At 36.4% G+C, this 144,179-nt stretch overlaps 6 protein-coding genes, 4 long non-coding RNA genes, 18 other non-coding genes and 1 pseudogene across 31 annotated transcripts; 23 read left to right on the forward strand and 6 right to left on the reverse strand.

The window, feature by feature from the left end:
* The first annotated feature begins 7,051 nt into the window (after window positions 1-7,051).
* LOC114542234 (tetratricopeptide repeat protein 28-like) lies at window positions 7,052-11,704 on the forward strand. The gene is given in 2 exon segments (XM_028561925.1): window positions 7,052-7,426; window positions 7,429-11,704. Coding segments are annotated over 2 exon segments (3,975 nt in total). The 5' UTR covers window positions 7,052-7,055; the 3' UTR covers window positions 11,033-11,704.
* An 11,218-nt stretch (window positions 11,705-22,922) lies between these two features.
* Window positions 22,923-23,004, forward strand: Trnal-aag. The gene has a single exon. It is a non-coding gene; the product is annotated as a tRNA-Leu (tRNA).
* Window positions 23,005-23,323: 319 nt separating this feature from the next.
* Window positions 23,324-23,419, forward strand: Trnal-uaa. The gene is given in 2 exon segments: window positions 23,324-23,361; window positions 23,374-23,419. It is a non-coding gene; the product is annotated as a tRNA-Leu (tRNA).
* A 403-nt stretch (window positions 23,420-23,822) lies between these two features.
* Window positions 23,823-23,904, forward strand: Trnal-aag. Its single transcript has one exon. It is a non-coding gene; the product is annotated as a tRNA-Leu (tRNA).
* Window positions 23,905-24,013: 109 nt separating this feature from the next.
* Trnal-caa lies at window positions 24,014-24,111 on the forward strand. The gene is given in 2 exon segments: window positions 24,014-24,051; window positions 24,066-24,111. It is a non-coding gene; the product is annotated as a tRNA-Leu (tRNA).
* A 124-nt stretch (window positions 24,112-24,235) lies between these two features.
* Window positions 24,236-24,331, forward strand: Trnal-uaa. Its single transcript is given in 2 exon segments — window positions 24,236-24,273; window positions 24,286-24,331. It is a non-coding gene; the product is annotated as a tRNA-Leu (tRNA).
* A 403-nt stretch (window positions 24,332-24,734) lies between these two features.
* Window positions 24,735-24,816, forward strand: Trnal-aag. Its single transcript has one exon. It is a non-coding gene; the product is annotated as a tRNA-Leu (tRNA).
* A 108-nt stretch (window positions 24,817-24,924) lies between these two features.
* Window positions 24,925-25,022, forward strand: Trnal-caa. Its single transcript is given in 2 exon segments — window positions 24,925-24,962; window positions 24,977-25,022. It is a non-coding gene; the product is annotated as a tRNA-Leu (tRNA).
* Window positions 25,023-25,651: 629 nt separating this feature from the next.
* Trnal-aag lies at window positions 25,652-25,733 on the forward strand. Its single transcript has one exon. It is a non-coding gene; the product is annotated as a tRNA-Leu (tRNA).
* Window positions 25,734-25,842: 109 nt separating this feature from the next.
* Window positions 25,843-25,940, forward strand: Trnal-caa. The gene is given in 2 exon segments: window positions 25,843-25,880; window positions 25,895-25,940. It is a non-coding gene; the product is annotated as a tRNA-Leu (tRNA).
* A 124-nt stretch (window positions 25,941-26,064) lies between these two features.
* Window positions 26,065-26,160, forward strand: Trnal-uaa. Its single transcript is given in 2 exon segments — window positions 26,065-26,102; window positions 26,115-26,160. It is a non-coding gene; the product is annotated as a tRNA-Leu (tRNA).
* Window positions 26,161-26,977: 817 nt separating this feature from the next.
* On the forward strand, window positions 26,978-27,073 carry Trnal-uaa. Its single transcript is given in 2 exon segments — window positions 26,978-27,015; window positions 27,028-27,073. It is a non-coding gene; the product is annotated as a tRNA-Leu (tRNA).
* A 400-nt stretch (window positions 27,074-27,473) lies between these two features.
* On the forward strand, window positions 27,474-27,555 carry Trnal-aag. The gene has a single exon. It is a non-coding gene; the product is annotated as a tRNA-Leu (tRNA).
* Window positions 27,556-27,664: 109 nt separating this feature from the next.
* On the forward strand, window positions 27,665-27,759 carry Trnal-caa. The gene is given in 2 exon segments: window positions 27,665-27,702; window positions 27,714-27,759. It is a non-coding gene; the product is annotated as a tRNA-Leu (tRNA).
* A 123-nt stretch (window positions 27,760-27,882) lies between these two features.
* Window positions 27,883-27,978, forward strand: Trnal-uaa. The gene is given in 2 exon segments: window positions 27,883-27,920; window positions 27,933-27,978. It is a non-coding gene; the product is annotated as a tRNA-Leu (tRNA).
* Window positions 27,979-28,789: 811 nt separating this feature from the next.
* On the forward strand, window positions 28,790-28,885 carry Trnal-uaa. Its single transcript is given in 2 exon segments — window positions 28,790-28,827; window positions 28,840-28,885. It is a non-coding gene; the product is annotated as a tRNA-Leu (tRNA).
* A 403-nt stretch (window positions 28,886-29,288) lies between these two features.
* Trnal-aag lies at window positions 29,289-29,370 on the forward strand. The gene has a single exon. It is a non-coding gene; the product is annotated as a tRNA-Leu (tRNA).
* Window positions 29,371-31,143: 1,773 nt separating this feature from the next.
* Trnal-uaa lies at window positions 31,144-31,239 on the forward strand. The gene is given in 2 exon segments: window positions 31,144-31,181; window positions 31,194-31,239. It is a non-coding gene; the product is annotated as a tRNA-Leu (tRNA).
* A 389-nt stretch (window positions 31,240-31,628) lies between these two features.
* Window positions 31,629-31,710, forward strand: Trnal-aag. Its single transcript has one exon. It is a non-coding gene; the product is annotated as a tRNA-Leu (tRNA).
* A 2,608-nt stretch (window positions 31,711-34,318) lies between these two features.
* LOC114542484 lies at window positions 34,319-35,366 on the reverse strand. Its single transcript, XR_003689656.1, has 3 exons — window positions 35,327-35,366; window positions 35,115-35,175; window positions 34,319-34,561 (listed from the first exon to the last, which is right to left on the reverse strand). It is a non-coding gene; the product is annotated as an uncharacterized LOC114542484 (long non-coding RNA).
* A 5,890-nt stretch (window positions 35,367-41,256) lies between these two features.
* LOC114540337 lies at window positions 41,257-44,868 on the forward strand. Its single transcript, XM_028560552.1, has one exon. It carries the CDS (start codon window positions 41,257-41,259, stop codon window positions 44,575-44,577), a length of 3,321 nt encoding a protein of 1,106 aa, XP_028416353.1. The 3' UTR covers window positions 44,578-44,868.
* Window positions 44,869-45,178: 310 nt separating this feature from the next.
* Window positions 45,179-50,538, reverse strand: LOC114541624 (E3 ubiquitin-protein ligase RGLG3-like). Its single transcript, XM_028561447.1, has 4 exons — window positions 50,312-50,538; window positions 48,150-48,694; window positions 46,641-46,837; window positions 45,179-46,267 (listed from the first exon to the last, which is right to left on the reverse strand). Exons 2-4 carry the CDS (start codon window positions 48,658-48,660, stop codon window positions 45,983-45,985), a joined length of 993 nt encoding a protein of 330 aa, XP_028417248.1. The 5' UTR covers window positions 48,661-48,694; window positions 50,312-50,538; the 3' UTR covers window positions 45,179-45,982.
* Window positions 50,539-54,029: 3,491 nt separating this feature from the next.
* LOC114540352 (adhesion G-protein coupled receptor D1-like) lies at window positions 54,030-64,648 on the reverse strand. The gene is made up of 8 exons (XM_028560554.1): window positions 64,259-64,648; window positions 63,499-63,675; window positions 62,797-63,006; window positions 62,030-62,186; window positions 61,116-61,252; window positions 60,119-60,373; window positions 58,631-58,736; window positions 54,030-54,325 (listed from the first exon to the last, which is right to left on the reverse strand). The coding sequence occupies exons 1-8, from the start codon at window positions 64,646-64,648 to the stop codon at window positions 54,030-54,032; spliced, it is 1,728 nt and encodes a 575-aa protein (XP_028416355.1).
* A 1,800-nt stretch (window positions 64,649-66,448) lies between these two features.
* LOC114540366 (obscurin-like protein 1) lies at window positions 66,449-70,793 on the reverse strand. The gene is made up of 7 exons (XM_028560564.1): window positions 70,694-70,793; window positions 70,512-70,567; window positions 69,515-69,687; window positions 67,696-67,924; window positions 67,332-67,426; window positions 66,618-66,774; window positions 66,449-66,452 (listed from the first exon to the last, which is right to left on the reverse strand). Exons 3-7 carry the CDS (start codon window positions 69,645-69,647, stop codon window positions 66,449-66,451), a joined length of 618 nt encoding a protein of 205 aa, XP_028416365.1. The 5' UTR covers window positions 69,648-69,687; window positions 70,512-70,567; window positions 70,694-70,793.
* A 7,283-nt stretch (window positions 70,794-78,076) lies between these two features.
* On the reverse strand, window positions 78,077-80,837 carry LOC114542491. Its single transcript, XR_003689657.1, has 3 exons — window positions 80,674-80,837; window positions 79,728-79,811; window positions 78,077-78,193 (listed from the first exon to the last, which is right to left on the reverse strand). It is a non-coding gene; the product is annotated as an uncharacterized LOC114542491 (long non-coding RNA).
* An 11,065-nt stretch (window positions 80,838-91,902) lies between these two features.
* LOC114540375 lies at window positions 91,903-92,865 on the forward strand (annotated as a pseudogene).
* A 5,788-nt stretch (window positions 92,866-98,653) lies between these two features.
* On the reverse strand, window positions 98,654-101,022 carry LOC114542140. Its single transcript, XR_003689493.1, has 3 exons — window positions 100,937-101,022; window positions 99,572-99,660; window positions 98,654-98,859 (listed from the first exon to the last, which is right to left on the reverse strand). It is a non-coding gene; the product is annotated as an uncharacterized LOC114542140 (long non-coding RNA).
* Window positions 101,023-128,426: 27,404 nt separating this feature from the next.
* LOC114541863 lies at window positions 128,427-132,576 on the forward strand. 2 transcript variants are annotated; one of them, XR_003689382.1, is made up of 4 exons: window positions 128,427-128,893; window positions 130,126-130,172; window positions 130,622-130,749; window positions 132,499-132,576. It is a non-coding gene; the product is annotated as an uncharacterized LOC114541863 (long non-coding RNA). The 2 variants fall into 2 exon arrangements; XR_003689377.1 differs by having other exon boundaries at window positions 128,427-130,172.
* Window positions 132,577-133,253: 677 nt separating this feature from the next.
* LOC114541846 (protein DD3-3-like) lies at window positions 133,254-141,070 on the forward strand. Of its 3 annotated transcripts, none has more exons than XM_028561653.1 (8): window positions 133,254-133,426; window positions 134,563-134,718; window positions 136,777-136,989; window positions 137,886-138,306; window positions 138,957-139,019; window positions 139,221-139,519; window positions 139,686-139,730; window positions 140,612-141,070. In XM_028561653.1, exons 1-8 carry the CDS (start codon window positions 133,312-133,314, stop codon window positions 140,992-140,994), a joined length of 1,695 nt encoding a protein of 564 aa, XP_028417454.1. In that variant the 5' UTR covers window positions 133,254-133,311; the 3' UTR covers window positions 140,995-141,070. The 3 variants fall into 3 exon arrangements, with proteins under 3 accessions (XP_028417454.1, XP_028417466.1, XP_028417459.1); XM_028561665.1 differs by having other exon boundaries at window positions 140,759-141,070; XM_028561658.1 differs by lacking the exon at window positions 139,686-139,730.
* Window positions 141,071-144,179: the final 3,109 nt, after the last annotated feature.

Here is a 144,179-nt window from a genome sequence, read left to right on the forward strand (position 1 = left end):
ATTTTGCCCAATATTCATTACTTTATGGTCAAATATTATAATTCCAGAACAACTAAAATTTTCATTTTATATACTTTAGAGCCGCTTTAAAAGTGTCTTTGGAAATAAAATAAAATCGGAATTTTCTTGTAATCCTAAAACTAAATTGATAAAGAGTATTTTAAAAGCTATAAAAATTTCATTTGATTCGATAGAAAATTTGCCGGATTTATACTAGAGACGGATCATCCGTCTCGACGAACTTCGTTTTCATTTTCGCTTTTATGCCAAAATACTTTTAACGTAACATTTGTAGCATATCGAGTTCCCTTCATATTAACCGAGATTCAAAGCGACAAAGCGGATAAACTAGAGAAACTAGTGAACTTGAAAATCAAATGCTTGCCCTGAAATGCTGAACTATCTGCCACTATATTTTAGATGACTGTTCTATGGATCGAATATGTATAACTACGTTTGGAAAATGAAGGAGCGATGCTTTAAGGCGAATAGTGTAACTTACTTTGGAATATTTGACCGGCATTATTCGGGTGCAAGATCTGATTATCAGGGATTTTCAATCAAAATGCCAGTCGTGCTGAGACTAAAAGAAATTAAATGTACATGCAGTTATACACTGGCGCTTGTTTTGAGATACACAAACGATGCCGGATAACGTTTGTTTCAAACTTGTCATTTGTGGAATGCATGGCTTGAGTGAACATGAAAATTACGTAATTGTAAGAGCTGAGTTGTTCAGCATTCACTGATTGTGTGAGTGTGAGTGTGAGATGGTTTTATTCACTTTGGATCAGTTCATCCGCATTTTTTGGAAACAAATCTTGCTATTAAAATTAGCGAGTGGTAGAAACTACAAATTCGATTTGTAAGTATTTCAAAACAATACTTATAACAATAATTATATCTTGAACATGTACATAACCCTAGCTTACAAAGCCAGTAGACCTCATAATCAGCATGATATAAATTTCATGTTATAATCATCTTTGTTGTTTAGAATCTGAGTTAGAAAGTGTATATATCATCAAGTTGGTGAGTATTCTTATTAGAATATTAGTTTTGACGCATGATACTTTGAGAAATGACATGCATTCAGAAGCAACTCATAAAATCAAACACTTCCTTATAGCTACCCACGCATATAGATGGCGTATGTTAAAATTCATCAATTCCACTTTTATTCAATATATTTTTGTTTCTTGAAAGAACATATTTACATACTTCTTAGTTTTAAAGAAACTAGCACTGCTCGGTTCATCGCAGTTAATAAGGCGTCATTTTATTATTTATTATTCCTTATTACCTGATACATGAAAACTTTGGGTGATTGACAGAGAAAATATATCTGCCTTCACGATATTTTTATACTCCCATAGCGGCATCGATGTTATTGTCATAAAGTAGGCAGAATGTGTATTTTAATTTTGAATATTTGATTGGCATTTCTCGGGAAACAAGATCTGATAATCAGGAATATGAAGGTAAACTTTCATTCTTTAAAAGTATACGGCCGTTGCGAGTTGCTATTACTACAGTGTTTCCACGTGAAGAAAAATATTTCCATACTTTTCTCAATTTTTATTTCCCACATACCATGTACCCTTCAAAACCCCCAACCCACATAAATTTTCTAACAATCATGTTACCATCCCTACGCTCAACTAATTTCGTTTAACCCAGGCGAGGGGTTGCTGCATGCATGTATTTCTAAATATATTTTTCCCCGAACGGGCGCGGAGCGCCTGCGAGGGTACTAATTCCGCTCGGAAATTAGGAATTACACCCGGAACCCGGGAAAACATAGCTGAATCCAAAGTTGTCCAAATTATATGTCATAGACGGTCGACGTTGGGTGGTTTTGTAAGTTATGCGCATGCGCGAGTAACGACTTGTAATCAACAAACATGACAAATAGCAAAGATGAACATGGAGACAAAGCCGTGTAAGAGGAATAATTCAAAATCTGCAAGCTTATAAATGTTTTTAAAGGGTACGTGCGTACTTCGTTTATTTCGCATTTGCTTCGCGCGGTAAGGATGAGCTGTATTTGTATAATTTTCAGCTTTGCTTGCCGTTTATTTGTTTAATTTTCAGCTTTGTATAATTTTTGGCTTTTTATACAAACGCATAAACCTGTGAAAGGCTATTACACCATTGCTTTAACGTCAAAAAGTGTTTTTGAACGTGTAATTTGAATTTTAATATCAAAAATACACACTATATTAAAGTAGTAGAAATACGTGCACGCAGAAACCCCTCGCTATTTCAACCAAGTACACATTTGCTGCATTATACCATGGCAGTAATTAAGTAATGGTTCAAAATCGAAGTTTCAAACGATTAAAACAGTACAAAATCTTCAGAGACAAAGGAAAAACCCGGCTCAAATGTTATTTTAATGCGGTTGACAGCTAAAAGTTTTATGGTTTAATATAGTGTATAGTTTTGATATTAAAATTCAAATTAGACTTTCAAAAACACTTTTTTACGTTAAAGTTCCTATATATCACTTGTGCGATCTTTACGGATTTAAATGGAGCTTGAAAAATTAGTTCATAGGTTCTACAACCCTTTTTGATATAATTAAATAGTTTCGGAAATATTTACATCTAAACATGACGATTTGCCTAAATTTCCGTCGTGCACGGGGCCTGGGACTCAGGTACCAAGTTCTTGTCAAACATAATATAATCAATTGTAATTTTACTTCGATCTTCCAATAATGTAAAACTTTTTGAGAAAAACTCGCCCAGTTTCTACAGCCATACAGAACGCACCGTTCCCGCATTTTTTTCTTGAAAAGCGCAAACTATATCGCTAGTGAAACTCTTCATGTTTATATTATAAAAGACGGCATGTTTGCAAATCATCCCTGAGTCCAAGTCCCCCCAACCGACGTATTCTCGAAACTATTTAATTATATCAAAAAAGGTTGTAGAACTTATAAACAAATTTTTCAAGCCCTATTCAAATCCGTAAAGATCCCACAAGTGAATAGGCATTTTAAAATGTAATGGCCTTTCTCAGGTTTATGCGTTGGTATAAAAAGCCGAAAATTATACAAAGCTGAAAATTAAGCAACTAAATGGCATACAAAGCTGAAAATTATATAAACACAGCTCATCCTTATCGCACGAAGCAAATACGAAATAAACAAAATAATTATGCACGTACCCTTTAAAAACATTTATAAGCTTGCAGATTATGAATTATTCCTCTTACACGGCTTTGACTTTGTCTTGACTGTATCCATGTTCATCTTTGCTATCTGTCATGCTTTATTATTATTAAACTTTATTTACACACGGTATTCTCAATCAGGATTTTCATGCTGACAAATGACAAGATTATGAATTACAAAATAAGACTACAAAAATATTTACAATGATAAATCAAACTAATAATTAATATACCTGCTTTTCATGAGAGCCGTGTAAGGAATATATACAAGAAATATAATATAATACAAATGTGAATGTAGATTAAAATAATTTGGAACAGCCCGCTTTAAAATTTAATAGGTTATTTGCTAGCCGTAGCCCAATCGGTAGGCTGTTCCATAGCATCGCACCACTATAACTAAAACTATTCTTGAGATAGTTTGTGCGAGGCTTAGGAACAGCCAGCTTACTATTTGTGTTTCTCAACGAATAAGGATTGACACTGTCACGGTTTACAAACATGGAACCCATGTATTGTGGAGCAAGTCCATTGAGTGATTTATAAACCATGACAGCCTTTTGAAACTGGCGTTGGGAAGATAACTTTTTCCAGCCAAGTCTATCGAGTAAGATATCGGCATTAGTGTCATAGCTTGAAAAGGTCAAAACTCTCGCTGCGCGATTTTGTAGTTTTTGAAGTTTATCTGCCAAGGTTTTATTGCAATTGTCCCAAACTGTACAGCAATAATTGAAATATGGCTGGACAAGGGAATTAAAAATTAAATACAATGTTGCAACTGTGACAAATGAACGAACGAGTTTTAAAGCGCCAATACCAGAAGCAATTTTTTTTGTTAATTCCTTGATCTGTATATTCCAAGATAGATTTTCATCAAGGTGAACTCCTAGAGATTTTGTATGTGAAACCTTGTCTATAGGAATTCCGTCTATTTTAAAACATGGATCTGATTGGAAAGTAGCTATTCTTTGTCGTGAGCCAATTAGCATAAATTCAGTTTTGGATTGATTCAATGTAAGCCTATTGGCGATAAGCCATTTATTAACATTTTCAAGATCTTGATTAAAGTAATAATCTATATCTTCAATTTTATTGCTTGCAAATGTTAAATTGGTGTCGTCTGCATACATTCGTGCTTGGGAGCGCTCAAGACAATTTGGCAAGTCATTTATATACAATAAAAATAGCAATGGTCCCAAAATAGTTCCCTGTGGAATACCACAAAGTAACGTACGGTTGGTAGAAAGATGGCCATTGACATAACATTTTTGACTGCGGTTACTTAAATAAGACCTAAACCAGTTAGCCACAGCACCCCCAAGACCATATGCTGACAGTTTTGACAACAAAATTCCATGGTCAACTGTATCAAAGGCTTTCTTAAGATCTAGGAAAACGACAGCATTGACCAGTCCTTGGTCAATATTGTAGGCCCAGCTATTAGTAGATTCTAGAAGTGCAGTAACAGTTGAATGCAAACGTCGAAATCCAGACTGGCTATTACATAGTAAATTGTTCTCAGTAAGAAAACCGTAAATTTGATCATAAATAATTCGTTCGAAAACTTTCGCCACAACCGGTATTATCGAAATTGGGCGATAATTATTTAAGTCTCTACGCTCGCCCTGTTTGAATAATGGAATGACTTTTGAGCATTTCCATTCTTCAGGAAAGATACCGGTAATGATAGAGCAGTTAAAAATTACGGCAAGGGATTCCGAAAGCAAGTCAGGATATACTTCATATTATCTTGTTTCTTCTCGTTTTATTTTGCGCAAAGTTTATGAAACACTTTTACAAAAAGGTTTACGAAATGACAGTTAGATTGCTGACGTTCTCATTTAAATACAAACTTTCTGTCTTAGCTAATCAGAGCGTTTGTTGATTACAAGTTGTTACTGGCGCAAGCGCATAACTTACAAAACCACCCATTGCCGACCGTCCATGACATAGAATTGGGTTCCGGGTGTAATTCCTAATCTCCGAGCAGAATTAGTACCCTCGCAGGCGCTCCGCGCCCGCACGGGGATAAAACTTTTAGCCGTCGACCGCATTACAGAATAAAATAACATTTGAGCCGGGTTTTTCCTTTGTCCCTGACGATTTTGTACCGTTTTAATCGTTTGAAACTTCGATTTTCAACCATTACTTAATTGCTGTTATGGTATAATGCAGCAAAATTGAACGGGCATTTCATAATATAAGTTTAGGAAATTGTGTACTTGGTTGAAATAGCGAGGGGTTTCTGCATGCATGCATGTATTTCTAGTACTTTAATATAGTGTGTGTTTTTGATATCAAAATTCAAATTACACTTTCAAAAACACTTTTTGACGGTCAGGTTAGCTCAAGAAATTGTGTACTTGGTTGAAATAGCGAGGGGTTGCTGCATGCATGTATTTCTAGTTTTAAAAATTAAACCACGGTTATTAAGCGTAGCATAAAAACTTAAAGGGAAATTTCTCGACTCTCAATTTGTACATTAGCGATGGTAACTTCTGGTTAAACAAATAATAGCCACCTAACAATAATTGGTGAAAATAACTACAAATTACATTTTTTGATTCTAAAAAATAGTTCAAGGTTTATGCCAAGCTTTTTTGTCCAGTCTTGTGCATGCACCTCCCACGCAATAGATGGCGTATGATGAAATTCTCTCTTCAGAGTAATTTTCTGTCGTATCACGATAAGTTTTGTCTATAAAAAGCTGATAGACCCATTGTACTGACGTTATAATTATTAAAAGTTGTCCTCCAGATGTTTCCTTTATTCACAAAATAGAATCGTTCCGCCAGTGGTGAAGGTTTATATAGCGTTCAAAAGCAATTCACCAAGCAATTCAAGCAAAGATTCTATTAGTAAATATTTCTGTAGTTTGCTCCAAATTTACGTTTCGAAACATTTATGCTAGGCAAATATGTCCTCCAGATGCTAAATTAAAGATTGTCCTTCAGTTGCTGAAAAAAGCCAATCAGCTTTTTACTCAACATTTGCTTTCTTAGCTTGCTTAAAATTGATGTTTGATGTTAAAGAAGAGTTTGGAGAATGTAGTCAAATTACCGGCGTTTAAACTGATGTAATTTTAATTTTATATTATTTTTAGCAAATGTTGTAGTAGATTCCCTTTACCGGAGTTTACCGGTAATTCCGCCCGGAGATTAGGAATTACCCCCGGGTATTGTTACATAGCGGAATCCAAAGTTGTGCAAATTCTATTTCATATATAGACCGTGGACATTCAATGATCATGGCACTTGAGCGCATGCGCAAAATTTGAACTAGTAAGGACTGGTGATTAGCAACTTGTTGATTGGCTATGAAAACGCTTTTATATATAGAGTCGACTGCAATCACTGCACGATTTCAATAATCGAAAAACAACATTTGACGTTTAGTGTTTTGGGATTTAAATTATTTTTGTTGTTTTGAAGGTTTAGCTATACTGAAGTATTAACTATAAGCCTATATTACTATAACTGCATGCAACGTAATGCAGTAGGTAAACGGTGATTTCATTGCACCTTTAATTACCACGGTGTATGTTTCATAAAAATGTGAAACATCAGCTAGTATATTGAGGTCTCGCTAGCTCAGGAAAAAAAAATATGCTCAGTTTAAAATAGCCAGGTGTTGCGGCATGCACGTATTTCTAGTTTAGTAAAAAACTTGCCAACTTTATCCTAACAAAACGCCTGTTCTGGCGTTAACTCCGGCGTGCCGCGCACGTGCCAGTCTTCAATATAAAGCTGATTCACCGGTCATTTTCAAGCTAGCGGGATGGTTTTTTCTCGCATGCTATATATAGAACTAGGGTTTCCTGGCAGACCGCTTCTTGTTTCATTTCTAAATATTGCTATGAATTCGTAGGAAGAAGAATGTCGGGAATACCGTGGGAGAGCGAGGAAAGTCAAAACTACACTCGAGCAGATTATATTGTTACAAATGCTGTTAGACAAGAATTGAGGAATTTCTTTATCAAGAAATGGAACAGACGTTACCAGGCTTCTCTTGGAGCATGGGATGACACCAACGTGAGTGGAAGTCAATTGTTTAATCTGGAGAAAACACGAGCAAGGCCAAATAAGACGACGCTCCAGTCCAAATTTCAAAATGGAGATTCAAATGAATGGGATTGCACTGCACTTTTTGATGCAATTCTTTATTCCAACTCAATTGGGGCTTGTCTTACTACAGCGGAAAAGACAGAAATCGATAATCTAAGAAAACTACGAAATAAATTAGCTCATGACAGGTAATGACAGCAGAAGCTGAAAATGCGTTGACAGCATTAGGATTGTCAACAAATGAAGCTGTTCGAATAAGGGACCTTTTTGCGTCCTTTGAGGTTCTTCCTCCAAAGCCAACCCATGAGGTAGTTCCTCGTTCTGACCTGATATACGAAATGAAACATGATCTTGAACGATTGCGCAGCGATAATGATGGTAAACTTACATATTTCTACATCTCTGGGAATCCAGGAAGTGGAAAATCTCAACTCTCCAGACAAGTTTGTGAAAATATATTCGAAGAAGTAAATGCAATGTTTGTGATGACACTCAACGGAAAAGATTTAGAGTCACTATTTTCTTCCTATGAAGAATTTGGTCGGAAGTTAAATTGTATCGAGAGTGCTTTACAAAGTGTTTTAAGTTCGTCTAAAACAATACAAGAAAAAATCAAAGATTTAAGATCACAAATATGTTGCAGAATTAAGAATTGGAAGAAGTGGTGGATCATCGTAGACAATGTAGAAAACGTAGAGCTTATATCTCAACTACTGCCTCAGAGAGGAGACAAAGGTTGGAATAACGGCCAAATTATCTTAACAACGCAAAACACAAACGCTGTACCTGAAGACAGCTTGTCAACTAAGCATATTTCACTTAATCTCGGTATGAATGAGCAAGAATGTCGCCAGTTACTTGTCCTGTTATCTAGTATTGAAGAAAATGATCCATTACTAGATGAGGTGGCAGAGAGGTTAGATCGTCAACCTCTGGCCATGGCTGCGGCAGCTGTGTATATGAGACAAGTCATCAAGAGCTGCCCAAATTTCTCGTGGCGAGAATATTTGGAAAAGCTTGAGAAAGGTAAAAGAGGATTAACGGAAGAACGTGTTCGGCAGATGAACTCAGCAGCATATTCCTCCACCATGTCGACAGCAGTGCTTTTAGCTGTTGAAAAATGTGCAGAAAATAACACAATTCTTAAACATGCATTGAACCTTTTCTCTTTGATATCGTTTGAACCTTTCCCACTTGATCTCGTTGTAAAATATATTAAGCAGCAAGAAAATGGGCTCGATGCTGAGGATATAATTTCTTCAATAAAACTCTGCTCATTGTTTGTACATGTTGATAATGACGATTATATCCGCCTACATCGTGTTGTTCATGAAGCCGTGAAAACATTTTTTTATTTGAAGAAAACTGAGAATGATGATAATTCAAGACATTTAATATGCACCATTATAACATTGAATTTCTTCAAAGAGAGGGAAGATAAAATCAAATTAATTTCGCATCTGAAAGCATTTCACGAAAGGATTAATGATACTACGCTTTTTCCTGATGAAACGCTATACGCAATAAGCTTGAATTTTGAAAACATTTGTCGAATGTATACGTTTTTTGGGAATACCCTTTTTCGCTTCTCTGAGTTCGAACTGTCAATGCAATTTCATCAACTCACACTGAAAATTTGTTTAGAACGATTAGGGGCGAATCATACTGATGTTGCTACTTCATACAGCGCATTGGGTGATGTGTGTTATAAGAAACGTGATCTGGAACATGCTAATGATTATTATCAACGGGCATTGAAAATTGATTTAGACTTATCAGGGGCGAACCATACTGACGTTGCTACTTCATACAGCAAATTGGGTGATGTGTGTTATAAGAAAGATGATCTGGAACAAGCTAATGATTATTATCAACGGGCATTGAAAATTGATTTAGTACTATCAGGGGCGAACCATACTCACGTTGCTACTTCATACAGCAAATTGGGTGATGTTTGCTGTAAAAAAGGTGATTTGGAACATGCTAATGATTATTATCAAAAGGCGCTGGTAATACGTTTAGAACGACTAGGGCTGAACCATACTGACGTTGCCACTTCATACAGCAAATTGGGTGATGTGTGTTACAAGAAAGGTGATCTGGAACATGCTAATGATTATTATCAACGGGCATTGAAAATCTATTTAGAACGATTAGGGGCGAACCATACTGACGTTGCTACTTCATACAGCAAATTGGCTGATGTGTGTTACAAGAAAGGTGATCTGGAACATGCTAATGATTATCATCAACGGGCATTGAAAATTTATTTAGAACGATTAGGGCCGAACCATACTGACGTTGCTGCTTCATACAACAAATTGAGTGATGTGTGTTACAAGAAAGGTGATCTGGAACGTGCTAATGATTATCATCAACGGGCATTGAAAATTTATTTAGAACGATTAGGGCCGAATCATACTGACGTTGCTGCTTCATACAGCAAATTGGGTGATGTGTGTTACAAGAAAGGTGATCTGGAACATGCTAATGATTATCATCAACGGGCATTGAAAATTTATTTAGAACGATTAGGGCCGAATCATACTGACGTTGCTGCTTCATACAGCAAATTGGGTGATGTGTGTTACAAGAAAGGTGATTTGGAACATGCTAATGATTATTATCAACGGGCGCTGGTAATACGTTTAGAACGATTAGGGGCGAACCATACTGACGTTGCTATTTCATACAGCAAATTGGGTGATGTTTGCTATAAGAAAGGTGATTTAGAACACGCTAATGATTATTATCAACTGACACTGAAAATTTGTTTAGAACGATTAGGGCCGAATCATACTGATGTTGCTGCTTCATACGGCAAATTGGGTGATGTGTGTTATAAGAAAGGTGATCAGGAACATGCTAATGATTATTATCAACGGGCATTGAAAATCTATTTAGAACGATTAGGGGCGAACCATACCGACGTTGCTACTTCATACAACAAATTGGGTGATGTGTGTTACAAGAAAGGTGATCTGGAACATGATAATGATTATCATCAACGGGCATTGAAAATTTATTTAGAACGATTAGGGCCGAATCATACTGACGTTGCTGCTTCATACAGCAAATTGGGTGATGTGTGTTACAAGAAACGTGATCTGGAACATGCTAATGATTATTATCAAAGGGCGCTGGAAATTATTTTAGAACGATTAGGACCGAACCATTCTGACGTTGCTACTTCATACAGCAAATTGGGTGATGTGTGCTACAAGAAACGTGATCTGGAACATGCTAATGATTATTATGAAAGGGCGCTGGAAATTAATTTAGAACGATTAGGACCGAACCATACTGACGTTGCTATTTCATCCTGCAAATTGGGTGATGTTTGCTATAAGAAAGGTGATTTAGAACACGCTAATGATTATTATCAACTGACACTGAAAATTTTTTTAGAACGATTAGGGCCAAATCATACTGACGTTGCTGCTTCATACAGCAAATTGGGTGATGTGTGCTACAAGAAAGGTGATCTGGAACATGCTAATGATTATTATCAACGGGCATTGAAAATCTATTTAGAACGATTAGGGGCGAACCATACTGACGTTGCTACTTCATACAGCAAATTGGGTAATGTTTGCTATAAGAAAGGTGATCTGGAACATGCTAATGATTATTATCAACGGGTGCTGGAAATTAAATTAGAACGATTAGGACCGAACCATACTGACGTTGCCACTTCATACAGCAAATTGGGTGATGTTTGCCGCAAGAAAGGTTATCTGGAGCATGCTAATGATTATTATCAACGGTCGCAGGAAATACGTTTATAATGACGAGGACCGAACCATACTGACGTTGCTACTTCATACAGCAAATTGGGCGATGTTTGCTATAAGAAATGTGATCCTGAACATGCTAATGATTATTACCAAAAGGCGCTGGTAATACGTTTAGAATGATTAAGGCCGAATCATACTGACGTTGCTACTTCAAACACCAGATTGAGCGATGTTTGCTGTGCGAAAGGTGATCTGGAGCATGCTAATGATTATTATTAACGAGCGCTGGAAATTCATTTAGAACGATTAGGACCGAATCATACTGACGTTGCTACTTTATAGAGCAGATTGGGTGATGTTTGTCGTCCGAAAGGTGATCTGGAGCATGTTAATGATTATTATCAACGAGCGCAGGAAATCAAATCATACTGACGCTGCCATTTCATACCTCAACCTGGGTGATATGTGTCGTACGAAAGGTGATCTGGAACTTACTAATGATTATTATCAACGGGCGCTGAAAATTCATTTAGAACGATTAGGACCGAATCATATTGATGTTGCTACTTCATACAACAACCTGGGTAATGCTTGCTGTAAAAAAGGTGATCTGGAACATGCTAGTGATTATTATCAACGGGCATTGGAAATTCGTTTATAACGACTTTCGATTAAGACGGAGCCACACAGGTGTTGTTAGAAAATATTAGTAATGCCTTTAGCCTCGTTTACACTACTCTCGACGGCACAACAAAAATTTGTACCCGTGCAGATTTCATCTGTGCTCGGCCTTTGTTTTTGTAGCCTGAACACTAATAAAATTGGGTACTGGTACGAATTTTAGCCGTGCCGAGCCAATTAATCGAGTCTAGTGTAAACGGGGCTTTAGAGACCATATTGTTAGGTTTCGACTTTTGGCTAATCAGGTTAAGCACGAATTGATGACAATCTCGGAGACATGGCTTAACTCTACTGCTGATAGCTAATGCTGATATTAACTTTGAAGGTTACAAAATATTAAGACTTGACAGGCTTGGAACGTGGTGGCGGTGTCTCTGCATACTGCCGTAGTAATAATTTGAACGTTTGCAATTTAAAAGAATGGTCTGGCATTTCTAGTTCAGGATTTCATCAATTAAAGAAAGGGGTAAAGATTGAAACAAGCAGCTTAGATCACAGTTAATAGAATATGCATTAGTTTGCAGACCACATAAAACTACATTAGAACTCATCAACTATATTGAGGTAGATTTATGCAAAAAATTGTTCCTTTCTCATCACGTGCCTATTGTATTTTACACAGAATAACCAATAGAAATCTTATAATTGAAGTGCATATGACATGGTTACCATTTTTTCACCAAAAATTTGCAAAAATCAGGCGATTTAAGTGATATATATGTATCATTCCCCGGTCGGATAAATACTTCTAAGATATTTTGGATCAAACATGCCAAAATTGGCTTTTTTCAATAGTTGGGTAGGAAAAAAGAGTCTGAAAACTAATTAAAGTTAGACGTCATACCGGGCAGGCAAGAAACTCAACTTGTGTCACATTACAATAACTATATGTCGTATGCATCAAAATTTGTATACTTTGCGTTGCAAAATAGCAGCTAGTTGTGTCGTATACGGTTCTACCAAAACACCAGATGCAAAATCAAATGTATAATGGAGATTTGTGCCCAGAGGCAGTAAGGAGACGAAAGAAATGGATAGACGTCATTGAATTCAAGCGCGCTGGATGGGAGCCACCACGTAAAAGCCATGTTTGCTCCAAGCATTTTAAGTCTGATGACGTTTTGGGAATTTGTGTGGTTTAGAACAACGCACATTCCCTCTACTGAAGAGAGACGAAATTAGGGTTAACCTGTATGCAACGATACAAATTGCGGTCAAAAAACAGATGAATTTCTCTGCGAGATCTGCAAGGGCGATTCGATGCAAAGTGGGAATGTAACAGTTTGTCATGCTTTAGACTTATTTATCGAGAAATTATGTCGGTAATTCTAAATGCCCTTTTAGATTATGAGAGAAAGCGCATCCCATAGTGAGGAATCAGAAACATCTGTTACACCAGATTGGGACACTTTGGCAATCAGACATAGTGATATTGTTTACAATGCTATATAGCCTTGGGGTTGTTTCCATGAACAGTGGTTCTCATATCAGAGGAATACGTAGAAGTTGTTCAAAAATGAGGCCACTGGGAGTCTGGGACAATGTGTTACCAGACTTGTGTCGGGCAAATTGGGAAAATTAAGAATACATTACCATCTTGTGTCCATAGTTTTGATGTCTTACATAAATAAACGTTACATGTTGGTGTTTTATTAATATTTATTTATAATGTTACATGTTTATTGACATATAATGTATAATGTTATAATAATGTTACATGTTGGTTCTTTATATATATTTAATACATCTATTTTTCAACAAAGAGTAATAGACCTTACTGTTTTAAGACTATTTGTTCCAGTGGCCTCATTTTTGGACAACTTCTATGTATTCATATGAGAACCAGTGTTATGGAAACAACCCCAAGGCTATATAGGAATGTAAACTATGTCTTACAAACAATGTTTACTTAAAAAAATAATGTACTGAAAAAGAATGAGCAGTAAGATCAGGTGTTTTTACATCTCAAATTGAAATAAGAAAAATTAACCTATAAATTTTCGCAGTTATTTTGTTCCGTAGGCAATTTGCAACAAACATATGCCTTTTCATAGGTTGTTAACATCTCTTGCAACGTGGTTTTGCTCTTTGCCCCAGTGTCTTAATCTATCACAAAAGATGGTTCTTATTCCTCACTATGGAATGCGCTTTCTCTGATAATCTAAAAGGGCATTTAGAATGTCCAACTCTAATGAATTACCGACATAATTTCTCGATAAATAAGTCTAAAGCATGAGAAAATGCAACATCCCCACTTTGCATCTAGTCGCCCTTTCAGATCTCGCATATAAGTCCATCTGTTTTTCGACCGCAATTTGTATCGTTGTATACAGATTAACCCCAATTTCGTCTCTCTTCAGTCGAGGGAATGTTCCAGACAAATTCCCAAAAAGTCATTAGACTTAAAATGCTTGGAACAAACATGTCTTTCACGTGGTGGCTCCCCGTTTGAATTTAGCGAAGTCTATCCTGACGCATACGACTTATATTTATTGTAATGTGACACTAATCGATTTTCTTATCTGCCCGGTATAACGTCAAAATCCTAATTAGTTTTACAGAATCGTTTTTACAGGCCAACTATTGAAAAAGCCCATTCAAAATATCTTTATATATAGAAGTATTTATCCGACCGGGGAATGATACATATCATTCGAATCGCCTGATTTTTGCAAATTTTTGGTAAAAAAATGGTTATCATATGCATTTTAACATATTTTTCAAGTCAAGGTTGAGGAGCTTAGCAAGACGAATGCCATTGGTACGTGACGAGAAAGGAACCATTTTTATCATAAACGTGGACAATAACATAGTTAATAATTGTATTGCACTTTTGTTTAGTCTCCAAACCATGTATATTCTATTAACTGTGCTTGGATCAATAGTTTTATGAATGTATCGTTTATCGACCTCCTGATTGTCCAATAACATTTCCGGTAGACGACTTCACTGGAAATTATCTAATGGTCCTAACATGTGGTAAGGACCTATTCGTACTGGGCGATCTAAACTTTAAAATGTTGGAAGTCACACCAGAAACAAAAGCTTTGAAGGATCTTTGCTCATGCTTAAATTTATCACAACTCATTAATTCATCTACAATGGTTACTCCTCACTCATCATCATTAATTGACGTTGTCATGACTTGAAATTCTCCATGTGTCATTGAAAGTGGAATACTACTACTACTACTAATAAATTTACATTTATAGTGCGCATGTTCTATTTGGTATATGTTCATGCACATGCGCGTAACATTCAGTACAAATTATACATAAATATGAAAATTAATTGAAATAATGATTTAAAATTATGTTATCCAAAATTATGAACTTATTTACAGATTATAAGATTTCTTAAATAGATGTGTCTTCAAAAGTTTTTTTAAAACTGTCAACTGAGTTTAGCCTCTCGAATGCATGAAGGTAAGGCAGGGGTGGATCCAGCACTAGTGCACTAATTTGCATTACAAAACAAAATGGTCATTTTTAGCAGTTTTCTTGTGTCATACAAATTAGTGCACTAGTGCTGGATCCACCCCTGAGGTAAGGAATTGCAAAGTACGGGAGTTCTCTATTTAATCTAATATTATACTTAGATGGCGACTTAACAGTTATAAGTTGGGTTACATAATCTGGAGCAAGCTCATGAAATGCCTTAAAAACTATTAATAAAAGTTTAAAGTCTATTGTAGACTTTACTGGCAGCCAGTGTAAATCAACTAATGTTGGGGTTATGTATGATCAAACCGCGAGGTATTCGGACACGTTGCAACTTCTTAAGATGAATTGCTGGTAGCCCGTATAGAAGGCTATTACAATAGTCCAATCGGCTTATTACCAATGGGTTGACCAAAATTTTCACAGTTTCATGAGTATAAGGAGCTTCCTTATCCGTCTATTGTTAAAAATGTTAAAAAACGCAACACTTGAACACCTGTTGATGTTAGTCATCAATTTCATCCGCGATCCAAACCAGAAACCCAGATTCTTTGCCTTGTCAATCGAGTTAATAGAATTGTCCCCAATTATCAAAGAATTAAAATTAACCTTCGCTAGTTGCTGCCGAGTTCCAATAATTAAAAATTCTGTTTTACCATCATTAACCTTTAGTTTCTCGGAAAGCATTCAGTCTTTTATCGCATCAATACAGTGTTCCAAGTGAATAATTGCAGCCAATTGATCACAGGCCGAATCTGACTTGAACGATATATATATAGAGTTGTAAATCGTCCGCAAAGGCGTGAGCATCAGGTGGATATTTCTCTATAATCCTGAACAGTCTACTAACATATAATACAAACAATGGAGGGCCCAAACATGATCACGGACCACGTGGTGTAAACGCGGCTTAAGTACATAATTTTTGTTATGACTTTAATTTCTAAATCCTCCCATCACCCTACAATTTTCTTGGGAGAAGCTTTATCTGGTTGCAGGGTGCCTTATTTGGCCTCGCCTTTTGATGTCTAAGGCCTCGCGTTATTTATTTTGTTCCGATAGCTTAATATAAACTTTAAAGGCATTTTTATTTATGGGGCCTCGCTCTTTAGAGTGACGTTATTTTATTTCGTGGCTATGCGGCTTTGTGGACCTTTTTCCGTCCACCCGCGCGAGCAAAGCGCGGGTCCCCCCCAAGCGTGGGGCCCGTGGGCGGACGCCCCTTCTGCCATATGGTTAATCCGGCGTGTGCTTAAGCAGGAATAAAAATTATGGACTCATTTTGACAAAAAAGGTCAGAACTGTATTTAAAATTAATAAAGCATGCTATTTTCCTCACTTCTCAATACCATATTTCTGAACTAAGATCGACTTGGGATAGAAATATGGAGTAGCTATTCTAAAATTATTACTCTTAATATTTTTGTCTTTTTTAATACTTTTGCTATTTTATGGACAAATATAGTCATGATTTGAAAACTTGGGCTAAATTTAGGCTAAGAAAATACAGTCACCAGTTTTCCAAATCAAAGATTTTGCTGGATGGTAAGGTAGGGTAGAATCTTCGATTACTTATATAAAGAGGAAAGAATAAACAGCGTGCAATGCGCTTTCATTCAATGTTTTTTAAAGACTCCAAACTGAGTGGGTTTGAGCTAAATTTAAGTAATTTATGACGTAACATCACACGAATGGCTAACCAAAACTAATTAGTACTCAATACTATACTGAATCACTGAATAATGATTAATTATTATGATTATTAATCTACGAAAAAAGCCCCTAATCCGTTCATTAAATCTAGTCACCATTGTACCATGTTCACGGACACACATCGTTTGTTTACAAATACGGACTTGACTTCCACTCTAATCGCGTCGTATGTTCGATTAATGGATGAGATGTTTTATTGAATCCATCTTGCATATAAAAGAGACAAATGACAGCAAAGTTTTAAATATTTCATCTTCGAATCCCCTCCTCGGGCGCATGTTTCTATTCCTCTGCATATTAACATGAAATTTTGAATTCCTGTAAAAAAGTCCATAATTCCATAATAAAATCCAGTCATTGGATGAAACCCATTTGAAAATAATTTTGTTGATGGCCCGATTTATACTACAGGGTGTTTCAAAAAAAACGCAACCACTTAAATATGCGAGAACATTAATACAGCTCTAAAGAGCAATCCATGGATAAGCACCTTAGAGGAATTGAAAATGGCTCTTAATCCTTCATTTAAAATGCTAAAAGTCATTTTAGCCAAACTAGGTTGCGTTTTTTTGAGACACCCTGTACATGGTGTCTGAAAAAACCCCGGAGACTATTGAAATCACTTATTGTTAAAATTTGAATGCCGTGTTCACGAATTTTAGCCCGTAGGGAATTAAAGCAACTTATAATTTTATAAATACGAAATGTTTGAAATTGAGAATATGATTAAATTTAAATTAGTCTTGTTCTTGTTTTCAAAGAAAATGGTACAACTGACCGCGGAACAACGAGTGTTCATTATGATATTATCCCAACGGAGTGCTTAGGCATTGAAACTCTAACAATTACATTGGTATGGGTGATTTCAATTGTTTTCCTTTTTTTCGAGACACCCTGCATATAGAGACGGACTTTTCAATGGCCCGATTTATACTATATAGATGGATAATTCGTCTGGATAAATGATCCGTCTGATAGATCACGCGTCTGAAGTATGAACACACGACGACGAACTATCTTGACGAACTACGTAAACGAATAATAATAAGGACTCTCTTTAATAATTGTCAGCCTGATGTTTTTGAATAAAGCCATTCTTGTATCACAATGGCAAACATGATATATACTTAATATACTAAAGTTTGACATCTATAAGACTATAAATTAACTTCAGTCCTTAATTATGATTATGATCTTTTAATCTTCCATACACCTGTGTAGGTGTATACACATTACACTTATCAAACACCATATATAGTAGATTCACAAACTTTTTGTCAAACCTCGAACACATCTACAATGCGCAGGTATCCTTGATAATTTGCATTATCAGCAATGCACACTTCCTCGCAACACAACTTTAATTGTGCCAGGACGCCCACCAATCAAAATACAATGCTCATGTCTGGTTTTGAAAAAGATAAAATGCTTTTGTTTTGACAAGTGAGTAATTTTATGACCCCTTTTGCAGAAAAAATTAAATTACATTGATTTGTTTGAAAACGTTTGAAAAATTAAAATGATCTATGAATTTAACAAATGAATAATTCTTTATAAAGAGTAGGAATGAATTCCATTTATGAGCATTGTATTACTAGGTATACAGGCAAACCTCGGAGGCACCACAAGAGTGCCCAGGTCCAGTGAACTTTACTGTTGTTTGAATAGCACAAGCTTTGAGAATTGTTTACGCACTACCTTCTCGTATACCTTCTTGCATTCCTAAACTTACATAAATTATGCATACGGATCGTCACGTAACTCTGACAGCAGCATTTGATCAAAGCAAGAACGTGGTTATCGACTGCACTCGAATCAAACATGTGTTCATTTAAGGTGCTGAAAACCCCAGCTTTAACACAGATTTCTAACACAGTCTTGGCAATCGCATTCGAAATCCCGGCGCTTTGCGGTAAACCAGCGTTCAGCATTCTTACGATGCACTTCTCCGTTTCTTCACAGATCTTGATAACGCCATGTGATGGCAATGTCAGACCACCATTCGACTTCCACGTTACGAACAAATCCGGAATCTCTTCTTCGGTCGTCGTCAAAACCGTTGTACATTTCGCACATTTGATCTTTTTCATTACCATCTTCACCACAATCCCAGTGATGTATGATATTGCAGCCTCTTTTTATTCCGACAGTTCTATGACATTGGACACGTCACAATAATCATGATCGACGGCTGCTGGCTGTCTCACCTCTAAGTCGTATCCTCTGGCAATGGTCACATCTGAAATCCCAGTGGATGACTCGTCAATTTCACACTGGTCTTGAAGAGCATTCAATATTTCCGTATCATCTTGTGTGATGCATTATCTACGTCCTCCTTCAATATTGTGTCTCATCAGTTGTTTGTACGCGGCTACAAACTGGCGTGTGGTTGGATTATTATTCCACCCTCCGCATGCTCGCACAGCACCGAAGAACAACTCCAGGTGATCTTGACTCATCTTGTACGTCAAGAGATACTCCAGGACTGGTGTCTCACTCATAACCAGATCGTCAGTCAATCCCAAAACTGATTTGATGCAAATAAGGAAACCAAGAAATCTTGTTTTCCTTCTTGTCTTGAAAACTGATACGCCTTCTGGATCCTTCAGATTTCGAATGTACTCGCTCGCCTGGTCCAGAAACTTCTTCGTGTACTGGTAATTCGATCTCCTGATTGGCGCTTTGCAATTCTTCGCCAGCGGGTTTCTAGAATTCAGAACATCAAACAGGTGATCAAAAATACGAATAAACTTCACTGTTGGACCACATCCCTGAAATTGTGGAAATTTCAGCTTACCTTCACAGTATTCTAACGCATCAGCAACACTCGAAATGAACGCCTGTGCCACAAGATTTACCTTCATCTTCTGGGGCTTCCACTTGATATGCGCTGTTTGAAGCTTATTAGCTAGATGTAAACCTTCCGATTCCTGCAACTGATGCAATTTCTCAATAAATTGCCACTGAATGGTGTCGTCATCTTCATCTTTCAGGACTTTCCAGTCCGACATGACGTTCCGTACTAACTTTATCATGTGACAAGCATCTAAAAACACATAGATCTTGGCTTCAGGGTCACACAGATGCCTGAAATACACTTGCAGGTCATCAGTTGACAGCTTGGCTCCGAGCTCCTTCAACATTGCCTGGTGGGTAGAAGGACCATCGCATGTGAATGCAGTGGCGTAGCCAGCCTGACGATTTTGTCCGGCTATGTAAATTTCGAGTTATTACAATTATTCATGTTTTTAGAAATCTATTGTTTTCACAGTCAGTGAACACGAAAATATTAGCATAGCGGGACAAATCGACGGGCTGGCTACGCTACTGTGTGAATGAAATCACCTTCACTCCAACCTCGTGCAATTTTTAAAGGCATTATTTCGTCAGGTTTGCCTTCTGTTCACCAGTCAGTCCATTCACCAGAAAATGTCCACAGGGTATTTTCCATCTCGAATTTGCGCAAACGGCCATGTACACCAGCGCATCAGTTGCTTCAGGCAGCGAGTCATTTTCAATACCCGTTCCGAGATCGACATAGCCACGCATTCTCTTACCATCCCAATCGACATGCTTACGTATGGACATCTCGTCCAAGTTCAGAGCGCAAACAACTTCTTTTCCACCATCTCTTTTTGCAGCTAAAACTTTCGCTTTTAAAGCTGTCAACGCGTCCTTCGTGAAACCAGGTTCGCCGTCCATCGAGTTGTACCATGATCGAATCACCGATACGTGTGGCAACTCTAGATCAAAGCTTTTCCTGACATAATTATATGCCTTTGTCGAACAAAACCCCAAGGTCCGTGCGAATGACCTGAGCTCAGGCGGATACGCGCCAGGATTTATCTTTTGCGATGTTATCCTTTTCATGAGTTCCTTTGGAACTCCGGAAAGGGTACGCTCTAATATAGTAGCACAATCACTATTAATAAGATTTTTCTCTTTCAGCTCACTTACCACATCAGTCAATGTGCTAACCTTTCTTTCTAGGCGTCTGGCTTTCTTTTGGGAAGTTGTTAATCTTCTCTTTATGCTTGTCATTTCATCCACCATATCATCCATTTGTCGTTTAAAACTACTGGGAGATTTACTGACACAATATGTGTGATCATGACTGACAGCATTCTTACCTGTTTCATTCAAATTGCTTACCTCACTCATGCTAATTTTCACATCAGAATGCTTTGTCTTTTTTTCAGTCATACTTACATTGTCAGCCATACTCTCTGATTGTATATTGAGCATGTTCTCTTCGGATACATCATCAATCATCTCGAGCATACTTTCCTTATCAGCAACATCACTCACTGTTTGATCCATGATGTCTATTTCATTGGACTCATTATCATCATAACCTGCATCTATAACCTCATTTCCAATGCAATGATCATCTACTGCAACAGGATCTTCATTCACCATAACCTGACAGTATAAAAATTAATGTCAATAAATTAGGTAGGGCTGATATGATTATCATCATTATGACCTAAGAAGTATATCTGCTCTACTTACTGTACATAGTATATTGAGCACTCAATCTCTAGCATTTTGTAAACCAAATGAAATTTAAAGTTGTTTGCATGGTTACATGAACTCTTTTTCCAGATTACCTAATGTTTTAAGTTTTGAAAATTCCAAACCCATTTGCTGGAAGATTAAGATAATTTTAATATAAAACGGTCAACCTCAATCAGCCAGGCCCTAATTAAATAGATTAATCCTGATGAATATTTTGCCTATTTAAAAATCATGACACCCCAATTGTGTTGGATATTAATTTTTTTAAAAAAGGATAAAGAGAAATATGGCAAAAGTAGATTATTTACAGTTGAGATGACTGCCATCCTTAGAGCACAGTGCAATTGAGAATACTTTATTGTACTGCAGCTAGCTATGACATTTTCTATACATGCAGCTTATTGAATAAAAGCAATAGCTCACATATCACTGCTCACACCTAGGGCAATAATTCATGCCTCTGATAATAATTTTAAAAAAAGGAATTGCAGTATTACGTGATATCTGGTATCATTCATATAGGTTCTCCTTATTCCCTTACTTTGGTAGTAGTACAAGTAGTGCAAAGTACAAACCTGAGAGCCCTGAAATAGAGTAGGGACAGCATCTGGCAGCAGCATCATTCTTTGTCCAACCTGTTGCAACATGTTCGCACTGAAATGCTCCGAGCAAAGACGACTCCCCTTCGTCGGAATAAACTTTACTGCTGCATCCTTATTCATGTTCTCCACCCAAACAGCATGCAACTCAGGATTTTTTTCGAGATCAGGAAATCTACAAGTGTTACATTTCAAACTAATGAATGTTTAGAAAGGGGCCATAAAACTATAAATATACTAAAGTTGACGTTCACTGCCAGTATTTACTGGTTTTACCGCCTTTACTGTACCACAGTTTTTCATTTTCTCATATCATATACATCTATGAACTATAAGAAACTAATACTGTAAAAAAGTTTGACGCCATCTCGGCCGGTATTACATTTGTGAAAAAAACTATTTATGTGTTTATTGAAACTACAAGTAATATTTAATATTGTATTGAGGAAACTTACCGGTGAGGAAGGAAAAGTTCTTTTCCTAGGTAAAAGAATTGTGGCACCCAGGCAAAAGCGCAGCAAAAAGGCATTTTCTCTTGTCGTTATATTAAGCGAAAAAGATGAATAAAAGTATTCAAATATTTTCATAAAAACCAGGAGGGAGAAGGACACAGTTTTTCACCTTGTATCGCGTATGTCAGTGGTAACTACCATGAGCAAAAGGAACCATGTGGCGTCAGCAAAGCTCAAAATCCGCCATGTTTTTGCGGTGGATATCATTTTATGGTGGATATCATGTTCCAATCCGGATTCATAAAGACAGATGCTTAACCATATAACCGCAATACATTTTGCACAGGCAATAGTATTTGTTATGGGAAATTAAATAAGTCTTTGCAATATCTAAAGTTTGGCGGCAATACTTTGTAGATAGCGTGGCTGCGAGGTCTACACTATTTACACGTTTATTTTATACTTGGGGAATAATGGAATAAACTTTGTTCAGTTATGTAGAATAATCATTCGCCAAAGAGTAAAACCCACAGGCTTAGGTAGCGTGGCCGAGTGGTCTAAGGCGCTGGTTTAAGGCACCAGTCATTTCGATGGCGTGGGTTCGAATCCCACCGCTGCCACTGTCGGGTCGTATGTATGTCACGAGGAAACAATTTTTTAGATATTGACATCAAGGAACAATTTTCATTTTTTTAAACCAGTAGGTTTTGTTCTTGTGGTAACTAGTCGTCAGGTTGGCCGAGCGGTCTAAGGCGCCAGACTCAAGAACGTCGGGAGGAATTGGTCTGGTTTCCCAAAATGGTGACGTGGGAAAGACATTTTTTTCTGTATTACTAAATTAGTACTCCTATGCTGTTTTTAAAATTTTGTGAATTACTTCTGTCTTTTCACGTCGATAACGTGCAATAAAGCCATATTGGTTCGAAAAGATTTTGAACAGTCAGGTTGGCCGAGCGGTCGAAGGCGCCAGACTTAAGATGGTGTATGAGTTCTGGTCCACAGATGTGGGCGTGGGTTCGAATCCCACACCTGACAAATTTTGACATTTTGAAAATAAAATTTTTGGGCTGGTCAAAAACTTCTCACAACTCCTAACCTGAAAAAGAGATTGAAACATTAAAAAGTTAATTAGCAATAAAAATAAACTAGACACAATATTTTATGGTTGATATCATGTCCAATCCGGATTGGCATACTTTTATACCATAAAGACAGATACTTAACCATATAACCGCAATACATTTTGCACAGGCAATGGTATTTGTTATGGGAAATAAGTCTTTGCAATATCTAAAGTGTGGCGGCAATACTTTGTAGATAGCGTGGCTGCATGGTCTACACTATTTACACGTTTATTTTATACTTGGGGAATAATGGAATAAACTTTGTTCAGTTATGTAGAATAATCATTCGTCAAAGAGTAAAACCCACAGGTTTAGGTAGCGTGGCCGAGTGGTCTAAGGCGCTGGTTTAAGGCACCAGTCATTTCGATGGCGTGGGTTCGAATCCCACCGCTGCCACTGTCGGGTCGTATGTATGTCACGAGGAAACAATTTCTTTAGATATTGACATCAAGGAACAATTTTCATTTTTTTAAACCAGTAGGTTTTGTTCTTGTGGTAACTAGTCGTCAGGTTGGCCGAGCGGTCTAAGGCGCCAGACTCAAGAACGTCGGGAGGAATTCTGGTCCACAATGGTGGACGTGGGTTCGAATCCCAAACCTGACATTTTTTTCTGTATTACTAAATTAGTACTCCTATGCTGTTTTAAAATACTTTTGTGGAATTACTTCTGTCTTTTCCCGTCGATAACGTGAAATAAAGCCATATTGGTTGGAAAACATTTTGAACAGTCAGGTTGGCCGAGCGGTCGAAGGCGCCAGACTTAAGATGGTGTATGAGTTCTGGTCCACAGTTGTGGGCGTGGGTTCGAATCCCACACCTGACAAATTTTGACATTTTGAAATAAAATTTTTGCGCTGGTCAAAAACTTCTCACAACTCCTAACCTGAAAAAGAGATTGAAACATTAAAAAAGTTATTAGCAATAAAAATAAACTAGACACAATATTTTATGGTTAATATCATGTTCCAATCCGGATTGGCATACTTTTGTACCATAAAGACAGATACTTAACCATATAACCGCAATACATTTTGCACAGGCAATGGTATTTGTTATGGGAAATAAGTCTTTGCAATATCTAAAGTGTGGCGGCAATACTTTGTAGATAGCGTGGCTGCATGGTCTACACTATTTACACGTTTATTTTATACTTGGGGAATAATGGAATAAACTTTGTTCAGTTATGTAGAATAATCATTCGCCAAAGAGTAAAACCCACAGGCTTAGGTAGCGTGGCCGAGTGGTCTAAGGCGCTGGTTTAAGGCACTAGTCATTTCGATGGCGTGGGTTCGAATCCCACCGCTGCCACTGTCGGGTCGTATGTATGTCACGAGGAAACAATTTTTTAGATATTGACATCAAGGAACAATTTTCATTTTTTTAAACCAGTAGGTTTTGTTCTTGTGGTAACTAGTCGTCAGGTTGGCCGAGCGGTCTAAGGCGCCAGACTCAAGAACGTCGGGAGGAATTCTGGTCCACAATGGTGGACGTGGGTTCGAATCCCAAACCTGACATTTTTTTCTGTATTACTAAATTAGTACTCCTATGCTGTTTTAAAATACTTTTGTGGAATTACTTCTGTCTTTTCCCGTCGATAACGTGCAATAAAGCCATATTGGTTCGAAAAGATTTTGAACAGTCAGGTTGGCCGAGCGGTCGAAGCCGAAGGCGCCAGACTTAAGATGGTGTATGAGTTCTGGTCCACAGATGTGGGCGTGGGTTCGAATCCCACACCTGACAAATTTTGACATTTTGAAATAAAATTTTTGGGCTGGTCAAAAACTTCTCACAACTCCTAACCTGAAAAAGAGATTGAAACATTAAAAAAGTTATTAGCAATAAAAATAAACTAGACACAATATTTTATGGTTGATATCATGTTCCAATCCGGATTGGCATACTTTTATACCATAAAGACAGATACTTAACCATATAACCGCAATACATTTTGCACAGGCAATGGTATTTGTTATGGGAAATAAGTCTTTGCAATATCTAAAGTGTGGCGGCAATACTTTGTAGATAGCGTGGCTGCATGGTCTACACTATTTACACGTTTATTTTATACTTGGGGAATAATGGAATAAACTTTGTTCAGTTATGTAGAATAATCATTCGTCAAAGAGTAAAACCCACAGGTTTAGGTAGCGTGGCCGAGTGGTCTAAGGCGCTGGTTTAAGGCACCAGTCATTTCGATGGCGTGGGTTCGAATCCCACCGCTGCCACTGTCGGGTCGTATGTATGTCACGAGGAAACAATTTCTTTAGATATTGACATCAAGGAACAATTTTCATTTTTTTAAACCAGTAGGTTTTGTTCTTGTGGTAACTAGTCGTCAGGTTGGCCGAGCGGTCTAAGGCGCCAGACTCAAGAACGTCGGGAGGAATTCTGGTCCACAATGGTGGACGTGGGTTCGAATCCCAAACCTGACATTTTTTTCTGTATTACTAAATTAGTACTCCTATGCTGTTTTAAAATACTTTTGTGGAATTACTTCTGTCTTTTCCCGTCGATAACGTGAAATAAAGCCATATTGGTTCGAAAAGATTTTGAACAGTCAGGTTGGCCGAGCGGTCGAAGGCGCCAGACTTAAGATGGTGTATGAGTTCTGGTCCACAGTTGTGGGCGTGGGTTCGAATCCCACACCTGACAAATTTTGACATTTTGAAATAAAATTTTTGCGCTGGTCAAAAACTTCTCACAACTCCTAACCTGAAAAAGAGATTGAAACATTAAAAAAGTTATTAGCAATAAAAATAAACTAGACACAATATTTTATGGTTAATATCATGTTCCAATCCGGATTGGCATACTTTTGTACCATAAAGACAGATACTTAACCATATAACCGCAATACATTTTGCACAGGCAATGGTATTTGTTATGGGAAATAAGTCTTTGCAATATCTAAAGTGTGGCGGCAATACTTTGTAGATAGCGTGGCTGCATGGTCTACACTATTTACACGTTTATTTTATACTTGGGGAATAATGGAATAAACTTTGTTCAGTTATGTAGCATAATCATTCGCCAAATAGTAAAACCCACATGCTTAGGTAGCGTGGCCGAGTGGTCTAAGGCGCTAGTTTAAGGCACCAGTCATTTCGATGGCGTGGGCTCGAATCCCACCGCTGCCACTCTCGGGTCGTATGTATGTCATGAGGAAACAATTTTTTTAGATATTGACATCACGGGACAATTTTCATTTTTTTAAACCAGTAGGTTTTGTTCTTGTGGTAACTAGTCGTCATGTTGAACGAGCGGTCTAAGGCGCAAGACTCAAGAACGTCGGGAGGAATTCTGGTCCACAATGGTGGGCGTAGGTTCGAATCCCACACCTGACATTTTTTTCTGTATTTCTTAATTTAGTACTCCTATATTAATTTAATATACTTTTGTGGAATTACTTCTGTCTTTTCCCGTCGATAACGTGCAATAAAGCCATATTGGTTGGAAAACATTTTGAACAGTCAGGTTGGCCGAGCGGTCGAAGGCGCCAGACTTAAGATGGTGTACGAGTTCTGGTCCACAGTTGTGGGCGTGGGTTCGAATCCCACACCTGACAAATTTGGACATGTTGAAATAAAATTTTTGGGCTGGTCAAAAACTTCTCACAACTCCTAACCTGAAAAAGAAATTGAAACATTAAAAAAGTTATTAGCAATAAAAATAAACTAGACACAATATTTTATGGTTGATATCATGTTCCAATCCGGATTGGCATACTTTTATACCATAAAGACAGATACTTAACCATATAACCGCAATACATTTTGCACAGGCAATGGTATTTGTTATGGGAAATAAGTCTTTGCAATATCTAAAGTGTGGCGGCAATACTTTGTAGATAGCGTGGCTGCATGGTCTACACTATTTACACGTTTATTTTATACTTGGGGAATAATGGAATAAACTTTGTTCAGTTATGTAGAATCATTCGTCAAAGAGTAAAACCCACAGGTTTAGGTAGCGTGGCCGAGTGGTCTAAGGCGCTGGTTTAAGGCACCAGTCATTTCGATGGCGTGGGTTCGAATCCCACCGCTGCCACTGTCGGGTCGTATGTATGTCACGAGGAAACAATTTCTTTAGATATTGACATCAAGGAACAATTTTCATTTTTTTAAACCAGTAGGTTTTGTTCTTGTGGTAACTAGTCGTCAGGTTGGCCGAGCGGTCTAAGGCGCCAGACTCAAGAACGTCGGGAATTCTGGTCCACAATGGTGGACGTGGGTTCGAATCCCAAACCTGACATTTTTTCTGTATTACTAAATTAGTACTCCTATGCTGTTTTAAAATACTTTTGTGGAATTACTTCTGTCTTTTCCCGTCGATAACGTGAAATAAAGCCATATTGGTTCGAAAAGATTTTGAACAGTCAGGTTGGCCGAGCGGTCGAAGGCGCCAGACTTAAGATGGTGTATGAGTTCTGGTCCACAGTTGTGGGCGTGGGTTCGAATCCCACACCTGACAAATTTTGACATTTTTGAAATAAAATTTTTGCGCTGGTCAAAAACTTCTCACAACTCCTAACCTGAAAAAGAGATTGAAACATTAAAAAAGTTATTAGCAATAAAAATAAACTAGACACAATATTTTATGGTTGATATCATGTTCCAATCCGGATTGGCATACTTTTGTACCATAAAGACAGATACTAACCATATAACCGCAATACATTTTGCACAGGCAATGGTATTGTTATGGGAATAAGTCTTTGCAATATCTAAAGTGTGGCGGCAATACTTTGTAGATAGCGTGGCTGCATGGTCTACAATTTACACGTTTATTTTATACTTGGGGAATAATGGAATAAACTTTGTTCGTTATGTAGCATAATCATTCGCCAAATAGTAAAACCCACATGCTTAGGTAGCGTGGCCGAGTGGTCTAAGGCGCTAGTTTAAGGCACCAGTCATTTCGATGGCGTGGGCTCGAATCCCACCGCTGCCACTCTCGGTCGTATGTATGTCATGAGGAAACAATTTTTTTAGATATTGACATCACGGGACAATTTTCATTTTTTTAAACCAGTAGGTTTTGTTCTTGTGGTAACTAGTCGTCATGTTGAACGAGCGGTCTAAGGCGCAAGACTCAAGAACGTCGGAGGAATTCTTGGTCCACAATGGTGGGCGTAGGTTCGAATCCCACACCTGACAATTTTTTCTGTATTTCTTAATTTAGTACTCCTATATTAATTTAATATACTTTTGTGGAATTACTTCTGTCTTTTCCCGTCGATAACGTGCAATAAAGCCATATTGGTTGGAAAACATTTTGAACAGTCAGGTTGGCCGAGCGGTCGAAGGCGCCAGACTTAAGATGGTGTACGAGTTCTGGTCCACAGTTGTGGGCGTGGGTTCGAATCCCACACCTGACAAATTTGGACATGTTGAAATAAAATTTTTGGGCTGGTCAAAAACTTCTCACAACTCCTAACCTGAAAAAGAAATTGAAACATTAAAAAAGTTATTAGCAATAAAAATAAACTAGACACAATATTTTATGGTTGATATCATGTTCCAATCCGGATTGGCATACTTTTATACCATAAAGACAGATACTTAACCATATAACCGCAATACATTTTGCACAGGCAATAGTATTTGTTATGGGAAATAAGTCTTTGCAATATCTAAAGTTTGGCGGCAATACTTTGTAGATAGCGTGACTGCGTTGCGTACACTATTTACACGTTTATTTTATACTTGGGGAATAATGGAATAAACTTTGTTCAGTTATGTAGAATAATCATTCGCCAAATAGTAAAACCCACAGGCTTAGGTAGCGTGGCCGAGTGGTCTAAGGCGCTGGTTTAAGGCACCAGTCATTTCGATGGCGTGGGTTCGAATCCCACCGCTGCCACTGTCGGGTCGTATGTATTTCATAAGGAAGCAATTTTTTTAGATATTGACATCAAGGGACAATTTTCATTTTTTTAAAGTGCTACTGCAACGAAATTTTCGACCGCTTTTTTAGTGGCTCAATTTAAAGTGCTCACTTTCCTGATTTCATTTCTGAAAACAGAATCAAAATTGGCTGTCTCAAAAGATTTTTATAGCTCTCCAAAGTCGCGATTTTTGCCACTTCCTGTGCGAACTTTTGCTCCGCCATATTGTGGTTTGTGACGTAGAAAAGAGTACCGATTCTTAGCATGGCGTAAAAATACTAGTGTTAAGTAGCCTCGTCGACGAAGAAGCTCTGTTTCTTACAGTCCCTACTAAGCCAGTATTCATCAAAATTATTAAATATCTATATACATATGTTCCTAACGAAAAGATGGATCGCCAAAGTCGAAGAAAATATTGAATTTTTTTCCGACTTTCTGCTTCATGGTTCGCGGTTCTTTGCGCGGCTAAGTCAATTTCAATGATTCGTATATGACTCTTTTTTAGCAAGATCCCTTAAATAAAAGAGTATTTAAAGAAGATTCTGTGCATACATTTGATGTCTGAAGAATCGTAGCACAAGTTGAAAGCTAACAGATATATAGGCAAAGGCTGATTTTATCATCAATGCGAAGATACTTCGCGCGCACATGCATTCATGATGAATTATAGTGATGTTGGCCTTGGTGTCTTAATGTGCACGGCCAGTGTCGTTTCTTGAGACATTGAAGTTCAATTTAAATCAGCAAGGATGGTGTTCCTTGAGTATTTATGTAGATAAACGGACCTGTGTTAGTGTTTCTTTAATATATTTCGATATGCGCTATTGCAAAACAGTGGCAATGTGGCATTTACAATAGTGCAGTATCATATTACTGTTTATGATTTGCGGGAATATATCGCATAGTGTGATACACCAATATTATCAGTAACAAGGACATCATATCATTGCCTTCGTCTTCGTTTATTGAAAGACTAAGCAGTTTTTTTAAGTTCTTCAAGATCGTCTTATGTAGGACTTTGTGGCATAAAGGACTTTGCGGCACAACATATACATGCTTATATATGGCATATATTACTACATTATATCCCTGTCAGACGGGCTAAGACTAATTTGAATTTTCTAACAAATCGGCGTATATTTTCAGACCCTTTACCAGACATTCCTTGAATATATGTTAGGTAACAGACTTAACTTCCATTTCAAAATGAAATGATTTGGTTCTCCGCGTCAAGCTCGAAAATTCGAAACAGACAACACACAAGCTATATATATTACCATAAGCTTCGAAACATCGGTAGTCGTTATGACGTCATATCAGCAAACATGGCGCGTATAAAAGTTTGCATTTGATACCGAGGTTTGAGGGCAAAATTAGTCAACTTCTACTTAACACACAAAAGTCATATATACATCAAATTGTTTCTAAATAACTGAATATTTGTTTAGGCTAATAAAAATGGGGTCGAAAATTTCGTTGCAGTAGCACTTTAAACCAGTAGGTTTTGTTCTTATGGTAACTAGTCGTCAGGTTGGCCGAGCGTTCTAAGGCGCCAGACTCAAGAACGTCGGGAGGAATTCTGGTCCACAATGGTGGACGTGGGTTCGAATCCCAAACATGACATTTTTTTTCTGTATTACTAAATTAGTACTCCTATATTGTTTTAAAATACATTTGTGGAATTACTTCTGTCTTTTCCCGTCGATAACGTGCAATAAAGCCATATTGGTTCGAAAAGATTTTGAACAGTCAGGTTGGCCGAGCGGTCGAAGGCGCCAGACTTAAGATGGTGTATGAGTTCTGGTCCACAGTTGTGGGCGTGGGTTCGAATCCCACACCTGACAAATTTGGACATTTTGAAATAAAATTTTTGGGCTGGTCAAAAACTTCTCACAACTTCTAACCTGAAAAAGAGATTGAAACATTAAAAAAGTTATTAGCAATAAAAATAAACTAGACACAATATTTTATGGTTGATATCATGTTCCAATCCGGATTCATAAAGGCAGATACTTAACCATATAACTGCAATACATTTTGCATAGGCAATAGTACTTGTTATGCGAAATAAGCCTTTGGAATATCTAAAGTTTTGGCGGCAATTCTTTGTAGATAGCGTGGCTGCGTGGTCTACACTATTTACACGTTTATTTTATACTTGGGGAATTATGGAATAAACTTTATTCAGTTATATAGAATAATCATTCGCCAAATAGTAACACTTACAGGCTTAGGTAGCGTGGCCGAGTGGTCTAAGGCGCTGGTTTAAGGCACCAGTCATTTCGATGGCGTGGGTTCGAATCCCACCGCTACCACTGTCGGGTCGTATGTATGTAATGAGGAAACAATTTTTTTAGATATTGTTATCTAGGGACAATTTTCGTTTTTTTAAACCAGTAGGTTTTGTTCTTGTGGTAACTAGTCGTCAGGTTGGCCGAGCGGTCTAAGGCGCCAGACCCAAGAACGTCGGGAGGAATTGTGGTCCACAATGGTGGGCGTGGGTTCGAATCCCACACCTGACTTTTTTTCTGTATTAATATTATATCAAATGAAACAGAATCGCGCGTTGGGAATGGGAATTGGAAAATTATTTATCACGGAAGATGCGTCAAGACAAACAGCCAATTCAAATACGACTAAATGAAATAGAAGTGAAATGTGCAGATAATTTGTGTTGGTGGCTGATCCTTCTCTTTGTCCGTTTTTTGGCACAGAAGAACTAGAAGACGAACTACCTTTCGCTTGCTCAAGTTCGTCAAAACGGAGGATCCGTCGGTATAAATTGGACCAATTGTGAAAACTCAACCGCAGCGGATTCCTTCACCGGTCACAATAGAAAATAATTAAGCGATTTCTTTGGAAAGTTATTAGAGACCTTAAGATCGACTACGGGATTTGATGACGGCGACGGTATTCGGAGCCCGAGGCCCGGGTCGAGACTACCGTTCTCACACCAAATTTGAAGCCTTAAGAATTTTTAAAAACAAAGACGGGAAAAGTCGAATGGCATCTTTTAAACACACTCGAGAAATTCTGCTGGAAAGTTTCGATGATGGTACTATCGATGAAGAGGAATTTCTACTTCTTAATGAACTGCACTTCTCGAAAAACCCAGAGTTTCCATATAAACATATCGGCGAGTTTGATTTTCATGAGATGGATGATTTTGAATGTATGGCCGAGTTTCGATGCAGGAAAAGTGATATAGAAATGCTTGCCGAATTATTAAATCTACCTCAAAAATTTGTCTGCCCACAGGGATCAGTATGCAGTGGCATTGGGGGCTTGTGTATCTGCCTAAAACGACTGACATATCCATGTCGCTATTCTGATCTTATACACCGATTTGGAAAACCTACTCCTGTATTGAGCATGATTCATAACGAAGTGGTTGATTTTATCTACAAGGAGCATGGGCTTTTGGTTACAAGATGGAACCATTCCCTTCTCAGTTCCAGAAACCTCCAAATATATGCCCAAACAATCCATCATAAAGGGGCAGCTTTAGAAAACTGCTTTGGGTTCGTAGATGGAGCCGTGAAACCCATCTGCCGCCCCAAAAAGCTCCAGAGATCAGCTTTTAATGGGCACAAACGAACTCACGCCATTAAGTTTCAATCAGTTTCTTTGCCAAATGGATTAATTGCTCATTTGTATGGACCTGTAGGTAGGTAATAGGTTTAAATTTTGGTTACTTCTGTTTTGAACATTTTCTCTCGACTGTTATAGTAAGCTACATGTATTAATTAGTGGAAGTTTTTGCACACGTTTTACTGGAGGTGCACCCCAAAACATTGAAAGGTAAGCAGTTTACCCCCCCCCCCAACACACACACTTTTTCTAAAATTCAGGACTGGATCAACCAAATACATTATGCATGTATATACTCTTAATGCTTTTCTTTTCAAAATGATTTTAGAGGGAAAGAGAGAAAAACCATGATGCCTCCATGCTTGCTCAGTCAGGGCTTCTTGCAGACCTTGAAAGATTTGCATTCTCAGAGGCTGGCCAACCAATGTGCATCTATGGAGACCCAGCCTATCCCCTACGTGTTCACCTCCAAGCCCCTTTCCGGAATGCAGTGGTAACAGCCGACATGGAAAGATTTAATAAATCCATGAGCTCAGTAAGGGTGTCAGTAGAATGGTTATTTGGAGACATAATCAACAGATTCAAATTTATGGATTTTAAGAAAAATTTGAAAGTGGCCCTCAGTCCTGTTGGAAAAGCTTACATTACAAGTGCAATTCTTAGTAATGCATTATCATGCATGTATGGTAACACAACATCAACATTCTTTGGTCTTGAACCTCCAAATCTACAAGAATACTTACATCCCCAAAATCATTAATTAAAGAAAATTGCATGAACAAATTAACATCTTTAATATAACTTGTGTTTACATGCAATATCTGAAGTGTAAATAGTGTGCAGCAAAGCCAAGAAATATTAAAACAAAATTATGAGTGTTCATCATTAAAACGACAAATCAATATATTCTTAATAAACATCAACGTGTTATTCAGAAAGTCATTTTGATCCAAGTTTTGAAATAACAGCCATCACAATTTGATTTTGCTACTGCTGTTGTTGCATAATCATAGCTTGGAATTGTTGCTGCTGTTGCAACATCATTTTCATGAACTCATCATGCTTTTCTCTTTCCTCGTTTTGTCTTCGTTTTTCCAATTCCTTGTCCTCCATTCTAAACTTAACCATAAGCTCATTTTTTCCCCTTAAATACTGTATGGTCTCACTGCCATTAGACCTCTTTTTTTTACTGTTTTTCTGAACGTCACCTTCATTTTCTTTTCGTCTTTTAGTTTCTCCCAGTTTTTCCATAGCCTTCACACGTATATCATTAGCACTCCCTTTATCTTCATCTGCCTTCCGTTTGTTTTCCTCATTATACAATCTTTTTCTTTCTGCAGAGTCATCTTCAATCTGAATCAGCTCTTCAACCATGCCCTCAACTTCAGACATATTGGTGTCTATTCCAGATGCTCTTTCCTCGCTGCTTAACTTTCTTCGAAGCTTACTTGAAAGAAGGTTGTATCTCTCTCGAACTGCACGTTGATCCAAGTCATTTTTAAACTTTGGTACTTTGATATGTGAAAGGTTTGTCGCTATCTCCAACCACACTTGACCACGCTGAGTTGAACTCTTCTTAAATTGAAAAGAATTTTTTACCAAAATTTCTGCACAATAAAATGTCATGGTAATCAGTCCAGACCATAGCACTAAATTAATGAAAAAAAAAAAGATTTTGTACACATTACTTCTTCTAACACAGTCTCCAAAGAACCCTTGGCTGCACTAATTTTGCTTGTAAGCAATTTTTTTGAAAAGCTCTATGCAATAATCTGTTGATGTTATAATCACTTTACATTGATCAGTGAAACACAATGTGGGACAAATCATTCATTTGCTATAAATAAGTGACCACTATAAATATGTGAAACTATAGCTTAGAAGTTTAAGGTAAACAACAAGATAATCAGAAAGGCTAAAACTCCTCTTTTAAATGGTACATATCTGACTATTCACTAAATAGCCTTATTTGTTTACATCTCAATCTGCATTGAATAAGCCTGCACTATTACAAAATCTGTGATTTTGACAAATGCAATCAATAGTAAATAAGGTAAACATTTCCTTGTGTATTTAAAAATCATTTGTTTTCCTTATCTTAAAAATTAAAGAAATTTTAATCACTTACTGAGTCTTCCTGCGTGAAGGTTTATCCTTCTCAACTGATTCCATAGCCATTTTAGAAACACCTATTTTAAAAATGAAAAGTCGGTCAATTTCCTTTGTATAAACGAGTATATATTTTATGCCATCATTAAATAAGCATTATTTTATCCATTCAAAAAGGTTATATTTGAATGTCTAACAGAATAAAGTAGAAAATATCATAAAAAAACTCACGTTTTCTAGAAGACGGCAAACCAGCTACCCAGACGTATTCTACGACACAGCACGGGAGGTAACGCATGCGTACAAAAGCAATTATTAAAAAAACACTTCCGGTTTCCCGCATTCTCTGTTCCCGTCGTCGATCTTAAGGTCTCTATTGTTAAATCGTACGGTACGTAAACGTGAATATATAAATAATATAATACATAAAACCCCACCCGGCCCCTAAATAACTGGTTCAGCTACAGTCCTAATATTAATTAAACGCAAAATTGCCGGGTTAATTTTTTTACTATTTGTCAAATTATAGGCGAGAACTGCAAGGCTTTAATTATTCAATGCGTTATTAGTGATACCTTTGATGTTTGTGATAATTCGGGATATGTTCTTGGTGTATAGCAGCAAATCTAATTAGTTTTCCAATGGTAACATCTCCCGGATTTGATAGGAATAAGAGCATTTTGTTATTTGTTATTTTCGATTTTGAATGAAAATATTAAGTCAAAACCGTACTCTCGACTTTTAATTTGTGTTGTAGAAATGTCTAAGGAGACGAGATTCTATATTTTGTAGTTGAGTTACTTTTACTAATGCCTCTTACTCTTTTCAAATTTGCAGTGAAAACTGTATTAGGACCATTCATCTCGTGTTTAGGCTTATAAATCGTGATATATTTCAGTGAGAGGGGTGAGAGGGTGCATAGGTTAGAAACTAATTAACTCGCATTGCGCAATGCGCAAGCGAGTTCTAAAAATGGGAAGCGTTCTTAATATTTTTATGGTCGAGAATTTCGCGACCAGCAAGGTGCGATAAGGTGCGCTGACCTGCAAGCCACGAGCAACGCAGGCGTGGTTGCTAAGTTAACGTGCATGTGCACGCACAAATTTATTTTGGGATCACTTTCGATGGGAGCTTTGTAACCGTGCCTGTTTGAGTTATTTTCTACATTGCATGAGCACTATAAATATACCTAAACTACGCTATGCTTCAGCGCTTCAGCAACGACTTGTTAGTCGAGAGGTCGTACTGCGTGCGAAATATCCCGGTTCAAATCTTGGTAAAGCACCATTAAGCACCACTACAATACCATTTGATTAGTTTCAGGGTTTATGTGTGGGGCAGGTTTTTATTTTTTATTTAAGTTTCAGAATTTAAGCACTATATATTTAAACTCCGAACGCAGAATTTAAGCTCCCAGCGAAAGTGATCCCAAAATAAAATTGTGCCTGGCCGCCATCTTGAATCAGGCCTGGTTTCATGGCAAATTCGAAAAAGTGAGCCCAAAATATTATTCTGCAACCCGAACGCCTTTGCCGTACAATGACGTATTTGGTGTCTACGGGGAATCAATTTCAGCAATCATTCGAAACGTTTTCGTCAAAAGTTTAAGAATCCGGGATTATAAAATTCTAAGGACATCCTCGTTGTCTAAATTAAAGCATTTTTATTCAAAATCAAGGTTTGTATTTGTATATTGTTGGCAATATTAATTGTGCTCAATATTTTCGTTTCGTTTCATTTGCCGTAGTTGTAGACTACGCACGCAGCTAACTTCGATTTTATCCGCAAGTATTTTATCAAATCAAGTAGAAATTGTATTATCTTAAAGCGAAAGCACTTATTTATTTGTATAAGTTTAGTTCATTTCAAAATCTTTCCTATATAAAGCCAAGATATCTTTTGCCGATCGTGTGCTTTTTAAATTGAATTTTAGAGAAGATTAAATACGCAAAGCCTTCCAGAAATCTTGCCTGAAAACCTACAAATATTTATAGCTTACTTTGTAATCAATATTTTCATCTATTTTGCTTGAAATACAGTCGTTTGGGCGATTTGTAGTGGTATTTTCAACAAACGAGTTTACAAATGGAAAATCCGAAAATTTGCATACAATTATCACCATATTGGCGGAAAGAATCGGAAAAATTTCGCTCCATAAAGGCCGAATATATGACTTATTCCTGATTAAAAATTGTCAGTTAAGATAACTAAAGCATTTAGAGTTATATATATAACGGTTAAAATACGACAGGATAAAAAATAACGAAGAAAATAACGAAATTCCAAAGGCGAGTTATATTTCAGGGTGTCATCACTTTGTAATTTGATATGAAATTGACAGCTGCTTGCGTTGTCAGGTTAACAGAAATATTTATTAATTTCCGCATTATAACAGAAGCGATTGGTTATGGTACTTTTTCCAGGCTATATTTTGGTGGTATTTTTGTGTTTTTTGCCCGCGCATTCGCAGAGTTATTGGAATTTAAAAAAAGTCGGACTCTAAGGTATGAGAATGGACACCGGATGGGAATGAGTCGGGATCATTCACATAACTCAGTTGCCAACACTCAATATTTACAACTGATCAACATTTATTAATCCATCGGTATTTATGAATTCATGGTACATGAATAAACAGTACGTTAACGTATACATAATAGGGACTAGGGACCATAAATTAAGTCTGTTGGCGTTGTTAACCGCTGTTAACCGCTAACAAACTCCTTTTGTTTAAATTTCGCACAATCGTAAACTTTCTACACCCACTTATGACTGATTTTACTATATCAAAACAGGCGCCCGGTAGGCGTTAATTAACTCGGGGTCAATAAATGGCTGAGCCATATTTGCTGCGAGCGAAGCGAGCAGCCCTATATTCTTGACCGGCATCTCGATTTCAGCGATTTTTGTTTGTCAGGATGATTTTTTGAGCACACGTACCATAGACACATAGAACGGCGGTTTCATCCTATGCAAATGCGTGATACTTCATATTCGCACTTACGTAACTTATGTGCGATCTCAACTCGGGGAGAATTCTCTTCTTCAGCATAACCGCGATAAAATATTGCATACGTTCATCATAATATAAACAAGTTTAAGTTTTTTGACACGCAATATTGCCATTACTATCCTGAAGACTACCCAAGAAATGGTTGGGGAAGGAAAAGGTACTACGTGTATTTACTCGCAGCAGTTTCACTTACAATTTGTAATTCTAGTATAATTCCTAGAGGACTCGGTATTGTTTTTGGCGTATATTTTCTCCGCACTACATCTAAAAAGTCTATTTTTCCCTGTTCAACAAGTTAAATGGAGCAGTGGTTTCTCGCTCTACTTATGATGCTGTGAATGGCGCAATTCACCTATCGGGTGAATAATTTCTACCTCTGGTAAACCGGTTTTCATATTCGCTTTTGGCCTTGCTATGGACAACTAACAAAGCGTCTGTGGCAGTAATTCCTTTGAAATTAATGTTAAAAACGGCAAATATGCTTCACACATTTTGATCAATGGTACATGACTTAGTTACGCTTTGAAAAACTATATTTTATAAAAAAGGATCAATAACAGATCCCTTGAGCATTGGCTATGTTTTGGCTATGTTTTTTTTATTAGAAAACGTGTAATGAATAGAACCCATATGGGATTTGAAAATGTTAGCACTGAGGCTTTTCGTATTTAATGCCGATTCATGAGTATTTTCAGTCAAACAATTAAGACGAATCAATATTCAATTCTCCCAGGGAATCTACAAGCCTCTCTATAGATCTTTTTTCGTCTATTTTAGATGAATTTAAAACATGATGACTGACTGAGTGTTGATACAAAATATTTCACTGTCAGCTTACAACAGTGGTTGTTAAAGTCTTGTATGTTATCTTGTTTGCCTTGTCAAATGCAAAGTCAATAATAACCATGGCTTAATACACTTTTTGGCATCTTGCACCTTGCTAATCAAGCTACAAGCTTGATTAATTGATTTAAACTTGTTAATTTGCAAAAATTTTTGCTCCCCTCTGGCTCTGTCCTCTGGGTGTGATCTCTCTTTTTTAGGTTTAAGATGCTATGGAATTTGGGGATGGCTTTTTTGCAAATTAGTGGAATATTAAACTGTTAATTTTACCATGTTGACTTTGTTAGCATAGTTACAATAGTTATTTAAATGAAAAAAAAAATTCTACAGTCAGCGAAAATAAATAAATCTAATCGTATAAAAATCCTTCGTCCACAATTTTTTTACGTTTTAATATTTATTTTTCTGGCATTGGCAAAACAGCGTCCACGATTGTATATACCTGAGAGAAACGCCTTATTGCAACGCTTTGTAGCACAAAAATAAATCGAAAAATACAAAACAACAAGGTTTCACAGCAAAAACAAAAATATTCATACAAAACCGTGGGAAATATTTTTGTTAGATAAACCAGGGGGGAGCTCTTGTAGCAGGCTCATATTTGAGCCTGGTCAGTGGTAATTACCATAAGCAAAGGGACAGAAGGCGAAGTTCGCCATTGCGATCATTTACTGAAATTCGAGGAGCAAGTCCTCTGGGAATTATTATAGAACTCAGTGCAATAAATACACTGCATTAGTTATTTTGATACACTGTAAATTCGCGATTGTCCGCACGGAAGACTAGAAACCTAGAATCGGATACCACAAATAACCCGAGTAATTAAAAGACATTGCGGATGTATTTAGCGAAACCTTAACTCTAACTCACTGCGTTCAAACGAAAGTAAATCATTTTGCCACTTAATGACAATTAAGAAAATAGCACAAAAACGACATGGGAGTATCGGAAGCAACCAACATTTTATTGCGTTGATTAACAATGATAGTTTTGTATACGTAACATTTCGGTTATAACAGGCATTATAATCCTAAATTCCTCCACACACTTATGGCCCTGTTACACGGTGCAATTTTTCTTGCAACTTGCAATGCAATTCTACCTTTGAGAGATGTAAGTTTGACAACTACGGCAACTGCATGTACGTTTCTTATACACTCACATTTTGAATACTCAGCATTAATTTACATCTCTTAGGATTGCATTGCAAGTTGCAGGAAAAATTGCACCGTGTAACATGGCCTTTAGTAACAAGTTTAACAACAAGTCCTTTGCTATATAATTATATATATCCGTTTCCCAACGCAATTTCCATGGATATGGCCCGTGGAGCTTTATCAGTCTCTCTGCAGATATGACTGTTTTGGATTCGTTGTTGACCCGGCACTGGCACTGACGTTATTCCACCTGAACGTAAGCTGTGTAGTCCGTAGATTGATGGATCATAATTACCTAATTGTTTCTTTAAATATTTCTCGGCACCTGGTGTATAAAACCTTTCATTTTGTAAAGTAAGATACTGGCATTGTGTTCTCGCGCATGCAGTTGTCTGAACAACGGTGAACAACGGTGAACAACGGATACCTTTCTAAAATGGAGACTGGACAGTGTTTAGTACGGGCAGTAGCGTAGCCAGCATGACGATTTGTCCCGCTATGTTAATTTTTTGGTGTTCATTGACTGTGAAAACAATAAATTTCTAAATACATGAATAATTATAATAACATGATATTTACATAGCGGGACAAAATCGTCAGGCTGGCTAAATTATAAAAGGTAAATACACTGCATAGTTTAACAGAGCCAAATTGCCATGCACTTCGTACAAAATATAGTGATAACCCATAACATTGAATGAAGTTAACGTCACCTGTTAACATGTAACTAATAAAATTTATTGCTTCAGGAAACCATCAAAACAGTACAAAATCTTCAATTACTGAACGTCAATATTTATGCTCAGGACTCCAAAAGCTTTGATTTCTGTTGTGGCTTTCAAAAATGGTTTTTCGTGATCACTTTCTTTGAATCCGTTATTATAATATTTTCACATTGCCCATAGCCGCAATTCCTCATACCATTTTTCATTATTGTTAGAAACAACAAGCTGGCTAAATATTTGTCTATGTATTCTAGTTTTGAGTAGAACCAAACAATAATGAAATACGCAGTTCTCCATGCAGATTCACCCGTCGTTTTTAAGCTAGCGGAATGTGTTTTTTTCACATGCTATAGAGCTAGGGTTTCGTAACAGACAGCTTCTTGTTTCATTTCTAAATATTGCTATGAATTCGTAGGAAGAAGAATGTCGGGAATACCGTGGGAAAGCGAAGCAAGCCAAAACTTCATTATAGCAGAATATATTGTCACAAATGCCGTTAGACAAGAATTGAGGAATTTCTTTATCAAGAAATGGAACAAACGTTACCAGGCTTCTCTTGGGGCATGGGATGACACCAACGTGAGCGGCAGTCAGTTGTTTAATCTGGAGAAAACACGAGCAAGGCCAAATAAGACGACGCTCCAGTCCAAATTTCAAAATGGAAATTCAATTGAGTGGGATTGCACTGTACTTTTTGATGCAATTCTTTATTCCAACTCCATTGGTACTGATCTTACAACAACGGAAAAGACAGAAATCGATAATCTAAGAGAGCTACGAAATAAATTAGCTGATGACTTCCCTGAAAAGAAGATGAAAGAAACTGACTTTCAAGCCATGACAACAGAAGCTGAAAATGCTTTGACTGCATTAGGATTGTCAACCAATGAAGTCATTCGAATAAAGAACCATTTTGCGTCCTTTGAGGTTCTGCCTCCAAAGACAACTCATGACGTAGTTTCTCGTTCTGACCTGATATACGAAATGAAACATGATCTTGAACGATTGCGCAGCGATAATGATGGTAAACTTACATATTTCTACATCTCTGGGAATCCAGGAAGTGGAAAATCTCAACTCTCCAGACAAGTTTGTGAAGATATATTCGAAGATGTTAATGCAATGTTTGTGATGACAATCAACGGAAAAGATTTAGATTCACTATTTTCTTCCTATGAAGAATTTGGTAGGAAGTTAAATTGTATCGAGAGTGCTATACAAAGTGTTTCAAGTTCGTCTAAAACAATAGAAGAAAAAATCAAAGATTTAAGATCACAAATATGTTGCAAAATTAAGAATTGGAAGAAGTGGTGGATCATCGTAGACAATGTGGAAAACGTAGATCTTATATCTCCACTACTTCCTCAGAGAGGAGACAAAGGTTGGAATAACGGCCAAATTATTTTAACAACACAAAAAACAGACGCTGTACCTGAAGACAGTTTGTCAACTAAGCATGTTTCACTTAATCTCGGTATGAATGAGCAAGAATGTCGCGAGCTGCTTTTCCTGATATCTGGTATTGAAGTAAATGATCCATTACTAGATGAGGTGGCAGAGAGGTTAGATCGTCAACCTCTGACCATGGCTGCGGCAGCTGTGTATATGAGACAAGTCATCAAGAGTAACCCAAATTTTTCGTGGCGAGAATATTTGGAAAAGCTTGAGAAAGGTAAAAGAGGATTAACGGAAGAACGTCTTCGGCAGATGAACTCATCAGCATATTCCTCGACCATGTCCACAGCAGTGCTTTTAGCTGTTGCAAAATGTGCAGAAAATAACACATTTCTTAAACACGCATTCAACCTTTTTTCTTTGATATCGTTTGAAGCATTCCCACTTGATCTTGTTGTAAAATATATTCAGCAGCAAGAAAATGAGCTTGATGCTGAGGATATAATTTCTTCACTAAAACTCTGCTCATTGTTTGTACATGTTGTTAATGGCGATTATATCCGCCTACATCGTGTTGTTCATGAAGCGGTCAAAACATTTTTTTATTTGACGAAAACTAAGAATGATAATAATTCAAAAAATTTAATTTACACCGCTAAAACATTGAATTACTATAGCGACAGAGAAGATAAAATCAAAATGATTCCGCATTTGAAAGCATTTCACGAAAGTATTAATCATAGCACGCTTTTTCCCGATGAAGCGCTATATGAAATAAGCTTGAAATTTGAAAAAGGAAAAATTTGTCAAGTATATGAGTTTTTTGGGAATATCCTTTTTCACTTCTCTGAGTTCGAGCTGTCAATGCAATTTCATCACCTGACGCTGAAAATTCGTTTGGAACAATTAGGGCCGAATCATACTGATGTTGCAACTTCATACAGCAAATTGGGTGCTGTGTGTTATAAGAAAGGTGATCTGGAACATGCTGATGATTATTATCAACGGGCACTGAAAATTCCTTTAGAACGATCAGACCCGAACTATACCGACGTTGCTACTTCATACAGCAAATTGGGTGCTGTGTGTTATAAGAAAGGTGATCTGGAACACGCTAATGATTATTATCAACGAGCGGTGAAAATTAGCTTAGAACGATTAGGACCGAATCATGCTGACGTTGGCGAATCATTCAGCAGATTGGGTGATATTTGCCGTAAGAAAGGTGATCTGGAACATGCTAATGATTATTATCAGCTGGCGCTAAAAATTCGTTTAGAACGATTAGGGCCGAACCATACTGACGTTGCAACTTCATGCATCAACATTGGTGATCTTTGCCGTAAGAAAGGTGATCTGGAACACGCGAATGATTATTATCAACGGGCGCTGGTAATTCGTTTAGAACGATTAGGACCGCATCATGCTGACGTTGCCGATTTATTCAGGAGATTAGGTGATGTTTGCCGTAAGAAAGGTGATCTGGAACATGCTAATGTTTATTATCAACGGGCACTGAATATTCGTTTAGATGGATCAGGACCGAACCATACTGACGTTGCCGATTTATACAGCAAATTGGGTGCTGTGTGTTATAAGAAAGGTGATCTGGAACATGCTGATGAATATTATCAATGGGCACTGAAAATTCGTTTAGAAGCATTGGGGCCGAACCACACTGATGTTGCTACTTTACACAGCAAATTGGGTGCTGTGTGTTATAAGAAAGGTGATCTGGAACATGCTAATGATTATTATCAACGGGCACTGAAAATTCGTTTACAAGGATTAGGGCCGAACCATAGTGATGTTGCTACTTCATACAGCAAATTGGGTGCTGTGTGTTATAAGAAAGGTGATCTGGAACATGCTAATGAATATTATAAACGGGCACTGAAAATTCGTTTAGAGGGATTAGGGCCGAACCATACTGATGTTGCTACTTCATACAGCAAATTGGGTGCTTTGTGTTATAAGAAAGGTGATCTTGAACACGCTAATGATTATTATCAACTGGCGCTGAAAATTCGCTTAGAACGATTAGGACCGAATCATGCTTACGTTGGCGAGTCATTCAGCAGATTGGGTGATATTTGCCGTAAGAAAGGTGATCTGGAACATGCTAATGATTATTATCAACGGGCGCTGGTAATTCGTTTAAAACGATTAGGACTGAATCATGCTGATGTTGCCGATTCATACTGCAGATTGGGTGATGTTTGCCGTAAGAATGGTGATCTGGAACAGGCTATTGAATATTATCAACAGGCGTCGGGAATTCAATTAGAACTATTGGGGCAGAATCATACTGATGTTGCTATTTCATGCAACAACCTGAGTTTGCTGTAAAAGGGTAATCTGAAACATGCTGATCATTACTATCAACTAACGTTGGAAAGTCATTTAGAACGATTAAGGCGGAACCACACTGACGTTGCTACTTTTTAGAAAACCTTTGTGATGTCTATTGCAAAAAAATGATCTGCAAAATGCTTATAATTGTCATCAAGGCGCGCTTTTTCGAATTAGTTTTATCCAGGCTTTTCAGCTGTTTTGGAAACAAACAGCTAATTAACACCTTATTCATTTATTTTCTATTTTACGTATAAGTTTGCCTAAGTAGATCGTTTTTCTTATGAATTGTCTTGAATTAACGCATGAACTTAGTTAATCTCTATTGTATTTCAATTTAGGTGGCGATGATCGACGTATATAACTTAGACAACTTTCCATGTAAGTTTCAATTTCGACAATTCCTATCAAACATTTATATCGTTTTGCTGCGAGTAATAAAGTTGCTTGTAAAATATAACCCTGCATATAGTTTCTTTGAACTTTACAACGCGTCTTGACCTAAGCAAAATCATCATGGTTTCGAAATACGATTTATAAAGCAAGCGACGTTTTTAATAACAAGTATACGTTGACTGAAAGTAAATTTTTCTTTTTCACCAATCACAATCCTTGACCCAGTCTTTTGACGTAACCCATGTCGTTTGTGTTGCCAAAAACGTCACTTGCTTAAGCTCACTAATAATGACCAACCTTGGGACATATTGATAATTTATATTCGTTATTTTCTTTATTCATTAAATTGGTTTTGAAATTTACCCAATATTGTGGTATGCAAACAAAATATGAGTTAGCATTGACTTTATTTGCCTCTTCAAGTTTCTTCTTTCTCTTAAACATTTATTATTATTTTATTATGAGCATCGTCGATCAGTATGATAGCTTTAAACACTCCAAACAACATCCAACACATTAATTGTTGCCGCGTGGTCATGCACCGTGAAATTGGTGGAAATCACGATGCCATTTCTGCAACTACGTCAATGTGCAACTTTAAACGCTACGTAATTCAAAATTTCATTTGTCTTAAATGAGCAATGCCATTGTGGATAAGCACGTCGCGGTTGCGGATGCCGTTGTATTTCTCAAACACTTTGAAATTGGACACTGTTTGAAATTGGATGAACGCATGCATGTAATTTTGCTTTTATTGCCCATGCAATGCATGCATGATCACGCTTATTTATGGCATTGTCATTGAGGTTCTTATACAAATCGTCCAAGTTATGCAGTTCGTACTTCGTTGCCCACAGCCGGTGAAGCAGTGAGAGCGGTCTTAAAAATTGAAATTTTAGCCAAACAAATAGAATCGAATGTGAGAGTGGGCGTATCCCTAGCATTTGTAACAGTATTAGCGCACTGTGCGTAATATGCATAATTATATAGCTGTATGTAACACTGTTCATTCTATTCCAGAATCATCGTGCATGTTTTCCATCAACCCCAGTGCACGAATTGCCTTATACTGATCAGGTATCTCCATCAGAGCATGAGCGGCAAATATCAGGTCAGATCTCCACATTTTCTTTGTTACAGAATGATAATCAACGAATTGAAAGTTATCAAAATGTCTTCCTGGTAGCTTATCGTCATATTTATTCATAACACACCAAGGACCATCTCCAACACCAACTAAGATTATTGAGAGCGGATAATTACTGGCTTCGATGATAACACGACGTGTTGCCTACACAGGGATCATATTAATATTTTTTAATTGAATCAACCAAGCAGACTTTTTCCAATACCTCAAAGTTACTCATTTTAAAGTGACAATGGGATTGTTTCCATTTGCTATCTATCTTCAAAGGATGTTTGGTGCTTGCCTTTTAGTAAACGAATAGCAAAAGAGATACACCGTACCTGGATGCTTACTTTTAGGAATCGCTGAAAAAGCATTTAAATTATCTTGCTTTAAAACAATGGCGAATATTTTTTATCTTACCGAAATTCCCTTCATAATTGATGTCAAATTTTGCAAATTTAGATTGTCCTTAATGACAATTAATTGAAATTGTGTTTGCCAGCAATGTGATGCTATCAAACACACAGATTCTTACTTTGTCATGTTCTTCAGAGACTTGTCCATCAGCAATGATTACGAGAATATGATATTCCCGCGTCTTCTTGACCAGCTCGATCGCTTTTTTAATAATTGGTACGAAGTTTGTCGGACCACTCATTGTAATGCGTCTCACGACTTCTTTGTAATATCTCAAAACTTCTCTGAATCCTTTGCACGGTTTGTTCATTTCACCTGAAAAATGACGTGTCATATTTTTAAGCCTTATCGTCTAACGGTACCGTCGCAAGCTCTAAGCGACGTAGCCAGCACGATTATTGGCAGGGCGGGGGAGAGGGGGTTGAGATGGAATCCATATTAATATATTCATGTTGACAGACTGTAAAGATAATCGTTTGAAAATAAATTAATCCTGCGTTACATGAATATATATGACTATGCATGAGCCCTCCCCCCCTCCCCTAATCATCGTGCTGGCTACGTCGTTGCAAGCTCGTTAAGTAGGGATTATTTGGAACTACTAAGAGAATTGAAATTAATGAGTTCACGGCAACCAGGTATATAATCCATCTAAATTATCGCTACTCTGGTTTTAATAAATGAAAGTAACCACCACACAAAGATTAACTTTCACGACCCAACGTTTCGACACTCCGGTCTAGTGTCTTCATCAGGGGTGATCTGATGTTGAAACTCAGCTGCTTATATACTCTCAAAATGACGTCATCTATTAATCAGATGCAAATATTCTTTTGGCAAAAAGCTTCCGTCATCCAAAACAACGCCTTTGTCCATAACGATCATTAGTGGTAAGGAACGATTTAAAAGTCATTACCACTAATGACCGTTATCGACAAAGGCGTTGTTTGGAAGCCTGGCATATTAATGCGAGTCTTTGTGCCCTAAATATGGATGACGGCAGCCATTTGCCAAAAGAATATTTACATCTGATTGATAGATGACGTCATTTTGAGAGTATATAAGGAACCGAGTTTCAACATCAGATCACCCCTGATGAAGACACTAGACCGGAGTGTCGAAACATTGGGTCGTGAAAGTTAATATTTGTGTGGTGATTACTTTCATTTATTAAAACCAGAGTAGTGATAATTACGATGGACTACTAAGAGAAGTTAGTAGACAGATTCTGATTTCTCTCATCAGTTTGTAGTAGTAAAGAAGTTAGTCTTTCCCTGACACCTCCAACCATTGATCCGTAATTTTCCCTCTTTTAAAGCTGACGTCCGATCGTAATGTGAACAAACGCTTTTTTACATTTTGAAACTATAATTTTTAACTGTCATAGAGGACGAACTGTCTGTTTTTTTGAAACCTTAATTGCTTCCCTATGTTTATAAATGAATACGAGTTGAGCCACAAAAATCCAGACCATGCGAAATTTATGCAAGTTTCAAATTCGAGTGCTCCACATTGTTATGAGCAGAAACAATGCGCAAACCCGACTGGTCATTATCTTTAAGTTAATTGATGACACGAGTTATAATGAAAAAATAATTTATGACTAGAAATATGATAGAAAAGAAACCTGACAAAGAGAAGACATCTTTATCTTTTGTGATCGAGTCCCCAAAGCCATACGCCGGAATAAGATTATCGTCGTCCAGAGGCTCTAACGTCTGTCCTAACACGGATATCACTTTTTGATAGGGATTATCGCGAAACAATCCCAAATGATGCAGTGCACCACGGCGACCATGCCGTTCATCTATTTTCTCGGAAATTGCATGAAGTGACTTCTGAGAAAATGTTTTTCGTCCCTGCCATTCATTACTTGCAGTGAAGTCGATTCCAAGAATGAGTTGACATTTTTCCATGCCAGCTTTTCTAATTGCACAAGTGATTTCCTTTAAGGTGAGGAATTCGTTAACAATAGCGTCAAATGTGAGTGCGCCTGTAGGCAGCCGAGATGCATCCACTATTTTAGGTTCGGGCTTTGATAGTGGATATCTTTTGAACATCTTGTAAATCAGCATTATGATTAATATAGTAATCAAAAATAGTAAGTAGTTTTTTATAGCTTCAATGTCCACATCCATTTTATATAGAAAATTTGCTCCAATCGTGATTCACCTATAATGTAAATGTAAAATGAAAGAGTTGGCATTGCATGAAAACTTTCGCCTTTAACCTTCAAGCACACATGACAAGACGGTAGTTCATTATTGAATTAAAAGGGCAGTTTATATGAGAGCCGAGACGGGACGATGCTCGGGATCCCAGCGTAAAGGAATTTTTATAGTGTTTATCACATTCTGTCACCGGTGGGACTTTTTATCTCGTCCCGCCTAGGCAATATCCTTGTTTCGACGAGTGTGATCCTGCTCTAAACGGGATGTGGGTTTTTTTGCCATATAATTGCTCCATCCCGCCTGACCAGGGCGATATTATGCTGACTTGAAATTTTCTGATCCGAATAACTCCCTTGTTTGGAATTAATACAAAGCAACAAACATGACATTCGGGTGAGAGACATAAAATATATATATAAATGAGTGCTCATAAATGACTGAATTGTATTCAGAAGTTTAAAAGCAGCTGCAGCTAAAGACGCAATATTCGGCATTACAGGCGTTTTGTACTTATTTCCTTCATATTTAAATTTCCCCGCGTTACCAAAGCAACGTCCTGGGTTTAAATTACCCGGTACAAAAACTATGAAAAACGTGCTTTCCCGGCTCTCATATAAACAGCTCTAACGTTTTTATAGCGGAAAAAACCGCTACTGAGCAATAGGGCAAGTAAAATTGCAAGTAAATGGGAGCAAGTAAAAATCAATTATCGTCATGTATTGCGCGGTAAAAACTAAAAAGTAAAAAGGGGAAGGTTTTAGCAATATTTGTTTAATCCTCCATGTTAAACACTAATTCTATTCGAATTGCGGATATACAGTTAATAATAGACAACCAGGCGCCGGCATCAAAAGGCTGGCCGGTTTGGAGAGTTAACTGCATAGCCAGACTTGATTCTGTTCACAAAAATGTAGTCAACCCATTGCTTACGATTATCATTACAGTACTGTCCAGAAATAACCTGCAACCCCCAACAGTGTTATTAGGTTATTTCTGGAACAGTATTGTATATTAGCCTAGCATGCAATTAGTAGCGTAGCTAATCAGAACGCGCGGTCGATGTCACTCTTTTATAGTACGTTTATATAAACTATACTAAACGTCTGTATACAAGTCAATGCCATTTCGAGAAAGGGAATTTGTGTGCAATTTAAAATCAGTTTTAGGCCAACAGATTTCAGATCAAACGAGCTTTTCGCTTCTCTGTATACTTTAAAGCCTTTTTGAATTCGCTTTCAACCGGAGTGTCTATGATAATCAAATTTGCATTCTCTGCAATGGACTATATAGCTGCATGGCACTGCCGAGTATTATAATCAGCTTATATCAATTGCAAACTGAGGAAAATTTGGCTCGCATTGCTTGTTGGAATGTTTTCCTGGTTAAATAGGCGAAGATAAACATTTTTGAAAGCCCTCCATGCAGAAATCTATTCATTACTTCGATAATTACAGCAGTACAATATTTAATTCGGCCGGCTGCTCACAAAATAGAACATGAAAATTGCGTTTACTGGCGAAAGCAATAAACTGGTTGAAAAATATCAAACACGTGCAGGATAACGACACATGCATGCTATTATGGTGTTCATGGATGGAATAAAAAACATCAGACTTACCTGAAAATTGAACATAAATGCGGTCTTCATATCTTCTCTTCCGAAGATATTTTCCTCAGATAACAAGCGTATTATATTACATATGCAAGGCTGTAATTGCTGTACCTTTATGAAAAACTCAAATACCGCTGCTAACGGAAATACTATCGTTTTCGCTTAGTATGAGATACATCAAACCTTTATTAAAAAAGGTTATTAATCTAAATGAGAAAAAAGCTTGATGACGATGTTCGTATAACAGATGAACTACTATCTTGATATTAATGCCGTGAGTTTACATCAATATATAATTTATTCAAATTTGGCAAACACTTCAACAGGTACTATACGATGCGTTTGTTGATGTCTTAATTGTTATCCCATATACTTATCAAAACCTTCGTACGGATGTGAGATCGGTTTTACTGGAATAGACAGTGTCTGTAACATAAGTTCTTCGACATATGGCAACTTTTAATCAAGAATATGCTGGCCTTAATAGGTCCTGAACTCCTGAAGCTGACCTTTCTTATTAATGAAAAATCTACGTTATAGCTATAGATAATATCACCAGAAGTTGTTAACAAATCCACCTGCTCCGTGCTCAAATAAGAAAACAAGGAGTTCAAGATGTGGAAAACGGATGTACTACTACTCAATTTAAATTATTTTCACCTACTGTTTGCAAAGTAGAACTGAATGCTTGTCAGTTTCAATTTATCGCATATGATTTTATAGGAAAAATCCTTGCTTCTCGTTTGTTTGAACTTTAGAGTCTCTTCCCGTGTTTACAATTGCAAAACTATTGTTCAAACGTGACGTCTGGTAGTCTTTTTCATTTTAAGTTTTGCAATCTTTAATCAGCTCTTGCAACAGATAAGTATACGGTTATTATGTGTCTCAGTCAAGATCCCTCTTATATACTAACACCTCCGAGGGCCGGGTACTAAGATGATTTGGAATTACTCATGGATATTGTGAGAGAACATAGCGGAATCCAAAGTTGTCCAAATTCTAGACGGTCTACGTTTGACCGTTTTTTCAGTCACGCATGCACACGCGCAATTGTAAGGGCTCGTCTGTTTAGCTAAGACAGATAGTTTGTGTTTCACTAATTATGGACAAAATAAAATGAGAAGAAAGAAGATAAAGGATTAAATATAACTATGAAAGACATGGATAAGACAAAGCGGCGTAAGAGGAATAATTGATAATCTACAAGCTTATAGGTGTTTTAAAAGGGTAGCTATACGTGTTTACTTTTTCCGCAACTGTTGCTTCGCGGTAAGGATACAATTTATTTGTATAATTTTGAGCTTTGCATATGTCGTTTTTTAAAGGCATGACCAACTGTGAAAGGCTATTATACACCTTCGCTTTAACCTCGATAATTTGAATTTTGATTGGAAAAAATGAAATCAATACATGCATATACACTATAAAACTTTTAGGTATAGCTATAGAGGCTGCAATCATGCATGCATTGAATAAAATAAAATCAGTTTGAGATTTTTGTTAGCCTCTGAAGAATTTGTATTGCTTTAATGGTTTGAAGTTTTAATTTTAAATATTTTCTTAATTTCTCCATGCAAAAGTCCATAAAGTGCGTACGTAATGGCATAATAAAGCAAATATTGAACAGCCAATGGTAATGTTTACACTTTATGACTATTTTTCTTTCGAAACATTAGCTTTAATACATATACTCGATAAAATATCTTTATATATTAGACTGATTTGTGTTTTAGTCATTTCATAATAAAAGTTTAGGTCAGGTTAGCTAAGGAAATTTTGCGCATGTATTTGTTTGAAATAGCGGGGGATTGCTGCCTGGGGCCCGTTGTTCAAAGCTGGGTTAGCTAACCCTTTGTTAAATTTTATTCCGCTGTTTTGGTTTATATGCTTCTGCATCGCCGTTTGTTTCAAGACTTTACAAAATAAGACTTTGATTGATCCACAAATTATTTATCAAAAAACATGTTCAACTTCATGAACGAGCGATTAAAAAATTGATGTAAAAATTTGAGTTTCCTCTGAATTAAGCTAATTACCGGCTTTTGAACAACGGGCCCCTGCATGCATATATTTCTAGTCCAGTATACGGACAAATTGTTATTTCAGTCACTCTTTGCAAATTTCCGGTTTGATCATGCGTTGCTTGGGACCTTGTTGACAATTAATTTTGTTTTGGCGCCATTTCTCCTCCGCATTTCAAAAATATATTGCGGAACAAACACAGGCTGCTTCGTTCAACAAAAGTCAATGGACTTACATACATAAATGAATGAATGAAAAAATGGCCTCTGTAGTCCAAGTTATATACTTAGTTATAAACATCGAATTTTCGTTTTTAGTACGATGAAAATTTGCTTTTATAGACAGACATGCAATGTTCATCATCTCCCCGACTGAAAGAGTTAGCATGCATATAGTATAATTGCCATTAATTGGAGTAAATGGGAACGACATCTTTTTACAAGGTATACTCGTTTTTACTCTTTTTCTCTTGTATTTTTACACAACTGTGCTGTCAAATAACTACATCAAAAATGACATCAGTGAATAGCGTGTATTTAATCTGTACAAATATTTTGCCGACTAGTGTTAAAATGTTACCGGACAAGTATTGCACCGGCACTACTACGCGTTTGCATCAGGGCAGTGCCATGTAAACGCAAAGCACTATATTTATACGCACGAAATTTCTTCTATGCATGAAGCCGGGCAATGACACACAAAAATTGCCCGACTCTCAGCTGGGCAAAAATTAACCGATGCCTCAAATAATTATTGCTCCGCTCTCCCACCTTTTATACCCATCCATAATTATGCCTTTTTATACCCATCCATAATTACACCTGGCCTCCTCACCTTTCGTCTCTTCCAATAAGCGATGACTCCTAATTATTAAAACTTTAATACCCTCTAATTCTATGCATTTCAGGAGGATGCTGAAATGTCGATTTACTACGTACAAATATTATTATTGATTGCAAACTCGTAAAGCAAATTTCGAAGATGCAATGCAAGATGAAGGACTGGCACTTTTGGTTGCGAAATATTGAAAAACGTGAAAAAATATATTTCCCCACTTAAAGCGGATCAGGAATCTTGAAGTTATTAGTAGTATGCACCAAAAAGCCAACTAGTTACCCCTTTTTTAAAAGTGGCGAGGCTACTTTGCACGCTAAACGTTTTCGCGTGTATTAATTATACATGCATATAATTTGCCAACGTTATATATTTATACATAATTTCTTTTTCAAAAACTTTGCGGTGTACTAATTTTGGAACGCTCTTTTTCTTAGTTCCAAATTTTGCCTCAATATTATAAGCGCCCTCCGTGTTCCAAACAATTTTGTCATTCTAACTGCTGGCTTCCATGTCCTCTAGACATTCGTTGATTGAGTCCAGCACTGGCAGTTCCAAAGTGTGGACCGCTTGGATCTAGAAAGCGCATGACATTGCTGTTGAAATGTATATTGTACTTCATAAAGTGTCGCCTCATATAACAATGCTATATATATCTTTATTACTTCACTCAAAATACAGCGAATTTAAAGTAACTATAACAAAATAATATAAAGACTGGGTTCCACTGTCTAACCCCTGATAAACACCACGTCCGCCCCGCATACTTCGTCTTTTTGCTTCGCTCACGAGGAAAGAAGTTATGGCTGACTCAGTTGCCGAAGAAAAAGGTCCTAACTCAGGAGAAATCTCAGGTAAATCGATCTCTTCAGTGCTGCAAAGCACTGAGTTTATCACCGCTCTTACGGACTCTACTTCCTAAATTAGTAGAGAGTGTTAAAAGCTCGTTTAACGAGTCAAGTGATCCCGACAATGCTGACGAACAGTTGACCGGTATGTCCTCCGGTTCACCAAAAGGAATTGCTTCACCCAGCTTGAACTCTGGGTTACCAAAACGTTCTTCTACTCCCAGCTGCGCCTCTGGGTTACCAACCGGCAAAACAGGTGAACCACTAAGAAAAGTAATACGGGTGGACCTAGATGAGAACGTAAATGCTGAAACAACTGAACAAGAAAACTCGCTCGTAGATGAGAACGATGATATTTTCGCGCCAGAACCCGAAGATGACACGCTGGCGTCGGTGTCCGAGCGATGGCCAGCGTCTGATGAACTGTCAGCTTTACTTAATACTTGTTTCGGCAAACAGTTATCTGGCTATGATAAACGTCAAGTGGTTCGCTCATGTCCTCGCCCAAATGTGGACAGCGTGAACACACCATTACTAGATAAATTTCTTCCTGACCTTTTACCTAAGTGCAAAGTGGAAGATAAATCGCTACGGAAGACCCAGGACCTTGTTCTAGACGTTGTTGGTCAAGTAGCAATGGCCTATGAAACTTTAATTCAGGCCAGAGATGGAAACTCTGAAGTGAGTGTTGGTATAGTATTGAAATACTTGGCAAAATCTCTCCAGCTCCTTGGCAATGCTAGTAACCATCTTTCTAGCAAACGTCGGACCCAAGTACTTAGTAAAGTGGGCCAGAAATACACCTCATTGTCTCAGGAGTCATGGGATAATACTGGCAAAGACCTGTTTGGTGAAAAATTTGAACTTCGTCTGAAGCAACGAACAGAAACAGCAAAAGCAATTTCATCTGCAACCTTTGCACCTCGAGGCAAAGGGTTTTTTCTACGGGGCACCCCCTCAACACGGTCCTGGCAGCGAGGGGGGGGGGGTGCAAGCAACTTCCGCAGGAACTTTCAGTTCAGAAGCCAGTCCTTCAGGAGGCCTTATCGTGCAAGGGGGAGATCAAGTGCGACTTTCAGCCAACCACCTTAGCAAAACGAACAATCTTCCATTAGCAACAGGTATGTTTTCAAATATCGACAACAATACCCAATTCCCTCTAGGGGGAAGGCTTCTTCACTTTTACCAAAACTGGGAAAAATTAACAACCGACCCATGGGTTTTAGAAACAATACAAGGTTACAAAATCGAGTTTGTCACAACACCCAAACAAACTTCTATTTCAAAAATGCAAATCACTCCAGCACAAAGCTCAGTGATAAGCGAGGAAGTGCAAGCTTTGTTCGAAAAACATGCAATTTACAAGGTCCAAAACTCCAATATTCAAACCGAAACTCAGTTCATAAGCCCCTTATTCACTGTCCCCAAAAAGGGAGGGGGGCACAGACCAGTCATAAACCTCAAGGACCTGAATTACTTTGTAGAGTATCAACACTTCAAAATGGAAGAAGTGACAATGCTAAAAGACATATTAAAACCCAACGATTTTATGACAAAAATAGACCTAAAAGATGCCTATCTCACAGTTCCAATTTGGCACAAACACAAAAAATTCCTTCGTTTTCTGTGGAAAGACACTCTTTGGGAGTTTGCATGTCTTCCCTTCGGATTGGCAAGTGCCCCTCGGACATTTACAAAAATTCTCAAACCAGTGGTAGCCCAGTTAAGGAGGATGGGAGTAAGACTGATAATTTACCTAGACGATATCCTGATAATGGCAGAACCCAAAAACCTTTTCCGGGAACATACTCAGTTGTCAGTCAGCTTACTGACAAGTCTAGGGTTCATAGTAAATTATGCCAAGTCAGTGACAGAACCCAGTCAGGAACTAGAATTTCTGGGATTTCAGGTAAACTCCAAGTCAATGTCCATAGCCCTCCCCAAGGACAAGATTAAGGGAATAATGAAAGACTGCCACAGAATACTAAACAATCCATATGTGTCAGTCAGAACCCTATCACGCCTCATAGGAAAACTGTCGGCCTCTATTCAAGCGATATTTCCTGCCCCTCTCCACTACCAGTCTCTCCTTCGAGCAAAAAACATAGCTCTGAGACAGTCTCAAAGCTACGAAGTCATGGTGTCTTTAAACCAGGCAGCTCAAGAAGAGCTACACTGGTGGAAAGACCATCTAGCAGCCTGGAATGGGAAATCCCTATTGAAAAGAAAAGAAGATCTCACCATAGAGACAGATGCCTCAAACCTGGGTTGGGGGGCAGCTTGCAGCGGAATGTTGACCGGGGGAGTTTGGTCACAACAAGAACGTTTCCAACACATCAATTGCCTCGAACTCATAGCAGGGGGGTTTGCAGTGAGGTCATTTTGCAAAAACAAAGCCTCGATACAGGTAAAATTACTGATGGACAACACAACTGCCATCACTTACATCAACAAAATGGGCGGGCCCTCCCCAGTTTTAGCAAGTCTAGTTTACGAGATATGGCAGTGGTGTCTTCAGAAAATTATACATCTCAGTGCGCATCACATTCCAGGGGTTCTCAACACTTCACCAGACCAAGAATCCAGGGTCGACAGAGATGCAGCAGATTGGAAACTGAATCCAATCAACTTTGCCACCCTGAACAGACTATGGGGGCCCTTAGACATAGATCTTTTTGCCACCAGGTTAACAAACCAATTACCAAGGTTTGTCAGTTGGCGGCCAGATCCAGAAGCCGAGGCGACAGACGCATTTTCAATAGACTGGTCAATAGTAAAAGGGTATGCGTTCCCCCCTTTCAATCTAGTGGGACGGTGTCTGTCGCAAGTCAATTCACAAAAAGTTCCCCGGTTGTGCCTAGTAACACCAGTGTGGGAAACCCAACCATGGTACCCAGTACTTCTCGAGATGAGTGTGGATTTCCCATGCTTGTTTCCCAAGGGAGCATGGGTTCTGAACAAAGGGGAAATGCCTCACCCCATTGCCCATCTCCAACTAGCCGGGTGGCTTATGTCAGCAAACAGTACTTGTCAATGGGAGTTTCAAAACAAGCTCAAGACCTGCTTGTCTCCGCTTGGCGCAACCAGACCTCTAAGTCATACCAGTCAGCCTGGAACTTGTGGAGTAGCTGGTGTAATCAACAAGAAATTGACGCCTTTTCACCCTCTGTGCAACAAGTAATCAATTTTTTGGCTAACCAATTTGAGATTGGCAAAGAGTATCGCACCATTAATGTTTATCGTTCAGCTATTTCCATGACTCTCCCAAAAATTGAGGGTGTTAATATAGGACAACACCCCCTTGTATGTCAGGTCATGAAGGGCATTTTTCACAAAAAACCACCCCTTCCAAGGTATACAACTACTTGGGATGTGTCAAAAGTGCTTGTTTACATGAAGTCTTTAGGGGATAATGTTTCTTTGACAAGGAAGCAACTCTCGGAAAAACTGGTTGTTTTGTTTGCCCTAACATCTGCAGAGAGAGGTTCAGAATTAGCCGGACATGATCTTCGGTATCGAACCTTTTACCCAGAAGGAGTGGAATTTAAACTTCCAATTGTAACTAAGTCAATCCGTGTAGGTAAATCCCTAAAAACCTCATTTCATGCTAGTTTCCCAGATGACAAGCAATTGTGTCCCTGTGAATGCTTAAAGGCATATGAGATGTCAACATCGTCTTTTAGGGCATCAGATCCAGCACTGCCGAATAAATTATTTCTATCCGTTATTAAGCCACATAGCCCGGTCTCATCCTCGACTCTAGCACGTTGGATCAGAAACTTCCTCCAAGACGCAGGAATAGATTCTGATACGTTTAAAGCTCATGCTACAAGAGGAGCTTCGTCTTCAACAGCCGCTAGAGCAGGCTTATCTGTCAGTGATATCATGAAAATGGCTGACTGGTCAAGTGATACCACCTTCCGTCGCTTTTATTACAAACCTGTCAGTAATCCAACATTTGGCAGGGCTGTTCTTAATGTTTCTAAAGATTAGGCTTTCTAAGAACTAGCATTGTTATATGAGGCGACACTTTATGAAGTACAATTTCAGATTATGCAAGACCCGTAGGGTTGAAGTATAAGATGAATTGTACGAATAAATGGAGACGAATATAACAATGCTCCCCCCCTCACCACCCGTTGTTATTATGTTGTTTGTATTTTATTTCTTTTTAGATTCGCTCAGCTAAAAGACGAAGTATGCGGGGCGGACGTGGTGTTTATCAGGGGTTAGACAGTGGAACCCAGTCTTTATATTATTTTGTTATAGTTACTTTAAATTCGCTGTATTTTGAGTGAAGTAATAAAGATATAGCATTGTTATATTCGTCTCCATTTATTCGTACTATTCATTTTATACTTCAACCCTACGGGTCTTGCATAATCTGAAATTATATCTGAGAAATTGTACGGGGGGGGGGAATTATAGGAAAGGAAGTCAATTAAAAAAATAAATCGGAGAAAAAACTAGTATCATCGTAAAGGGAGTAAACCGGCTGCACGTGAACAATATATATATATATATATATATATATATATATATATATATATATATATATATATATATATATATATATATATATATATATATATATATATATATATCGATAACTCACATGTACCTGTTGGATTATCGGTAGATCTGGTGGCTTTATTATTTCGGGATCGGGATATCGATCGGGATGAAAGCGTGCTTTTCTTTGTGCTTGTGCGCACAATGTCTCGCATCTAGAAAACGAAAAATAATTTGCGACATGATAAGCGTGGCATTTATAACTAATCTATGTATTTTACTCAGATTATGGTCTTCAACTTTAACTATAAAATACATTATAGAGTGAAAAATAAAAACGCCGTTGCTCTGCATGCATGGAGCTTAAGCTTGCGCTCTTTTTGCCGACGTCTGTATCAATAGTCTCTTTGCAACCGTTACGTTTTGATGATCGAATTACATATACTTCTACGCTAAAACAACTGATCATGTTCAAAATATTTAGAGTTCGTGTAGTTGATCTGCCTGATCACACAGATGGATTTTTCGAAGTGGTTAAGGATATTTTCCGGACTGTAGAGAAACTTTATATCACGAATACGATAGAAAAATTGTACAAAACTTATTTACCGGTTTCACGTGAAATTTATATGGCTTTTGAAATATTATATGGGCATCCCAAATACGAGCACAAATCAGATTCTGCTCATAAATTTCGCAACTTGCTGGCTGTTCTACACGTGTTCTCTGACTTAGCAAAAGCAAAGATTTTTCCAAGCTGTTTTTTGTTATTCTTCTCCTATAAATGGCTGCAAATTCGACAACTGAATCTAATGCTGGCTGTTCTAACGTTAAACCAAAGAAAAATGACTCGAAAATGTGTAAATATATCTGTAAATATCGTCCAAACTCTGCTTAGTTCGAACTCAAATGCTCAATCAACTCAAGTTTAATGTCGTTGTTTTGACCATGCACTATAATTTGAATGGAATGACTTAAGTTTGAGTGGAAGATGTCATGCGCTTCCGAAAATCTGGACGCCAGGCACCTTCTCATTTTGCCACTCTTGACAAAGTCGCAATGAGAAAAATCCAACGATGTCTTAATTCTCTAGAAGCTTTAAATATGAAGAAGGTAAACCTAGGCATTAACTTCGCATTGAAACATCGCATCTTAATAATACTGCGTGATATGATTTTATAGGTTTTATTTGTTTGACTTATTTTATATGTTATTGTTCATTTGTTTTATAGCTGTTATTATTCATTTGGCTTGGGTGGAAATTATTTTATCTTTACTTGGCATAATTTGAGTTGGTATTTTTATAGGCTATTACAGATGAAATAAAAACTAACACGTATACACCAGCGACAGCAATTTTGTTACTGGTTGCTGGTAATGCGCATACTGAGCTCGTTATTTTTTCAAAACAAGTGAAAGTAGAAAAAATTTAATATGCAATTTTCGCCATGGAAGTTTTTTTCTATTTTACCGGCTCTTATTTGTTCTTTTTAATCTCCACTTGGCAGGAAGAACATAGCATTTTCACAATTAGATTTAAACACTTACAACAAGCATACGTTGAGTAGAAATGCATGATAGAATGCAAACAGCTTACCTGGTTATTAAAGACACAATGAAATAAGAAAATCAGTAATCCTTGAGCGGAATTAAACACGGCAAAAAGATAGCGGAAAAACAGGGTCTCTCTGTTAAATGTCAACAAACCAAATATCCAGGTCAGCCCGAGAACGGGAAAGATTACCGCAGAAGCTTTAACGCCAGCTTTCACTTTCTCAATATTACTTTTAGTTTTTAGTTTTCGTGTTCTCATCATTTTACGCATGACCATGACAAATACGATTGTGTTGATCTAAATATTAAGAAAAAAGTAATAACAATGTGACCAAATCTACTAAATTTTACCATAGTTACCCGATCAAGTCGGGTGCACATATACAGACAGTCCAACCTGTTTTTTATATAAACACATTGAGCCCAGGAGGGGGCATTCTAAGTAGTCTAACTAGATTTAAAATCATCATATATGTTCATTCTTAAAACAAAGATAAAAATCGAGAAAATAAGGCGCAGACAAACACCGTTGAAACCCGGTTTAAATTAAAACCGCACTCTATACCAAGTGTTCTTAAACTCTTGAGAATAAGTCTGTGACAATGAAATTCTTCAAATTAAAACACCATGCAGGGCATTGATTTCTGAACTGCTTGAAAGAATGAGGGAAAAAATCCAAGATTTCTTCATTCGGAGGTCTTTTTAGGCAGTTTATCGACTGATTGAATTTTAAAGCTGTGTTACACATTGCAACTTTTTTGCAACTTTATTGCAATGCATCCTACTTAGAGTTTTCGAAAGATATGCATAATTATATGAGAGCATGTTCATGTGGAGTGTAATAGGCACAAAAGTGTCGTAGTTGTTAGATATACTCTCAATCTCCTAAAGCATTGGTGGTTGCAAGGAAAATTGCAATGTATAACAAGGGCTTTTCCTTTTAGTAGACTTAGTAAGCATATTCATTGCATGTCTGAAAAGAATGACACTTAGATTTGACAGAAAACGTTTGCTGATTTCAACATGTCATGAAGACCTACCAGTATAACAATGAATGCGGGTCCTACGAAGGCCCAGATCACTTTGTTCTCAACGCTAAGCCAACATGAAGTTTCGGTTCCGTATCCATCACCTTGAGTTGCTCCAAGTGACACAGCAACAATCAATAAAGGTATACCTGAAGTGAATAGTGAATAAATTATAAATTCTAAAAAGAATATTATTCAGTCGTGCATCCTTTTGCTAACATATAACATATGCCACGTTTTTAGGATTTATAGTTGGTAAGGATAATTACTTAGTGTGCAAAAGAAAGAAAGTGCCTTCTTCAAAAAACTGTTATTGAATTTAGTTTAATTACAAACATGCACATTGCGGTATCTTGCTTGGACATGGCCTATTTAAGGACTGTATTAAGTTAAGACGTTATTTTTTAAAGGACATTGGCGATCGCAAAAATATAAGTGCTGGTATAGTAAAAAAATGCGGAGTAATGGCAAAACCCATAAAAAAAATAAAATAAAAAATAAATGGGCTGACTGAAAGCCGTTATTAATAATTAAAATTGAAGAATTGTTTGTGATTGTGAATAGTGAAGTGATAATTAGCAGATCTGATCTAAATTATGGTACTACTCAGAGGCGTAAGTTTGGAGGGGGGAAGGGTTAAATAGACACGTGAGTACATAGCAGCAGTGTAAAAATAAAGTTATCAGAGAACCATCATTACCTGACTACGCACACTAACAAGGAATATTAATATTGAATGAGCTATTAATAAACTATAAAATTGCATTTCTGACTTTGATTGACGTTCAGGATTGAAGACCAAGTTTGGTTTTGCCTCGGTATGAATTTTTGTGCAAGCGATCGGTCGATCTCATTTGTGACATAACCCCGTTTCCCCCGACCACCAGCATATTATTATTGATGTACACGCCCCTACAAACACTCACCCCAGCCAATGAAGTTGAATATTTTCCAATTTCGGCTGCGGCCTTTGTCAAATACACTTATTACCAAGACGTAGAGTAATATACCCTCGCACAACATCCATCCAAATGCTGACAATACGAAAAAATGCAATAAAGCTGCTACTGCTTTGCAGAAACTCTGTGGAAGGGATAAACGGGGAAATATAAAAAGGTTTGCAATCGTTTTTAGATCATGAGATTAATTTCACAGTTTGAATGTTAATAAAATCAAAATTATTCCTTTTTCAAGGACTTAACGTTGTTTTGACTTTTCATTTCAAACTTTCGACCTCGTTAGGTGTTTTGCTGGATCTGATAGGAGCTTTCAAACATTTGCGTTTCGATTAAATTTAGGCAATATAAAGAATTATCTTAAATTACCATCGTTCAGTGACACGGCTAGCTCAGTCTGTCTCCTTCTCGAGGAATTGAAAATTAAACAAAAAATCAAACAAAAAATTTAGCGGGATCTAACAATTGTGATCCGTGGAAACCCACCGAACTTTAGCACTTGGTTTTAAATTCGTTTCAAATTTTAGTGCACGCATTTAGCTAATCACATGCAATTAATCCAAATTTCGATAGATCCAAAAACATAACATAGCCGAACAGCCGTTTTTATTGCAGGTTGGCGAATTATTTATGTAGACATGGTTTGCGCATGCTAAGGAAATAATTTCCTCTTTGAAATAACATGCATTTTACATACAGGTCTAAGAGTGCAGTTGCTATTTTAAATGGAGACTTACCAAATTATCTCTAGCAACACCCTCAAGAATAGCGAAGACATCAGTGAATCCAATCGCAACACACATGCTGATTAAAATTTTGGCACGTTGTGATTTCACTTTTTTCCAATAAAAACCTTGCATGAGGATCGTTAGCGTGACGCCAAGAAGGGATATTGAACACCCAACTGTAGAAATCGTCTCCAATATTTTACGCTCTGATTCTGTCACCTAAGAACAGATCTTTTCTTTCTCAAAAAAGTTTTGTATAACATCGTCCTCTCCACTCAGCGCTTTGTAATTGTCCTTATATTTATTACCCCTTTATAGTAATTACGAAAGAAACGTTCCGATGATAAATCATTATTTAGTTTAATGAAATGCATGGATTTCGTGCTGAAGGAACTATTATGTAGATTGGTGAAAGAATGAAATCAATTAATCCTGAAATCCTGTTCTCGGGAATAAAAGGGATATATTTGTAAGGTTATCCATGGGCCGTGTAAGCAATTAGTGCAAAAGTCTATTATTAATTAAGTTAAAGAGAAAACAAATTTTCGTAGCTATTGTCGTAAGTCGAAAATATCACGCTTACTTATAGATGGTTCAGTTTTAAGCTATAGTGGCCATTGGTGAACTTCGACCTTGTACGTTCCTCCCATGCATGCATGTGGAAAAGATGGAAACGGAAAAAAAATTAAAAGCTATTAATATCCACTGTACCTCGACATCAGCAACATCCATCATGATCGCAAAAGCAGTGTTATGATCACAATCACATGTCACGTTTTCTTCACCGGATTCTGCCTCGTTCAAAGTGCATCCACTACTGCTCCAGTTACTGCGGCGATTGTTGGGCTCAGTAAAAGCGCATATCCGTTTTGGGTTCACGTAACCGGTCTAAAAAATCCATTGTAAAAGGTTTCTCTTGTTTGGTTTGAATAGCTTTCGCTTAGCTAGCAATAATTAGAGTGAGCTAGTGACAGGTAGATCAGAGTTCTTTATACAGTTTTTGCATGTAAATTGAACAGCCAGGATTTAATTGCCACAATTATCAATTAAAAGAAAAATTTACTCGAAGCAGTAACTATTGCCAAATGGCGATTGATGAAGAAGCTAAATAGAACGCACGTGAAGGAATTCACGTCAAAATGAAAGAAGTGAAATTCTTAATATGATTGTTACGTTGTTAGGGCGGTGTTACATTATGCAACTTTCCTTGCAAATTGCATTACAATTTCTGGTTTTGAGGGATGTTGGTTGTAAAGAGTGTCCGAAATGCTAAGAAAACGTCAGCAGATCGTAAGAAATGTTCGCAACTTCAGCTACTTCACAACTTTAGATGCCTCAGGAGTAGAATTGCATTTCACATTGCAATGAAAGTTGCATAGCGTAACACCGCCTTTAGTTACGATTTACGCGTAAGCTGATTAAGCTTCTAGATACAGCCTTACTTATGAATCATTCTGTATAAGGATACTACCTGGTTATTTTGTATTACAATCTTCAGAGGCTCAGCCACTGTCGCATTAAGCGGTGGTTCAGTCGTTAATGACACAATCGTACTCCTGATCACAACCAAAGCTAATTTTATAGTATTATCAACAGATTCCTTCAGCTCTTTGTTTGATAATATATCCTTAATTGAGCTGTACTTCACCACTGTGACTTGCCGGATATCGTTGGTAACACCACCAGGGATAATAACACCTCCTTCAGTATTCAACAAGCTGATATCTTTAGGTGTTGCAAGTTGTTGTTTGGATAGCTTTATACCAATCACATCTATGTTTGGGGTGCTATAGAATACCACCTTTCCCGTTTCAGCCGTTTGTGAGATGACGTTTTTTGCATTGAGATCAACCCCACTCATAATCTGACTTGCTAAATCATTTCTAGACTGGAAAGAATGATGTCGAATTACTACTCGACATTTTTCAGTTAATCCTATGGAATGAATTACTGTGATAGGAAAATTGAAGCTGTCAGACCCTTCCTCTTACAGGAATATTCTCCCAGACATTCTTTCGCTCTCTGTCGACAATATTACTTGAAGTACGAATAAAATTTTGACGGTCATCCTGGGTTTTTGTTCTCTCCTTGGTCTGGTCAAGAATAGAAACGATGTCCTCAACATCTTTCACATAAAGTACTTCATCTCTTGTAACGTCTTCAGTTTGAGACATAATATCACTGACATTTTCAGATTGAAATCCTTGCACCAGTCGTGAGACCTTGTAAATAATTTTTGGTTAATATTCACCAATATTACTTTCTATTTCGACTGGTAAAATTGCCTCCAGTAAGCTGGATCCTGTAATGGCGTTACTAGAACGATAATTTGGCGGTGTTTAATTCATATATTCAGTATGAACTGAATAAAATTATATACACCCCCTTCCTCCTTATCGTTCTATAGTTACGCCCATGGGACCTCATAAATATGGAAAAGTAGCCAATAACTAATAAATACACTACCTTATCAAGAAGTGAAGTGACAATGATGCTTCTACAGTTGGAAGAGTTTACATCATTCCACACGGGTTGTACTTCCCCACTGATACACAATCGTGACACCGTTCCTGAATGTAAATGAAATTGGCAATTTGCTTCATGGACGAATATTCATTTCAGAAAAGAAAATAAAAAATTTACCATGCATACGTGAAAGGAACACACACCAAAATGTACGTAATGTTCGGTTGAAAATGGGGGGAAATGAATTATTATTTTACCAATTTCATGAAATTTTGTAAGCTTTTGAGTTTTTGAAACGTCCACTAGTTCGGCAAAATGCGAAAAAGTAAGCAAGATTCGGCAAATTGGGATCTTTGGCACATTTTTGCATAGAACTGAGACTAGATGTCTTGTGGAAATCGCAATAGAATTAACATTAAAACCATTATGAATATTACGAATGCCACAATCTTGGGGATAATCCGTTGAGGCATGGGAAACATCTATACCAAAACTCGTACAATCTCTGTAAAATCGTGCTTGCATACCCGCTGTATCAGTCAAATAACTTGACGTTTGTGTGCGCAGGTTGCAAGATTGAACTCTACAACATCGAAGGGGTAACCAAATATGTCGTTTATTGTATGCGTACTTGTCTTTGATTGTATGTAAGCAATTTTGCAGTTTTATAGTTCCAGTCTTTCCCTCAACGTCGGGTAAACCAGATGATTACCTGATAAATAAGGTTGTCTCATCTTCAAAGATTGATAGATATACCTGCACCATGGAGTAATCGCTTACTGGAATATTAGTCGAATTATTTTGTTTGGCTAATCAAGCAAGTAGCGGTCCTCGCGTTAGTCAAATATAAATACTGCGGCATGATTTCATACCTAGAGTATCAGAATCGTCGGTACCATGCATTTCTAAACTTAAATCTACCAGTGGAATTACTTTAAAGGCATTTGACAATATCAATATATCCAAATGTTTACTTTTTAAATTTATTTTCAGTATCGCTAAACCCCCCCTCAAAAAAAAAATCAAATCTACCCACGAGAAAAAATAACAAACCTGTCGTTCCATTAGGACAACTTTTTATGGCGTCTGCACCAACTGGAGTCTTTTCCCAAGTGTAACCGCTTTTTTCTTCTTCAAAGCAAAAATCTTCAAAATCTGAAAAAAATTTGAAAGCAATTTCGGTATCTTATAGAACCTATCTGAAATTCCATCAAAAGAGTGCACCTGACTGCGAAAAATTCCAGAAAACTCCCATACACTCATATTGTACGTCCAAGAAAAAATTTCTACCTTGAGAAAAAATATCCACTGTAACATTTTGGCTCCTTCCCACGCCGTCTGAGTTTTTGGCAAAGCACCAGTACTTTGCAGTGTATCTCTGTCCACCAGAAAGCTGTGTTTTTGATAGGTCTAATTTTCTAGTTTCGTTTATAACACCAGATTCTTCAGAGCTGAACCACGTAATCTTTACACTTGAATCATCACCCTGCGTCACTTCACATTCTAATGTTATTGCATCACCTTAAAAGGAATCAAAGTACGATTAGTCAGTAGAGTAACCAGCTTGACGGAAAAAGGGAAATTTCGTTTTAGACCATTCAGCAAGTTCGTTTACATTTTCAGTAACCCAAACAGAATACATAAAATTTGACTACTTCTGGTAAAAAGGCACATTGTTTACCATTTTACATGAAGTAAAATAGAGACATAATGATTGCTTTTGACGAAAAACTATAAATATGCCGATTATTCTAAAACGAGATTTCACCTTGTTGCCTGACAATTTAGTCATGCTATGCCAATATTTAGGTGTTCATTGACTGCGAAAACAATGGATTTCTAAAGAAATGAATAATTATAATGACTTAAAATTTGCATAAAAATATTATGAAATCGTCTCATCGTCTCTTATTTTGGTTTTTCAAGGATCTGATTATCGTTTAAAATGACTTTTCTTGAAGTAACTGTTATCTTAACAGACACAAAGACGTGCAGATATATAAGTATACTTAAATCTCAAGTGATGCAGGCCATTGAGCAACAACAATCACAGTTCATACGAAGGAGGCTAGACTTACCTTCTGAGGCGGATACAAATAATGGAGAAACTTTAACTACTGGAATGACTTTCACGTTGACAGATACACTGGCTTCGATCCTATCTTCCCCTTTACTGCAACAAATAAAACAATAACGCTAAATTTGATAAAAAACATAAAAAAATCCAAGTAAAATGTTTATAGTAAAATATTTGATTTGTTGGTGCAACTAAACTATGCCACTGAAAAAAATTCTTTCGTGTCAATAAATTGCACTTCCTGTTCCTGTACCTATATTTTACTCGTGTGTTTCCATTTGAATTGACTTTTTCTTTTCTTTTGATTTTCTTTATTATTTTGAGGTTAAAACAATACAATAAAATTCAGTAGGGAGAAATATTACCTAACAATACAGTAATATTCGCCCGAGTCTGACTTCCCAGTTTTTCGGACAAACAAGCGTGATCCCTGATTATCGTTCTCAATCTTTACCCTCGATGAAAATGACAGAACCGTATCGTCTTTTTCCCATTGAAAGATGGGTAGGAATGGTCCACTTATGTTACAACTTATTTCCAGTGTATCCCCGAAGAAACCACTGTATTTAATTTCCACTCTAATGTCTGTCAGAGCTATAAAACAGAAGCCAAATATTAAGAAACTTCCCCTATATAAACTAGCAATTAGGTCTTTCAAATGCATGTATGCCTAAAGGCTTGTAATCAATATGATTCCATGTCATTTTACTGTGTTTATGAAACCGCAAGGAATTCAAAAAAATAATTGGTTGATTTTCTGGCTTTAATAATAGGATGGATGTTCGTTGTATGACGATTGAAAGTTTTCGTATAACACATTCTGAGTTATCTTCAGTTCATTATGTTCTTAAAGGGATACGGCAAAAAATTATCTTTGTCTATTTTAAACGGAACGTCATGAATATTTACAAAATTTGTTTACGGATTTTTGTAAACGTTATTACTTCTGATGATACTTTTGAATGAAATTATCTTCCATCCGCCATTTTGGATATGCATATTCTTGGCCGGATATGTATACGTCATAACCTATAAGCTGGGTGAAAACTCGCAGCGAAGTGATAGTTCCAATATATTAATCTCGCACGTATCTCAAACTAAAACGTTTGGATTGTTATAGTCCTAAACTAAAGCGTAAGCATGTAGTTGTTATTTTTAAGATCTCAATAGGCTAAAACACAAGATGGCGGATTTATCACGATAGCCGATTCTTTTGATCGCCAATATCTTGCAAATGGAAGATGAACAAATTTTGTAAAAAGGCTTTATAACAAGTGTAAATTTTCTTTTCAACGCAACAGAAATTGCCATGCATAACATTCCTTTAACTCCGGTTGATTACTGATATTGCTTATTTTGTTTCCACTTCCGAATGAAAATCAATACAATTTTATCACGAAGAGACGCTTTGATTGCGGATTAACGGGAATAGTCAACTATTGAGGAAGCCTAATTTTACAACGGAACTATACTATAAGGGCTGCTTTCCATTGTCGCGTTTTTGCACGTGCATGTGGTAACTGCCTAAACAGAGAAAAATACTTTCATAATACAAAATCCCCTGACAGGAAATAGACAATCAAAACAACTTTCCGTTTTCAAATGAAATTCTTCTAGCATTATTGAAAGCCATCGTATCCCCTAAGCAAGTGTGCCTTATTTGCTCTCCCTAATGTTAATTACCACTGCAAAACAAGTTAGGGATGTTTTCCACTATCGCGTTTTTGTACGTTCGTATTCGCGCGTAAAAGTTTAAAACAATTTAAATAGTATACTTAAGGCACTTTTACACGGTGCAATTTTTCTTGCGACTTGCAATGCAGTTCCACTTTGAGAGATGTATATTTGGGAAAAACGAATGTTTATTACGCCTCGTGCGCTTTTCTTTTGCAAGACTCTTCACTAATCTACATCTCTTAGAAGTAGAATGCATTTCAAGTTGCAAGAAAAACTGCACCGAGTAACAGGGCCTTTATAAAATCAACAATTGAATAGATGCATAGGGTTGGATTCTGTTGATGATTCGCAGGGTTTTTCAGGTATAAAATTAATTATACAACAACTTAGAAGGTTTTCAGTTTTGACGTGCGTGTACCACAGACGTTTCGACACCGCTCCATGGTTATTCACAGTTTTCAAACTGTTCTTATATCATAACAAATCATTTGCACAAATCTTAAATACCTGGTAGATCAGTAGCAAAAGTAATGGAATTTGGAACAATTGAAATGTTTCCGATCATTCCAGTTGTGTTACTGTTCTCTAAAACTTTAATAACTTTGATAATATCCACAGGGGAATCTGAAAGCCCGACCATCACGATTTCCGCCTCACAGATGACACTTCTTTGTCTTTCTCTAAACATACATGATCAAATCACTGAATCAGCTCAATCACTCAATTTTTTTTAAAAAATGGTTAAAACTTAAAGTTAGGGGGCTGTTTACATGAGCTGGCGGTTAACCGAGATTCAAATCTTTATGAAACCAAGCAAGCACATGCTATTGTCAGGAAGATAACATCTGTGACATTCTCAAAATCAGCTTATACTCTTTGTTGAATTTTGGGTAACCGGGCTCGTGTAAACGGCCTCTAAGAAGTCAATCCATTGAATTGACGGTTGAACGATAGAAACTGCAGACCACCGCAAGGGAAAAAATACGATCGTGGTTGCCGTTCCCAATCCTGGTTTGACGTAGGTTAACCGTTTTTGTCATGTCATTTCGGCTGGATTAATTAGCATTACAATAATAGATTATCGAAAGTCGAAGAGGTAGTTTGACATACCAGGGCCTCTTATAACATATAGAGTGGCCTCCCACTTCAATGCCGGTTTTGACCCCCACCCTGTAAAAATAGATTGTCTGAAAAAACGTTGATAAAAAAAGATTCCTTTACTTTCACTAATATTATCTCTCGAGTGCGAAAACTTATTAATCTAAAATCGAGCAATTGATTTCAAAAATTTTTAAAGTACCTCCTTCGGCCACGATCAACATGTATACTTCGTTGCGTCAAGGATAGCACCCTTTTTGTTAATCCCCCCCCCTTAAGTTCCTTAAAAGAGGCCCCTTAATTGGCACATACGAGCGATATATCGCTGCAAAAAAGGCTTGTAATACATTATTAAAATATCTGTATGATTGGATAATATTTTTCCAGTCAATACATCTCAACCAACCTGAATCGATAGATATTCGTGCGACGATATTCGGAAGTAGAAAATACTGCGTCAAACTTAAGAAATAAACGTGTTTTCAATTGAATCATTAATAGTTATGGTATACATACACTTTTGTATGCAAACTCACCGAATGTTAAAATAATAAAGCAATTGAATAATAATTCTATCAATCAACTCACATTGTTCTTGATGAATCGAGAAAGTGTCTGGAAACTAGCAGAATTTCGGTTGTTTAATTGCTCAGTAAATGATCTATTTCTTAACGTGAATGTGGTTACAACAAATATATCTCTCAAAGCTAAGAAATCAGAAATAAACAACATAATAAATTATAATTGGTAGTATGTGAATGTATGTTTAAATCACCTAAACGATATAATAATGATACACTATGAATATATAAATAATTAATATTGTTATGTAGGTGCTGTGTATATTTTAAATATGATTGGTTCATTCTTTATAATGTGATTGGTTCAGACTTTAAAAAATGCGATGTTTCCCGAGAGGGAAACAAGTGAAAAATTATTGCCCGCTTCTTGTCACAACAAAGTAAAATTTTTTTTAAATAAAATTGTTGTGTAACATGTATGTTTTTGTTCCTATATAACAAAACACTTAACGTACACTATACCTCGGGAAATAGTGAGTTTTGTTTTCCTCGAATCGTAATGTTTCTCTTGGAAAAACAAAACTCACTTTTGTTCATTACACACTCACTATTTGTTGACACATCGAGTAGTTTATTACACACTTTTAATATAAAAGATTCATGTGATTACCAGAAGTTTGATTTGCTCTGATAATGGTCCGGGCTTATGGACTGAAAACTCTGCAAAACTAAATTCATGTTGTGTTTCCAAAACAAAACGTACAAAAATAATATAAATTGTGGTATCACTGCATGGTATGATTGTTTCGCTTTGCAGCTGTATACAAAAATTTGCATGATAATGTCGGATAAGAAATGTTAAAAAAGGTGTAAATAGGAGGATTAACAAACGTTAGTATAATTACAAACTAAGATTATTGAAATTTTCGGCCTCTGATAGATCAATCGACTTCGGATTATTAGATGATAATAAACTAGCTAAGCCGAAAAATTAGGCCTTCAAGGTAAAAAACTACTTGGTAGAAGGTTTTTCAAGTTTATTTTGCCAAAATATCAATGTTATATTTGAATTGCTGCAAAAGTGTCCAGATATTTGTTTAGGAGTGCATTTTCCACAGCAGATTCGTTTTTTCAAAAACTCACCTTTTATTTCTCCAAGAACTTCGTCTCAGTTTTTATTCAGCGATACTCACCTTGCATTTGGGGAATAATTGTTTATTGTTAATTTTAAAAAAGTATTATCCTTATAATCATTATTATTATCGACTATATATTACCTGCTCCACTTCCTTCAACGGCATCACGTCTGGCGCGATGCTCACCGACATTTGGTTTACGAAGAAAAACAAATACGTTCTGTGTCATTTCGTTTTGCTTTTGGAAGCTTTTAGGTTCTATTTAAAAAAATACAGCAATCTTTTCAAAGAAAAATCACATGCCTCTACACGTACGACTCCTAACTTGATGACGTCACAGAAACCCAAGAATAGAGACAATGATCTGTATGTTTGTTGGGTTTATAATTATTTCCTATCGAAAGTTGCGTAGCTAGTCTGAGAATTTAGTTCCGGTGTACAATTTTTTCAGAGGTTTATTTTCTCTAGGCAATAATCTCTAAAATTTTTTATATTGAGAAATAGTGAGTCCTCTATAATAGTTACCTGGTAGCATGTTGTGTTCTTCCCATGATTGCTCCAAAGAGAATTCGTTTTCCCAGCTGTTGTTTAACTGATTTTCAGCTGGAAATAAATTTCTTTGTGATATTAATCTGCTTCCATTAAATAGTAAGACGCGCATATAGACGCGCATATAATAATACAGGGTGTATAAAAAAGGTAATCCAACTTCAACACGATATTGTACGTGAACTACCCAGTCTATATCAACAAAATATTTTCACATCAGTAAAGATCAGGCTTTTAGCTATCGGATGACATGCTTTTAATACAAAATGGTGAAAAAATGAGCACATACGAGGCTGATAAAAAATGTTAGTCACAATCGCATTATTTCATCTTTGAACCTAATTAAAGCAGTGCATAACAAAAACAATTAATCACGAACATGACACAGCTTGCACTGTTTTTACAACATGCTTATTGCAATTATTTACATTTAAGCCGGTTTTCCACTAGCGATATTTTTCGCGCGAAGCGACATTTTACTTTTGTTCCAATAAGGCTCTCAACTGCAACCATCTGAAACAAATTGCTCAAATACAAAGGAATAAAGTCGCTTCGCGCGAAAAATATCGCTAGTGGAAAACCGGCTTTACACGTTTAAAAAGAGATTTTGCGCCGATCCGTTCAACTTGACCACCATCTCTATCAATACAAAGTTGACATCGCCGCCGCACATCTTGGAATGTTCTCCTGATGTGATTTATGCCTACTTAATATACATATGCGAGATTATTCAGAAGCAAAATTCTTCCCAAAGGGAGTTAATTTTCAATGGTTTTAGTCACAACACTTAGAGGTGAAAATATGCGATTTTGACTAACACTTTTTATCAGCCTCCTATATTTGTTCATTTTTTTCACCATTTGATATTAAAAACATGTCATTTGATATAGTTAAAAGCCAAAACTTTCCGGAACACGTACAATAGCGCGCCAAAGTTGGATTACCTTTTTTTTATACACCCTGTATAGCATATATAATACTATAGTATAATATTATAGAAGAGTTACCGTTATAATATTATACTTATTTAAATAATTGACGACATAAATAAAGGAAAGTAAAAAGCTTGAGGCAACTAAAGGGACCAGAAATCTAAACGAAAGAACTATAGAAGAACAAAATAATGAAAATTATGTTCTATAAAAGATCATTCCCAAAAGCTTTACGATTTTACCGTGCTAATAATGAAGTATCAGCGGCCCATCAAATTTTTGCAATGCTCTTATATTTCTCAGTCTATATAAATCCACACTCTCGGCCTTGACAACTTTTCATCAGCGCATGCAATTGACAGAAAAATAAAGTGTAAAATAAATTGTGAGAATTCTGCCTTTAAAACACAGCCGATAGCGATCGGATATTTAAATACTTACTTGAAGGAAAAAATATGAAGGTGAACAGACAAACTTTCCATATCATTTTTCCTATTAAAAAAGTTATAAATAATACTGAATTAAGTGCTTAAAAATATTTTCTCGTTTTCCATGGTTCTAAAATCAAATTATATTTCTTGTAAAGACTTATACTCAGTTTTCATAGGTCGAACCTACCTAAGCCTACACGGCCCTACAGACTATAAAATACCTAAAAATCAAAACTGTGTTGGATCACACAAAATTGGATCGTTTTGACAGACTTTAGTAACACGAAAGAAATGATTCATTATAAAGAAAATCTTTGGCACCATTATTTTCACTAATTATCAAACGCTAAACAAACCAGCTACGAAGAAAAAGATTCTTCAGACGAAAGTACCTGTAAAAATCCCATTAGTTTACAAATAACCCGTAACTATTGCATTAAACATTCTAAGTTATCTTTCTCGTAATTTTTAAATAAAGATTATAAACTGTGAAATGTAATCTAATGCTGGTCAAACTGGTCAAACAATAACTGTATTGTTACCTTTCATAGCAGTCAGAAATACAGTGATGACACAATAGTTTATTTACGATAATGTATACATCGATATGGATAATGCATAAATAGCTAGCATATCCACGGCAACTCAAGATTGTTTTTTAAATGATTAAAACTCTTCAGTCATCTAACAAAGAAGTCTTTGTAACAGATTTGTATATTTGTGTGAACTGTGCATGAATATAGTTAATTATGATCATAACAAACCCGGAAATCGTTTAAAAGAATACAGACTTCTCGCGCTTTTCTTAGCTATTCAGATTGGATCATAGGATAAAAAATCGTTAATGACCACAGTTTTTATTTCTATCGTCTCAATTCACGGTCAATGCGTCCTGAAAATGAAGTGTTATGAACACGTAATGCCAGTCGATTACGTGTACATGTTTATATGACGAGACGGGCGCCAAACAAACACCTTACCTGATAGTATACGTCTTTGCCACCAATTGTTTATAATTTTGCTCACGTACGAGTAAATATCGTCCAGCCATAAAATATCGAGAAACTCTAAAAAGACGCCATAATATTTACTGATGACTGATTTCTTGTTATTTTCATCGAAACTCCTAGAATCATGTTGATACAATTGAGGGTAGCCTGAATATGCAAACTTCACCTATCTATGTATCTCATTTAAACCACAATAGGTCGTGACAAGGCAACCAGACAAATGAGCAATTTCCGCTCTATTTTGAAGCAATAATTTTAAGTATGTTGATTGCTCGTTTTCGTTTAGCAAGAAAGTTCAAGCCCGATCACTTGTTAATAAAAAAATAATCGATATCAGTTCAGTTGATACAGGCTGTAAAACAACTAAATGGTAATAGAAATGAATTATATTGAAAATCAAATATATTATTGTATAGAGAACGTTTGTATGATACATACACTTAACATTTGACTGAGTTCTTTTAAATTCCTATCAGTAGGGGTTTAAACTGAGATTTAAAACGGCATTGCGACAGCTAGTAACAGTCAAAATACAGACAAAATACAGTCAAAATAGTTATAATGTTTTCCGTTGTACATCTCTTTAAAATTCAACGAACATGAATGCGTCAATTCAATGAAAAAGAATGGCGTCATATGATTGATAGTCATGGTTATGAAACGTTCTACACAGAAGTGAAATGAATATAAAATTGCCCCTGCTGAACCATGAAATTATTTTGAATTATTTATATAAGTTGTGTGTTCATGATTAGCAAAATATTCCTGACAAGGTATAATCTCGGTTCTGACCATATGATTTAAGCAGCACAGGCACTGCAGTTACGTCATACATTCTTACGTACGTAAGAACCCTGGCAACTCTGTAGCAAAAAATATGAAGCACACATTAATACCATCGCCATCCAGAGTTGAAGACGACTTAAAAATACATACTAACCTTAGTAAATAAAAAGTGTATCGTAGAAATGTTCGAAGGGGGCAAGTTACTCGACAACGGGCAAGCTAAGAAATTAGCTTAACCTTGGTGAAAATCAAACCCGCGACCTTTTGTTTGGTAATCTAATGCTTTTCCAACTGAGTTCCTACAGGTCAAGATGGTAAAGAATCTCCATCATTCTTTGGAAGCTCGCGGGACTCCGTGTAATCTAAACGGCATTGTCTTAAATAAAATTGAAACAAGCCAAATGGTGTAGTGAACGCACGCTTTTCTCTTTCGAAACCTTACTGAAAGTGATTTGCGAATCACCACGGGTGAGATCAATCGTTGAGATGTACTTTGCTTTTCCAAGCCTGTGTAAAAGACTATCCATGCGGGGAATTGGACATGCGTAAAATCGAGAAGCATCAGACGATAATCTACACAGAGGCGGGTAGAACCACCCTTCTTTGGAACGAGTACGATGGGAAAAGCCTACTCACTGTTGCAAGATTCGATGATATCCATCTTTAGCATTCTATCTGCATAATTATTTCAAGTACGAATTGGTATCAGAGTTCAAGGGATCAGTATTTATACTCTCTTGCTGCATGTCGCCCAAAAAATATTTGAACATTTATTACACCATATAAAATTACTCTAAAGTACCTCGAAATGATCCTTTGCGATGGAACCTGCTTTACAATGCTTTATTGAACTTTATCTCATGATGACATGTCAGTAAATATAATTTCAAAGCCTGCATGCCTGCGCTCTGCTCTGTTCAACACCCCTAAATTCCCCAAAACACAGGCACCATACTCGGAGGGTAAACCATTCTAACCTAAGCATCATGTATATCTTCAAAATCCACAAGTGCATAACTTGAAGCAATTTAAAAATGGGGCTAGTTTTAACAAATTTTATGGTATTAAGTGCAAAACTGCATCGGTATCGTAAGATGCCAAAGTGGCGTTGCCAGGGTTCTCCTCAAGTGAAATGAAACATTTTTGAACATTTTCGAAATTTACATTTGTATACAGCAGATACGTAATCCTTCGTTTCAAGGGTTATACTTTTAACGTACATTTTGTTACTTTTTAAGTGCGTTCAACATAATATACACTACAGAGCTGAAATACCTGGACTACCAAAAATACTAGAACATCATTTTAACTTTTTTTTGGAAAGAGGATCATCACTTATTTTATCTATTGAGTTTTCATGTTCTCCATATAATTATATATCCAATATCTTGTCGTTGGTGGCCGTCGGAGTTTGATTTTATCACATACCTAATTGTTCTGCAACTTCATCAAAATATTTTAAAAGCTTAGGATCGAACAGTGTGCTGAAAAAGGTAATTAAGTCGGTCAAGGTAAGAGCCGTTCGAAAATGATTGATTACCAATCAACAAGGATCGGAGGAAAGATCTTATAAAGGGGTTTTGACCTCCTTCAATCATTGGACATCTCATTTTATTCCGTTTTTTAGTCTCTATGTCTTGATTTCGTGCATTTCGGAGACACTTATAGCCCAAATGTTGGCACCCGCCTGCACGAAAGACGGAAGTTATTGCTATATAGCGTCTGCGCGCAGGCTAGGGTGCGAGTTTTGTTACTGAAAAAATACAGAGGAAGATTTATTTTTCGAATTCGTACTTAGGAATTATTTATACGAACATCGTGAAGTAATTTTGTAATTTTGTGTCCGATGCTTGGCAAAACGCTACTGAAACGTTAGCAGACGTTTTGTTAATCTAAGATAGACAGTGGAATTTAATTTTTATAGTATACGCATCTATACGCACAGAAGCTAGAAAAACTATGACCATAAAAAGAAAAGTCAACTATTAAATTCATTATGATTTTTGGCACTTCACTCGACGTAGGTAAATTCTAGAGGTTTAAAGGTCTTAATTTCGAGTGGAATTATTGATTATCATACTCGCTGGTCAATATAGATCCTTCATTCGTGCATCCGATTTCGAGTAGCATGGTAAATGCAGACTAAACGTCCGAAGTGATTGGCGAAGGGCAAATTGAGAAAAATATGAAGAATCTTAAACATCCCACAAAGGTTTGATATGCATATACATTTTATTGTTTAACTGATTAAACTACAAATAAGACCTATGTAACTAAAGTAAGTTTCGTGTTTCATGCAAAGTCTAAAGTGATTTATCTTTGAAAGCTTCCCTCACAGATGAAATGACGCTTGTATGTGCAAGGCAAATCATTCCATTTCTCATCACGGACTACTATGGCGACACAATCTTCATGCCCTCCCTGATTATTCGGTTCACCAAGGCGCCAATTTATGTAAGATGGTTCGGTTCCTCGAACGCTGTAAAACTTGTTGTAACCCAGACCTTTGCTTACTTTATACAGACCAATGAATACTTCTTGAACATTGTGGGCTTTCATGGCATTAAAAACAAAATTATCGATTTCCGAGCTTGTGGGTACCACCAAGTCGCCACCTTGTGAACGACAGCTCCTCCTTGCAGAGAGCCAATTTGGTGCGACATTTTCGCTGACATAATAGCAACGGCCATTAAATTCCTCCTATTTGCAGGGGCAAGCAAGTGCTATAGAGGAAACATAATTTTACAAATAATAAGTGGGAGAAATTCAAGAATTGCTATATATGTACTGGATGTAAATAGCTCAAAGCCAGTTTTTATTCCCGCCACGCGAAGCGATATCTGAAATCCGGTGATGTGATTGCCTGGCAAGAGAATTCGCCGCGAAAATGTAGATGGCCTAATTAATTCGGCCTATTCTTTAAAGTGCTACTGCAACGAATTTTTCGACCCAATTTTTATTAGCCTAAACAAATATTCAGTCTTTTAGAAACAATTTGATGTATATATGACTTTTGTGTGTTAAGTAGAAGTTGACTAATTTTGCCCTCAAACCTCGGTATCAAATGCAAACTTTTATACGCGCCATGTTTGCTGATATGACGTCATAACGACTACCGATGTTTCGAAGCTTAATATGGTGATATAGGTATATGACTTGTTTGTTGTCCGCTTCGAATTTTCGACCTTGACGCGGAGAACTAAATCATTTTATTTTGGAAGTGGAATGGAAGTTAATTCTGTTAACTAACATATATTCAACGAATGCCTGGTAAAGGGTCTGAAAATATACGACGATTTGTTAGAAAATTCAAATTAGTCTTAGCCTGTCTGATAGCGATATAATGTAGTAATATATGCCATATATATGCATGTATGTGTTGTGCCACAAAGTCCTACATAAGACGATCTTGAAGAACTTAAAAAACTGCTTGGTCTTTCTGTAAAAGAAGACGAAGGCAATAATATGATGTCCTTGTTACTGATAATATTGGTGTATGCTATGCGATATATTCCTGCAAACCATAAACAGTAATATGATACTGCACTATTGTAAATGCCACATTGCGGCATTGCCACTGTTTTGCAATAGCGCGTATCGAAATATATCAAACACACACTAACACAGGTCTGTTTATCTACATAAATACTAAAGAAACACTATCATTGCTGATTTAAATTGATCTTCAATTTCTTAAGAAACAACACTGGCCGTGCACATTGAGACACCAAGGCCAACATCACTATAATTCATCATGAATGCATGTGCGCGCGAGGTATCTTCGCATTGATGATAAAACCAGCATTTGCCTATATATCTGTTAGCTTTCAACTTGTGCTACGATTCTTCAGATATCAAATGTATGCAAAGAAACTTCTTTCAATATTCTTTTATTTAAGGGATCTTGCTAAGCTAGAGTCATATAAGAATCTTTAAAATCGACTTAGCCGCGCAAAGAACCGCACCATGAAACAGAAAGTCGAAACAAAATTCAATATTTTCTTCGACTTTGGCGATCCATCTCCTTCGTAAGGAACATATGTATAGATAGTTATATGGAGAGAAACCCAATTTTGATTCTGTTTTCAGAAATAAAATCAGGACAGTGAGCATTTTAAACTGAGCCAATAAAAAAAAGGTCGAAAATTTCGTTGCAGTAGCACTTTAACTGTTCGCTTGCGCTAATGATCAATGATCAGGAAACACGGGCTTAATTTTTGATGCAACTGAATGAATTTCAATGTCATAAACCTTTACCTTGACCATGATAAGTAAAACAAGCCAATATCAGAAAACACAAAAATGTATTCATTCTGGGTGTTGAGTGTTGACGTGTTGTTGCTACAAATCGTAAAAAAATTTACAATCGTACGTAGAGGGAACTGTACATTTTCTGGCATTCCTGTTGTTGTTGAGGGGATCCTGCAATCTTTGTATTTTCAGGATAATTTGTATTCATACAATGTCTGCCGTTATACAGTTATGCACATGTGCCTTACTCATGCATGTATCAATAATTTACATGAAAAATAAAAGCTGTGATTAATTTTTCTTCATAACTCTCTACGCATGCATACAACTGAAAACTTCTTTTTTCGTTAAGCACTAAAGTTTCTATACGAGAATAACACTACAAGTGTTTCATACGAGAAAAAACAAACTATCAGTTAGTATTAGCCACTCAATATACAAATAAACGAATCATGATTAAAGCTTTTTATCTATACCTAAACGATGTTCTAAGAGATTCTTAAAACATGGTTAGAGTTCATCCGCGGAGAAGATCAGGAGTTCTCAATGACAAAAGACTCATGTTATCACCCTCAAATTTATTTCCTATTTGTAGCTATAACCGATTTCCTATAACAGATTATAGTATATTATTTCTGTTATTTGTATATTATTGCAGATGTTATAATATAATACTTATTAACCCATGGATTTCTAAGCAAAAACACCTGAAAGAAAGTTTGCAATGACATTTTGTTATTCCAAGGTGCTATTGTTGGATAGAATTTGTTCGCCGCTTATGGTATTTATATCAATTTGAGTATACATACACACATACATGATCAGTTTTAGTTTTTAGTTACAGTCTAAGACACGAAGTATTATTCTTTGGTATACGTATATACAATTAAACTGGTTTTACAAAAACTCTGGATTTAGGTATAAGATATAACATAAATCTGTAGATACTTACCCTCTGGGTTAGCTGAAATTTACACTCTTCTCCTTAAGTTAATGAAAGAAAAATTTCACTTAACAAAGCGTTGTGAACAATGAACTGATTTCATTTCGCCTTTTATAGAGATCTTCGTCATGCTATAAATAGGCGTTATAACGTGATGTTTGTTACAACAGCCGGGAAACTACGTGCATGCATTCATCTAGAAGAAGAGCACAAATATTGGCCTGTCTTTGTTTATACTTAAGAAAAAAAGATTATTATTATCTACTTCATTTTAATGTTGAAAGTACTTCTGACTGGCAATAGCCTAATTCATCTTCCATTGCACATGTTCTATATGTTTCTCCGCATGCATATCATTGAATTAGAATAGAAATTTGCATCATTTTGGGTAGATCAGCAAATTAGGGGCTGCTCATATGGGCCCAGTTACCCGAGATTCAACGAAGCATGAGAGGACTTTAAGGTACTAAAATAAATCTTTATGACACCAAACAAGTACATGCTATTGTTGCGGTGATCATGTTATCTGCTGATTTCAATACCTCAAAATCATCTCACGCTTCGTTGAATCTCGGGTAACCGGGCTCATGTGAACAGCCCCTTAGTTATAAACAAAATGCTACTAAAATTGGCCGGACATAGCGAGCAGGATAAGTTTTGGAGGGTTGCATCGCATGTCATTGGAAAAGCGCATTAGACGAAGAAAGAAAATCGTCGGTATAATGAATCAGTATGTTCGAATGTAATGCAAACAGAAGTCTCCGTAATCAGATCGTGGGAACGTGAACTCTCATATGCTCTGTTCTGCCCTACAGAGTTCTTCTAAAAACGCATATACGTACAAACGAAATACGTTTAAAACTGATTTATGAATATGCACCCCAAATTATCGCATCTTGTCTCGGTATCGCTGACCTAAAAGTCCAGTTACAACATTTCATACAGCGTGAAAAGGAAACTCAACCATTTACCAACACTAAAATAATTAAAGTTATAATATTTTACGCTGGACACCTATCACATGAAAGACGGTATTCGTTTAACCCATTTGATTTATTTTGTAGTGGCCCATTACGCTTTTCGATAACAAAGATTACCATTAACGATTCGTCGTCAAGTGCAAAAGGATAGGGAGTATTATCACTCAGTATCTCTCGATCCTGAGTTTGTTTTGCATTAAAAAAAACAAAACAAAAACTCAAGGTTTTTAGTTCATTGTTATAAATATGTTCTAATGCTATAAATGGTATATGTATATGCGTAAGAATTAAAGTAATTCCGAAAAATGAAAGCATAATACAAATTTTATTCTGGATATTTCGAATCAAGATCGATTAATCTTCAGCAGAATGGTTTACAAGATTATTAAAATCTTGTATATGTGCTAAAACTATCAGCTGGTAAAGGATTATATAATAAAGCATCGCCATCTAAAATTGTCCCGCTGTCTATGTTCCTGATGTTAGTAGAACTTTATAAATATACAACTGTATTGATCTACCCAAAATAAGTGAATATATTACATGCTGAAAAACATGCGTGGATAATATCCTTATTATGGTGGATTGATTGAGCTTTTGTCATTCGTGATCTGGTTTTGACTTAATGCAGGCATGCCCGCGATTTCCTGTCTCTTGTAAAATAATTACGACCATTTATAGCATTTTTTTATCTTTGTAAAATTTTTAATCAAAAATCAGTTCATTTTTCACAATGTATTATTCTTCAGTCCATTACGGGTTACAAAATCCAGAATATCAAAGAATACCATACCTAACTTTGACTTGCAGCGATGACAAGTGTTAATGCAATATCAAGGAGAAATATGCAAAGATAAAAAATGTGAAATGTCGAAAGAATAAAATTTGCTTTGATAAAGTGTTTGAATAAATAAAGTAAAGACATTGGTCGATTAATGTGCATATTAAAAATTTAATAGAGCTTTGAAGAAATGCAAAGGTTTATTTTAAACCTTGCAGATGCTTTTTATGAGTTACGCATTCACAATTTATTTTGGCAAAAGTTTACTACAAGAGACATTGTCGATTCAACGACATATTTAAACTCAGAAATATTTCTTATTCCACTTGACCATTTGTTTATGTAAACCTTTTCAAAATGATATTAGACTTCCAACCTTGGAAACCTCTTCACAATGATATTAGACTTATGTCGAATTTTCGGTCAAAAAGATGACTACTCGTCGTCAAGTCAAAATAATGGGAGTATATTACCACTCAGCATTCCTCTATCCTGAGTTAGTTTTGTACCAAAAGAGCGGCGTACTGCCTTATGTGCTCAATGATCTTTATGTCCTGTGCTTTTATGATTATAATAATGTAATTTGATCAATTTTATCCATTTAGACAAAATTCAGTTTCATCGTGTCGGAATTAGGTCAATCGGAACGAATTTCGTCTTTGTGGTGGTCCTTTTAAACGTCAATTTCCGATTTATAAAAGAGCTTTCGATTTATAAAAATAGCTACCAGTCGCTAAAAACGCGTCGAATTTTGCTTTTTTTTCGTTTTGGTACAAAACTGATTTAGGATCAGGGCCGAAACTAGAACGATAATTGGGGGGGGGGGTTCTTCATATATACAGTTCTGCCCGACGGATTTCTTTTGTAAGTACAATAGTTCACAATTGAAATCCGTCGGGCAGAACTGAATATATGAATAAACACCCCCCCCCCCCAATTATCGTTCTAGTTACGGCCCTGTTTAGGATAGACAAATAATGACTACAGATTGATAATACTCCCCGTCCCCTGCAGTTAGGAGTCGCCGTTCAGTTGTTATATCTTTTCTTTGAAACTCAGACGCCACGCAAGGTCAAAAGTCTAATATCATTGTGAAGAGGTTTACATAAACAAAGAGTTAAGCAATTAACATTTTCCAGAATGAATTTGTTATTCCGTTCACATTAAAAAACACGTCGAATTTTGCTTTGCTCTTTTAGGACAAAACTAAGGATAGAGGAATTCTGAGTGATAATACTTCCCCACCCTCTTGCACTTGACCACGAGTCGTCAATGGCCATCTTTCTCATTGAAAATTAGGCATCAAAATCAGTACGCCAAGGCCGGAAGGGTAATATAATTATGGTAGCATGGTAGCATCTCTTACAAGTCTCTTACATTAAACCTTTGGCGAAATAAATTGTTAAATGCCTAACCCTGAAAAAGCATCGTGCAAAGTTTTATAAAGTAGCCCTTGCATTTCCTGCAATATTGAATTGCATTCTATAAACTTCTTAATATATACATTTCCTGACCAGATGTTTTTACTCATATTTCATATTTTATCTTCGTATATTTCTCTTTGATAGATTACATGAACACTTGCCTTCGCTGCAAGTTTGCAAGTCTAAGAATTGTAATTTGTGTGTTACATGATGCACTTAGGCTATATGCATTATGAATATTTTACATTTTGTATCCGCTAATATATAGTGAAGGATATACGTTGTGAAGGATTTATTTCGCCAAAGGTTTAATGTAAGAGACTTGTAAGAGATGCTACCATGCTAGCATAATTATATTACACTTCCGGCCTTGGCGTACTGATTTTGATGCCTAATTTTCAATGAGAAAGATGGCCATTGACGACTCGTGGTCAAGTGCAAGAGGGTGGGGAAGTATTGTCACTCAGAATTCCTCTATCCTTAGTTTTGTCCTAAAAGAGCAAAGCAAAAGTCGACGTGTTTTTTAATGTGAACGGAATGACAAATTCATTCTGGAAAATGTTAATTGCTTAACTCTTTGTTTATGTAAACCTCTTCACAATGATATACCTTTTGACCTTGCGTGGCGTCTGAGTTTCAAAGAAAAGATATAACAACTGAACGGCGACTCCTAACTGCAGGGGACGGGGAGTAATATCAATCTGTAGTCATTATTTGTCTATCCTAAACAGGGCCGTAACTAGAACGATAATTAGGGGGGGGGGTGTTTATTCATATATTCAGTTCTGCCCGACGGATTTCCATTGTGAGCTATTGTACTTACAAAAGAAATCCGTCGGGCAGAACTGTATATATGAAGAACCCCCCCCCCCCTTCCATTATCGTTCTAGTTTCGGCCCTGATCCTAAATCAGTTTTGTACCAAAACGAAAAAAAAAACAAAATTCGACGCATTTTTAGCGACTGGTAGCTATTTTGTAAATCGAAAGCTCTTTTATAAATCGGAAATTGACGTTTAAAAGGACCACCACAAAGACGAATTTCGTTCCGATTGACCTAATTCCGACACGATGAAACTGAATTTTGTCTAAATGGATAAAATTGACCAAATTACATTATTATAATCATAAAAGCACAGGACATAAAGATCATTGAGCACATACGGCAGTACGCCGCTCTTTTGGTACAAAACTAACTCAGGATAGAGGAATGCTGAGTGATAATATACTCCCATTATTTTGACTTGACGACGAGTAGTCATCTTTTTGATCGAAAATTCGACATAAGTCTAATATCATTGTGAAGAGGTTTCCAAGGTTGGAAGTCTAATATCATTTTGAAAAGGTTTACATAAACAAATGGTCAATTGGAATAAGAAATATTTCTGAGTTTAAATATGTCGTTGAATCGACAATGTCTCTTGTAGTAAACTTTTGCCAAAATAAATTGTGAATGCGTAACTCATAAAAAGCATCTGCAAGGTTTAAAATAAACCTTTGCATTTCTTCAAAGCTCTATTAAATTTTTAATATGCACATTAATCGACCAATGTCTTTACTTTATTTATTCAAGCACTTTATGAAAGCAAATTTTATTGTTTCGACGTTTCACATTTTTTATCTTTGCATATTTCTCCTTGATATTGCATTAACACTTGTCATCGCTGCAAGTCAAAGTTAGGTATGGTATTTTTTGATATTCTGGATTTTGTAACCCGTAATGGACTGAAGAATAATACATTGTGAAAAATGAACTGATTTGTGATTAAAAATTTTACAAAGATCAAAAAAATTCTAGAAATGATTGTAATTATTTTACAACAGGCAAGAAATCGCGGGCATGCCTGCATTAAGCCAAAACCAGATCACGAATACTGGCCTGAGATATGGCGTCTCTGTCATTACTGGCAAAAGCTTAATCAATCCACCATATTAAGGATATTATCAACCTATGTTTTTCCGCATGGATTTTATTCATTTATTTTGGGTAGATCAATACGGTGTACGTGAATATGAAGTTCTACTAACATCATGGAGGAACATAGACTGCGGGATACTTTTAGATGGCATTGCTTACCCATACAATTATATACCTATATATCATTTACAGCAATACAACCTAGTGTTTATAACAATGGACTGAAAACAAACGTTGAGCTTTGTTTTGCTCTTTTACTACAAAACTAACTTACAATAGAGGAATACTGATTGATAATACTTGTCATCCTTTGACTGGTTATTTTTCTGTACGAAAATTAGGCATTAAAATCAAGACGCCAAGGCCGGAAGTCTGGTATCATTATGAAGAGGTCTACATAAACAAATGATTAAGCCGAATAAGAAAAAATTGTGAGTTTAAATATTTCGTGGCATCGACTAAGTCTCTTGCAGTAAACTTTTGCCAAAATGAATTGTGAATGCGTAACAGATATAAGGGAACTGTAAAATTTAAAGTAGCTCTTGCGCATGCATCAATTTCGTGCAAGTTCCATAAAATTTTAAAGGCTTGTTCCAGACGTTGAACTTTTCACGCGTCCAATCTAATGAAAATGAGCTAAAGTCTTTGTTTAAGTTAATTTGCATTCGATTTGGCACGTGAAAAGTTCGACGTCTGAGACGGGCCTAATATACGCACATTGATCAGGAACGCAGGAAGAAGCATAATTTTCGATGGCGTTGCATACGTACCTGCCCATTTATAGCAATATAACATATTTATAACAAGACGCTAAAAAAACGTCGAGTTTTGTTTACTCTATTAATACAAAACTAGCTCATGATAGAGGAATACTGAGTGAAAATATACTCCCCATTCTTTTGACTTGACGACGAGCCGTCAATGGTTATCTTTTTGATCGAAAATTAGACATTAAAACTCGCCTGAGATATTAATACTCACCTGAGATATGGCGTCTCTGTCATTACTGACAAAAACTCAATCAGTCCACCATATTAAGGATATTATCAACGCAGGTTTTTCAGCATGTATTATATTCACTTATTTCAATTATTTTGGGTAGATCAATACAGTAGTAGAATTATAAAGTTCTACTAACATCAAGAACATAGACAGCGGGACAATTTTAGTTGGCGTTGCTTACCCATATACATATACCATTTATAGCAATGGAACATATTTATAACAATTTGCTGAAAACCTGGAGTTTTTGTTTTGGTTTTTTTAACGCAAAAAAAACTCAGGATCGAGGAATACTGAGTGATAATACTCCGTATCCTTTTGCACTTGACGACGAATCGTTAATGGTAATCTTTGTTATCGAAGAGCGTAATGGGCCACTACAAAATAAATCATTCGGGTGGAAGGAATACGGTCTTTCATGTGATAGCTATGTGCCCAGCGTAAAATATTATAACTTTAATTATTTTTGTGTTGGTAAATGGTTGAGTTTCCTTTTCACGCTGTATGAAATGTTGTAACTGGACTTTTAGGTTAGCGATACCGAGACAAAATGCGATAATTTAGGGTGCATATTCATAAATCAGTTTTAAACGTATTTGGTTTGTACGTATATGCGTTTTTAGAAGAATTCTGCCGGGCAGAACAGAGCATATGAAAGTTCACGTTCCCACGATCTGATTACGGAGACTTCTGTCTGCATAACATTCGAACATACTTATTCATTATACCGACGATTTTCTTTCTTCGTCTAATGCGCTTTTCCAATGACATGCGATACAACCCTCCAAAATTTATCCTGCTCGCTATGTCCGGCCAATTTTAGTAGCATCTTGTTTATAACTAAGGGGCTGTTTACATGAGCCCGTTTACCCGAGATTCAACGAAGCGTAAGATGATTTTGAGGTATTGAAATGAGCAGATAACATGATTCTGGCCGTCGTATAATCACCGCAACAATAACATGTACTTGTTTGGTGCCATAAAGACTTATTTTGATACCTCAAAGTCCTCTCACGCTTCGTTGAATCTCGGGTAACCGGGCCCATGTAAACAGCATGTAATAATTATACTGATCTACCCAAAATGATGCAAATTTTTATTCTAATTTAATAATATGCATGCGGAGAAACATATAGAACATGTGCAATGGAAGATGAATTAGGCTTTTGCCCGTCAGAAGTACTTTCAACATTAGAATGAAGTAGATGATAATAATCTTTCTTTCTTAAGTATAAACAAAGACAGGCCAATATTCGTGCTCTTCTTCTAGCTGAATGCATGCACGTAGTTTCGCGCCTGCATGTTGTAACAAACATCACGTTATAACGCCTATTTATAGCATGACGAAGATCTCTATGAAAGGCCAAATGAAATCAGTTCATTGTTCACAACGCTTTATTAAGTGAAATTTTCCTTTCATCAACTTAAGGAGAAGAGTGTATAATTCAGCTAACCCAGAGGGTAAGTATCTACAGATTTATGTTATATCTTATACCTAAATGCAAAGTTTTTGTAAAACCAGTTTAATTGTATATACGTATACCAAAGAATAATACTTCGTGTTTTAGACTGTAACTAAAGACAAAACTGATCATGTATGTATGTGTGTGTATCTATGTATGTATACACACATGTCATTGCAAACTTTCTTTCAGGTGTTTTTGCTTAGAAATCCATGGGTTAATAAGTATTATATTATAACATCTGTAATAATATACAAATAACAGAAATAATATACTATAATCTGTTATACAAATAGGAAATAAATTTGAGGGTGATAACATTATTCTTTTGTCATTGAGAACTTCTGATCTTCTTCGCGGATGAACTCTAACCATGTTTTAAGAATCTCTTAGAACATCGTTTAGTAAAGATAAAAAACTTTAATCATGATTCGTTTATTTGTATTGAGTGGCTAATACTAATAGTTTGTTTTTTCTCGTATGAAATACTTGTAGTGTTATCCCCGTATAGAAAGAGGTTTTCAGTTTTATGCATGCGTAGGGAGTTATGAAGAAAAATTAATCACAGCTTTTATTTTTCATGTAAGTTATTGGTACATGAGTAAGGCACATGTGCATAACTGTATAACGGCAGACATTGTATAAATTCAAATTATCCTGAAAATACAAAGATTTGCAGGATCCCCTCAACAACAACAGGAATGCCAGAAAATATACAGTCCCCTCTAAAGGGTACACGCTATACTGCATAATTATACGTACGATTGTAAATTATTTGTATGATTTGTAGCAACAACACGTCAACACTCAACACCAAGAATGAATACATTTTTGTGTTTTCTGATATTGGCTTGTTTTACTTATCATAATCAAGGTAAGTGTTTATGACATTAAAATTCATACTAGGCCTGTTTTTTAAACTGATATTGCAGGTATAACGATGAAAAGACAGATTAAAGCCATTTCTGCTTTTCTTACATTCGAGCAAAAATTGACAGACAAACCTCTTACTCTAGCTAGACACACGTGTAGAAACCTTTTAATATTTATTCTCGTCTACGTTTATGTCCTCTCACGTTTATGGTAGTCAAACAGTCGTCTTTGCAGCACAATGAATTGACCAAACAATAGTATTAATGCGGTAAATTGGGGATCCTATACAAGTTATGTCTCAGGGCAGGTTACTCGAAAGGCGATTACCTTGTATGATTAAATGCTCTTTCATACTTCTTGTGACTGACTGAACCTTAATCTTATACATTAAAATTCATATGCAGTTGCATCAAAAATTAAGCCCGTGTTTCCTGATCATTGATCACTAGGGCAAGCGAACTGTTAAAGAATAGGCCGAATTAATTAGGTCATCTACATTTTCGTGGCGAATTCTCTTGCCAGGCAATCACATCACCGGATTTCAGATATCGCTTCGCGTGGCGCGAATAAAAACTGGCTTTGAGCTATTTACATCCAGTACATATATAGCAATTCTTAAAGTTCCCCCACTTATTATTTGTAAATTATGTTTCCTCTATAGCACTTGCTTGCCCCAGCAAATGGGAGGAATTTAATGGCCGTTGTTATTATGTCAGCGAAAATGTCGCAAATTGGCTCTCTGCAAGGAGGAGCTGTCGTTCACAAGGTGGCGACTTGATGGTACCCACAAGCTCGGAAATCGATAATTTTGTTTTTAATGCCATGAAAGCCCACAATGTTCAAGACGCATTCATTGGTCTGTATAGAATCAGCCAAGGACTGGGTGACAACAAGTTTTACACCGTGCGAGGAACCGAACCATCTTACATAAAATGGCGCCTTCGTGAACCGAATAACAAGGGAGGGCATGAAGATTGTGTCGCCATAGTAGTCCGTGATGAGAAATGGAATGATATTCCTTGCACAGACAAGCGTCATTTCATCTGTGAGTACTCACTTAAAAAAGTGTGTATGATAATGAATAATTCCACTCGAAATTAATACATTTATTAAACCTCTAGAATTTACCTACATCGAGTGAAATGCCAAAAATCATAATGAATTTAATAATTGACTTTTCTTTTTATGGTCATAGTTTTTCTAGCTTCTAGATCTGTGCGTATAGATGCGTATACAATAAAAATTAAAATCCACTGTCTATCTTAGATTAACGAAACGTCTGCTAACGTTTTAGTAGCGTTTTGCCAAGCGTCGGACACAAAATTACAAAATTACTTCACGACGTTCGTATAAATAATTCATAAGTACGAATTCGAAAAACAACTCTTCCTCTATATTTTTTCAGTAACAAAACTCGCACCCTAGCCTGCGCGCAGATAAGCAGACATAGCAATAACTTCCGGCTCTCGTGCAGGCGGGCGCCAACATTCGGGCTAAGTGTCTCCAAAATGCACAAGATCAAGACATACGCCTGTATTCAAAAAGCTCACTTACACTCATACTCATTGAGTGTGACATATAAATTTCGTTAATGCTAATCAATGAGAAATTTTTCTCTGAATAGATGGAAAGATATAAGGTAAATCACTGAAAATCAAGCCCCTATTCGGCTGGAAATACCGTCATTGAAACGTTATGAGCAGATTAAGATCTCCCACTCAATGAGTTTGAGTGTGAGTGAGCTTTTAGAATACAGGCGATAGAGACTAACGCCTGTATTCAAAAAGCTCACTCACACTCACACTCATTGAGTGTGACATATAAATTTTGTTAATGCTGATCAATGAGAAAGTTTTCTCTGAATAGATGGAAAGATATAAGGTAAATCACTGAAAATCAAGCTCCTATTCGGCTGGAAATACCGCCATTGAAACGTTATAAGAAGATTAAGATCTCTCACTCAATGAGTTTGAGTGTGAGTGAGCTTTTAGAATACAGGCGTAAAAAACGGAATAAAACGAAATGTCTAATGGCTTGAAGGAGGTCAAAACCCCTGTATAAGATCTTTCCTCCGATCCTTGTTGATTGGTAATCAATCTTTCTCGAGCGGCTCTCACCTTGACCGACTTAATTACCTTTTTCAGCACACTATTCGATCCTAAGCTTTTAAAATATTTTGATGAAGTTGGAGAACAATTAGGTATGTGATAAAATCAAACTCCGAGGACCACCAACGACAAGATATTGGGTATATAAATATGGAGAACATGAAAACTGAATAGATAAAATAAGTGTTGAAAGTATGAACCTCTTTCCAAAAAAATGTTAAGATGATGTTTTAGTATTTTTGGTGGTCCAGGTATTTCAGCTCTGTAGTGTATATTATGTTGAACGTACTTAAAAAGTAACGAAATGTACGTTAAAAGTATAACCCTTGAAACGAAGGAATACGTATCTGCTGTATACAAATGTAAATTTCGAAAATGTTCAAAAATGCTTCATTTCACTTGAGGGGAACCCTGGCAACGCCACTCTGCCATCTTACGATACCGATGCTGTTTTGCACTTGATTGGTACGAACCTCACATAATTTCATAACCGACTGTACTATTATTGCTGTGACGAGCCCGACCTCTTCCACTGAAGGTCCGCTAGCTCTGGTTACTAGCCTGTGTGAGCAGTTGACCTGTTAGGGGAATAGGGCCCGAAAAGAAAATTTGTTAAAACTAGCCCCATTTTTAAATTGCTTCAAGTTATGCACTTGTGGATTTTGAAGATATACATGATGCTTAGGTTAGAATGGTTTACTCTCCGAGTATGGTGCCTGTGTTTAGGGGAAATTAGGGGTGTTGAACAGAGCAGAGTGCAGGCGTGCGGGCTTTTAAATTATATTTACTGACATGTCATCATGAGATAAAGTTCAATAAATCATTGTAAGTCAGGTTCCTTTGCAAAGGATCATTTCCAGGTACTTTAGAGTAATTTTATATGGTGTAATAAATGTTCAAATATTTTTTGGGCGACAGCAAGAGAGTATAAATACTGATCCCTGAACTCTGATACCAATTCGTACTTGAAATAATTTATGCAGATAAACCTCAGAAGGCATGGAGATTTGCACAATCATCCCAAGTATTCAAAGACGTAGCATTGCCTATAAATGAACCTAAAAAGGAGGGCCATGTTAGAGTTGTCTGTATTTCTGATACACATGGCCGTATTATAGAAAATGTCCCTTAAGGAGAAATATTAATTCATGCAGGGGACTTCTTTAAACGGGGAAAAATTGAGGAAGTGGAAAAGTTTAACCAGTTTTTAGCAGAGTTGCAAAAAGAGCTCAACCTTTCTCCGGTAGGATCTCAAGTTTTGAAAACCTTCCTCAAAATGACGTTACGTCACTGAGTCAAGTGGCAGCCAGCATAAAGAAATATTTGTTTTTTTGGTACATGCATGTGATCAATAAGAGTGTTCAACTTTGAACCTTCCTCAAAAACCTCATTCAAAGCAAACCTTCTTCCGGGTGCTACCCGCGTACCCGCAGCTTTTTTGCAACTCTGGTTTTTAGGATGACTCAATCATCCACATAAAGTGGTGATTGCTGGTAAACATGATATTGGTTTTCATGAAGAGTCAGCTCGAAGGATGCATGGTACGAATTTTGCACCTGAAGCAGAAGTGAAGGCAGCTTTGACATATTGTACATACTTACAAGACTCTGAAGTTGACATATTAGGTTTGCGGATTTATGGTTCACCTTGGTAAGTTTGTAGATTTTTTAACTACTTTTCCGTACACGGCTAAAAATTTATCAGGTTGTCGTATCAGGGGTGAACAATGCTGTTCTGCACACTGGGAACAGTATTAATAATGTTTTTGAACCTTGTTGATCGAATCATCAATGCATGTTGTTGTAATCACGATGCAATGTTGTTGTAACAAGTTGCAACAACATTGATGATTTAACAAGCTTAAACAACATTGTAAACAATACTGTTCACAGGATGCAGCAAAACATTGCTCGCTCTGTTTTTAACAACTTACATCAAAATGATGATTTTTACTCATGTAGTTATTATCCAGTACCTGGACTTATACCCTTTGATACATTAGTGAATATTATAGGCAAATATTGAATTTGGTCAAATTTTAGGGTTAATTTATTAGGGTTAAAAACAATTATATTGACTGTATATAAGCCCCCTGTGTATATAGTATCATCAAAAACCCTTGTGAACCTATATAAGCCCAGGGCTTATAGTTGGACAATACGTACCATCGTTCTGACCAAAGACATGGCATGTTAGCATACTTGCTGTTGTCTTATATGGCTGAAAGCTGACTTCTAGAGGCTCTATTATACCTTGATGGTCAGCTATCACCTCATATATGACTTGACTTTGTGGTATATAAGTGGCATAATTGTTATAAATAAGCAGTATCCATGACCTAACCTGTTTGACATATACAGAATGTATTAACTGGTAATATGCATATAGAGAATATATCTATATAATTATATAGCATACTAGTGCATACATTTAACTCCAAGGAATACAGAAAATAACTCAAGTTTGTTTGCTTTATTTTAAGAACTTGTTATGTGTCATGACAGCTAGCGTAAATTGATATTTACTTTGCACAATTTAATAAAACCTAATTTAATCCTCAGAATTTGGTTGCATGGTACAAATTTATTGGTATCAACATCACTATTGTATGTCATCATGCATGTGAATAGATATAATTTGCAATGAAAAAATTAGTAAAACACAATAAACTTTGTCCCATTTACATAATAAATTATGTAATTTTGTAGAATTAATAGCATACTAGGTTTGTATCATATTTCTGTCACCATCCAAATGTCTGCAGGCAGACAGTAATAATGAATCAATCAGGGATGAATAAGGATCTAAGGGATCAAACTATTCAAAATTTTTAAATCCGTTACTTTTACTGCATGGAGAAGTGCTACGCTGCATAGTATTGTAAATAGAACCGGAAGTGAATAGAACCGGAAGTGAATAGAACCGGAAGTTAGATCTTAGATCATAGTTTTGATTGACATTTAAGTTTAACATTAGGAGAAAACTTCTCGGACAACTTCTCGGACAGAAAAAGTCAAACTGTTATTAAAAGCTAACCTGATATTTAAGATATAAGCTAACCTGAAACGATGTATACGTAGCTGAGATGTAAACGTGGAAGCCCCGCGGAAGTGAGTACAGATGACATGTTTTGTAAATAGAGATACACACAACGTTATAACGGTCATAATATTATTACTCCGGCGCCAGCGACGGAGATGAAAATTCGCCACGGTTTTGTTTTGTTTGTTTTTTTTTTATTTTTCGTCGTCGCAAGTCTGTAATGGCGCGACATATACTAGTATCTGAAATGTGTATGTGACCGTATTTATCCACGTCCCAGTCTTATCTTCTAAGAGTTGTGGTGCACAGTTTTGGCTAATTTTCTGATGCGTGATTTGATTTCGCTCGCATGATACGGCAATTCCTCCAAGAGGAACAAGTAAACGGTTTTTTTCATGCTGTTCGATTAAGTTTAGATTGAATTTAGGTAAGAATATATTTAATACATGTAGATTCTGATCCTATTTTAATAATATCGCTGCTATTTCGCCGTTTAACAAGATGATGTGGTTGTGTATGGGCGCGTTGACACGTCGTAGTTTGCACAGGATTGAGGATTTAATCCCCGAGCCTGTGCGGAGCACCGTGCGAGGGTACTACATTCCACTCGGATATTTACACCCACGACGTGCAAAGGCGAAATCAAAGTTATCCGCCAGTATGCAATGGACCCACTGAGCTATAATATAATTCCTGGAGGACCGGCCCGCGACCAAAAAGTGAAGCAAAAAACATGGCGGATTTGGGCGTTTGCTGACGGCAGATTGACGCCACTGGTTCCAAGGAATTCGCCATGGTAGTTACCACTGACCAAGGCTCAATTCTGAGCCCGCTACAAAAGGACTCCCCCTGGTTTTTGTTAAAAATGGAATTCAGTTCCAGTGAACTCAAAAGAACTGGAAGGTTACCTCGGGCCGGAGATTTGAAGCCAAATTTTGGGGTCATGCCCAGTCTTTTCACGCAACTAAACACGCGGTTTTTTGAAACTTCAAAAATAATACTTCAACATGCAAGCAGTAAAAACATCTTTTAGAAAACATAAAGTGCGTTTTGCACAGTATTTTTTACTATAAAAGCATCCGTGAAAACTAAAGAGTAAAGTATACTAAATTTATCTGTATCAAACTCGCAATTAAATTGCCCTTTCTTATGAAAAACGTTGAACGAGGAGTGAAGCCGGGACAATTCAAAAGTGTTTGTGTGAATTCACTTATTTAATTTCATTGTTTATCAATTTAATCCCTCTGAAACTTACGAAAAAACATTCTAACAATATTTATTTAACAACAAACTACAGCTAAATTTTCTTTTTTATATGTTTTATGAGCACATAACAGCAAAATATATATTTTTTGTTTTGTTGCCTGCAAACCTTTTTGAAGTAGTGATCGTTTTCGAACAAACTGTTTACATTTTCCTTATAATTTCACCACGCCGCGGTTCGAGGTATGCTTTAATCAGCATTGATTACAAAATTATAGCCTAAATCGTTAAAATAAACGATAAATCCGAACGAATGTAACTTCGCCGCTAAACAGTTCATGTTTTCCTTATGTTCACTCCTGAACAGGCCCTCGCGAGAATGTTTCGCAACATGTACACGCGTGTCTGGAGGTAAAACACGCGTGTCTGGAGGTAAAATTTGGCTTCAATAATTTTGGCTATTTTAATCAGGAGGTAGCCTTCCAGTTCTTTTGAGTTCAATGTTCAGTTCTCATTTTTATATTTTCCAAAAAAAATTTAAACGTCAGTCAATATTCTTGAACTGAAAACTTTTTGATCAGATACGTTCGACGTTTTTGTGAAGATATCAAAGTCGTACACGTTACTTCTGTCAAAAACGGGAAACAAACAACAGATAAATCATAAAACTTCAAGAAATTTGCCGAAACGAAAATGCAGTTGACTGACAGGTAAATATATTATTAATAAGTATCATTTTTTAGATAAAATTTCACCATTTTTTTTCATTAACAGTCTTTAGATAGATGTCGTTGTTTATATATTTTAATATTTGACCAAAAGACGGCGGCACGAGAAGTGAAATGTATAGTTTGAAGTTTGAACAACTACTAAAAAGATTACCCTATACTTTGGAAGTAATTTATTTTACATATAACATAAATATTTCAGGCATTTTCTTCCAAAGAACGCTGAAAGGTAACATGATGCAAAGAAACAGAAGCTAAGAATCATTCGGGGAGGATGAAGATGTGCAATTTCAACCAAGGGTAGCCTGCCTATTTGTGAAGCTGGATTTCATTAGCCAGAAGAAATAGTTTTTCTGTACTGAACTATATCAGCATATATCATGTATATTGATGATCTTATTAGCTTAAACACTTTTGGAATAACTAACACAACAAGTAATTTCAAGGAGCCGGCCCTATAATATATGCTCTTGGACATTGCATGTATCTTACCTGTTTAACTTTTCCAAGTTAAGATTGTCTAGTTTGTTGATGTTTGTTTTGTTCATATAATTTTCAATAATTGAATAAAGACAGACTTGGTAAACTAAGGTGCCTTACTGCATCGTGTTGCCAATTTTCCCCTGGTTTAACCTAGTTATTTGGTGACAAAATATCAATCTTATCTCAACGAAGGTGTTAGACCTTTCTAATTAAATTTAACATAGTAATTTTAAATTAATCACTTTCCCAGTGACTAACGCAGCTAATAATTTCAAGGGTGCCGAAGCAGCGGAGGAGCCTGCCCTATTATATGCTCTTGGAAATTGAATGTATCTTACCAGTCTGACTTTTCCAAGTTAGGATTGTGTAGTTTGTTGATGTTTGTATTGTTCATATAATTTTCAATAATTGAATAAAGACAGACTTGATAAACTAAAGTGCCTTACCTGTTATGCTACCCCCGCCTGCCCTTGATTGCTTCCGGTGGCTCTGAGTAGTTTCTGGCAGATATACACATAGGGCCCACATAATGGCAAGGTTGGCAAGTGACAGCAGGAACAGTAGGTTTATGCTTATATTCTATCAAGTATACAATAATGTACTTGTATCAAATATTCTGAAATGAATTATATTGTGGGACTACAAAGTCTACTGTTATATACTAAATTTGCATGTAAACTTGACGCATTTTAAGGATTTTTAAAATATACACTCCTCATGCCATATTGGATATTATGGCCGCGTATGAGTTGGAGGCCTGGTTACGAAGTGCTCTGCTCTATCTGAAATAGGAAATAGCTTTAACCGAATATCTCACTTCTTGCTTAATCCGTGTTTCTACAAGATAATTTCTGAAGCTGACATTTTTAAAACTTTATTTTGAATGCTCAAAATTGGAAGTGGAATTTTATAAATAATTTGGCGCAAAAAGCGCGCTTTCAAGTTAATAAACATTGATCGAGGATCGCGCATTCGTACTTGTAAGATAGCTTTTTAGCGAAGTCAAGAAGAGAATCAAGAACGCCAAGAGCTTAGTAAAGTCTGGAAACTCTGGTCGCGGTTAAAGAGCATGCCAGCGACTACATTGCTATCTTTAGAGAACAAAGAGAGATAAGCCACACAAATTCACACCGGGCTTTATGCTGTATTTTTATACACATATGGGACTTGAATGTAAATCTTATAATATAAGAGCGTACGGGAGTTAAAATTTACACATCCAATACAAGGGTATATTCGAGCGGATATTCAAGGGTATATTAATAATGTATGGCAAGGTCAAGGCAATGCAAAGGAGGAAAAATCCGATCGAAATTTGCCATTGAAAATAAGAAAATATAGGTCCTGGTCATGTGTTAATTGGCAAGCAAAGACACTTTAAAAAGTCTCTATTCTCGATAGTGTAATCTATATCGTCAATACTGTAGCTGACACTAGCAGGCGATTGCAGAATCACAGCAAGGCTATATATTATGCATGGGTATTTGGCAATATAGACAAATTTTTACAATGAATAATGTCTCGCTTATTCTTTACTTATTCAACGGCACTTAATAATATGACCAAGTGTGAATATCTCAAAAAATATTCACGCAATATTCGAACATATTTTAGGTGCATGAGAATATGGGGTTTGTTTTTTATTCACAGGTATTCACGTCGGAATACCCCTAATATTATGAGGATATTCACAGTGAATATCTGTGAATACGTGTGAATACTAACCTTATTCGAACTCATATTCGCACGTATTCACCTGTGAATACTCGGCTTTTCATGCAGTGCAAACAAGTGATAATACAACGGACAAAACCACACAATTTATAATGAAGAAGCATTCCGTTGCAGAGAGAAATAATTCTATACATGCATGGAAAGCAACGTTTACTAGTGGATAAATGCTACAATTGTTGTATAATTTTTTGAAATCATGCATGGGTAGAATCGATGCACTGAAGCCGTTATAACTCCCTTGACACGAAGAGACTGGTTTTTAACTTTTATTTACGTCACGAACATGAATATGATTATCAAGAGATTAACATTATATAGGTATTGTCAACGCTAACGGTTAAAAATGCAACAAACATAACCGGGAAAGGGGGAGTCAGAATGATCACACCTTCCTAAGTGCCCTGGACAATGATCGAAAAAAAGGATTCCTTCTTGGTGCGTGTCGAAGCAAAAGCACTCTGAAAGACAAAGAAAGAAACGATTGAATCACATGCGAACGTGGCGAAAACAGATATATCTTAAAGTAGCCGAATGAGACGTGTTCGGCAAGACGATTGACTGTATTTATTAAAAGTCTAAACACTAAATATTTTTCACAGATAAGGGCTCGAAAACGATCGCTTGATCGAGGCTAAATGCATTTCTTTGCACCGTTCTTTATGATATGATAGTATAAGTAAAATAGTAAGTAATAGTAATTTTATTTCATAACCTTAAATTGCTGACTAGACTGCTTACTACACTGATAACTTTACGTCACTAAACTTGTTTAGTTTCTACTATTTGTGGTGACCTAGCTGAGCCACATTATAGAGTACTTTGCAGAAATAACCTAAAAAAAACCGCGGTTAGCGTAGATCAAGCCTCTGTTTGATCGCGGTTGAACCGAGGTCAGACCGATGTTGAGCCGCGATGAGACAGAGGTTTAACCTCGGCCTAACTCGGTCTGACAGACACTTCTTAAGATGTTTTCGATATGATTATTGTATTGTCGTTCTCAGCTGTTCAAACATTCCGTTCGGATCGGAGGCGAATGGTAACCCTAATCGTATTTTTCCCCTGCGGTCGTCGAACCACAACCTAACCGCGACCGAACCGCAACCTCAGTGTTAGGTTATTTCTAGACAGTACTGTATGTGAGAAATAATTATTTGTTATTGTTTATCTTACGGTCTTGTCTTTTCTCGCGCACATGACGTGTTTCCCCCAGGTATATCATAACAAATACCAGAACAAGCACTTGAACGATCTTCATATTCCTTGAAAATAAAGAAATTATAGCAGAATTAATCTTTCAGTCTGTATAGAAACCATTTAATATGTGAAAAGAAACGGTTTTGTGTTAATGACATTGCCACTGGAAGTAATTTAACAGTCTTTATGCCAGCGAAGAATTTGGAAGAAACGCGCATCCACAAAATGATAGAGTAGTTCATTTTTAAGGTGTTTTAAATTTGGTTAGCAATACGTATTACTGTAATTGTCTTTACATGCAGATGATCATCTATACATGCAATACCTTTTAAGAGCCTAATCTAATCGGAAAATACTTTACTCCCTTCTATAGCTTAAAGTAGAAGTAGTAGTAATTAGAGGTAATGCCATGCTAGTTACCCACCAGAAAATATTAGTTATACAAGACGTATAGTTTGTTCTCAAACCTTATTACCTTATTTCAATTTGTGTAAATCGATTATGATTTTTGGCACTTCACTCGAGGCAGGTAAATTCTAGAGTTTTAAAGGGTTTTAAATTTCGAGTGCAGTCAGTGCTAGGAGCAATGAAATCCTGAAACAGGCCACAATAAATTATTAAACGATTGTACAAATCTCTATAGCTATACCCCCGCCAAAATAAGGCCTTACACCAAATGTGCAAGTACGACGAGGAATTAGGCAAATAAAACAAAATAAGTTAATTGTAATTACAAAATACGCTCAATAACAGTAAAACAGCCTTCGTGTGTAATTCATTCATTCATTCACTCGAAATAAAGACCCTTTGAAACTCTTATTTAAATTAAGCTGATTTCAAGGTTTGGATTCCAACCTCGATCTCGACTCAATATTAATTTGCTCTCAATGCATCGATCTGAACATATAGAGGATGCACATGCCTTAAATTACTTTCTCATCATGCAAAAGCAATTCAAAGGAATTTATTCCAGTGCGCAATTTGTATAGCTTCATTCTTTCAGTATAAAATCTTATCTCCCTTTTGCAACAAACTAATTTCAATCGCATCTTATATAGATAAGGGTGTATATATGCGCGCATGTATTCAAAACTACAGTGTTAATAGCATGATTTTGCATAAGCACTATGTCAATTTTGCAACAAAACCGTAGGGTATCAGTGTTGATTGTTGTGCTTTTTGACGTTTGTGTATATAGAAGATACATTCAAGCAAAACATATATTATCCCGTTTGTCTATAAGACACGAAGTATTTTATTTGGCATGTCTTCCATTTAAACCGGTTTTACAAAAAATATGCATTTATAGGCCTAAAGTATAGAGCACAAATCGGTACTTACCCTCTGTTTAGCTGGATTTCACACTCTTCTTCTTAATTTACTTTAGGGAAATTTCACTGTGTAATGCGTTATGAGCATTGAACTGATTTCATTTCGCCTTTTATAAGGATCCCCGCGTCATGCTATAAATATAGCATGATGTTTGTTACATCATGCAGGCGAGAAATTGCGTGCATGCATTCATCTAGAACAAGAACACGAGTAGAGGCTGTCTTTGTTAACAATTAAAACAGGAAGAACGTTTAATTTTTTTCTTCCTTTTTAAAAGAACTTCTGCATGACTGGCGAAAGCCTAATTCATCTTTCACGCATTGATATTACTAAACTTAGAACAGAAATTTGCATTTTAGGTATAGATGAGAATATTAGTTATATGTATACAAAGTTCGATTTACTAAAATTAGGCCGGACATAGCGAGCGGGATACGTTTTGGAGGAGTTGCATGTTATTGTATCGCATGTCGTTGAAAAAGCGCTATAGGCTACGAATGAAATTCGTCGGGCGTAAGGCCGTAATATTCTTACAAACATGAAGTCGGTTCACTAAGCCAAAGTTAACTCCAAAAGCACATGGAGGTACTTGAGAAAGATAATATTCAGCGAGTTTTCATTTAATCAGCTCGTTGTGTCATGGCTACTATGTACACGCGTCGGGTAAAAATGCACTGCCAAGTAGTTTTTTTAAGTTGAATAAGCAAGATTCAGCAAAAACTTGCAGCAACTATTATTCCCGAATATTGTTACATTCACAATATTATCACAACTTGTTAAACAAAACATAACACAAAAGAAATACGTTACTGATACGCAAATCTATTATATACACACCCAATTGCATGCCCTTCCCTAATTATTGCAACTTGTTTCTGCCTTGTTGTCTAAAAGTTCAGTTACAATACTCCCTCCATGCAGCGTCAAAAGGAAACTCAATCATTAATAACCATGCTAAAATACTTAAAGTTATAATATCTTAAGTAATATTTGAGCAAGCGCACGAAAAGTCGCAACAAAAGCCCTCGGAATATGAACAGGTATACAACATGATTACTAGCAGTAATCACAGATTAGTGATGTGCGTTCGGAATGTGTTGATTTCGGTCAACGATCATTAACAAAAATGTTAACATTATACACAGGCTCACAGCGTATGTGATTCAAAAGGTTACCCGCAAAATGAGTAATTTTAAAAACGGGATGGCTGATATGCTTCAATTCACAACAAAATGTCAAAATAGAGGGAGCCAATGGTCTCGATATGACACAACTAGGAAGCGTTCTCCTTCGTCGAATGCAATAATATCCCGCTGGCTAAGTTCCTGATGTTAGTGGAACTTTATAATACAATTATATCGATCTACCCAAAATAAGTTAATAACATGCATCTAGACAGAGAAACATGGGTTAATAATATGCTCAATTGGGCCATTTATACGAGGAAAAATAAGTCGCGACTTATTTTAGACGCGACTTAAAAAAGAGGCGACCTTAATTGGTCGTCGTGTAAACGATACAAAATGCTTGTTCGCATCTTAAATAAGACGCGTCCTATGTAAGTCGCGACTTAGATAATTTATCAGGGATTTTACATGTTCTTATTTCAGACGCGTCTTAATTAAATTCAAAACGGCCGAAAAAGTCAGAAATCAGAATAGCGGAATTGATTACAAGTCAAGCTGACACCATAAAGAGCAAAACTCCAGCAAAAACAAGAGATACGTGGAATGGCAACAACACTAAAATAATACGGACTTAGGACTCGAAGAAAACGGATATAACTATTTATACCAGCTCCATCTTATTTAAGTCGCGACTTATTTTGGCTCGTAATTAAATCTCTTAAATTTAAAGAAATATGCCCAAACACATGATATTTTATTGGCGCCAAATACAGATGTTTTCAGTGGGGCCACTTTTTTGCCCACCCCCTGAATTTATTGGAATATTAGGCTAATATTTGCTATTACTAAAAATACTAAAACAGATCAAGAGGTATCAGCGCCGTTCTCATTGTAACACACAAAATTCTCGCAGAATATAATTATGTATTCTCCGTTCTCAAAATAACAAGCAAATTATACAATCGCTATGTATGACTGCTTTATTCCTAATAAAAAATTATGAGAATTAGGCCTAGGTTATACGTTGCATTTTGGTCGCATTTCAAGAAATGGACAATGAGATGTTAAGGCCCTGTGACGCGGTGCAATTTTTCTATAGTGATAATACTTCTATAATTATATAGGAATACAAACTATGTCAGCAAAGTAATGTATTCGCAATATGTATTTGCTCCGTTCTCAAAATAACAAGCGAATTGATACAATTACAGTTTTTAATTATGCGTCAAGACTCAAAGGTATCATGTAAACCTCTTCACAACGATATTAGACTTTCGGCCTTGGCATCTTGATTATGATGCCAACATAATAATTATAAGATTAGAAAAGATAACAACTGGCGACTCGTGCATATCAAGTGCAAGAGGGTGGGAGTATTATCACTCCCTAAATCATCTTTTCTGGCAGATTTCTGCCGACATTAACTTGGCCGTTTTGTCTTGTCCACGTCTTGATCAAATTTACAATCACAAAGACAGAGCCATCAGTTTGAGGTGATTGTCAATTTAAAACAATACTGAGTGACAAATATACTGACATCATTACACGCAAGAATTCACTTCATTCCCCGAACAATGCGTATATATGAATATTCGAAATCAAATTGAAGGTTACTCGGAATTACTCCCGCGCGCTAAATTCTTGTTTATTTCCCGCGTGGTAACAAAGCTTCGATACAATAAGATCGTGTTAAGAGCTGAAAATGGGCTCAAGGTACGCTTTGTTGGCAATCTAGCTGCAACGACATCCAAAGCAGGCAGGGATGCTCGTCATCATGCAGCATGCCTGAATCTTTTTATTTTAACGAATTGTTATAATTATTATTTTTTGATATAACAATACCACAAACAAAATAAGTCGCGACCTAAAAAAGACGCGACCTTGATCGTCGTATAAACGATACAAAATGCTTTTTCGCGTCTTAGATAAGACGCGTCCTATGTAAGTCGCAACTTAGATAATTAAGTTGATAGGGATTTTAGCTGTTCTTATCTCAGACGCGTCTTAATTAAATTTAAAACGGCCGAAAAGGTCAGAAATCAGGATAGCGGAAATTACAAGCAAAGCTGACACCATAAAAAGCAACACCAGCAAAAAAAGAGATGCGTAAGACGCGAAGAAATGATATAACTATTTATGCCAGCTCGCATCTTATTTAAGTCGTTACTTATTTTGCCTCGTGTATAAATAGCTTAATGTCAATGAGGGCAAACAGACAATATCACAGGCTAGTATTCGTGTCTGGTTTTGGGTGAATGCATGCACGCGATTTCTTGCCTGTTCTAGAATAATTACGACGATTTATAGCATGGTGAGGTTCCTTATGCAATGCTAAATGAAATCAGTTCATTCTTCACAACGTATTCTTCACTATATATAAGCGGATACAAAATGCGAAATATTCACAATGCATGTGAGTGCATGATATAACACACAAATTACAATACTTGGACTTGCAGGCTTACAGAGAAGGCAAGTGTTCATGCAAACTATATATAAAAGAGAAATATACGAAGATAAAATATAAAATGCCCAATGGCCCTAAAGAATATAAAATTAGCTTTAATAAACTGTTAATATATAAATAGAGTAAAAACATTCGGTCGCGAAATGTATATAATATATTAAGAACTTTATAGAATGCAATTCAATATTGCAGGAAATGCAAGGGCTACTTTACAACACATTGCACGATGCTTTTTCTGGGTTAGACATTTAGCAATTTATTTTGTCAAAGGTTTACTGTAAGAGACTTGTAAGAGATTTTACCAAATATGTATTTAATATCATAATTGTTTCTGATTCCGCTTAACTATTTGTTTATGTAAACCTCTTCAAAATTATATTACACTTCCGGCCTTGGCGTCTTGATTTTGATGCCTAATTTTCAAGGAGGAAGATGGCCATTGACGAATCGTGGTCAAGTGCAAGAGAGTCGGGAGTATTATCACTCAGTATTCCTCTATCCTTAGTTTTGTCCTGAAAGAGCAAAGCAAAACTCGAAGTGTTTTTTAATGTGAACGGAATGACAAACTTATTCTGGAAAATGTTAATTGCTTAACTCTTTGTTTATGTAAATCTCTTCACAATGATATTAGACTTTTGACTTTGGCGTCTCAGTTTCAAAGAAAAGATATAACAATGGAAAGGCGACTCCTAACTGCAGGGAACGGGAAGTATTATCACTCAGTAGTCATTATTTGTCTATCCTCACTCAGTTTTGTACTAGAACAAAAAAACAAAACTCGACGTGTTGCTATAGCCCTGGTACCTATTTTATAAATTGGAAGCTATTTTATAAAATCGGAAATTTACATTTAAATGGAACACTACAAAGACGAATTTCGTTCCGATTGACTAAATGCTGAAACAGTGAAAATTAGTTTTGGCCAAATGGATAAAATTTATCAAATAACATTTTATTCCGTTTATGATGCAAACACTATGACACACGAAATACTGTAACACAACATCTTTAAGCGCCGTTTTTAAATAGCAAACTGCATGCAGTATGTAGACAGTATGTTTTGGCATACTAGGCCAATATTTGTATAACCACATGCGATATCAACGCAAAATATGTATTTGCTATATGCATAACGGCTAAATAAATATTTCATGCATTATGTAACAATAATATACCCAAAAAGATAATTCACTTAATTCAATAAAAACTGAACTAGAAAACTCTAACTATAATTCTTGAAAATTTTATTTTATTTTTTTATAATATAATCGTGCAAAAGCAACGCGTAATGCAATGAATGTTCCCGGAATGTATAAATGCAAATTGTAGGACACTATTTCTGAAGAACTTGCTGTGAATCAGACAACTGTTTGACAAACAATTACATGCATGAAAACTCCCATCTTGAATAATTAATTTTTATCAAAAGTGCTACAAATGCGCCGTTCTCATTGTAACACTCAAAATTCTCGCAGAATATGTATTCCTCGTTCTCAAAATAACACGGAAATTATACAATCACTATGTGTAATTGCTTTATTCTTAATAATTATGAGAATTAGGCCTAGGTTATACGTCGCATTTTGGTCGCTGTCGAATGCAATTCAAGGATGGACAATGAGATGTTAAGGCCTGTGACACGAAGCAATATATAGGAATACAAACTATGTCAGCAAAGTAATGTATTCGCAATATGTATTTGCTCCGTTCTCAAAATAACAAGCAAATTGATACAATTATAGTTTTTAATTATGCGTCAAGACTCAAGAGTTTATGTAAACCTCTTCACAACGATATTAGACTTTCGGTCTTGGCATGTTGATTTTGATGCCAACATAATAATTATAAGATTAGAAAAGATAACAACTGGCGACTCGTGCATATCAAGTGCAAGAGGGTGGAGTATTATATCACCATCTAAATCATCTTTTCTGGTAGATTTCTGCCGACATTAACTTGGCCGTTTTACCTTTGTCGCGTGACAAGTTTAATACGAAGGAAAAGAAAAGCTTTCCTTTTATATTTGTCTTGTCTACGTCTTGATCAAATTTAAAATCACAAAGACAGAGCCATTTGAGGTGATTGTCGATTTATTTAAAACAATACTGAGTGATAAATCTACTGACATCATTACACGCAAAAATCCCCTTCATTCCCTGAACAATGCGTATGAATATTCGAAATCAAATTGAAGGTTACTCGGACTTACTCCCGCGCGCTAAATTCTTGTTTACTTCCCGCGTGATAACAAAGCTTCGATACAACAATTAAGATCGTGTTAAGAGCTGAAAATGGGCTCAAGGTACGTTTTGTTGGTAATCTAGCTGCAAGGACATCGAAACCAGGCAGGCATGCTCGTCATCATCATAAATCTTTTTATTTTAACGAATTATTATAATTATTATTGTTGATATAACAATATTCCAAACAAAATAAGTCGCGACTTATTTTAGACGCGACTTAAATAAAACGCTACCTTGATCGTCGTATAAACGATACAAAATGCTTGCTCGCGTCTTAAATAAGACGCGTACGTCCTATGTAATTCGCGACTTAGATAATTAAGTTAACAGGGTTTTTCCAGTTCTTATTTCAGATGCATCTTAATTAAATTTAAAACGGCCGAAAAGTCAGAAATCAGAATAGCAGAAATTACAAGCGAAGCTGACACCATAAAAAGCAAAACACCAGCAAAAAAAGAGATGCGTATATAGGATGCGAAGAAATGATATAACTATATATTTATACCAGCTCGCATCTTATTTAAGTCGTGACTTATTTTGCCTCGTGTATAAATGGCTTGTCAATGTCAACGAGGGCACAGATGCCATATCACAGGCTAGTATTCGTTATCTGGTTTTGGGTGAATGCATGCACACGATTTCTTGCATGTTGTGGAATAATCACGATGATTTATAGTACGATTTATATATGAGCGGATACAAAATACAAAATAGTCACAATGCATATAAGTGTATGATGTAACACACAAATTACCATTCTTGGACTTGCAGGCTTATAGCGAAGGCAAGTGTTCATGTAACCTATAAAAGAAAAATATACCAAGATAAAATATAAAACGTCCAAAGAATAAAATTAGCTTTAATAAACTGTTAATTTATAAAAAGAGTAAAAACATTTGGTCAGGAAATGTGTATATATTAAGAAGTTTATAGAATGCAATTCATTACTGCAGGAAATGCAAGGGCTACTTTATAAAACTTTGCACGATGCATAACAATTTATTTTTTCAAAGGTTTACAGTAAGAGACTTGTAAGAGATGCTACGAAATATTTATCATAATTGTCTCTGATTCCGCTTAACTATTTGTTTATGTAAACCTCTTCATAATTATGTTAGACTTTCGGCCTTGATGGCGTCTTGATTTTGATGCCTAATTTTCAATTAGAAAGATAGCCATTGACGACTCGTAGTCAAGTGCAAGAGAGTGGGGAGTATTATTACTCAGTATTCCTCTATCCTGAATTAGTTTTGTACTAAAAGAGCAAAGCAAAGACGTATTTTTTAACGTGAACGACTGAACGGAATGACAATTTCATTCTGGAAAATCTTAATTGCTTAACTTTTTGTTTATGTAAACCTCTCCACAATGATATTAGACTATTGACTTTGGCGTCTGAGTTTCAAAGAGAATATATAACAACGGAACGGCGACTCCTAACTGCAGGGGACGGGGAGTATTATCACTCAGTAGTCTTTATTTGTCTATCCTAAATCAGTTTTGTACTAGAACAAAAAAACAAAACTCGACGTGTTTCTAGCCCTGGTACCTATTTTTTAAATCGGAAATTTACATTTAAATGGAACGCCACAATGACGAATTTCGTTCCAATTGACCAAATACCGACACAATGCAACTTAAATTAGTCCAAATGGATAAAATTGATCGAAAAACATTTTATTCCGTTTATGATGCAAACACTATGACACACGAAATACTGTAACACAACATCTTTAAGAGCCGTTTTTAAATAGCAAACTGCGTGCAGCATGTAGACAGTATGTTTTAGCATACTAGGCCAATATTTGTATAACCATGCACATGAGATATCAACGCAAAATATGTATTTGCTATATAGCATAGCGGCTAATATTTCATACATTATGTAATGATAATATACCCAAAAAGATAATTCACTTAATTCAATACAAACTGGCCTAGAAAACTCTAACTGGTTCTTGAAAAATATTATTACTTTATTTTTTATAATATAATCGTGCAAAAGCAACGCGTAATGCAATGAATGTTCCCCGAATGTATAGTCAACCTATATCTATATAAAGGGAGGCAACATTTAAATGCAAATTGTAGGACACTATTTCTGAAGAACTTGCTGTGAATCAGACAACTGTTTGACAAACAATTACATGCATGAAAACCCCCATCTTGAATAGTTTTAATCAAAAGTGCTACAAATGCGTTTTATCCTCTTAAACTGGAGTTTATATTCATAATTTTTATCATCTGCCTCCTAAGACTAAATAAATATGCCCAAACACATGATATTTATTTGCGCCAAATACAGATGTGTTCGGAGGGGCCACTTTTTTGCCCACCGCCTGTATTTATTGGAATATTAGGCCAATATTTGCTATTACTAATAATACTAAAACAGATCAAGAGCTATTTGTGTGTATCAGCGCCGTTCTCATTGTAGCACGATAAATACTCCCAGAATATGTATTCTCCATTCTGAAAAATAACACGGAAATTATACAATCACTATGAGTAATTGCTTTATTCTTAATAATTATGAGAATTAGGCCTATAGGTTGCACGTCCCATTTTGGTCGCTGTCGAATGCACTTCAAGAAATGGACAATGAGATGTGAAGGCCCTATGACACGGTGCAATTTTTCTATAGTGATAATACTTATATAGATAGGAACAAAAACTTTGTCAACAAAGTAATGTATTCGCTCCGTCCTCAAAATAACAAGCAAATTGATACAATTATAGTTTTTAATTATGCGTCAAGACTCAAGAGTTTATGTAAACCTCTTCACAACGATATTAGACTTTCGGCCTTGGCATCTTGGTTTTGATGCTAACATATATTATAAGGATCGGAGTATTATCATTCCCTAAATCACATTTCTGGTAGATTTCTGCAGGCATTAACTTGGCCGTTTTACCTTTGTCGCGTGACAAGTTTGATTATCCCTAGGCTAAGAAACGAAGGAAAAGAAAAGCTTTCCTCTTCTTTTTGTCTTACTTGGACTTACTCCTGCGCGCTAAATTCTTGTTTATTTCCCCGCAGACACACCACGGTCATCAGCAAAAAAATTAATGTTTACTGGTAGTGAGGTGTTGGTTAGTGCATATGCAAGCTACATTCTCCTAGATACGTTTTGTAGGTACAAAGTTTCGATACAATAAGATCGTGTTAAGAGCTGGAAATGGGCTCAAGGTACGTTTTGTTTGTAATCTAGCTGCAACGACATCGAAACCAGGCAGGCATGCTCGTCACCATGCTGCATGCATAAATATTTTTAGTTAACGAATTGTTATAATTATTATTCTTGATAAAACAATATTCAAGCATTGCATGGTTGATACAAAAGCTTGGTCAGTCTTGTTCAATCAACTCTAAAAAACATCACAGCAGGGCATTTTTACCCGTCTATATACAACGAGTGAACTCTATATTATATGGAAGGCTCGCTTTAGTATATTGCATACTCTAAAAGTGAAGCCAAACATGGTGAATCATGAAAGCTGCTTGGGTACCGAACCAGACCTCCACGCACGAGCGTTTAAAATTCAATATTGCAGCAACGTGTGATGGTGGAACTCGGTCAGTTTTGTAAACACAACACAAATATACGGCATAAGTTACCTCTCTAGAAAGAATAACATTGCCAGGTAAGGTTGTACCAAATTGTATGTATTCATTTTTAAAAACTTCGTATTTTTAAAACTTTGTAACGTCCGAAATGTTCTTTTTCGTCATAGTCTTATAATTCGTGTTTTTAATTTTAGCTATCTTTTGCCTTGCCGTGCAGTCCAGCGTGATTCCGCGTATCTTTGTCTCGACCTTGTTTGTAGCCAAACATCGCGGATTGTTGGCATCTTGGTATTGGAATATGGCACTATGTTTTCATGGCTAGAAATTCGCTACACCCAGCGGTTAATATCGCCGGCGCATAATTTCCAGTTTTTCAATATGGCGGGAGGATTCTATAAAGAGTTAAATAATCTTAGCACGGCCGAATTTACACTTTAAACTCAACAAGAAAAAGTTACCAAGTTGAAAGAGTGATCACACGAAGGAAGTCGAAAGGAAAGGCAAGTAATTAACACGTTATCTTACATTTTGCCAAGGAATTTAGTGTCGATAGTTCTTGTTCGTGGTATTTATCTAAGACTTAGCTCATAATACATTTCTATAGTTCGAATATTTCATAAAATGGAAAGGATACTCGAGCTTGTACAACTCGTGGGAGCCAGAGGAGCATTTGAACTCTGCGGCTCTAAGGTATGTTTGCAGTAACCTTAAAATTTAAATAGCGTCAGAAAGATACAGCCGTCAAATGTTTACAGGAAAGTTTAGTGTAATTTAAGTTTACAGTTACTTTAATTACTACGGCCTGCTTTATTAATCCAGAGGGAAAAAAATAACTGAAAGACAATGGATTTTTTCGTGTAACCCCAGGGTTAGGGGAGAGCTAAAAATTCAAGATAAATATAATTAGTAAAATTCCTATTCATTTCCTAGATCGTTTGAACACCCCTTACCTTCTCCTGAAGCAATCGATGAGGGAAGAGATGCTATTGCAATTGGAATTCTTGAGCATTTGAAGTCAAAAAGCACCCTTCCAACATGCATTAACTTTCGGCATGATGTTTTCCGGTTTTTGTTCAAAAGTAAAGGTCAAAGTAGCAATGAGAGGGGAAGCATATTATTGGAAAAGGAAGATTTTGTTTTATGTAAGTTTAGTGAAAGCTGGGACAGGGTGTCTGACAATCTTGGTGACGGAGAGAGAATATTGTTTCCCGTAAAGATAAGACTTTTCCTTTCCAGAAGTCCAAAAACATATACCTTTAAGAAAGGTGTTGCAAGCTTATCTCCCTGTTACCATAGGGAGAAAATTAGTGTTTCTTTTTGTAAGAGTGCATTCTGTTTGACATGAACTTCATGTAAAAGTTTTAATAAACTCAAAATAAAGTAGTAAGACAGCAGTGGCAAAAAACAACTTTCAGGATGATTTTCTGGTCACCCATGTGACATTGCTATTCTTTTCATGTACACATAAAATATGAAAAGTGCAGTAATAGCAATGTAATGTGTGGGTGACCGGAGAATCATCCCTTTTAGTCTTTCACTGTTATGATAAAGCTAGATTATTAGAACTATGTTCAAGAGTTTTTTCCTTTTTGACCTAATTTCATTGTCCCAATAATCTTGATTTCTTTTCACATACAATCTTTTCTTTCGCTCGCTGTCTTTCAGAGGATGAGAGTCATAATATTCCATATTATGATTCATATCCCATCTATCGTCCTTACATATCTTGCACCACACACACGAGTGATTTGATGTAGCTTGTTTCAAGCCCATCATCATCAGAATAAATTTGTAATCCCCACCCAGGAAATATTCTAGTGTGAGGTCTACTCCTCCAATACAAATATTGTTATTGGATATTGAGTTATTTATATCATTGAAAACATCTGAAAATGACTCTTTTAAAGTTTCATATTTTTCTGGGCCATTCACTACAGATATTGTGTGATTTCCTTTTGCCGACATCGGGCTGTCTCCTGCTTGTAATAGTGCAAATGACAAGAGAATATAATTAGAATTCCTAGTCATCTGTGCCCCATCTCCCGAAATCTTTATTTTAATGGTGTCATTACTCCAATCTTTGTCCTCCGTTTTTGATAATAAATCTTCAATCTGCTTCCTTAGCAATTGAGGAAAAGAAAGCTGAACACCTTTCCCTCCTGGGATTGGCATTATATGACATAGAGAATTAAGTCTTTTTCTTTCTTGCTTAATCAAGTATGATTTAGGGAGGCTCTCATGTATCATTGTTAGTTCGTGGTAGAAACAGTCACCAACGCAATACTTATCCAATAGGAAAAGGACCTGTTCTAATTTATCCTTGTCATCCTTACACAGCACAACTTCTTCGGGTATTTCTTGCTCATCAAGATTAAGAGTTTGTGTTTTTAAAGTGTGAAAATTTCCTGTCTTTTTTTCTTTTACAGTGACTGATTCAATGTCTAATCCAAATGATTTACTGAACCATAATGCAGTTTTAGCTCTGTTCAAAAAACTTTTTAAAACCCTTGATTTGTTTTTCTGGTCAGCTATGTCTTTCTCTTTATGTTGCAGTTTTTCCTTTTTTTCCAGAACCTCAATATATGCACATAGCTCATCATTAACTTCTTGTAATTTCTGTACTTCCTTATCTTTTTCTTGTAGAGCCTGCTGCATCTCCAAATGAAGTTTTGCCAATTCATTTTCCAAATTTTCGTAGCGGTTTCTCCATTCATCCAACTCGTTTTTAATTGCTGGTTGTTCATTCTTATGTCGTTGATTGATGCTGTCTCTCCTTTAAAGATGTGCAGTTTTCTTACTTTTTCATCAAGTTTATTTTTTTTGAAACTTCCCTTTGCTTGCTTGTACTCGCTGTTGATCATTCCAGCTATTTTGCTCAATTTGCAGTTTAGATCATCCCTAATATTATCATCATCACTTATAGCAAAACAGTTTTCTGGAATTGTTTGCTCGAGTAAATCAACATATGGAAACCATTTTTTACCACTGCTGGGTTGGTTTCCATTTAAAAAAGCTCCAGTTTTCTTATTTTCCTTGTTTCCTTCATATACAGATTGATGCCATAATCTTAATACAGGATATGGAACACCTACCACAAAAAGTATTTCTCTTGTGACAGCTTTTGCAGCATACTTCAGTGATGGTGTCTCAATTTTAAGACTTTCATTCAAATATGTTTTTCGAGGAGATATATCAGACATGGTCCTACACAAAAGAAAAAATATACAATGAAGATTTTTTTTCCAACTCTTAATTACTTTAAGAACAGCTGTGATTACAGAGGGAGGGCTTAATAGGCAGTCCTGACATAGGCAGGGTCCAGGTTACCAGCAATAGTCTTGGACCCTTAAAGTCTGTTGTGGTTGTCACCTTCCCACATGGAGAAAATCCCATCAAAACAACCTAAAATTTTTCTAGGAAAAACCCCAAAATTGTCTCATGGACATAAACTGAAACCCTTCCTAAATCCACGAATAATGCACCTATATGAAAAAAACTGCTAAAATAAACTCCATTCCTTATTATTCTAGCACCACCATTAATTAAGGTGCCCCCCCCCCCCTTAACCTTTAATTTTGCCCCTCTGGACAGGGATTGGCAGGGGTAACCCTGCAATGACCACATTACAACACAGTACTTGTTCAACTGGCAGTTTACTGTAGTTTACTGGTAGTTTACTGAAGTGTTTAGGTAATGAAGTTCCACAGTTTTCTAATTTTGGGGGAGGGAAAACAGAGATAATGATGATATATTGGTTTCAACAAGCTTTACATATTTTTAACAGTGAGCTTAAGCAAAAAAAGCAAACAGGGGGCTCAGCTTTACAAGCCCCACCCACTGTCTCACCACTACTGAAGATTTTTATACTGAATAAGTAGCCACAAGTGTTTTTCAAATTTTTGAATTATCTTATTATATTAGTATACCCACAAAAAGTGCACGATTTTTATTATGTTATAAAAACTTACCTCGGTTAGAGATTTTTTCCAAAAATCTGCTTGTTCTACCTAAACGGTTAAAGATTTTTCCCCAAAATCTCTTTTAAAAAACAGTAAAAACTTGTGAAAACGCCCGGGAAAGCTTTTTGAGCCTTTTTTATATAAACAGCGGTTACACACAATATTAAAAAATCAAAATGGCAGTCGAAGAAGAAACTTAGTGTATTTTTGGCTTAAAATTGATTATTTGGGCGTTTGAGAAATGACTCGTGAGAACAAAATACTGCTTAATTTAAACCAAATATTGCATTTCGCAAGAAAGGAAAAGGACTTTGTTTATTTGTTTAAATAACAGTTGTTATATCGACGATTTATTATCGCTCTGTGGGCCTCTCCAGAAACCAACAATGTTGGCATAGTAAGGATTGCAAATCGGACGATATCTTACAATTGCCTAGGATTTTACGTAAAACCACCCGTCAGAATGCCCTCAGAATGAGTATTCAGTGCAAGTTCTGGGCTAACCTGTAAATATTGTTGATCAAGGTTAGTGAATTTTGGACAATTTTATTGACATTTCGATGTGTGGATCTTGAGTGAATTTCTTTTTTTTTGTCTGCGCATTGATAATTGAGGTTTTCTTAACTGCACACCTGCCTTTTTGCCATTTTGAATGTACGAATTTAAGAACTTGTGCGCATACGTTTTAGTATTCACCCGCCATATTGTATCGAATTTCTAGCCATGTGTTACGGTAGCAATAATTTTTAAGACCACCTGAAATGAACGTTGTTATATGAGCACTTTCAATTCGCGATCGTCGGTCAATTCCCCCAGATACGGACCCAATGGCGGCTCAGGCGCATCGGGTTTGCTTACGAATATCATCGAATCCGTGTCGTAATACAGGGCTCGTTCTTGTAGCATGTCCAACAGATCATACAATTTGAGATGCGCATAAGCAGTCGTAAATGCGGCGATGACGACGTTGGTTTTAGAGCTTTGGGCAATAAAGTTTTCATTAATCTCGTAATGGATTCATCTCTGACGAACCTTACATCACAAACGTTGATCTCGTCCGAACTCGAGAAATCGCAATAAACTTGCGGATCTTTGATCAATCCCGGTTTAGTCATGTTGGTTCGTTGCGCGAATTTGCCCACAAAAGATATGTGCAATTCGTAAACTCGTGTTATTGTTGTTGTATCTATCAAAATGTTTTCCACTATACTCACCCAAAATGAGTTTAACATCAATTTGCCAACGCTCGAAAACCAGGGTTACATTCTACTTTACCAGGCTCCAATCGAGTTCCTTGATGTTCCAAGTACTCTGCGACATCGCGTTGCTTTTCTACTTCCGTGACACAATCTTTGGGACACCCGCTTGCCTCTTGTTTGATTTTTAGGAACGTGTAAATGTAGTCCTTGAACAACTCGTCTGAGGTCTCGGACCAATGCCAAACTTCGTGCAATTGTAGGATACGGTACCTTTTCTCCAACGCTTTTTGTAGTTCCACATTGCACCATGTTCCCCGAATAGCTCTTTCGGCCTTGGTGTGTGCACAGAGAGTTTGCTGACACGTGTCTGCACACGCATGGCCAGAAAATTCGGACATAATTATTCTACTTCCGCCTAAATTTGCATATGGTGTCAAAATAAAGCTTTGTGAGTTTATAGTAAACTGTAATGTGCACAGTACTAAACGCTATAAATACAGCTTTAGGTGGTCGATTATAATTTACCTTAATTGCTTGTTGCAGAGAAAGTTCATCTTAATATTTTGAGGCAGTATCTCAAAATGTTTTATCAGTATTTGTCCTGCATTTTCAAAACAAAGTTTTGGTCATTTATCACGTTGAATACCATATAAAATGAAAACCGTAATAGCGTAGAAATGAAATAAAAATACCGCAGAGCCGACATAAACCTTTACCAGCAAAATATTACTTCAGGATCTTTAATATGACACGAATTACAAGAAACAACCGCGGCAAATTGCAAAGATGCAATGATTTTCTTAAATTTTGCGAAATTTAAGAATCCGCAATATAATTTATAGCTCTGCAAACGAACAATATTTAAACAGATATGCAAATTTGCTACGGCAATCTGCATATTCCATGTCCGCAATTTCTGGCTATGCTTACATGAGGGAAACATCAAGTTGTCTTAGGTGCGGTAAGGAAAAACGGGGTGGAAAATACCACGTGGCGGAATCACTGTGCATTTAATCAGCCTAATTGAGGATGTCTTGATCAAAATTCTCGGTTATAATTTGAGGATGACCAACTACCGTTCGCGTCATCGCATTACAGAACGGATAAACAGAGGTGTAATCATTATACCTGAAAGAAAATTGTTAGGTTTTATTTTCATCTTTCATAAAAAAAACGCACACACAAGATCCCTACTTTTTCATTACGTAAACTTTTCATTTTCTTCGCATTCATTAAATAATTGGGCGGCGTTGGTTCCGCCACCAGAGAAAGCATTACGAGGCTCTAAAGGCCCAACCATATCATAGTTGTCAAAGTATCCTCTCATGTCTTGGTTCGTTTGATATCGCCCTCCCATACCTGATCCACGATGTACCCTTTGTTCTCGAGACAGTTGACCTTCTCTACCGTACTCTGATGTAAATCGTGCATCGATTTTTCATCCATGGGATTCACGGTATCTTGGGCATAACATTTTAAACAACCTGTATTGAAAGTGTAGAGTATAAGAAGAGGGGAAGTTATGGGGCGGGCGGCGCCACTCTCTAAAAACTTAACATGCCAAAAACATCCTTGGATTTTGAATATGGTACTGGTTTCTGGATCATATCCATCCAGCAAATACTTATCCACCCGTTTCTCACCCGCGTTACGAGCGTATTGAATGTACACCTGATTCTTTTCGGAATAGGACGATAGCCATTTCAAGCCAGGATGGAAAGCTTGTTTTTAGGACCATAGCCGTGAGGTGGATGATAGGGATCGTGTTTTCCTTTAGAAAATTGGCCGGATACACGATATTGCACGCGGATGCAATGGTCAAACATAAAGTTTTCGAAAGGATCAATGTTCGCTATACTGCGGAACAGTTCGCGAAACTCAAGACAATTTCGTCGAAGAATGTGGACCTCCGATGGACAGTACGTCACTATCTCGCTGAAAATCAAACACGTAAATATTCTCTTTCAGGGTGTTTTGCCACGTCATAAACGCTTTCTTGCCGTCCGGACTCTTGCCATCAGGATTGTAATACGAACTTGGGGGTATGAAACCAATGTAGTGCTCGTTTTCTTTCTTATTGAAGAAATTATGAACATAGTAAAAACTATAATTAACTAAAATAGTCATATTTGCATGCATTTTTACAAAGCAGCTTTATAAATAGAGTATATCTACCAAAGTTTAGATGTAGGAAAATTTTCATATATTTTATAAAACTGATTGATGTAAGTTTATAATATTTCTTAATGTAATACCGCTGTAATTCCTTGCCAAAGGCGGTAAATAAAATCTATTATTATTATTATCATAAATGAGCAAAGTAACCATTTGCCAGTTGGTTCAGGCCAAATGTTTGGGAAAGTCGGCAAGTCCCATCGGTAAAAATTCAACGAGTCGATAAATTTGATGTTGAAGATAGGAACATCTAGCGTAAGTATCTTCACCCCACGCATAATCACCTGCGGGACAATGGCATTTTTGTGCATTAGGCTGTATTCTATGGCCGATTATCGTTCAGCTTCGTTGCCCCCCTTTGGGCACTACTTGAAAACACGATAGAAAATTAGGATAAATTATAGAAAGTATAAATTCAGTAAAAATCAGTGAATTGCATGTTTTGCAATACACCGACGCCATTTTGATTCAGGAAATGTCGTGAATACTTGGTGTAATATACGACATATATAGCAGATTCAGCAGTTTTATACCTGTATTTACATGAAGTCTCCTAGCATTTTTGTTGTTCAAGCAGGTTTCAACAAGGAAGCTTTGAGTGGAGTTTTACGAGGTTTTTCGCAAATTTTCAAAGTTTTTCAAAACTAAATTAGTCAGAGAAGACTTAGACAACAATAATTAATCGGAAAACCATATGCATCCGACAATTTTGGATTTCATCATACATAAAAATCTACGTATACCAGGTCTACGTACTAGGTCTACGTACTAAAGCTTTGGGCAAACTAGGAAACATGGTCTCTCGCCAAACACTAGGAAGCATTGTTTCTACAACAAAAATCGCATTTGGGAAACGTAGGTCTACGTACTCTAAGTCTACACGTGATACATATTATTAGCTAGGAATAATAATTGTTGTTCGGGGACTCGCAAGCCAAATCTTACGTTTTTGATACAGGCCTTCGATGGGAGAACCATTCGCCCAAGGATCGACGATGTTTCAAGTATGTGCAAAGGCATATACACAAACTTTCCCTCGACGCACCCCTTGGAGCACCTCCTCTGTCATCACTGCATTGAAGATATTGTGACCGAATTTACGAACAAAATCGAAGAAATTCCAAATCGCTGCTTGCTCAGGCGGCCACCTCGAAAGGGATCTGTTAACGAGGCTCGGCATACATTCTCTCAACATAGAAACGTTTAGATGCCCCAAAGCCGAGCACCTCTTTGATTAACTCATTTGGCTTGAAACATGTGGACACCACCTCACAACGATGCCTATCACCACTGCCCAAAAGTAGAGGTCGAGGCATATGCCCTATGATCCTTTTATAGTCGGTTATATTTTAGCAAAACGACGTACACAAATACACGCTCATACACAAATAAACTACATTCTAACAGCAAACACGGAATAAAGAAAATAGACACCTACCTTTGAAAACTTCAAAGCGTATAAATGATTAATCGTTCTTCTTTCACTGCAATTTATTTCTTCACATTTTATTTCGATTAAAGTTTACAAAACATTTTTACAAATAATTCGCAAAACGACAGTTAAATTGCTTTATGGTGTTACGACATATAGAATGTTTCTTTCAATACGTATATATCATCTTAGCAAAACGACATACACAAATACATGCCTATACACAAATAAACTGCATTCTGACAGCAAATACGAAGTAAACAACATAGACAAAGCTTATAACTGATTAATCTTTCCTCTTTCACCACTAGTTTTGAACTGTAACTGTCTTTTTATGACATTTTTACCGTGTTTATATAATTTTTTCACATTTTATTTCGATTAAAGTTTACAAAACACTTTCACAAAATAATTCGGAAAAAGGCTGACGTTTGTTAAATTGACGACTGTTAAAATGCTGACATTTTTATTGAAATACAAATCTTACCCAATCGGAAAGTTGCTGATTACCAGTCTTTACTCGTTCAAAGTTTCGCGCATGTGCATAAAACTAACAAAACAATCTAACGTCAAATGTCCTTGTCATACAATTTGCACCACTTTGGATTCCGCTATGTTCGGTCAAGATACCCGGGGGAAGGCTTTTTTTCAATATTCTATAATATGCCTTGTGATGACTGTTCTCGTAAACTGTTCTCATGTCGTTTTAATGGTAGGCAGCACAGTAAAAAGACAACCGAGCAACTGCCTCAGTGGGTCGTTTTTGTATGAATTTTCTTTCAAACCTGACAACTGCTTCAAAACACTTTGAACTTTTTTGGGGCTCGAACCAACGCTGCTGAACCAAAACTAACCCACGAATGTAGAGATAGCGAAAAAATAAGGTAAGGTATATGTTTTAAAGTAACGTACAGCGTCATTGTGCAACTAGCTATGATGTAATTTTGTTTGTATCCATTCGCAAATAAGATTATGAGTGTCGCCACGCCCATATCATCACGGATAATATTGACGAAGACATCTCCAATTACTTTCGGTTAATAAAATGTACGATTTGCCGCATCGGAGTTTCTTCTACCGAGGAAAACCAAATTGACGAAAAAGGACTACCATATTGTTTATAATGAACCTGTTATTATTGATGAATGCTAAGATGAAGGCTAGATTTCAGAGTTTTGGGGCACATTCTAAATTCTTCAATTAACATCCTTAGTTCCTGGAATTAGAGTTATTTTATTGATTTATTACCCAGTTTTTTTCCAAAACATTCGAGGTTTCAGTCCCATATCTTGAATATTGATCAAGTTCAAACGAAAAAATTAAAATTTTCTTCTAAACTGCTCACTTTGATCAGATACGAAGAACTGGTTTTTTGGCCCTGTTACATGCAATGGTGCTCGCAGTTTAGTTTGGCTTAAAAGTTGCGGCGAAGTTAACATTTCATGCAGGATTACTTTAACAGTTGTTAAGTTCACTAATAAAACTACCATTCAGAGTCGCAGTTTAGTGAGCATCCAACGAACACCAGACAAACATCACAGTTAATTAATTTTAGCTTGCTTCATGTGCGTACCAAGTTTTATCAAAGAATTTTGACATCAAGCCCCGATAAAACTAAATTTTCATGCGCCCAGAATCATTTGTCCCCTTTTCTCTTTTTAATAGTGTAAAGGGCGAGAAATGCGCATTCCACTTTTACTTTGTTTCCCATAAAAATATTGGAATAATTACCTAGAAGTTTTAATTTCCGAAGTAATATGAAATGAAGGATGTGATCATTCAGTTTAGCCGAGGATCTGGTTTCTGATGAACTGATTGTGATACTTAGGCAAGATGCTTGGTCAAGATGTGTGTCAATAGTACTCTTATACAGGGGCGTAATTAGAACGATAATTTATTGGGGGTGTATCCAAATATTCAGTTTTGCGTGACGGATTGCTTTTTTAAGCTATTGCACTTACAAAATGAATCCGTAGGCAGAACTGAATATATGAATAATCACCCGCTAATAATGACCAACCATACTACATGAAGTACAACCCACGACCAAAACACCATCAAACCTCGGATGTCCACACACAACCATAATTGACACGTAAACCTGACCTCAGTGACGTAACATACTAATGCATTTTATGCACACACGTGTAATCCCTGACCCCTTTTCGATCAAGCCTCTTGAACGAACACAAGCTTGAACACAAGCTCTGCTTTTAAGCAATTCCAAGCCAATTTCTAATAAATTTCCACTCGGTTTCATATCAACTCTTAAATGGCTCACCGCGTTGGTTTATTCAAGGTCAACAACAGCTTTGGTAAGACGCACAGTTTAATTTTACCATTTTACCTTTTACGAATACACTTTCACGCAGGTTTGATTCTTTATGATTCTCCTATAAACACACACCACCTTTACTCACTTCTTATCTTCATGGTTCTTTCACACAAAGCCAGCCCTGCTCCCCGCTGACGAGTCCGCAAAAGGATGAAACGGCGCGTACGGGGATAATGATTCGCACGCTTGCCTATCTTGTCTTCTGTTTTACTTTTCTTCGTACCTCCTTACATAACTTTGATTTAAACACCACCAACAACACTACACAACCTATTAATACACACGTAACTACATAGTTTCTTGAAGAACTCCATCATACTCTTAACAAAACCCTTTTTACCAAAAATTTTACTTCAAACACACCACATGGTTGGCGGTTGTCCAACAAATTCCCAACTACCCCATCTGGTTTTAATTTTATTTCCATTTCTACGCCCCTTAATTCTCAACTAACTATTCAACAAATTACTCATTATGTTCCCCTTTTGCCCTCATATACATAACGTCCTAAATTTTTTTCTCTAGTTTGTTTAATTGAGACAATTGTTACAAATTAACTTATAAGTATATAAGAGCTACAATATGGTTCCAATTACCTATGTCAAAATATAAAATAAAGATAGTGTAAAGGACCAGAAATGCGCATTCTACTTTTACGTTGTTTCCCATAAAAATAATAGAATAATTACCTAGAAGTTTTAATTTCCGAAGTAATATGAAATGAAGGATGTGATCATTCAGTTTAGCCGAGGATCTGGTTTCTGATGAACTGTTTGTGATACTTAGGCAAGATGCTTGGGCAAGATGTGTGTCAATAGTACTCTTATACAAGGGCGTAACTATAGAACGATAATTTATTGGGGGTGTATCCATATATTCTGTTTTGTCTGACGGATTGATTTTGTAAGCTATTGCACTTACAAAATGAATCCGTCGGCAGAACTGAATATATGAATAATCACCCGCCCATTTATCGTTCTGGTAACGCCACTGAGCTCTTACGCCAAACAAGTGATATTACAACGGACAAAGCCACACAATTTAATAAAGAAGCATTGGTTTGCAAAAATAAACATGCAGGGAAATATACATGCAGGGAAAGCAACGTTTACTGGTGGATAAATGCTGGAATTGTTGTATACTTTTTTAAATCATGCATGGGAAGATTCGATTACTTTTTTGTATTAAATCACAACAAAAAGGCAGAATTTATCGAAAATTCGTCAAAATTTTAGCGAAATTTTTCAAAACTATGCGGGATGCTAGTTGCCTGCCTTACGTCACAGATTTAAGCCCTGTGATTGGCTGACACTTGGTTGACGTGGGCATAAATTAAAGGGCATAAATCTGTGACATCATTTACATATATTATACACGAGGGATCATTGACATTTATTATTTACATATATTATACATAAGGGATCATTGACATTGATAATTATGAGTGCGTTCGCTACTTCATGTAATCCAAATTATAACGGATCAAAATGCTAATTGTGGATTATTGCCATTTCGGGTAACCTATGGCTCTATGCAGCACGGCAAAGCATTTATGCAGCACAACCGCACTTGTATGCAGCACAGCCGAATTTCCATGCAGCACATTCGCCCTTGTATGCAGTGAACAGCCGTGAACCTGTCGTGAACTATAACCATGCATGTTTTTGGGATGACGTTGCAGCTAAAATGTTAACTAACCTCGAGACAATTTACAATTATATATATTGAACCTATTTTATAAATTGGAAATTTACGATTAAATAGACCACCACAAAGACGAATTTCGTTCCGAATGACCAAATGTCGACAAGATGAAACGTAATTCCGTCCAAATGGATAAAATTGATCGAATAACATTTTATTCCGTTTATCAAACACTATGACACATGAAATAATGCAAACACAACATCTATAAGCGCCGTTTTTAAATGGCAAACTGCATGCAGTAGGTAGACCGTATGTTTTGGCATACTAGGCCAATATTTGTTTAACCACATGAGATATCAACGCTGTCCTCGTTATAATACACAAAATACTAGCAAAATATGTATTTGCTATATACATATAGCGCATAATATTTCATACATTATGTAATAATAATATACCCAAAGAGATAATTCTCCTAATTCAATACAAACTGAACTAGAAAACTGTAACTAATTTTTATCTTTTTTATAATATAATCATGCAAAAACAACGCCTAATGCACTGAATGTTCTTCGAATATAGTCAACCTATATATAAGGGAGACAACATTTGCAAATTGTCGGACTCTGTTTCTGAAGAATTTGCTGTGAATCACAGACAACTGTTTGACAAACAATTACATGCATGAAAACCCCCATCTTGAATAGTTTTTATCAAAAGTGCTATACAAATACATTTATCTTTTTAAACTGAACTTTATAATCACAATTTTTATCATAACCGAATAGCAAGCCTAATCCATCTTCCATATTCAGCATAATAATAATTATTATTAACTGCATGTGATGTAAAAATGTGGTAACTTGAATAACTTGTTTCTGCGTTAGTATGAACAGGTATACAACATCATTATATCGCCCTGTATATTTTCCTGATGTTAGTTGAACTTTATAACACAACTATATTGATCTACCCGAAATAAGTTAATAACTAACATCCAGGCAGAGAAACATGGGTAATAATATGCTCAATAGGGCCATTTATACGAGTGAAAATAAGTCACGACTTGTTTAAGACGCAACTTAAATAAGACGTGTTTAAAACTTGACGTGTTTTTTAACACTGTTTTGACTTGACGTGTTTTTTAACGTGTTTTCTGAACGGAATCACGAATTCATTCTGGCGAAGTTAATTGCTTAACTCTTTGTTTGTGTAAACCTCTTCATGCACAATGATATTGGGTAAGGGTAAAACGCGGAAGCGAAATAGCGGAAGCGGAATGACGGAAGCGGAAAAAGGGGTAAAACGCAGAAGCAGAAAAAAGAGTAAAACGCGGAAGAAAGTATAAAACGCGGAAAAGAGGGTAAAACGCGGAAAAGAGGGTAAAACGCGGAAAAAAGGGTAAAACGCGGAAAAAAGAGTAAAACGCGAAAAAAAGAGTAAAACGCGGGAAAGCGCTTGCGGAAGACGCAAATCATTTTCTCCTTGGATGATTACAGATAATGAGTCGGCGACAGGTCGGCGTCATATGGAAACCAGGCTTTGATTAAACAAGGTTCGAAATATGTCGAGAATTACAAATATAGCTAATTTACATGCTACAAATGCGAGGTAGCTGAGTAATGTACTATTACTGATACATATTGGCCAGGTAAGGCGAAGCATACAGACATATATTAATATGTTTCGATTTTGTAGAGTAGGCACACTATATTTTGAGCCCGTCGTATGGAATTAACCTGCTGGAATCTGGATGCCTGTCTCATGTGTGTGCTCTTCCTATTTGTGGTATTATTGAGTTATTGTGATAATTGGTAGTAGACAGAACTGATTTGAATACACTGTCACTCAATGGTTGATACAGTGAGCACAATTTACAAATGTTTACCACATAGGTATTACATTAGTAGCCATATGCAGCTACATACAGTGCAGTTTATTAAGACAAACAATGTAATCTACTAATATCAATACAGCCTTCGGGGGAGAACTGAGAAATGCTATAAAGATAATGGCATAATGCTACCAAATGCTACCCAGTTCTGCAATTCAAAAGGGTCATATGGTGAATAACAGCAAGGTTAAATGAAATTGATAAACATCAATGCCCATAAATATAGTGTGCCTCATCTACAAAATTGAAACATATTAATATATGTCTGTATCCTTCGCCTTATTAGCTGGCTAATATGTATCAGTGCAGTAATAGTACATTACTCAGCTACCTCGCATATATATATATATATATATATATATATATATATATATAATATATATATATATATATATATATATATATATATATATATATATATATATATATATATATATATATATATATATATATATATACCGACCTGTCGCCGACTCATTGTATGTAATCATCCTAGGAGAAAATGATTTCAGAAAGCTTAAGACGAAAGATTTCACTCATCAATAAAAGACAATAATCACCGACAATAATACTTTGCCCACGTCGGTGTCTTTGGAAACCAGGCTTAAGGTTCACGCACGCCGCACGGCAGCGCTTTCCCGCGTTATTTTTTTCTCATTTTACCCCCTTTTCCGCGTTTTATCCTTTTTCCGCGTTTTACCCTTTTTTTCCGCGTTTTACCCTTTTTTCCGCGTTTTACCCTTTTTTCCGCGTTTTACCCTCTTTTCCGCGTTTTACCCGTTTTTCCGCGTCTTACCCTTTTTTCCGCGTTTTACCCTTTTTTCCGCGTTTCACCCTCTTTTCCGCGTCTTACCCTTTTTTCCGCGTTTTACCCTTTTTCCGCGTTTTACCCTTTTTTCTGCGTTTCACCCTCTTTTCCGCGTTTTATCCTTTCTTCCGCGTTTTACCCTGTATTCCGCGTTTTACCCTTTTTTCCGCGTTTTACCCTTTTTTCCGCGTTTTACCCTTTTCTCCGCGTTTTACCCTTTTTTCCGCGTTTTACCCTTTTTTCCGCTTCCGCGTTTTACCCCTTTTCCCGCTTCCGTTATTCCGCTTCCGCCATTCCGCTTCCGCGTTTTACCCTTACCCCAATGATATTAGACTTTTGACCTTGCGTGGCGTCTGAGTTTCAAAGAAAAGATATAACAACTGAACGGCGACTCCTAACTGCAGGGAACGGCGAATATTATCACTCAGTAGTCATTATTTGCCTATCCAAAATCAGTTTTGTACCAGAACCAAAAAACAAAACTCGACGCCACTGCATGGTAGCTATTTTATAAATTGGAAGTTATTTTATAAATCGGAACATGACGATTAAATGGACCACCACAAAGACGAATTTCGTTCCGAATGACCAAATGTCGACAAGATGAAACGTAATTCCGTCCAAATGGATAAAATTGATCGAATAACATTTTATTCCGTTTATCAAACACTATGACACATGAAATAATGCAAACACAACATCTATAAGCGCCGTTTTTAAATGGCAAACTGCATGCAGTAGGTAGACCGTAAGACAACATTTGCAAATTGTAGGACACTTTTCTGAAGAATTTGCTGTGAATCAGACAACTGTTTGACAAACAATTACATGCATGAAAACCCCCATCTTGAATAGTTAATTTTTATCAAAAGTGCTACAAATGCATTTTATCCTCTTAAACTGGAGTTTATAATCACAATTTTTATCAATTCAGCATAATAATAATTATTATTAACTGATGTTTTTGTGCATCAGTATTATTACTTTTGGGGGTATAAAAAGTTCTTATTACTATAAGATTCGGAACATAGCCAGCGGGATATTTTTGGATGAGGTTGTATAGCTACCTATTCATACATAGTCCAACGACTTTGATGGAAAGCGCAAGAGAGTGATTAGAATACAAATTAAAAGAAATCTGTCGTGCCGAACGAATACTACCAGAACGAATATACCGCCTGCGCTATAGCTCAAGGACTAAATAAAACATTATATTTGTAAGTATTATAACGCAGATAAATAATTTGTTTTTCCTATTGACGCTTTAGGGAATGTTTTAGCTATTCCTATGCCTAGATACGAAAGAAGAGAAAACCTATCCTCTTATTTTTGCCTTTTCCACGCCTTGATCAAATTTACAATCACAATGACAGAGCGATTTGAGGTGATTGTCGATTTATTACAATACCGGGATCTACAAAACACGTCGTGTTTTGCTTTGATATTTTAGTACAAAATTTACTTAGGATAGACAAGTAGCTACTGAGAGATTAATCTACTGATATTCAAATGCAGCACATTCGCACTTGTATGCAGCATAGTGTCATTTCCACGCATGAGAGGTGGCCCTTATCGGCCATCGCGTATACTACAAACATGAAGTCGGTACACTAAGGCAAAGTTAACGCAAAAAGCACATGGAGGTTCTAGCTCCAGGGTTGTAGCAATGAAAGCTGCACTGAATCAGCCAGTTGTAGCTATGAACACGGGTAAAAATGCGTGCCGAGTAGTTTTTTTTAAGTTGATTAAACAAGTTTCAGCACATACTTGCAGCAACTATTGTTCCCGAATATTGTTACATTCACAATATTATCATGCACAACTCGTTAAACTAAACATAATTATTCATTCTTGTAGCCGTGAACCTGTTGTCAACTATTATCCATGCATGTTTCTGGGAAGACGTTGCAGCTAAAATGTTAACTTACCACGAGACTATTTACAATTATGCATATTGAACTTTCATAATTTTTATGCTAGCTCTGTTCTGCCCGATAGAATTCTTCGGAAAACATATATAGGTACAAAAGAAATACGTTAGGCAAAACTATTATATGAATATACACAACTCCTTGTCCTCTCCTAATTATTGCAACTTGTTTCTGCGTAAGTATATGAACAGGTGTACAACATCATGCATTATAATAATTATTCCGCTGTATATTTTCCTGATGTTAGTGGAACTTTATAACACAACTATATTTATCTACCTAAAATAAGTTAATAACATCCAGGCAGAGAAACATGGGTAATAATATGCTCAATAGGGCCTTTTATACGAGGAAAAATAAGCCGCGACTAATTTAAGACGCGATTTCGATAAGACTTGTTTAAAACTCCACGTGTTTTTTAACCTGAACAGAATGACAAATTCATTCTGGGAAAGTTAATTAATTGCTTAACTCTTTGTTTGTGTAAACCTCTTCATGCACAATGATATTAGACTTTTGACCTTGGCGTCTGAGTATCCAAGAAAGTTCAATAGATAGACTTTCATGCGCTTTTTGCGTTTACATTGCATTAGTGTACTGACTTCATGTTTGTAAGAATATTACCGCCTTATGCCCCACGAATTTCATTCGTAGCCTATTTCGCTTCTCCAAAGATATGCAATACAATAAAAAACCCCTGCAATTACTTCGCTGGCTATGTCTGGCCTGATTTTACTAGAACTTTGTATTGTATTCATATAACTAATAATTATTCTGATCTATATTTAAAATGCAAATTTCTATTCTATAAGTTAATTGATAATATCCATGCGGGGAAACATATGAAACAATAACATGCTCGATGGATGATGAATTAGGCGTTCATGCCTGTCATGCAGAAGTTCTTTCAATATAAAAAGGAAGAAACTGATTATGTGTTCTTCCTGTTTTAATTGTAAACAAAGACAGACCTGTATTCGTGTTCATGTTCTAGATGAATGCATGCACGCGGTTTCTCGCCTGCTGTAACAAGCATCACGTATAACGCCTATTTATAGTATGACGAGGATCTTATAAAAGGCCAAATGAAATTAGTTCATTGTTCACACAACGCATTATTCAGTCAAATTTTCCTTTAAACAAATTAAGCAGAAGAGTGTAAAATTCAGCTAACCCAGAGGGTAAGTACCGATTTGTGATATGCTATACCGATTGCTAATGCATGCATGCAGAAACTTTTTAAAGCCAATTTAATAGGAAGATATACCACTTATAAATACTTCGTTCACTGTAAAAAACTATAATTTTGTATTGAATATGTCTTCTTAAAATACACACGCGTCAACAAGCACAACACCAGAATACCGTAGTAAATCTTAGTCACAATTACTAGGGCGTAGATATATATGGAGCGTACCGCGTACGTCTTATTTTGCAATTTAATTACCAATTTGATTTAATTTGCTAAGAGTTTACTCGAGCTAGAGGAGTGATTTTGGTTGCGTTTTTATAGCAGGAGAAAGTTTATAAATATAAGCGGAAGATTGGCAGGCACTGCAAAATCAGCGCAGGTTAACTAAAAAGGAGAGCTATCTTTAAGAGGGGAATGTGGATTCGGTGTATAGTCGATTGTCCATCCTTATTTTAGCGAAACAATATATTATTAAATTTTGAAATATATGAACTAGATCAAGTAAAAATGTGTGCGTGCAGACGTTTAGTTTTGATCAGACGTTTAATCGAGTACACAGAATATGCGTGCAGTGTCGTTTAGCTTCGATCATACCTTCGATCATATAGTTTCGATCATAGCTTCGATCATAGCTTCGATCATAGCTTCGATCATGGCTTCGATCATAGCTTCGATCATAGCTTCGATCATAGCTTCGATCATAGCTTCGATCATGGCTTCGATCATAGCTTCGATCATAGCTTTGATCATGGTTTCGATCGAGTATCAGTGCTTTGAAAGTGTGCATTCACAATTACCTAAGTGCGCATAATAAAACCCAATATTATTACACTTTTTGTTACATAACGCGGCCAATGTTTGTCACAAAGAAGCGGGTTGAATTAATGAGCCGCTGAAGTTAGCACGAAGAAGCGGTAAGTTCAATGAGAGGCTGAACGCAAATAAGATGGTCACAAATATGTCACGTGCGACTACGATTTATTTCGATTGGCCAAAAAATTAGATTGACCTCGTGGGAGAATAAGCTTTGCGCGAAAAAACAAGACAGACTTAATTTAAGACTCTTGCTTTATTTCGAGGTGTGAGATTCATGCACCTGTTGCACAGTATGATTGTCGCGATAATTTTTTTTCTTTCTATATTACGTAATAGAATTATCCACAGTAATTAGCCTATACAGTTACCTAATTAGATATCTTTGATGTTCTGTCTTTTTCTTAGGAAAGTAATGAGTCACCGAAAATCAACAATCACCCTTTTTCTAGCAGGTAAACAGTCCTGCTTTGCCCAAACCTTATGTTATTGAACACTGGTTGATAAATGTTTATCTTATAATCAAGTTACTAAAAACACACTGTGTATACTGTATGCTACAAAGCAGTATTTATTCAGTCTTTCTCACAAACACATTTTCTTTCCACACCAATAAATATCCCAAAATCCAAATATTACATGATTAATCTTGCGCTTAGATTTTTACATCACCACGATTTGTGGACACGCAGGTTTGAAAACAACACTGATCAACCAGCATATGTACCAACAAAGTGTGTCCAGGCAGTGTAGCTTGCATACAGTATGTGCCAACCAACACGTCCCATCAAATAAAAATTAAAATTTTTGCTTATGTTGTCCCCCAAAAATACCTATCAAAGCTGGATTACCGAAAAAGGTTGATTTACCCACTTTTCACTTTTAGTTTTGTATTTCTCACTAGTTGGAATGCTGATACTGAGCAGTTTGATTGATGCGGATATGTTTCTGCACAACCCCAGAGGCTCCAACAACCGCCTGAATGGAAATACTGCTAATCGAAAGAATAATAATCGAATGTTCGATTCTCAGGTGATTTTCAACCTTAAAAACTAATCCTCGCGTGGTTTCATGAAATATCTGGCTTCACAATTAGTCAACTTCATTCATTCCTTTAATCACAGGCACATTTAAAATTGTATTATTTGCTTGTATTTTCACTACGAGTACTCTACACGACTACCTTAGCTTGCATGCCAGCAATTTTTCAACGTAGAAAGATCACTGAATAGTTTCGTATCACAAAACGTGACATTCTCCAAATGAATCGACCTCATTAATTATATTATAAATACATGCATGCAACACTCCTCGCCATTTTTAAGTTTCAACCAAGAAAATAATCTCCTCAGGCCTACTTTAGCTATAACTCATGGAATGACTCAATGGCAAAGCGTTGACTGATAGCCAATATTTTTATCATTCGTTATAAAATATACTGTATAGTCATAACATTGCATGAAGGTGATGTCATCCGTTTTCTGCAGGCTTTAGAAAAACATCAAAACAGTGCAAAATCTTTAATGTTGAATGACAAAACTAGACTTAAAGAAAATATTGCAAAATCCATGGAATAAAAATGAAAATGGTCAAATTCCGCGAAGACCACTCACCAAAAAATTATTAAAAACCACCTTTATTTTGTAGTGTGATACATAAACGTCAACAATAAACTACCTTGCAGTGTGCCAATCAATATTTAACATTATTTTTGCAATTAAGTGACGCCTTTTTATCATGTTTGTGCCTGGTCAAGCAAAAAACTGACATTTTCAAAATAAAAAAACATCTCAAAATTATTTTTTAAAGTTTCTTGCTAGACTATCATATGGCTTCCATTATGTCCATTTGATCTAAAAGCTACATAAATATTAAACCTTTTAATGTTTAACCAATATAGCTAGAGTTTTCTAAAACCAACAATTAAAATAAAACCTTCAATTTTTCTCAATGTAGGGAAAATAAAGTGACTAAATTGTTTTGTTAGGAAAATTTCGCGAGGACCATTCACCTAAAATTCCCTGAAGCAGGCACTGTTTTTTTCCTTAAACATTGTAGTATAATGTAGTAATATAGGTCTCACAGTGTCTCTGTGTTCAAAAGCACATGTTATTGCTCAAGCTATGAACTAACATATAATTCTCTATAATGTCAACCCCAGTTCTTACTTCATGGGACCTGAATACCACAGGTTTTTTACTCATTAGAAAGAGACCACGAATTATAATAATGCGTTGTTATAGTGTGGTTGAGAACCAGAATTTTGTCAGTTTGAAATCTTAAGGTCGGTACATTTGAGTATTCGACAATTTTTAGAAAAGAACATGAAGCAGTGGACAAATTTAGACATTTACTTTAAGGTTGCTGGGGCTATTAAACTTTTTTTATATTTTAGTTGGAGTAGGATACTTTTTTAAACATGTAGTAAAATAGCATTATTACTATAACTAAACCTGGAATAGGGGAGTTTTAAATTAAAAGAATTTTAAAATTTTTATATTATTGTATTTTATATGTGTTTTATCGTATATCTTATAATTAATCATGAGTATAAATTTCGAGGTGACTATTGATTTTCCCGCAACCTGATTGGTCAATATTCACTGTCTCTGAGGTGATAGTCACTGGCCAGTGACTAGCTTTATAGCTTTAGTCTCGGTGATCACAACCCTATATTCACTTCGCCTTCGCTCAGTGAATATTGCCATGTAATCACCTCGCCTTCGGTGACTAATTGTTCAATATTAATGTAGTTTTAAATAAAATTACTTCATGTTTCAGAACAACGCCAAAGGTGGTTACAATGTTGGTGATAAAACTGCTTCAGCATCGACCAGCGAAGACACGCAATTTAACATGGTAGATATATGCTAAAATATAAATTGTTAGAAATAAAATCATACCTTCGTCACATTATAGTTGGCCTATCCCGATTGCGCTGAACACTTCTCAGCATTATATATTGTTGAGTAAATTTGTTACACTATTTTTCATGCATGTTGAGCAAATTGGGGCAAAATTTTAAATTTTAAACGAGTTTCAAGCCACAAAACGTGGGCGGCTACAAAATTATAGATTTGTACCTAAGTTAACTGAATTACACCTTTGGTGTAAACTAAGGTTTCAAAATTGGCGGGTATTATTCTGTAATGTAACTTAGGTTGTTGTATAAAGAACTCCATCTCTGTGTACAAACTCCAATGCCTGAAATGGAAGTTCTAGATCAGTCGGATTCAGCGTTGGGAAAGACTTCAATCAAATTCTATTGCGCTGAAAGGGCTTTTGAAAAACTAAGTTGTATCGTAGGCATCCAAATTTTGCGCAAGAAATTTTTCGGTATAATTAAGTATAAATACATTCAATTATATGGCAAGCGTCACTTCCGGTGAAATGTAGCTCAGTAGATGGCTGAGAAGAATTTGCAACGTTCCATAGCTTTCCCATTCAATTTATGCTATGGTTGTATTAACTTGGTTATAAAAAAGACGTAATTTTCACATTTGAAATCAAATCGAATAATTATATTTTAGCATTATTCCAAGTGGCAAACGTACTTTTCCAAAGGTCTGGCTGGAGATCAATGCTCACAATTGAATGGCCAATCAGCATGGTTGTCACGATCGAGATTTAAATTGCAACATTGTTCTTCAATACCGATGTCAAGATGACAAAAACAATCAAAAACTGGGTCATCACTCCATGAGAAATGGTAAGTATATAGCTACAATAGTTAAAATTTTTTCATTCGTATAATTATTAACCGGCGAAATTTTCTAGCATCTGGAATTCCTGATACAAAATACCTTGCACGCATGATTAGCACGATTATCAAGTGTGTTGCAACACCTTTTCGGTAATTACGTCACAATATTATCGTGTTAAATTTAGAACCACTGTAAATGAGATGGATTTTAAGTTTTACTTTCTCAATTAAGCTGTGCGCAAAGACGCAAAAAAATATTTTTCATGCATGTGTTGACGAATGATGTTTTGCATCTTTGCACGTGGCTCGTGAGAGTAAAACTTCATATAGCTACATTTCATTTTTAAGGTGGTTTTAAATTTAAAAGTTGTGATGTTTAAATGTTGTGACGTAATTACCGAGAAGGTCTCTTAGTTTGCTTGATATAAATCAACAGTTAGAATTATATGTAAGACTTTTTAGCACTGTGCATGTTTTTTAATTATCGCTTAGTTTTTCAAATATCTTGCAGAAGGATTTGCAATTCAGTGCTTGCCATAATTAGAAAGACAAACTGAGACAGGGCCTATCTTAGTGTGTAGTTTGCGGCAATAATGCACTTTTAATTCTGTCAGTAATGATGGGTCAAGCTTGCAGTATTGAATGTGAATGTGCGTAGTATTATATTATATAGAACTTTGGGTGTTGACAAAAAGTTGTTAAGTGAGCCTGTAAAGCGAGGGGCTAATATTTATATATTTCTATTATCAAACCGTAAAAACAATCAATTAAAAAAACTAATATAAAGCTGCTAAACGTCTATGAAAATAACTTACGTAACGATAAACTAAATCACTTAACTATCTTCTGCGGTCATATTGAATTTTGAAATATTGCAAAATGTATTGGAAACTACTACCTTCTCCGCGGATTGGAAAAAAAGTGGGTGACAGGCTAGAGCAAAATAATGCCAAAACTTGATAACATAATTCCTTTTTCGCTCTCTTGGGCTTAATATTAGTATCTTAGCATAGGTTGCAAGCATTACCATGTCTACTTGACAACATACTTCTGTCAAAATGAATAGGTTTTTTTAGTTATAAACGGTTTGATCGCCTTATATAGACACATATTTGACGCAATAATTCTTTGAAAACTTCTAGGGAAAGCTACTGATACTCCGTATTTTAGCAAAGCTAGCTTCACCACTCGTGCTAACAAGAACTGGTACTTAAATTATGACTCCACAAGCTTTGCAAGAGGCCTCCACGAATCATGGGAATGGTATGATAAATGTTTCAAACGACATCGTAATAAAGGTTAGTTATCATGAATGCCGCCATCAATCATATCATATGTAGGATCAAATGAACTATAGATGCGTCAAGTCAAGAGCAATAAAATAAATTATTATATGGCAAGTGTTAATTAATTCCAATGAGATGGAGCACAGTGATTAGCTAAGAATAATTTTCAAGCGTGCATCACTTTTCCATAATGGACCGGCGTTACCAGCAATCCATTACGAGATAAAAAAACAAAGAATTAAATTAAAAAAAAATGGCTTCAGACGGGTTTTTTTTTAACTAAATCATAAATCATTTATTTTTGTTTTCATCAAATCAGCGCCAGGCTACTGATACGAACTCATGCATTTTTTGTTTCTTTCAATTTCAATGCATGCGTTATGCCACTATTATGATAAGCTCTTTATTAACCTCACATGCTCGGTCTTTACCGGGAAATATCGGACCTCGGTCTTTTTGTGCCAACCTCACCCTACGATCTTGGTCTGTACAAAAAGACATTCAGCTAATTTATCGCCGTCTTTTTAACAGAGAACACAAGACTTATTGTCATTTTAGAGCTTGCCAAAAATCAGTAGAAGTAGAGAGACAGAAATAAGTTTCTATACTTAGCGGTTTGGGCAGATCTTTGTTATGATGGATTTATTAACTTTTAAAGTTACTGGACATGACGTCAAATCGGGAATTTTGTATAACTTAAACAAAAGAAAATTTGACTCGCAAAAGTTTCTTAAAATACCTTGAACTTTTAATATACCGGGTGTCCCAAAAAAAAGTACCTATTTTTAATTCAACATAACTTGTAAGCGAACTGAAGAATTGCGATAAAATAATCCATATTAAGTGGAGTAATGTCTAACTTAAAGTTTGATATATTACATATAAAGTTTGAACGAGTAGTGTCTGAGATATTCGCGTTTAAAGTCGCAGCAACGTTTTGAAACTTGTCAAAAATCAGGAAAAAATGGCCTATTAAACTTGTTTTAACAATACCGGTTCGTAACATGGTGTCTTGTAACTTATTTTTTAGTGTTTTTTTTAAAAATCTTTTTTTACTTGTTCTTATTCATCTGCAAATTCATGTCCACCAGCAGCAACGCACTTTCTTGCCCGTGTCAGCATGCCATCAAAAGACCTTTGAATCATGTGGGCGTCCAAATTGCGACATGACCTAACAGTCGCCTCACGAAGTTCTCCCAAGTTTTGAGGTTGTTGGTCATGAGGAACTTCCCAAAGCTGCTGCTTTAAATAGCCCCAGAGGAAGAAATCACACACCGTCAGGTCAGGGGAGCGTGGAGGCCATGGCCAATCGCCGCGTTTACTCATGAGTCGACAAGAAAATTGCCCCTGTAGATATCGTATTGTCGCGTTTAACAAGCCATTTTTGCTGATTTTTGGCACATTTTAAAACGTTACCGTATCTTTAAACGCAAATATCTCGGAAACTACTCGCTCAAACTTCATATGCAATATATCAAACTTTACTCAACTACACATGGATTATTTTATTGTAATTCTTTAGTTCGTTTATAAGTTATATTGAATTAAAAATAGGTAATTTTTTTTGGGACACCCGGTATTCAAAATTCACAACCATGGTATAGGCACTTTATACGAGGTATACCGGTATACGAGCAACAATGACAGGAATTTTTTAAATGGTTCACGGCGCATGAACGAAAGGTATACCCAGTGTGGTGACCAGATCTGGCAATTTTTATTACCAGATTTATTTAGATGCACATTGATAGCCCCACGTGAGGTTACAGTCTAACTAGATTTGAGCAGCTTTGGTTACAATTGCGATAATACAATATTATAAGGTCACACTGAAAAAGTTAAGCAGGTAGGGGGGTAGAAAGTGGTTTGGGGGTTCTTTCCTGTGTGTTTACTTCCTGAAATTTGGATGGCACTTATTGAAGAATTACCATTTTGTGACAATATAATTACTTTCTTTCCAACATGGCTATTTTGCTAACATTAAACACTCAAAAGTTACCATTACTGTGGGCAGGAGGCATGCAGCCATTCGTAGAATTTTTTCAACGATAATAATCTTTATCTTTACAGGACTTTTCGCAGCTGATCAGGCACTGCAAGGTGATACTAGTATTTACACACGTCAAAATGCAAATGGGGCTCGTAGTGGTTACGAATGTGCGGAGGAAAGAGATTACTATCCTTACTGGCACCCAACTGACTGGACTGACATTGTGGTCTTGACTGATAATGAGACAATGTGTGAATATTATCACGAAGAAAGTTTTAATACTAAAACTAAAGGCAAGTGAAGATTTTTATTTTTTCCATACGTCAATGTATCAACATACCTTGGAAAACGTTTACTGATGCTAATGTAATTTCACCAGTAGCGTAGGCAGAACGATAATTGGGGGCCATATTCATATATTCGTGATACGCAGGATTAATTTCTTTTCAAATCAATTGTCTTTACAGTCTGTTTACATGAATAAAAAATTATATGAATATGGGCCCCCCAATTATCGATGCTGGCTACGCCACTGAATTTCACTCTACTGCAACATATTGCAACCCAATCCTAACAAACTATAAAGAATACTGCTTGTCATTGCCTATCTACTCCAAGCGGGTTTGCCCAGATCAGAGCAGACCTTTCTGATAACGCGAAAAGCCTGACACCGGACAAAAATGGTATGGCACTGATTTGAAAAAAAGTGATAATCTCGCAATCAATTAATTGGCAACCATTGCTAAAGTGTAGAGAAAGTGGCAATTTGCGCAATCGGCTATTGTAAATTTAGAATTTGCAGGAATAGATATTCCACCCAGATTTAAGAAAAAAGATTGAATTTCAGTTTAGCTGTTGGAAATTTGAGATTTACAAAAATTTTGCATGCTGCAGATTTCATGCAAATCTAAGTTTTCATCTGTGTCATAATATACTCAACAATGTCTAAAGTGTGAAAAGAATGTAATTTGTAAATATCGATACAGTCTATTTAGCTTCTGGCTCGCATGCAAACTACTCCATGAACATTATCATACGCGTGTTCGATTGTCACGCGAATCTTCACCCATGTGGTTTACTACCTTTATACGTTACATGTATGATGTCAAATGAAGTAATTGGCTCAGCAAAACAAAAGAGCCAATCAAAACAGTTATATAATGACTACAACTAACTTCTGTCTTGCTAGGAGAATGCCTTCAGTATTATCCATCGAAAACGGATGGTTTCCAGCATTTCTCAGTTTATAACAACAAAATTGAATGTGAAAATAATAAAGGCTATTGGGTTGAGTACAGCAACTATTTAGAAGAATATCCCAAGTATCAGACACAGAAAGAATGTGAAGATGGAGCGAGTTCTGAAAAGCTTCCTCTTATCTGGGCCATTCCTTACCGTTCTGAGAATATCGACAGCTTTACGATGACTGGCAATAGTGTGGATTCATTGAAGCGTTGTTTAGTTGGGCTTGAGAAACCGGATTGTAAGAAAACTCCGCATTCACGATCAAACCATTTGGGTAATGGCATTCACGTTATTCCACTTCGTTACACCTGGACTATTCCACATTTCCCGTCTAAAAATGCGCAAAGATGCATATTAAGAATAAGGTTAGTTAATTAACTCTATTAAAACTGGAACGATAATTTCATAATAAAATCCAGTCATTGGATGAAACCGATTTGAATATAATTTGCTGATTATTTTGGAAACAGCGCGAGGAAAATAGTCCTTCAAAGAACTGGGAAGGGCATCGATGAGTGAGAACATCTTCGAAGATGTTCATCCTAGCCGTGGCGATGGATTTCGTGCCTATACTGTAAATCAAAATTTAACATACATGGATAAAAAATTGGACCGATTTTCGCCCTATAAGGAATCAAATAAATGCAGTCACCTTATAACCCTGGAATATCTACTATTGTTATATAGGTGCTGTGTATTTTAAATGTGATTGGTTCATTCGTAGTCACATGGCTTTAAATAAATGCAATGTTTCCCGCCAGGGAAACAAGTGAAAAATTGTTGCCTGCATATTGTCATAACAAAGTTTTTTGAAATGAAATTGTCGTGTAACATGTATTTCTTTGTTCCTATATAACAAAACACTTAATGTTTGCTACACCTCGGGAAATAGTGAGTTTTGTTTTCCCTCGAGTCTCATTCAGACTCTTGGGAAAACAAAACTCGCTATTTCCCTCGGGAGCATACATTAAGTGTATAACATCATGAAAACATCGTTATAACATTTTCTGTTTAGGTACAACATCTCTACTGGCGATTATCCACCATTTAAAACGTTCAGCAATGAGAATAATGATGCGTAAGTGTTTCTGTCTAAATAAGCATGCGTGCAAAACATTTTTATGAGGCGCATGGGATATTCGTTTTTATGAGGCGCATGGAATATTTACGGAAGTCAAGGCGGCACATACGTGCTGAAAAACATTGTGGATTACGTTATTTCTTCGCACCAATAATATTGTTATTGATCGTCTGTTATTTCTTGTTCAATATATTGTAGAAACCAAGGGGTTTATTCTCCAGTCCAGAACAACCCAACAGTGAAAGTGGGTCAGGTTCAGCTACCACTACAACTTGCTATCAACACAGCTCAATTTGGAAGAACATTTCAAGATCGATCGCATCTATTCAAACTAATGCCCAGGCCTACCTCAGTTTCAGACTATGACGTCATCCGCAATTTAAACGTACGCGGAAAACGCGGAAATATCGTTCAAGCTTTCCCTGCAGTGGAATACGATTTTGTTCCTAAGCGCATGACGATTGAAAGCACGAGTCTTTTGCACATTCAGTGGACAGGTAAGTTCTTTATTTTATTATTATGGTTGAAATTTTCTCTGGAAATGATTGCCGAGAACATAGTGCATTATCCTGGATATTGTATAATATTGGTGCAGTTAAACGAAGCATTTTCAGCGAATTTAAACGAATATGTAAACTTACATTCTTGGACCTTTTTTTAAAGGATCGAATACGAATCCCTCGGGAAACAATGGTCAAGGAACAGCAGGTAACTAAATCTTAGAATGAAAAGTTATTATTATTAGCGGTAGTAGTATAATTAACTCTTATTTGAGACGGTATCTCTTTGGCACATTAAGGTAGATGTTTCCGTTTTAATATTTACATATTTAGAGTATTACATATGATAGATACATTATTTACAAAGACACGTGTATAAAAAATGAAAGTATGTCATGCAAGAAAGTTGTTAGAGATTTTACAGAAGAAGAATTCAGAAAGAACCGGACATTAATCGCGGTTATGAGCAGCATTAAGTTGGCCTATTGACGTATTTTTTTAAATATTATGTAGAAATAAAGAATACTTCTACATAAAAATCTACCAATACGATTGCAAGTTACAGCTTCAGTACTACTTTAGACCTGGCACATTCAAATTCAAATTGATATAGGTTCTTTTCGTACACGAAAATCATAGCTATATGATCTAAAGTAAGTAGCTACCAGTAAACTGTACTAAAGCTTGAACGCTAACTTAGCTGCAACCTTTAAGCCAAACTTAAAGGTATTTGGTTTTTCTGAGTTATTGAACGTTTAATTGAGACAGATGCATGTAGAGAGTAATTATCTAGGAATGTCTAAAACTATGTAAAATACAATCATTTGCAATTTTTATAAAAATGGCACGAGAAACAACGAGTCAAAAAAATACTTTTGAAACAATTTTTGACTTCAACAAAGTATATCGCTGAACTATAGGGGTTAGCGTTTCAAGTTTTAATACAGTTCACCGGTAATTGGTACAGGTTCGATAGCGAGTCAGAAAAAAGGATTACACAACATCCTTCAAAACAAACCTCAGAGCGGCGCTGTGCATGTTGCAGTGTAAAATTATTATCTTACACATGTATCCACTTCACATCTCTAGCTACTGATCGAAACAACATCGTGGAAATGCAAGATCCTTCCCTTAGTTACCCTATGCCATCAAAGAAACCATTAACGATGTTCACTAATGCTGAAATTATTTGGTCAAGTGATCCAGCGACAGAGACTAATCAAGATCTTGTTTTAAGTATGGCTTCCTCAGGATACTACAACAGCATGGCGATTTGCGAGGCTTCACCAAAACAGACTGCACTTAATGTGCTGTTAAACAACGCCCCAGCATCGTATCGCGGTATGTTGCTGAGATTTGCGCCTGGTGAATATTACTACATGTGTACACGAAATAACGCCTTCTCTAATCGTAGTCAAAAAGGCAGGCTTGTCGTCCGAGAAGTGCCGGGCAAAAAACTCGCTGGCAGTTAAAGCATATACTCTTACAAAAACATCGTTTTTTATTCTCCAACAACTCATAGCTATAGTTAATTAATTAATACGCAAATGTCAACTGTTGTCTTCTATTCAAATAAATGTACTTTTTTTCTTCTTGCGGTCCGAATTCATGTTTTAGCGTTTCCTGCAATCTGATTGGCTACGCGAGCGGTCCGTATGAGGCTGTACGGACCGCGCGAGATTTAAAAACACGCACGCACGGGGGGCGGGTAATTAAAAAAAATAAATCTATCATTTACCAGTTATGTCGGTCCGTATAGGGAAATAGAGGGCCTTTGCCTCAATTAGAAATAGCCTGTATTTTTCCTTTATATTCAGCATCACAACAATTTAAACAATACCGACAGACACTTTTCCATAGTCTTATGTATTTCAATATCGTAACAGATACAAATACCAAAAATATCCAGGTTTTATGTAATATCCCGGTCTACGGTGCTAAAACCTCTTGTCTTGTATAGCATTTTTTCTGTCTTAGCAAATATTGGCCTAGTATCCCAATAGGGCCTATCAAATTTTCTCCATATACTGCAATTTTACATTTGAAAACGTCGCTTATACATGTCGTGTTATTATAGTATTTCCTGTGTCACAGTTTGGTTAAATGGAATAAAATGTATTGGAACAATTTGATACAGTTGAACGAAATTCAGATTCATCGTGGCATTTTCTCTTTCCATATGGTCTTTTTTTATATTTCTTTCCACAAACACACATAAAGATAAATTCAACTTTTCACAATATGTAGAGTTCTCATTCATAAAAAAAAGTTTTTAGTGAACTGGGCATAAAATAAAACGATTTAAAATATGATGCCTCATGCCTGGCAAGCCAAAATGCCTGGCAAGCCAAAATGCCTGGCAAGCCAAATGTATTTTAAAGTCCAGCCAATGAAAATCATTCTTGCGAGGAGCTGCGATACTACCCCGAACGTTACCCACTATATTTCTCTATCCAACATTCCATCACCTAATCGATCAGTTACCATATATTTCACCGCACCGTATTATACTATAATCTTCATCATTAAAGACACATTTAATAACTATTATCTGCGCACGTGTTCTTCTACCATCGTGGTTTAGCGAATTCAGTGGAGTTCAATTTATGGCGTTAACGGCACACCAAAGCAGCTTAGCTCTTAGAGGGATTTGGGAGTTACAGGAACCATGTGGCGTCAGCAAAGCTCAAAATCCGCCATCTTTTGCAGACACGATTTGGCAAAGAGCAAGTCCTCCAGGAATTTTAGTAATAGCTCAGTGGTTTACACCAAAACTGTTTGTAATATATTTTCGTTGCTGATCAGGCTTCCCTCATTACAGGCTATTCTTAACCGACAATCAGGCGTCTCTTTTGCAACGTAATGTATTCCAATTTTTTTTATTTTTTGTTTTTTATTCGCCCATTTTTATCACGTGTTTTGCCCATACAAATCATGTATTTTCCCCTATTTATTTCCGTACTCACTCTGGTGACGAAGGCCCTCGGTCGAAACGTCGAGAAGTGCTTTGTCTATTTTAGGCAGTTGTTATACAACATTTCATGCTAACTTGTGAAATACGAGTCTAACTGCCAAAGATTGCGCAGTATTTTGGTCGCATAAATTATATACATCTGTAATTCACCATGCATAAAGGTCTCATTTAAGCCGGTTTTCCACTAGCGATATTTTTCGAGCGAATCGATATTTTACTTTTGTTTCAGAGCTCTCAACTGCAACCATCTGGAACAAATTGCTCAAATACAAAGAAATAAAGTCGCTCCGCGCGAAAAATATCGCTAGTGGAAAACCGGCTTTATGAACTGTTAACCCGCGACCGATCTGGGTGCGCCAGAAAGCGGCTATATCATTACCCTATAGTTCGATATAGTTGCTTCTTCTTTGAAACCATGATGTAAACGACGTTTTGTAAAAATATTTATATGAAGTATCCCCTAATAACAGAAAGCAATTTAAAAGACACCCCAGTTGTTTATATTGTGCAAATTTAAAAACGTGCTTACATGAGAAGCAATGTCAAGCACTGAGGTGAAACTGAGATTTTACTTTAATTTCCTGTGAACGTCAAAGGAGAAGAATAATAATTGTTTATTTCGTTATTAACATCATAATTATATAATTGCTGTGAAAGAAAGAAATTTGTTAATGTGTTTCGGCATTGTTAAAAATAACTTGATAAAGAAGCGCCCTGCATGGTTTACTGCTTTCTATTAGCTTCTCGAATGTTCCGCCTGGGCCGTCATGATGACGTATATTAACATAACACTTTAACGAGTAATTATATAAGTTAACAAATGTTAGAATGGTTATTGCTCCAGTAAGATTACACGGCTTGTTTGCCAAAGTTTATTGACAATAACAATCTGTTTTCACCATTATAACTAAGATGATAGTGTGATTTCATAGATCCAGAAAGAAGGTACATGTGGTTTGCAATGTTGATCACAGATAACTTATCAGCATGGAGATAATAGCACTAGTTCCTAGGTCCAATAAGACAGCATGGCTTGTTTGCACGTTTCACTGACAATATCTTATCACTGTGTTAATCAGTCCAACAATCAGTCAACATTGAATGCCGCCATTCATCATTCATATAAACGTGTATTGGTGAGTAGTAGTTACTAGGAAAGCATGTCCTGGGACTTGAATTTTCCTCCACATCATTTGAAAGTCTCAGCAATAATGGCACATAAACATTGTGATTGCATATAATTTGAACATACCATAAGCACAATTCACTGTTCTTTTGACTCTTAATCAATTGGTTCTTTAGATATATAATTGGCAAGCAAAATACATTAATATAAAACATTTACAGTATTTGATACCAAATCTTGCCATTCAGACGGCAGAGACTGTTTTGACTGTCTAGAAAATTGTGGTGTGAACCAATCCTGGAGCGATGAACTTCAATAATAATGCCCATATTTGTAGCCTTAAACTTAATATTTCGTTTGAATATACTAGAAATACATGCATGCAGCAACCCCTCGCCATTTCAAACGAAGCAAAATATTTCCTGAGCTAGCCAGACCTAACCTTCAATATTATGAAATGTCCTAAATATAAAGCCGATAGCTGATGTTTCAAATTTTTCGGAAACAAACCCAGTCGTAAAGGTGAAGTGAAATCACCCGTTTTCCTGCTGCTTTCC

Source organism: Dendronephthya gigantea, unplaced genomic scaffold, assembly GCF_004324835.1.
Source record: "Dendronephthya gigantea isolate DGI-Jeju-01 unplaced genomic scaffold, DenGig_1.0 000003F, whole genome shotgun sequence".
NCBI lineage: Eukaryota > Metazoa > Cnidaria > Anthozoa > Malacalcyonacea > Nephtheidae > Dendronephthya > Dendronephthya gigantea.

Excerpts from the sequence above, each read along its gene's own strand:
- LOC114540337 (XM_028560552.1), top strand. The coding sequence starts at position 41,257 with ATGTCGGGAATACCGTGGGAAAGCGAAGCAAGCCAAAACTTCATTATA.
- LOC114540366 (XM_028560564.1), bottom strand. The coding sequence starts at position 69,647 with ATGGTCGGGCTTTCAGATTCCCCTGTGGATATTATCAAAGTTATTAAA. Across the intron at positions 67,925-69,514 it reads TTTTGCTACTGATCTACCAG|CTCTGACAGACATTAGAGTG; the intron begins GTATTTAAGATT and ends TCTGTTTTATAG. Across the intron at positions 67,427-67,695 it reads GAATATTACTGTATTGTTAG|TAAAGGGGAAGATAGGATCG; the intron begins GTAATATTTCTC and ends TATTTGTTGCAG.
- LOC114541624 (XM_028561447.1), bottom strand. The coding sequence starts at position 48,660 with ATGGATGTGGACATTGAAGCTATAAAAAACTACTTACTATTTTTGATT. Across the intron at positions 46,838-48,149 it reads AGATGTCTTCTCTTTGTCAG|GTGAAATGAACAAACCGTGC; the intron begins GTTTCTTTTCTA and ends GTCATTTTTCAG. Across the intron at positions 46,268-46,640 it reads TCTCTGAAGAACATGACAAA|GCAACACGTCGTGTTATCAT; the intron begins GTAAGAATCTGT and ends ATCCCTGTGTAG.
- LOC114541846 (XM_028561653.1), top strand. The coding sequence starts at position 133,312 with ATGGCCAATCAGCATGGTTGTCACGATCGAGATTTAAATTGCAACATT. Across the intron at positions 134,719-136,776 it reads CAAACGACATCGTAATAAAG|GACTTTTCGCAGCTGATCAG; the intron begins GTTAGTTATCAT and ends TTATCTTTACAG. Across the intron at positions 138,307-138,956 it reads AGATGCATATTAAGAATAAG|GTACAACATCTCTACTGGCG; the intron begins GTTAGTTAATTA and ends TTTTCTGTTTAG.
- LOC114540352 (XM_028560554.1), bottom strand. The coding sequence starts at position 64,648 with ATGAGTGGGGTTGATCTCAATGCAAAAAACGTCATCTCACAAACGGCT. Across the intron at positions 63,007-63,498 it reads TGGATGTTGCTGATGTCGAG|GTGACAGAATCAGAGCGTAA; the intron begins GTACAGTGGATA and ends ATCTGTTCTTAG. Across the intron at positions 61,253-62,029 it reads ATTCAACTTCATTGGCTGGG|GTATACCTTTATTGATTGTT; the intron begins GTGAGTGTTTGT and ends TATTCACTTCAG.